Source organism: Megascapheus bottae, chromosome 20, assembly GCF_031878675.1.
Source record: "Megascapheus bottae isolate mThoBot1 chromosome 20, mThoBot2.hap1, whole genome shotgun sequence".
NCBI lineage: Eukaryota > Metazoa > Chordata > Mammalia > Rodentia > Geomyidae > Megascapheus > Megascapheus bottae.
In genome coordinates this window covers 20,337,338-20,481,516 of record NC_143528.1, presented here as the reverse complement: position 1 = coordinate 20,481,516, position 144,179 = coordinate 20,337,338, and the positions used below count along the sequence as shown (strand labels likewise).

Sequence of the window (144,179 nt, the reverse complement as noted above, 5' to 3'; positions counted from 1 at the left end):
TGATATCTCTACTGTGGGCTTCACACAGATATCTGGGTCACTGAGAAGAGGGTTTAGGAACCATTGAAACTGAAAGGAAGTGGTATTGAAAATGTATATCATACTCATATCAATAATATGCATATTAAATCAAATCAAAACCTTTAACTTATGTTTTCCTCCGGCTGTAGGCCTTTCACTTTACACCTTAGCCTTAAGCTTTAGCTCTTCCAGATCTTTAGGTTTTAGGCCTTAGGATTTCTTTAGAACCTCTGCTTTGGGTCTTAATACCTCCACATTAAGATTTAGGCTTTCCTAAAGCCTTTGCCTTAGGCCTTGGGCTTTGCTTAAGTCTGCTGCCATGTTTCTTAGGTCTTCGGCGCTCCTTAGACCTTTCTCTTTAGGCTAGGCCTTTGGCCTTAGTCATTAGGCCTTTCTTAGGTCTTTTGCTTTACTGAGACTTTATTTTTGAGGGGGTCGGTTGTGGGACTTGAACTCTGGGCTTCAGTGTTGTCCCTGAGCTCATGGCTAAAGCTCTACCACTTAAGCCACAGTACCACTTCCTTTTTTTTTTTTTTTGATAAATCCACATTTATATAAGCATTAAGCATTTGCTGTACTGTAAAATTTTTAACTTCAATACTAGCAGTATAGCGTTACAGAGCATTTTCTTTTTAAACGGTTGCAGATATAACACCTTCTGTCTCTGGCCTTATTCTTTGTACCTTAGGTCTTTTGTCTGTCTTAAATCTTCTGTCTCAGGCACTAGGCTTATTTAGGCCTTCACCTTAGGCCCACCCTAAGTCCTTCGGTTTTTCATGGGTCTTCCACTTAAGGCCTTTAGGCCTACTGACTTAGGTTTCAGGCCTTCACCTTAGTTCTAGGCTTTCCTTAGGCCTTAGGCCCTCTGCCTTAGGGTCTTAGACTTTCCATAGGTCTTCCTCCTAGGCCTTCCACTTGGGTCTTCTTTTATTTTTAGTTTTTTTGTCAGTCATGGGACTTGAACCCTGGGCCTGGGTGTTATCCCTGAGCTCTTCAGCTCAAGGCTATCACCATACCCCTTGAGTCACAGCACCATTTCTGGTTTTCTGGTGGCTAATTGGAGATGAGAGTCTCACAACCTTTAGTGCCCCAGCTGGCTTTGAACTGTGATCCTCAGATCTCAGCCTCCTGAGTAGCTAGGATTACAGGCATGAACCATCAGCCCCCAGCCACTTGTGTTTTCTTTAGGCCTTCACCCATATGCCTTAGGCTTTAGGCCTTTGACCTTCTATCTTATGCTTTTCTTAGGCATTCTGCCTTAGACCAGAGGTCTTCCTGAGGATAATCTCCTTGTAGACAGTACCTTTCTACTTGCTGTTGATCATACCTGCTTATTAATAGCATGTTGAAGCTGACTGATGGTTTGTTTGATCACTTAAGCTTTTAAACCTTGTCAAACTAGCCAATCACACAAGAATATGAAACTTAAGTCCTGACCAATCAGCACGAAGGATAATAATGCATAATGGAAAAAATCTGGATGGAATGCTCACTTAGTGTGCTTCTTTACTTGGCTTGCTAGGAGTGTATCCTTCTGCAAAAGGTGTGCATGTTGTGTTCCCTTCAAACTGATGACCTCAGTCCCATGTGACATCCCAATATCCTGAGATATATCTAGCTACCAGTGCTTGAAACAAGGGCTTCACACTCTTGCTTAGCTTTTTAACTCAGTGCTAATGTTCTACTACTTGAGTCACACCTTAATTCTGGATTTTCACTTGTTAATTGGAGATAAAGGGTCACATACTCTTTTCTGTCTGGACTAGTGTTGAACCAATACCCTCATCTTAGTCTTTTGAGTAGTTAGGATTGAAGGTTTGAACCAGCAGCACTTGGATTTTTTTTTGGAAGTGAGGTACTGGAATTTGACAAATTCAGGGCCTTGTTTGCTTGCTCAGCTGACACTCTATAACTTGAGCCATGCCTCCAGCCCAAAATCTTGACTTGCAATAGTATCTTTCATTGATACAAATAGGAATTCTTTATGTTTTCAAGAAGGTTGACTTTCCACTAGGAAGTTGTAAGTAAAGGTGAAGAATCTGAAAAGATGATTTCCCAGTATAAAATAATGATTGGGCAAGCAGATTACCTAAGATTGTAATTTTAATTTTAATGAAGCAGGTCCTGATCAGACACCTTTGCTCCAAAGAATATTCCATCTTAAGGAGAAAGTCCAGGGCAGAAAGCTACAAAGAATGGACTAATTAATGGTCATTGAAAGCCACTGGAAAGTTAACTGCACTATTATTACTATCATTGTTGTTGCTTTTCTTAGTGAGGTAGGTATAAATCCCCCAGGTTCTAAATTACATCCTTTAATCTTAATCTTCCCATAAGCCCAATTATTTTTCATACTCGATTTTTGTCATTGTGATGTTAGGGCGAGTAGATAAATACATGGATGGCTGTTAAAAACTCCGGGACTTGGCAATTCCTGCCTTATTGACCTCTGACAATTCTTCGATGAGATACTGTCTTATTTTGCTGTGCTATTTTTCTCGGTTACCTAATGCTTCTGTAACATATTACCAAACTCTACTTCTTCTTCTGCTCGCCTCCCCTAAGGCCATGAGACATCTCCCCATTCTTCTCCCTCCCTGCATCCCTAATTCTCCTCATCTGCCTCATCTTTCTACACTTTTAGATAAGAATTCCTCCACTCTGGACACTGTTCCAAGCATGCACTTTGCTTCTAAGGTCCAAGCATCAATCACCTGTACCTTCATTTCCATAACGAAAATCCCTTTAAAAGACCTGCAAAGAGATTCAGATGTGGCAGCTTGTCATTTTCAAAGACATAAAGATCCTAACAGTATCTTACATCCCTGCTGCCCTCAAACTTGATCACTGCCCCAAACACACATAGAATTCTCTTTCCTTGTTTTAGAGCAGGCCTGTGACTTGCTTAACAGCCAATGGCATGTACTAGACATGATAGTGCATAACTTCTAGATCATACAATGCCATTGAACTTCTGCCTTGAACTTCTTGCTGGAGCATTGCTCTTGATGTCCTGAGCCTCCATACTGGAAGCCCAGGTGCCCCAGGCCATCATGGTGTAAGGAAGCAATGCACTTGGAGTAAGCTCTGGCTAGGAACTCCAGTCAGCAGCCTTCGTCGTCCAGTGTTCTAGTGACATATCAGAGAGCAAACACAGGCCATTCCTGCAGTCTAAATCCCTAAACCAGAACTCCATAAACATAAATAAGATGGGTTTAAGTCACTAAATCTGGGTATCATTTTTAAATCATTCGTGGGGCTTGAACTCAGGGCCTGGGATTTACAGGCATAAGCCACTGGTACTGGCAGTTTAAAAGTAATTTCTATGAGAAGAGTCAGAGGATAAAAGCTGTAATTTAACTTAATGATATTAATTGGCTCTGTTTATTTTTTTGTGGGCCTGGAGCTTGGTCTCAGGGCCTGAGTACTGCCTCTTAGTTATTTCACTCAAGGTTAGCACTCTACCACTTGAGCCATTTGAGCTCCACTTCCAGATTTTTGGTGGTAATTCAAGATAAAAGTCTCTTAAGGACTTTCCTGCCTTGTCTTGCTTCAAACTGTGATCCTCAGATGTCAGCCTTCTGAGTAGCTAGGATTATAGATGTGAGCCACCAGTACCTCAATCTTGGCTTCATTTTTTTACTCTAGAACCTGGCAACACTTCCATCCATAAAATAAACTGCATCTCATTTACATCCCAAGGCAAGGTTTGTATGTTCATGTGTGAAAAATCAAACCAAGTACAGCCAAAAGAGAAGTGTAGAGGAAGACTTATCACTTACAGCACCTGGGAATTTTTTCCAAAGCCTTGCTCTCCTCAAACAAAGAAAGCCTGAGGATTTTATTTAGTAAACCTTTTCATATTCATAGAGAAAAGTACTTGGTGAGAGGGCACATTCTTGAGCATGTTCCAATTAAGATATTCTCTTCTGAGCATGTTCAGTTTAAGGTCATAGTTCAAGAAGGAAAGATAGAGGATAGGAATGCTACTGAAGGTAAAGGATTAGTGTTGTATTAATATAAGTTTTGTTCTGGGCAATCTATCTCCCTTAGCCACTACATAAGAAGCAGACAGAAAAGGTTGATTTTATAGAAAGAGACTCAAGAAAACAAAAAGTGTAAAAGTGAGTGGATTATTTCATTATCCATTTTGTTTCCAAATTGGAACCTTTTTTTTCCTCTCAGAATTGCAGAATGAATAACAAGAGCTTTAATTGGGCAGTGAAGGAAACTTTGATTCTTGATCAAGAATAGAAGTGAGAGATACACTGCCAAATCAACTTCCCAATCACTGGGGGGTTCAAGACAGTATACATAATGTAAGTGTAAAAGCAATTTAAGGAGTAGCTTATAAAGGGGAATGGTACTCAAGACTTTTTTAGGAATGGCAGAGGTTTTCTGGAAATTTGGGCATTTCCTCTTTTCTCTGCAACAGTTGTCACTATTAAGACTGTGTTGCCTAGTGTGCAGATGGTATTATGGTGAAGTTAGATTGTCTGGTGATTATTTTGGTGGCCATCTTGGTTGAATTTTGATGAGTTCTTCTAGAGAGTAACTTCTAGCCTTCAGGCATCCTGTTCTCAAAGATGAAGATTATAGGGATAAAAATGCATTTAGGTCTTTTAGATAGTACTCAGGATAATAATTTATTTTCTTTTGTGTTTTGTTTTGTTTTGCCAGGGCCTGAACACTGTCCTTGGGCTTTCTCAAGGCTAGAGCTCTACCACTTGAGTCACAGCACCACTTCCAGCTTTTTCTATGTATGTGGTACTGAGGACTTAAACCTGGGTCTTTTTGCATGGCAGGCAAGCACTCCACCACTAGGCCAAACTCCCAGTCCATAATTTATTTTCTTTAATGAAAAGTTTTAGTTGATATATAACTTCTAATATTTATGAGGCTCGTCATTTCCAAATTACTTTCTTTATAAGGGTAAGGGCAAGGAGACAGAACAATAACAAAGTAATGGATTGGTTAGTATCAGGTTACTTTAGGTTATCTGTTTTTGTGCAATAAGGAAGGCAAAGGGAACTTTCTTGCCATGACAATCGAAACAGGTCTTTTGGGGAAATTTGGCTTTCATCTCTGTAATCTGGATTGCTTGTAGGGTCAAATAAACAACTTGGTTTTGGCATGGCAATATGTCGTTTACCAACTCGATTTGATTTTTTAGCCGGTCTGGTGGGATCAAATGCAGAAGCTTACCCCTTAAACATTGGGCTGCTAGAATTTTTGTTTAAGAACAACATATGTGTTTTCATTGAATTTATTGTTTGGGAAGTTTCCCTGGATCAAAAAATGACCACTGCCATTACATCAGCTGATGAACCTAGGACCACCAGCAGAACACAGGCACTGCTCCGCAGCCTCAGATTCAGTAGTGGGTGGAACAAAAATACAAGAGTATTCCTTTACTACACACAAGGAAAAATCATTCTCTCAGGGTAAGTCAGTTTCCTAAAAGAGAAAAATGAGCAGAGTGTCCAGAGACTAGTGGGAAAAGGCACCCCTTCCCAGCTAGGTCTGCAGGTTCACACACAAGGGTGAGCCAACTATCCCAGGCGAGGGATTTCTGGCAAGTATATTTCTTGTGAGAGGAAACCATAAAGAAAACTTACCAGGGAGGTTAGGAATTTCCAGGCAGTTGTATAAAAAGCATTTTCTATCATCATCATCATCATCATCATCATCAGTTTATATGGTATTGAGGAATTGAACCAAAGGCCTCATGCATGGTACACAAGCACTCTACTACTAAGCCACATTCCCAGCCCAGATAGATAGGTAGGTAGATAGATAGATAGATAGATAGAACAAATGGGATACACACACTTTTCTTTTTTTGTTGCTCATGTAACTTGGACTCAGGGAGTGAGTGCTGTTGCTGAGCTCTTGTACTCAAGGCTAGGCCTCTACCACTTGAGCCATAGAGCCACTTGCACAAAAAGCCTTTTCTGATGTCTCATGGGTATGTCTTTTGATATCTCAGAATGTTACATGTGAGTGTGAGCACACACACACACACAGCACAGCTGACAGTGGGACTGAACTTCCTGATGACTAATTGTTTCTGGGAAGAAAAGAGAAGTACATGTTTCCGGTGAGTTCTGCCTTCTGAGGTTAAAATGAGAGGAACTTGGAAAACGTCCTGAGATATCTAAGGTACATCGTGATAAAGAAAGGAGAATCATCCCCATCAAAGTTACTGAAGTGAAAGTGAACAGTCCCCATCCAGGGTGTACTTCCTTATATGGGGAAGGACTGACACAAACAACACCACTAATATTGTCACAATATCTGACCAATTCAACAGGCTATGTATATTATATATAACATATATATATACATATGTTATATATATAATTTAGGACATTTAAGAATCCATATAGTATGGTTTGGACTTTTTATGGTTATTATTGGACTCCCCCCCATTTGCTTAAGATAGCAAAACAGTTTTGCTGGAGATGAGATATCTTTGATGTTTCTTCTCTAATTATTAATAAACATCTGACAAGTAGTTAAGTCCAAAGGTGCTGAGTTAGAAAATGAAATCTCAAGAAGGAAACTTTGTAATAAATGATGTGTTCTTCTAGGGACTCAGTTTACTTTGAATTAAAAAATCTACTTACCCAGGAGTTTGGCCTAGTGATAAAAGTACTTTCCCAGCATGCGTGAATACCCAGGTTCAATTCTTTGGTAGACATACATAGAAAAAGCCACAAGTGTTGCTGTGGCTCAAGTGGTAGAGCTCCAGCCTTGAGAAAGCCTAAGGACAGTGCTCAGGGCCTGAGTTCAAGCCCCAGGACTGTCAAAAAGAAATCTACTTGGCATTCAAGAAATTCAAGGTAATTGCTACAGCCAAGAAGCCATGGCACTAAATATACTCTGTGGTAAAACATGTCTGTGTATCTTTAAAGACTTCATACAAATACAGAGTATTTTAGTGTTGTAGGTAATACCTAGGAAAAGTAAACTGTATCTTCCTTGAGTTATTTAGTGGAGAATTAATATTCTAAGACAAACAATCCCACGTGGCTTACCTGCTGTCATATTTGATTTTCACATTGGTGCTACAAAGACTATAATGTTACTAGTTCCATTGGACAGAACAAAAAAATACACTAAGAATCAGATTAATTAAGCACATAGCAAATGGCAGCAGAACTTTAGCCCAGGTTTGCCTGCTTCTTTCTCTGTTTCAGTTCACCCAGAGTTCTCAGAGCCCTTTTCAAGGCATGTCAGCCAGAAGGTATCCCAGGCATGGAGCAGGAAGACTGTATAGTATTCAAATGCAGAATTGCTATCGTAGCTTCGAGAAAGAGAACACAATGTTCTGAAATTACACAAGGACTATAAACAAACTGAATGTCTCAGAATTAATGCTAATCCCTTACTGGAGATTAATTTCAGCAAAAGCCTTTTGTGCAGTATTTCAGGTTGTAGCTTGGCCTGCAAAATACTAGAAGTGGAAAGAGAAATGATGTTTCGTGTGTGTGTGGGGGGGGGGTGTGCATTTAAAGGGTTTTATGTCTTCCTAAACAAAGAGTTTCCATGTTTATATTAGCATTTTTTATTTTTGCACAAAGGATTTTTATTGTGATTCACAGTTACAGGTGGTGAGATAGGCCCTCATATAAAGTTTTTTAGTCATTTTTAGAACCTCTTCCCTTCTGCCTTTAGCTCCTCCACTTTCTTTCTTGACTTGCTTGCTTGCTTGCTTGCTTGCTTTCTTCTTTGTATTTTTTCTTGTTATTATAAAGGTGACATACAGAAGGATTACAATTTCATATATCAGGTAAAGCGTACATTTTTTCCTCCCACTCTCCCATTATATTAGCTTTTATTATTTATTTATTTACTTACTTACTTACTTACTTTTGCCAGTCCTGGGCTTGAGCTCAAGGCCTGAGCGCTGTCCTTGGACTTCCTCAAGGCTAGAGCTCTACCACTTGAGCCTCAGCCCCACTTCCAGATTTTTCTATGTATGTGGTACTGAGGAATCAAACCCAGGTCTTCGTGCATGCTAGGCAAGCACTCTACCACCAGGCCAAACTCCCAGCCTCTATATTAGCTTTTAAATACTCACTGAACTGTTTAAGAATTCTAAGGAAATCTGAAACTTGTTATAAAAGTAATTTTATAAGTTTGATAGGATGACCTTTGTTCTTTCCAGGGGATCCAGATGCAAAATATACATACATGTTTTTACAACATTTTACTTATAACAAGGACTTAATATTCTCATAGATGAAAATCAGTTGAGTCCTGTTTGCAACTTGTCTATCATGTCTTGTCTATCATATTCTTGACAACACCATGAGAGTTGGTGAAGAAAATGATTCTGATGTCTAGGGAACGGATGAGGAGCAGGTTCATTATGACATTTTCATAAGTTCATACAATACTCTTAGATCATAGTCTCCTTCCCTGATCAGTCCCTTTCCCCTCTTCCGCCCCCCTCCCCATTTCCTCAGTGGTCACTTCCTTAGCAGCTCTGGCTGGTGTGATCAATTCTGCTTATTCTGAAAAGTCTTCCTAAGGCTTATTTTATTATCTCTCTATTCTAGAGAGATTTTGGTGATAACATAGACTTGGAAAATTCACCCAATCCTATTCCTAGTTATTCATAAAAATGTTTTTAAAAAACCAATCAAGAGGGAATAACTGGGAGAGAATGAGAGAAGGGAGGCATTGTCTAGAAAGAAATGCACTCTCTACCTGACATATGTAACTGTAACCCCTCTGTACATCACTTTTACAATAGCAATGACAAAATTCAAAGGAAAAACAACCCAATCAGTGGCTCCCATTCGCAAGAAACCTTGTCCATATTTCTTTGTTATTGAGGTATTGATGAAGAAAACCTGCTTTTAGCAGAACTAGCTCAACTTGATAAGGATAAAGCCTACTGATTTTCAAAAAACTGCAACCATTGAGGTAGATTGGAACTCAAAATACCTGTGCTGTGCCTAGAATGAAACCCAGAACCCAACTATACAAGGATTACACTCCTGTCTGGGGCTCAATCTTTAGAATACTGTCAGTATAATAAACCTGAGTTCTCCAACTCTCTAAGTTGTTTGCTTCTTCCTGGAGTATTTTCTGCAACAGTATAATCCAGAGGAACTGTTATCTTATCAGACTTCATTAACATTTAAGAACCACAGCCAATGTGTCCCTCTTTCTCTCCACTCCTCTGCTTACCCCACTAAAGAATGAGGGAATGAATAACCCCTTTCCACATACAAACTCACATTTAATTCAACGTTATAATTCAAAGTTAAAATATCCGCATTGGGCCAGAAGTTTGGCATAGTGGTAGAGTGCTTGCTTAGCATTCATGAAGACCTAGAAAATGGTGCTGTGGCTCAACTAGGAAAGCGCTAGCCTTGAGGAAAAAGCCCAAGGACAGTGTATCTATCAGGATTTCCCAGAGTGCTGACACACAGTAGATACTCAATCTATATTTTTTCAAAGAACAAAGAACAAGAGGCTATAGAACATGGTCATTGTAAAACTTGAAGTGCCATTCACTGATGGATTTCTGGCTACCATCTAGTTTATTCCATTCAATCTGATGCTACCGCAGGACTGAGTTTCTACAAGAAGCGTAAGGTATGGGAGAGCATGTGTGCCTCTAGAGCACCTGAGAGCTCCCCACCATCTGCCTGCTGCAGATGATCCCTTCCGGTAAAGAGGGAGGCTTGGGAAGTTTGTTGAGGCAGAGGAGAGAACCAAATGACAGCAGAGGGGGGGCATAGAACCTGAGTACCATGCATTGCTTTGGTTTCTTTCAGTCATAGGTGCAATTCAACTTAAAGAAAATACAGGTCTCATTTTCAATTCCTTAGTTTCATAAGCAGTGCATTAAAGGAGAAGTGACTTGGGGGTTTTATGGGTAGGTTTGGCCATAATCTTTTTCTAGTTTCCTCTGTAAGTTATAGGAAGTTCAACTGTGAACCCCAGATTTTTAATTAAATATTATCTCCCTCTTTTACAAGGAATCATAAAGTTCTGTTTTTTTGGACATTTATTCTTGATGCCTGGCTGTGTTGAGTAACATGGAAGGAGGCAGACATCAGTGCCTGTTGATCTAGTTTATATGAATTCATCCTGTTTATAACTATATTCCTCAAGTGTATTTACCAATACAAAGCAGGAACTATGCACAAAACTCACTGCAGCAATTTTTACAAGAAGTTTCAGGAGAGCAAGGTAGTCCATGTCTAGTCATATACAATAGAGCCACTTCAGAAAAACACAAAGAAAAGTTTGGCTGGGTCTGAATATATCCCTCTGACTGGCCTAGTCATTGAAGATGTCAGAAAAAGATTACAGGGCACCAAAGAGGCTGACTGCAGAAGCTACGTAGGTTATGGGAGAAGGGGAAGCAGAAGGCATTCTGAGCAAGAGGAATAGCAAGAGCAAAGCACAGAAGGAGCACTGGTGACCGTCTGAAAATGTTTCTGTTATGAATAGGCACCCAAAGAAGGTAATTCCAAGTGAGTTGATTCGAAACAGGTGGAAAGCTCTGCAGTGTCAAGAAGGAACTGTACATCCAGTGTCCCGGAGTCTGTGACATGCAACATTAACAAGAGAAAGTGAATACACATTTGATTAACACTACCCAAGAGAGCACAGGAAAGAAGAGAAGTAAAGAAAAGGCTAGAGCTCAGGACTTCATAGATCATTTTAATAAAGGAAAAGGGATTTGGTTTCAAGGAACAATACTTTGTGGGAAAGTGATGAGGAAGTATCTGGGGGAAGCACGTGGAGGGTTGGTGTCACTTTAGTGAGGTTTGCTTGTGCAATGTCATCTCAGAGCTGACTTTACAATTCTGATGATACATGTTGCTTTCCTCTTCCTGGTATGTAGGGGGACAGGGATACTTTCATAAAGAACATTCTAGGCCTTGTTTTTTTTCCCCATATCTGCTTATTTTCAATTGTTTTCACATACCATCTCCTCCCGCCCCAAACCTCTCATACCAAAATGGAATATTTTGGGATATTATATCTGAAACCTTCAATCACTGAAGTCAGGGCTTGTCCAAAGGTCCTTCCTGGAATTCTTACTGTGTAATTTTATTTTCTTGATGAGGGGAAAGGGTCACATTCTATATACCCATGAGGGAGTTATTGTAGGTACAATTTAAACAGAGTAATTATGTAATGAAAAAATCTTTTTTTAAAAGTTTATTCTTTTCACCAGTACTAGTGCTTGAGTGCTATCCTTGAGCTTCTTTTCTTCAAAGGGAGCACTTTACCTTGAGCCACAGCATCATTTCTACCTTTTATGAGTAGTTTTACTGGAGATAAGAGTCTCACAGAGTTTACTGTCCAGGCTGGCTTTGAATGGAGATCCTTAGATATCAGCCTCTGGAGTAGCTAGGATCACAAGCATGAGTCACTGGTACTGGCTAATAAAGATATCCTTAGATTGGTTGAAAATTCACTCCTAGCCGGGTACCAGTGGCTCATGCCTGTAATCCTCGCTACTCAAAAGATTGAGATCTGAGGGTCACAGTTCAAAGCCACCTGGGGCACAAAAAGTCAGAGACTCTTTTTATTTATTTATTTTTTTGCCAGTCCTAGGGCTTGAATGCAGGGCCTGAGCACTATCCTTGGACTTTCTCAAGGCTAGAGGTCTACCACTTGAGTCACAGCACCACTTTTGGCTTTTTCTATGTATGTGGACTTTCATACATTCTAGGCAAGCACTTTACCACTTGGCCAAATACCCGGCCAAGAGACCCTTTTCTCCAGAAAATCCTCACACCTGTAATCCTGGTTACTCAAGAGGCTGAGACCCTACAACTGAGGTTTGAAGCCAGCTCAGACAGAAAAAGTCCAGAGCCTCTTATCTAATTAACCAGGAAAAAACCAGAAGTGGAAGTGTGGCTCAAGCAGTAGAGCACCCACCAACAAAGCAAAGGAAGTGGGAGGCTCTAAGTTTGTGAACCACTTTAACATTCACAAATCCATACCAGGATCTCTCACTTGCACATCCATTTCCTATTCATAAAATTCAGTGACTATGTACACACAGGCTACTCTCTAGATGTTGGGACATGTAAGTTGAGAATAAATGACTTAACTTTCCATGTTGGAAATAAAGGGCTAGTCTTTCTGCCCCTTACTCTTGAGAATTCATTTCAGTGTTCTTTTCAGATGTATTTATGTCTTTTTAATGGTGAATAGGCTTTTTGCCAATCTCACAGCTCAGGAGGTTTCTCTTGGATCTGTGTCATCTCTTTGAAATGTAATCATCAGGATGAATAGAGGAAATGCCAACAGACTCCATGTTGCCAGAATTGCCCATGTAATGAATGATGTGTGCCCACTTAGCTACAGAAAAGGCTGAGGTTTCTGTGTCTGCAGTGTTTTTACTGGTATTAGGGCTCACAAATGGTATCTGTTTATGTTTCTTTGAACTTCCAGCTAAGAGCATCTGACAGGCAATACAGGGGAGAGAGTGCATATGTATGTTTATCTGTGTGTGTGTGTGTGTGTGTGTGTGTGTGTGTGTGTGTGTGTGTGCGTGTGTGTGCTTGTGTGCTGGTACTGAGGCTTGAACTCAGGGCCTAGCTGTTATCCCTTACCTTTTTCCCTCAAAGCACTACCACTTGAGCTACAGTTCCATTTCTGACTTTTTGGTGGCTACTTGAAGATAAGTCTTACAGACCTTCCAGTCTAGGCTGTTTTGAACCTTGATCTTCAGAGTTCAGTCTCCTGAGAGCTAGGCTCACAGGCATAAATAAAACACTGGTATCTGGCTGGGGAAGCTTTTCTTAGAAGTTCCTTATGTGCCTACAGATCTGACCTGCCAACAAACAGATTTCCTCTGAACTTCCTCCTCAAGTTGACTAAGGAAGAAGAAACTGATCACAGAGCATTGAGATTGAAAGTGACATACTATTTATTTAATCCTGAGGCTCATTGTCCTGTTCATCCATTCCAAGCTCACACGATCTTTTAGCCTCCATGTAAAATTGCCTACATTTCCCCTCTTCCTGCTCCCCTCAGAAAAGTCTCCTCCACCATCTCTCCCCTGTTTAAGATTCACATTTTGTACACCTCTCATACATATGAATATACGCCTATGCTTTCTCCTTTTGTGAATTTGTCTAGTGCCTGCTTCTTTCAGCAGACTCCATTGCAAAACCTTTATGAAAAAGTGTGAGCTGCCCTACAGTGGATTGTGTACTGTGAACATCACATTCTAATTTAATAATGAAATCACTTTCTTTCCACTCTATGTTTGTGCAGAGATCTTCTGGGCTGGGGGAAGGTTTTGTTTATTTCCCCAACAGACACCAGCAGTCAACAAAAGAGAAAAGGCCAACCCTTGCAGTGCTTGCAATCTGGAGGCATTAGGTGATGGGGGTGGAGAGAGGCCATAAAACTGGAGGGAATCTATAGTGTCCAGGCAGTGTTAGATGCTGAATAGGAAAGTGAGGTGAAAAGAGCAGGGCATGTCAGGAGATTATAATTATTGTGATTTACCATTCTAATTGCTATTTTTTTGATGTTTTGGGTTTTGTTTTGGTTTTTTTGCCAGTCCTGAGGCTTGAACTCAGGGCTAAGCACTTTCCTTGGGCTTTCTCAAGACTAGCATTCTACCACTTGAGCCACAGCACCACTTTCAGCTTTTTTTCTCTGTATGTGGTACCGAGGAATGGTTTTGTGCCTGCTAGGCAAGCACTCTTATCACTAGGCCATGCTACCGGCCCCACTAATTTTTATTATTATAAAATTATTATTAATGTAGTAGAGTAGGGAAGAGAAGGGTCATTTCTCCTCTACTTTTTTTAATTCTTCGCTGGAGTGAACCCCAGACAGATTTACCAGAGAGAAACAAATGGAAGTTGCCGAACATGTCTAATTCATGTACACATGGGAGGTACCCAAAGAAAATGAGTTTAAAAAAAAAAAAAGGTGAGTAGAATACCATGTTTAGCTGGAACCAAGGACCTTGAGGTGACAGGCCACCTACCCCATTAAGGCCAAGAAGGCAGGGGCGGGGGCGGGGGGTGGGGAGCTATTATTTGTTGTATCCATTTTCAACAGTGCTGTTCCACTAATAAGAATATCTAATCACGTCATTGTTCATTTTGTCCTAGCACTGAGAGGGAGATGCTCATACACATTCACATTTTCTTTCTAGACATAAATTCCACTTACCAAAAGTAACTTGTGATCTGCATTTGGAGCTTCTCTGGTGTCTACAATTTCTAAAAATAATCAGCCTGAAAGAATCTTTACTATCACCAAGGAAATATATCTTGGGGGAATGGTATATATCCATTTTGTTTTGTTCGTGTGCCTGTTCTGGACACTTGAACTCTGAGTCTGAGCTTTTGTGTTCAAGGCTAATGCTCTACCACTTTGAGCCACAGAACCATTTCCAGCTTTTTAGCAGTTAATTGGAGGTAAGTTAATTATAGTAAGCCTGGGCTGGCTTTAAGCCATGATCCTCAGATCTCAGCCTCCTGCATAACTAGGATTACAAGCATGATCTATCAACACTCAGCTTTCCTAGGCCATGTTGTCATCTGATACTAAGTATTCTTCCAAATCATATAAATACCCACAACTCCACACAGGCTGGTAGAGACATCTCACTTGCCCAGCATGCTTTACAAGCTTCTCCTCCTTGGCACTCAATCTACTTAAAATTTGCATGGCATCTTTATTTACACTGGATTTTCCTGATAAACTCAATTCCTCCAGTTAGTCAGAGAGCATCATGAGTGTTTGGTAGTGCTTTGGTTAAACTTACAATTTCATTCTTCCTTTTAAAGAAGTACATTGTAAGCCTAATTGAAATGGCTCTCTAGAGACTCTTCATAGATTTTTGGGGTTTTGGGGTGGGCAGTCGTGGGGCTTGAACTCAGGGCCTGGGCACTGTCTTTGAACTTTTTTCCTCTAAGCTAGCACTCTACCACTTAAGCCACAGCACTATTTCTGGCTTTATCTGTGTATGTGGCACTGAGGAAATCGAACTCAGGACTTCATGCACACCAGGCAAGAACTCTACTACTAAGCCACATTCCCAGCCCAGATTTTGGCATTTTTGTGATTTTGGCATTTTGTGGGTGCATCCATTTCCTCCAGTTTGGTAACTGTATCATTTCCTCTGCGTGACTGAGCAATGCATACTGTCTGGCTTGTGCCATGTGATCTGATGCACACATGGTGACGTGTGTGTGTGTGTGTGTGTGTGTGTGTGTACACATATGCTGGTGTGTGATGATTCTGGGGCTTGTATGTAGGGCCTCAGAGTATTGCTTAGCTTTTCCCCCTCAAGGCTGGTGCTCTGCTACTTGAGCCACAACTTCACTTCTGGGTCTCCCCCCCCTCTTTTTGCTGTTATTTTACTAGTTCCTTGGAGATAGTCTCTCAGATTTGTCTCCTGAGTACCTAGGATTACAGGCACGAGCTATAGTGCTATTTGTTTCAATACAGTAAAACAAAGTAAGATCTTTGTGAAGACATTTTTAGTAACAATCAAGGACAGGAATCTCAACTAACATTACATTGTACTATCGATGAAAAGAAACCCTAAGTGGTATGAGCAGATCTTTCCAGAGAAGTAGTTCACAGTGTGTGCCCACAGGCACCAACCATGTAAACACCTTCCTCTTCTGTTTGGCAGGTGGAAAAATTCTTTTGACATCCCAATTTTGTAAGTGTTAACCTGTGAAAAATAAAGTAAGACTTAAACCAGATCTGTCAAAATTCACAGATCTTTGAGGTTCCATTCAACCTGCAAAGATGGAACCAGTTCCATCAGTCCTTCAGCTCAAAAGTCGTGTCCACCTCTTTCTTCTTGTCTCCAATCCTGAAAATCAGAAAGTTCAACCCACAGCTTGGTAAGAAAAGCAAGGGGAAAAAAAAGAAGACAATAGTTAAGCTTATTGTAAGCTTCCTGCCTGAACTGTCATTAAGCTAATTTCTTCAAGATCAGACTTCATTTCCTGAAGGCTCATAAGTAAAAGCTGCGCTGAGAAATGAAGGCTTGCTCCTGCTAGGGCCCGAGCTTCATCTGAATTAGTAATGATATACAGCTATTATGAAACACTAACCCAAATCTAATAAGGGAACTCAGAAATAATCCTATAAAAGTATTCAGCAGTATTGTGTGCTTCTACATGTGGTTATTTTCGCTTGTGGTAGGGCTTATTTTCTCATTTATAATAAAGTTATAAAGCAATCAAACCTTTTCATGAGGGTTAAAAGTTTTTCCTACAAAAGCCCCTCCCTTCCTGTGTTACCAATAAAAACTTTGCCTTAGAGCTTCTCAAACAATTCCTAGCTCTTCCTCTAAAAGAGAAGCCTAGAAATACGTGTAAGAATCTACACTGGAAGGCAAAGCCAAATTAGGCCAAAGTCTTGCATCTCTGGTAGGATTTGTAGCACTTTGCAACAGTCACCTTGTGTGACCTCACTGCTTTCTCCCTCAGAGCCAGGCCTGGAGAATGCAGGGTACACACACTGGATGTCCTATGCAGCCAGTTCCTTTTGCTGTGTCTATAGCTGTGAAAATGCACTGAGTGGCACGATAAGCAAGCAGGACCCCAGGCCACGGATCCTCAGCCCTCACCATCGCCATGCGGCCACCTTAGCTACACTGTCATGGCAGCTATCCTATCTGCACTTGACTGGTTAGGCAACCATAACAACAACAACAAAACCTGTGTCAGTCAGCTTTCAGCCACAGGGACAAAATACTTGGGTGCTGAATGAGAGGCTTCAGTCTGTCCTACCTTGGATCACCATTTCCATAGCTGTGAGGACACAGCTAATAGTGGCAGAGAGCTGGTGGTGTAGTAAAGCTGCTCACCTAGGCCCAGCTGGGAAGCAAAGAGAAAGAATATGTGGGGAAACAAGATAGGCCCTTCAAATGCCCGCCTCCAAGCCCCACTTTCTCCAATTAGGTCCCATCCTGCAAGAGCCAATCAGCTACCAAGTCATCATAGATGGATAAATCCATTGATGAGGTCAGCATCCCCTTCCTGATCCAATCACTTCTTCCTATTCTCCAATCGACTGTAAGCCTTTGAGGTCATTTTATATCCAAATCACAACACAAAGAAGTACTAAGCAGCAACACTGATATTTGTGGATGCACACTTTACAAGAAATGACAAAGGATGCCACAAGCATTTTGTACATGGTGGATGCACTCAGGAAGGACTTCACTCTCAGCTATTATTTTTCTCCACATCTTTCATCTAGGATGGATTTAGCATTCCCTATGATTTCCCCCTGAGTTTGCTAACTGGAATTGTGACATTGTGCAGTTCACAGGCCACAGCACAGAAAATATGGCTGTTCTGTTTCACAGACTGATTTTCTTCTTCAAGAAATATGTATGTTAGGTCTTATTTAGCTGACGCATAGAAAAGGGCTGGCGTTCCTCGAAGAATTGGCAGGGAAGAGAAAGGGGAAAGAAAGAATTTGTTGAAGAAATGCAAGATACATTTTTACAATAGTCTCATCACAATGAAAAACCTCTGATTTTATCTTCTGGTTTTAATTGGAATGTCCCAGTATTTTCCTAACCTATAGGAACACATGAAGCTGTCTGAAACCAGAAAAACCCAACTATGATACCTCAGGGATTCATTCACACTTTCCTGTCACTACCACCACTCACCCACCCATCTAGTATTATATCTTCCTCTGTGCTTCAACCCACTGTGCAAACTTCATGCATCTCTAGTTTTGAGACTGCTCCTGTCCTGGGCTGACTGCCGGCCTCCTGTCCTGGCTGTTTATAGCCAAATTCTCATTCCTTTGCTAAGGCTACTTATTCTGCTTTTTAGTTGTTTTGGCATATTGTAACAAAATATACCTTAAGATGGGAAATTGATAAATAATAGAAATTGATTGTTCGCTGTTCTAAAGGCCAAGGCCAAGATTCAGGTACCAGAGGATTCAGTGTCTTCTCAGGTCCTATTTCTTAGATTGAACCTTCAGTGTCCACACATGTTGGAAGTAAACAATCTCCTGGGGCCTCTCCTACAAGATACTAATCTCCTTCCTCAGGGTTCCATCCTTATAATGCAATCATCTCCCAAACATTCTCCCTCTTAGTACTATTGCATTAGGGATTAAGTTTCAACACAGAAATTGTTTGTTTGGGGGAGGACAAAAAAAATCAGATGTACTGATGTTCTCCTTCAAAATGTCTGAGAATTGCTATTGTCTGCTTGCCTCTGTCATCTTCAGGATACTTCTCATCATTCTACTTGATTGGCCACGCAATCTCAGGCACCAGGAAATAGCTATGGAAATCTCCACTTAAGAGAAATGACTGGATGGTCAAGTAACAGCTCAGGGACAGTACCCAATTCAAGCCCCATGACCAACAAAAAAATCAATTTAATACAGTGAGAAGATACCAGGAAAACACAGGAGCATAATCATTTGGTGCTATTTTATAAATCTGTTGACATAGTCCTACTTTCAAAATCACCCAGTCACAATGTCCTGCTTTTCCATGAAATTCTAGTGAGAATTATCAAAGTCATCCAGAATGGAACTTGTGTTATGGACCCAGGTTGAAACAAATTAGAGTCACTCTAGTTATTAAAGTTAATAGAATTCTACTTGGTAGTTTTACAAGGCACTTAAAAATGTGGCATCTATGTTGTTAAAAGTTAAAGCCACTAACCAGCAAGTTTATATTTCCTCTATTTCTACCTGAGTTCTTTGCTCCTTTTAAGCCTATCGTATAATAGAATTTGGTTTGTACACAGTAAAGGACAGTCCAATGTAAGAAAGGAGGTAAAGACTAGTTTCAGAAAGACATAGAAAATGGGGTTGCATGCTTCAGGGTTGGGATTCTCACCATAAATTAATATGAGCCTGGGAAAAATGGATAATCTGGATACCATCCTTCGAATTATGGATCTTAGATATTTCATACACAGACAAATACTGATAGTTGAGTGCTCACAATGTATGTACACTGTACTTTAATAACTATGCTACTTAATTCTTAGGAAAATATTTTAGGTATGTAATTAGGAACTGATGCTATGTAAATTTAGAAATTGCTTCTCAATAATATGACTTACCTGCAATTAAATTAGCAATTAAATGAGAACACAAGGCTGATCTGATTTCCAAAGCCTGCTCTGTTCCCAGCATGTTGCCTGTCCACAAAGCAGAGGGTAGGGTTTGAAGGTGCCATTCTCTGCCTACTCTTGTCTTAGACTTTTTACTTCTCTTGTCTCTTGACAGTGATTTTTGTCTTTTTTTTTTTTTTTTTTTTTGCCAGTCTGGGCATGAGCTCAGGGCCTGAGCACTGTCCTTGGACTTTCTCAAGGTTACAGCCTCAGCACCACTTCTAGCTCTTTTCTATGTATATGGTACCAAAGAATGGAACCCAGGGCTTTGTGCCTGCTAGGCAAGCACTCTACAACTAGGCCAAACTCTTGGCCAACAGTGTAATTTCTTGAGGTGTGACAAATGTCCTGAATAGCTCCTAGGACCTATTCTTCCTCCTTCCCATGTCCCCTCAGCTACATACAGAGGCTGGATGTCTACAGCCATATTTCCCAATTCTACTGATAGATAGGCTTCTGACTAAGAATTAGGTTCAACCAGCGATACACATTTGTGAGCCATCTGGAAGTCATTACTGAGACTGAAGCCATCTTCCTGATGACTTAGCTGCAGCCTTTGACAAAGGTGAGGACAATGGGACTTTCTGAGGGTCCTATTATTAATGTCATAGATGCAGAGAGGATTAAGGTGGGGGTAACAGGCAGATCTCTCCAGGAGTAATATATTTTTGGAGTCAGTGTTTCCAGTGACAGTTCCTGTTTTCCTACCTTGCGGGTGGGGACAGGAGGCAGAGGTAGAAGTAGCTTTAGGCCCAGCTCCCTCTCCTCCCCCAGCAACAAAAACACCTGTTTTTCTCTATTCAATGCCTTCCGGCTGAAAATAGCCACTGTGGTGGTTTTGTTTCCTGCAACTAAGTTCTGCAGATACACATCATTTTCCTCCTTTCCTTATAACTGTCGAGTTTCTCAACTGCCAACCTTTGCAAAGATCCTGTCAGCACCGAAATGGAAGCTCTGAGTTTCTCCATTACTCCCGTATCTTGATTCAGTTTTCCTCAGATCTTTTAATGTCACCCAAAGATGATTTTTATTTATTGGTGGAGTGCTTGCTCTTTCCTTACCCCACCAACAGAATTTAAACTCCATTAAAAAGGCTCTATCCCACGCTGGGCACAGTGACTGTAATCCTAGCTACTCAAGAGATTGAGATTTGAGGATCGAGGTTCAAAGCCAGACAAGGTATAAAAGTCCATAAGACTCGTATCTCTAATTAACCACCAGAAAACTGGAAGTGGCACTGTGGTTCAATGGGTAGGGCGGTAGCCTTGAACTCAAGAGCGCTTGGACAGGGCTCAGGCCCAGAATCCAAGCCCCATCACTGTCAAAAGGGAAAAAAAGGCTCCATTCCCTTTTGCATGGTTCTCTTATACTAGGATCAGCTAATGATGAGATTTCAACAGTGTAGAACAAACAAAACCTATTCACCAAACACTCATATGAAATTAACAGGTTATAAATAGATTCATCAACAATATATCCTCAGTAATACCTGCTCATAAAGCTTACATTTGGCTTTTGCATCCTGACAAGAACACAAAATGGCATACATCCTCTGACCTCAGGGTTATATTTAGAGCAATCTACCAATCCCTTCCAGTTCGCCTAAGCTGCTCTCAGTTTTATAGCAGTGAAATTTCATGTCCTGGGGACTTCTCAGTTCTGGACAAATCAAGATAACTAGTGACTCGAATTAAATTCATGTGCTGCTTAAGAAAGACACCTGGGATTATGTATTAGTTTAAATCATCCTACAAATAAAAGCTTGAAAGATGAAATGTACTAAACCAGCCTGTGGCTTTCCCTCCCTATCCCAGCCAGGTTGAAGGTGATCATCAAAACCACTAGGTAAAATTTCAGGCATAATTTAGGCTGTTCTTTCTTTTTTTAAAAACACTAAAATTTAAATTTGCCTACACACTGAATATTTTAGAGCAGAGGCTGTGAAATCTCTCTCATATTTCACAGTCACATTAAAACTATGATAAATGAGATTCCCAGGGAAAAGATGCTAAAAAAACAAATCGAGATGAGCTCCAGATTGACAGCACTGGGCTATGGTTGGGAGACAGGCTGAACTCTGCAGAGAATGTTTGTCAATGTTAATTCTAGGAATGAATAAAAGCCTTGCTCATCACTGTGAGGAATCGCCTCCACCTCACTTCTAATATGATTCCTAATCTCTAGGCATAGGGCCCAGTATAACACACGCATGTATCCAAAATGTCAGGACCTCTGAACTGACCTAGGGGACAAAGACCTTCTCTGAACACCCAAACTTCCGGCAGATGGACACTTTGGATGCTCTCTTTCCCTGATGGGTCATGTGAATGGATGATTGGGTGGTAGTACGACTTTATAATGTTCTTCTCCATCAAAACTGAAAGTGGATTCTGCACTCACACAAGGTTATGTTACTAAAAGCAACTGTTTTTGTGACTCTGGCCACTGCAGGTGCCAAGATGTTGCTTCAGCACTGAATGCAAGCGGTTAACAGGGCAGCGCTTTCACAATCCCAGCACAATACATTCCACAGAGCTAGCAATGTGTCTGAACATGTTGATATAAAGCAGATATGGAGAAACTGACCAAAACTCCAAAACACAGCTTGCTTGGGGATACAAACCACAAAAGCTGCCTTTCTCCTGAAGAACTCAGTCAGAGGACTGCAGAACCTGCTCTAGCTAGATTTTGTGAACTCTGAAATGCCCTACATCTTGATCTTTGCACAGCTTGACCCAGGGCCTTGGACAGACTTAACATTTTTGCTAAAACTAGCTATTAGGTCTGACCACTTCCTTCCTTTCCTGAACTATTTTCAGAAGCACAGAGACAGTGCCTCTGCACCTGTTGTTAGTGTGATCACAGGAGAAAAACCTCTGCAGGACCCTCATTGGTCCTCACTGCAAGGACAGCAAGGCCCAGGCCCTGGGGGGGGGGTGGTTCCAGTGACAACTGAGGCCAGGAAGCCTCAGGAAAGACCATCCCACCCACCACCTTGTTGAATTTCCTGTCCCATAGGCATGGCCAGGGCAGGCTTAGCCTCCCATCGCACTCCCTCCCAGGTCTGCAACTGGCCACACTGCTAAGGGCACAGCTGGGGCTTGCTGACTGGGGAACAGGTTGACCCAGGGAGGAGGGGGGGCCTAGAGATAACTTCATCATAGGTACCTGAACTTGTTACATTTGTTGGGATATGCTCAGGATTAGGATTTGCCTTCAAGAAGCTTGCCAGTGGGAACCATGTGGAGAGATCTCCTGTAGCTTGGACACAGCAGGGAGCTGTTCCCAGATCCTTTGGCAACTCAGGTTCCTGTCCAGTGGCTCTGATCTTCCTGGGCCTGGGTGTGCCACAGGATGGGAGTTTCAGGATGAGGTAGTTGGCTGGACATTACTGACAAAACCAGTTTCTATCTCCATTCTCTTCCAAACTGAAACTGGTACTGAGAAATTGGCTGCCCCCGCCCCCCCCCCCCAACCATCTACTCTGCATGCCAGACACCCTTCTTGGCTCTCAGTTTGCCAACCTTTCTCGCAGCTTTTTGTCCGTCTTCAGTAGAAAATTGGCAGAGGACTGGAGTTCTTATTTTCACCTTTTATCTGGGTCAGTCTGTTCAAAGCTAAAATAACAGGGAGCTTTTTGAAACTTAATGAATTCAACTCTGAGACGGTAGCCTCCAGCAAATGGGAGGGGCGGTGTTTCATCTTTTGCATTTAGGAATGGAGGCCATTTAGGGGCTCAATCTTTTTTCACCCATATGCAAAATACTTCCCAAGGCACAAGTTAGAAACCTAGGAATCTTGAAGCTGAATCTCTAATCTTTTTCATCCCTAAAATTTCTCTCAGCTGTAGAATTCTTTGTACTTGGGTGGAGGGGGGGTATTACTTTAAGCGATTTGATGCTTAAAGAATTAGTTCATATCCATGTATATTTCTTCTCTATAAATATATCTAAAGAAATGTAATACCACCTTTGGCGGGAACTTGTATCTAGGCATGAAAAAAAAAAAGATGCTCTGGTTGGGTATGGATGTATTTAGACAGGAAAACTGAGTTCTGGAAGCTAGGGGCATCAAGGTGTAATGGATCCTTCCAACCTTAGGAGTGAGCAGAAGTCACAGTGGACACAATGCACGAGTGACACAGTCATAGCCAACATTCTTATCAAGGGAGTGGCCTAGGTACTGGACAATTACTTGCAGAGAATGGGACTATTGTACAGAGGGCTATTTAAAACGCAATCAGCCCCATCATAAAACCCTAGTGGCCCTCACAGATGCCGCACAGGGAAGCATGTGTGCTTCTAAGTGACAACCTATTCCACAGCTTGAGTCCATCTCATTTTTCTTCCTCCTATCTACCTGAGGGCTCAGGACTCCTCCTTTCACTCAAGAATCAATAGGACAACTACAGCAGTCAGCCATCTTAACAAGGCATACCACATAACACACCAACCACTAACACAAAGCAGTTGATTTCTGTTCAGAGTGGATACTTTTATGACCACCAATTATATCTATAGCCAGACATGGAGAGATAGTCATAAAAACAGGCCTTTGTCCTTTCATAAATCAAAGGGACCTTTTCAAACATTAACTCAGCAACCTGTTTACAACTGTTCATAGATGGAAGGAGGCGGCTAGTGTTCTAGGATTGTAAAGAAGCATGAAGGTCAGGGTGGTGGCTTTCTCAAGGTCAAGAATATATACCTTGATACCACGTAGATGACAGAGACATTATTCTTTAAGTCACATCAGTTGCTCTAAAAGACATGTCCTATATTTTGAGGGCCAGGCCTGAATCTAAGAGTGACCAACAGAGAGTCTAAATCCAACTCTTTCTTGTTACTGAAAATGTCTCCTCTGGGTTATCTGGAATGTGCCATCAACACCAAACTTCAGTCATCCATAGATGCCTAAAGATGTGAACAGGAAAAGTAGTGCAATCTGCTCACAGTAGAAAACTATGGAGCAGCTAAACACATGTGCTCGGTGGTGGTACCAAACATGGCTCCACTCATGCCCTTGACCTTTACCACCCAGGAGACCTGAGGAAAGGTGTTGTGAAAACAAATTCCCATTCTGAGCACAACTGATGAACAAAGAAGTTCATTGGAGGAAGCTATGAAGCACAGGGCCTATGGGAGGTCATGACACAAGTGGTCGTATGCTAGAGGATGTTGTGGCATCACAGCAGGAGGCTATCTTGTGGCTAATGAGGGTAAACATTTTGGGCTCCAAGCACATATGATACTTTGGTAACCCTGTTCTACCACTGTACTCTAGGTAGACACAGACAAAGACAGGAGTAATGCCCATTAAAAATTTAACTATATATCATATTCATTTATTATCAATCCACAGGATAATTTGATTGCTACATGAGCTCATAAAAGCTTTTTTTTCCACCTTTACAAAATTAAAAAAAAATGTGCCACAAGGATGTAGTAACAAGTGCTGATAAACAAGAAAAGGAATCTTAAAATTATAAATTTGCTGTAGAAAAGATAAAAAACAATTATATTTTATTTAGAATTTTTTTACCTTGAATAAAATATTCCCCTGTATAAAAAATAAAAAAAGCTTGCTCTGGTTTAGAATTAGAGTATTTTTGCCTTGAAAATCTGGGAATTTGCACAATATTTCCATGATAGTTTTCCTTTGTACCGCGTGGCATTCAAGCACAGCAGATTAGAGAGATTTTTTTTTAAGCAGTCTTAACATGGGACATCTGTGGAGAAGCTTTCTTCTTCCTTTCCTCCAGGATGTGCAGCACAGCCTTGAGAGGAAAAGGAGGAAAGGACTGGGTGGGATGGGCTGGGAGGTGGGGCACAGGCACAGAAGGGGACCGCTGAATGTGCTGTGAGATAGAGAGCAAGATCACAAGAAGGCCTATCATAAGTGCTTTAAGATAAGGTGCAGAAGCAGAACTGCAATGTTGCTAGTACTGCCCTATATACATATTCACAAGAATAAAAAATTCCAGCTAGTTCACATTTTCTCGTCCATTCTGAGGCCATCCACTCCACCATTGCTGGCCTTGACCGCAGGCAATGCAGCACCTTCACTGCCCGTGTGGCTGTTGGTCCTTGAACTTGAGGGAGTAGCCCTGGGCGATCCAGCAGGTTCTAGAGATATGTGTCTACCAAAGGGCTGGAGTCCTGAGTTAAAAAGAAGCTCCAGTACTGGAGTTGGAGACAGCAATCAATGTTCTATGGTCAAGGGTTTTTTTTTGTTTTGTTTTGTTTGTCCCCCCCCCTTAGATTTGTCTAAAATAGGTGTCAAAGAAAAAAAATAAAATACAAACAAAAACAACAACACAAAGCCAAGAAATCCCAACAACCATCAGGGACAGTCCAAGGCTTAACAGCTCTTGACGCGGGCCTGGGTGATATCAGATGTCTTCTTGATGACACTGGCCCGGGCCTCCCGGTCAGGCCGACTGCTGCTAGGTGCAGGGGACACAGAGGCAGAGATAGGGAGGTCTGTAAATGAAGGCCAGGAGCTGTTGTAAGGCACCGGACAACTCTCCTCCTTGATGGTGACCTGCAGATCTGGCTTGTTGGAGGTGACAAAGGTCGCCATCCCTGGCAGCAGATAAGTACTCCTCGTGCCCATGTTGCTGAGGTACTGTTTGCCTTCAATGTTCCTCTTCCGCCAGTGTGGTTTCCCCTTTCAAGGAAAATAATCACGCAATGGATCTTTGGAAATGCAACACTGTTCTCACATAGGGTCGTTTGACCTCAGTTCTTTTAAGAATCATGGAACGAACAAGTTTTAACATTTCTACATCCTTCCACTGAAATCTACACCCACCTATTCAGAGCCTAAGCAATGGTTTCTCTTTCAATTAATTAAAAAAAAATCAATTCTCATTTACTACCTCCCAGAAATACAGCAAGGAAAGAAGGTATGCTAGTTTAGACTCAGGTTCTTTTCCTGCAGGGCTGTGCAACTGGCCATTCCTGGTGCAGGTTTCCAGACATGACAGATAATCTGTCATGGTGTCTTGCTTCTGGACTACTGATTACTGATTTGCTCCATCTGCATTTTTCTGGACAGTCCTGGGGCTTGAACTCAAGGCCTGGGCACTATCCTTGAGCTTTCTCAAGGCTAGTGCTCTACCACTTGAGTCACAGCACCACTTCCTGCCTTTTCTGTGTATGTGGTACTGAGGAATCGAACCCAGGGGCTTCGTGCATGCTAGGCAAGCACTCTACCACTAGGCCAGACTTCCAGCACTCTTCTGCATTTTTAAAAGGAGAAAAGCAAGGGTGCTTAAGGAACCAAGATGGGCCCTTGATTGCTTTTACACAGGTGCAGCTTAAAGACCCTCAAGGGTAGCCACTCAGAGAAGGAGCTAGATCTCTGATCTGGAAGAATCCAGGCTGGAATACATATGAGCAAGGACCAGAATTCCTGCTCTTCACTACCAAGTGAGATGTACACACTCAGGTACATCACTAGGTAGGACTAACATTAGCTTCCATTTCCACCTCCAATGATCACTCTTCTATTCCCATCACCATTACACAGTCATTTCCTACTATTGTATGAGCCTACCTACAGGAGGGAAGCTAGAAGTAGGCAGGTTGAAAACTGAGATTCGATACACATACCAGCCCCTGGGCAGGATTATAGAGAGAGGCCATGTACATATGAAGATAAGTCTGTTCAGCAATTTTTCATGTTTACTTCTGGTCATCACTTTTGGCCATGTAGATGTTCTATTTCTGCTAGTGAGTGAGTTAGTGAATTACTACAGTAGTAAGAATACCAGCTTTACCTGGCCGAGACTTCAGTTTCTTCTTTCTGCTGTCATAGCCTTTCTTTCTGAGTGTAAACCGTTTATTCCCTTCCCTGCCATTCAGTGCTGTACATTTTACTATACACAAAGAAACCTAAAAGGAAAAATCATGATCCACTGCACAGGCAGGTCAGGAAGCAGGCTTACCTCAGCACTCTCCTCGTCACTGGGCACGCTATCCGTAGTTTCGCTTTCTGTTCACGGAGAGAAGACAGGGCCATCAATCCCATCCCTCCAGCTGACCCAGGGTACGCACAGCATTTTTGGAAGGATACATCCACACTTCTGAAATAGGTAACTAATCACATCCATCCCCTCCTTGTAAGCTCAAATTTGTACATGGAAGAAGCAAGAGTGATTTTGAATTCTATGGTTAACCCTCCCTCCACCCCCCTTGCCAGATTTGAGGATAGGCTGGCATTTCAAGGCTATGTTTAGTCATGACCTTTCAGTGCGGTGTGCTTTCCTCCCTCAGCTCTGTCCACAGTGCCCACACACGTAACTCTTTCGTTCCATGATGACCACTGTATGGAAATCTCAACTCAGAGTTGACATTTTCCAAGAAGTCTTCCTCCGTTATTCCAATCCCAGGAAGTTTTCTATCTGGGATGCTATAGGTGGCCAGATTCAAGGATGGCTTCCAAATTCCTCACCTAATGCTCACTTTTTCTAGACACCCCTTCTCTTAAGTGGGGGTAAGACCTGTGACATTCCTTTAGTCAGCAGAATATAGCAAGGACCATGGGATGCTGGGATACAAATGTTACATGTCTATGATATGACATGTCTATGTCTTAGGTCAAATAAGATGGAACCTGCCTTTTGAAGAGACTCTCTTGTTGGCTGGCCATGATAGGAAGGACTACATGGTAAAGAACCAAGGGCTGCTTCCAGGCCAAAGCCAAGAAGAAACTTTAGATCTCAATTTAACAACTTGTAAGGAACTAAATTCTGACCAAAACTATGTGAGCTTGGAACTGGATCTCTCCCCAGTGGAGCCACAAATGAAATGCAGCCCTGGCCAACAGTTTGATTGGAAGTTAGGGAGACTTCGGCAGCTGAACTCTAACCCCCCAGAAGCTGTGTGGATTAGAATATAGAAATGCATATTAGGTTAAGCCATTAACTGTGGATCCATTGTTAGGCAATAAATAGGTAATCAGTTACCATTCTGATTGTGCCTGCCAGTAGAGAGACAGAGTATGTTTCTTAACTGCACTATCTACATTTTTTTACCATCAGAAAAGATGGACGTGTTAACTACCATCTTCCAAAGGTGGTTGGTTATATGATACATAAGTCAGAAGGGTGTTTGGAAAGGCCTAGCGTGGGGTCTAGCACACAGAGCATACAAAGTAATCATTTTTCTTTGGCAAGGACTTGCATGATAGTCAAAATCAGTAGTTAGTGGTTATACATCATCTGTATCTACAATAAAAGGGCTTTTAAAGTAGAAATTTAATTCTTAAAAAAAGAAAGTGGAAGGGACATAGTTTTCCAATATTCATAGCCATTGCAAAATGAATTCCTTCAAGAGAGAAATTCTAAAACATGCAGACTCTTGGAGCTCATTTTATCTGGGTCATTTATTTTAGAGACAAAGCCTAAATACAGATTGGAATTGTGGACATTTGTGGTGAATGAGGATGATTCACAGTCTTTGTTCAAAGGTCTTTGTTTAGCCCTCCCAAGGATGTTAGGTTGAAAAGCAACTATTGTTACCCTCCCTATGCAGCAAAGCTAGTATGGTTCTAGAGCCTTCTATCTTCTCCCACCCTGCCCCTGATGAGTGACTGGCCTCCAGACTCACATCTTCCTGGTGGCAGAACTGAGATGAAATGGCTGTAGGCCAGACAGGAGCTCCACTCAGAGCTCCTTGTAAATTGAAGGCAAAAGGATAAATGGAAAGACTGTGTTCCTTAAACAAATGGCATGTAGACTCCATGGGCTCCACTTGGGAGTGTTCTACATGTTTCTGAGCCACTCTTTTCCAGGGGTTTCATGCAGTGGCGGTCAGTGAGGACAGGCCATAAGCAGCCAAAGGACAATCCTCTTAACAAGTGTGTGTCACCACAGCATGTCCAGCTGGGAAGGACAGATGTTCAAGAAAGGCCATGGCTTAAAGTGGCTGGCAGGCCAATTATGAAGACAAAGTGATAGCACTAGGCACAACCATATAGAAAACAACCAAAACACAACAGAAAAGGAAACATCTCTGCAAACCAAACCCTAACCCTAGCTCAGTCTCCTACAGAGGGCAGGAGGCAGGACTGTTACTTCCAAGAAGGGAAAAAAAATGAGGAACAGAGATGTTGAGAACCTTGCCAAAGTCACATTCTGAGTCAGCACAAAGGAGAAAAAAACAAAACTGTTCTTCTGATTCTGGGGACGCACACAGAACACAACTCTGCTTCCCTGCTGGCTCTGCCACTGGCAAAACGTCAAGATCCCCTTTCCGTTTTTATTAGCTTTGTTTGTACTCTGAATCCAAGTTTCTCTTCCTTCTGTGCATGCCAGGCTCTTTCCACCCCTAATGCCCTAATGGGCCCTCTATAAACATCACGATCATCTGTAAACACATGCCACTAGGCATGATTTCGTGGCTGCAGATTCAGGAAGAGGAGCGGTTGACATCAAGATCCTAGGATTCCACCAAACCCAAGGTGTATTTGCATAGGTTTGGAAGTCAGCCTCTGGGTTAAGACCTTTCACAGAACATGTTAGAAGAATGGTATTTCCTCCAAGTACCAGTTTTCAACTTAAGGAATCTTGTATCCATTTTATGAGAAGATACAAACATGTTGAACTTAGAAGATACACATGCTGAACTTAAAAGTTTCCAACTAACCCAGATGCTGGTGGAGGAACAATCTCTCTAAATGAAGATAACTGCTTCTGAGATACTTATGGAGACTGCACACCTGCAACAGGGTGCCATGGTCTGGACTTCAGATGTCTCCCAGAGACTCATGGGTTGATCACTGCGTTTCCAGATGCTGAATGGGGTGGGGAGGAGGGATTAGAAACTTTAGGATGTGAAGCCACTGGAGCCACCCTTGTAGGGAATAATGGGACTCCCAGGCTCCTTCCTCTTTCTTTCTGCTTTTGGGCTGCCATGACATGAACAGCATTGTTCATTCGTGTCACAGGCCCCGGGGGATGGGGCCAAGAACCACGAACAGAAGCCTATGAAACCATGAACCAGAATAAATCTTTTTTTCTTTATTTCTGATAGTTTGTCACAGAAATGAAAATTTGGCTAATACTACATCATTTTATTATTTTTTTATGTGGCCTTTACAACCCTTGGCCTGGGAGATGGGGCTACCCAAGGCTTCTGTCTCAGCTACTCGTCCCAATCCTGAGTGAGTGAACAGGTTCTGAGTAGTCAAGTAAATAAATGCTGTCTTCAAGTCTTCTAAAGGAGAAGTGTTAAAAATAAAAATGTTGATTAAGAAAACAAGAGTTTCCGGGCCCTAGTTACTTAGGAGGCTGAGATCTGAGGATCCTTGTTCAAAGCCAGTCCATGCAGTAAAGTCCCTGAGACTCTTATCTCCAACTAACCACCAGAAAACTGGAAGTGGTACTGTGACTCAAACTGCTAAGCTTAAGCAAAAGAGTTCAGACATAGTGCCCAGGCCCTGAGTTCAAGCTCCACAACTGACAACAAAAAAACAACACTAGCAACAGCTGATGGCAACTGCAGACTACATCTGCAATCTTAGCTACTCCAAAGACTGAGAGGTAAGAATCACAGATTAGAGCCAGCCAAGGATTTTATGTCCAATTAACCAACAAAAAGCTGGAAGTAAAGATGTGGCTAAGTGGTAAAGTGTCAGCTATGAATGAAAAAGGTAAGCAAGAGTTCAAGGCTCAGAGTTCAAGCCGAGGTACAAAACAAAAGAGCCCACGAGTAATTCCAGAATAATTCCAGAGACAGGAGTGCTTTTCTGCTGTATGGTGAAATAGGAGAGGCTAGATTAAAGGACTGCGCTAGTCCAATTCCCCACGGAGTCCCCAAGCAGCCCTCCTGCCCACTTACCTGCATAGGAAGATACGGGAGAGATCTGCAGAGGGTACAGCTCACTCATGCTGACGGGCTGGTCATCACTCTCAGTGGTCACCTCCACAACTTGGCAAATGTCTGGTGGGTTAGTGACAATCTCTGGATCCTCAACGCTGCTGTCCAGATGGGACTGGCCCACAACTGCAAAGAAAAGTAAGCCATTATGCCCACAGGAACTGACTTAATAAGTCTAGCAAACATTCTCAAGAACAATTATCTCCAACAGAGATAAGCTGACATTGAGGAATCAGATTTCCTTGTGGTCAGGTCACACATTACCTGTCAGCAGGCTGAAAAATAAACCTGAAATCTGGATTCATGTCTCCAGAGAAGCATCCCGCCTGTCTCCCCTGAGTGTGTCCCCAGCATGCCTGTCATGTCCATGTGACAATGTCCTGCTCTGCTCAGCAAAGTTGCAAACTCAACCCAGTTACAACTAATGGCTACAGGCTGCATTGTAACTAGCCTCAGGCTAGAGATGTCAGTGCTTTGAACTTGACCTATTTCTGTTCTCTGCTCCAGCTCTGAAGGAAGGTGTTACACTTATTTTCTTAGTTCTGTGGTCCAGAGAGATTTTATCAAAGCTTAATGTGAAGGAAAAGACATAAAAACCCACTCCACCATGTCACTGCTCTCAGGGGAGGGGCTGTAGTCATAGTCCTCTTCCTGCTCAGAATGCAATTGATTATCCAAAACATCAGAGCAATATAATCCACTTTTAACAATCAGTAGTAGTATTAAGTGCCCAAGCACTGATAACATGAATTCTGATCAATCTGACTTTCAAGTGGAGACATTTTCTTAATTAAACCTTTTTTTTTTGGCCAGTCTGGGGCTTGAACGCACAGCCTGGGCTCTATCTCTGAGCCTCTCTGTGCTCCAAGATGAGCATTCTACCACTTGAACCACAGCGTCACTCCTGGCTCTTTTTGTTTATGTGGTAATGAGGAATCTAACCCAGGGCTCCATGCATGCTAAGCAAGTACTCTACCATTAAGCCATAATCCCAGCCCCCAATTAAACCTAAAATAATTATACATAATTTCACAGTGTTATAAGAGATAATAGGTTAATGTAGTTTTTACTCGGTTTCCTCTAACACAAAACTAGAGTCCAATATTGAGATTGACAAAATCTGCTATCTTGTTTAGATTTCCTCAGTTTTATAACACCCATGTTTTGTTTTACAAGAAGCCCACCAAATTATTTACTAGAGTGGCTATACATTTTGTATTCTAACTAGTCATGAGAATTTAATGCCTACATCTTCTTCCATTTAGTGTGGTCATTATTTTTTAATTTTATTTTAGCTACTCTTCTAAGCAAAAAAAAAAAATGCTGTTTCATTATGTTTTCAATTCCAATGTCCTGAATGCACTGTCCTAATTTCAAACATAACTGACTTGGCATAGTTGACTGGAAGAAAAATCCCTGAAAACTGGCTCCAGCTAATAAAAGAGTACAATAGCATAGTAGTAATAAGATCTTCAAGGTACTTTGCCATTTTAGTTAACACTCCACCCACACATGTGTAAGTTATTTGAATATTTCAATTCTTAAGAAAGACAGGGATTCATCTTTATCCCAGTATCAATAAAGAAGATCTGCAACAGAGGTAAGATGACTTATCTGTACCCATACAACATGAGTCCTGTGCATGCTCTGTGTTCTTCTATTTATCTTACCCTTTTCCTGTTTTCCTGACAGGTCAGCTACTTGAGTGGGTTCTTCTGTTAGTCACTTAAAGTATCCTATTTGCTGAAGTACTTTTGTTTATAAGCAAGCTTCTATTTTAATTGATTTTACAATGGAAGAGAAACTGGATCCTGTTTAGATTTTCCTGGCAGAGATGTAATTAAAGAGAAAGAAGGCATGCTATATATATGGCAGGCAGACTCCCAAATTCTTATTTCATCCTTTGGACTATCCTCTTTGAGTAGAAAGGTATCAATTATGCAGTTCACTTGATTCAGACTGAGTGCTGGAATTTACCTCTCTCAAGTTTCTTCTGCCTCTCCCAAGTAAATAAAATGGCAGAAAAGCAAGACAAATTCCTATCTTATCCCACAATTCTTGGAAGCACGTGGTAGTGACCAATCCAAAAGCACTGTTTGGAGGGAGGGATCTAAGAAATACTCCACACACTGAGATATGATGAAGATCATACAGGAAATTAAAGCCAGTTTAACTGCCAATACTCCAGAACTTTCTCCTTTGCACTGTCAAGCTCACTAGTGCCATAAACAATGGTAGCAGCTCAGGTATCTTCTTTGTTCTTCCTAGGGATTCTTTGTCACACTTTTTATCCCACAATGCCCAGCTCAGTCATTCAGCTAACAGACTTATGGAACACCTGCTTGGCACAGACAATGTCAGGGGACAATCAGTGAGGTGAGAAATGAGTTTGTAAGAAATCTAGCAGCAAGAGTCCAGCCGAGTAAGCTGAAGGCAGTGAAAAAGTGAAATGAAAATAAACAAACAAACAAACAAACAAAAAAGTGGGACAAGGTTAAGAAGGAAGAGCCACACGGAAGTTGAAGAGGAGAAAGTAAATTTTCCAGCTGAGAGAAAGGAAAAGTTTCAAGTGGGCACCACGGGGCTGAGAGGCTTTTTTGAGTCTTTAGTGACAGCTATAGCACACCCTGACATGTTTTTCTTCTGAGGCCTCTCCTTGTCTTGGAACTCAGTTGATAGGGCCTTATGGCAATTCTTGACCTTCTACCTTGGATCTGTTATTGACTATATATATCCTCACTGAATTTATTTGTATATATCACCCAATTATGGCTCCTGGGAGCTGAGAACTAGCATCAGAACTTTTTGTATTCATCATGGCACATGCCTATGCCTATGGCTCCACAGAAGAGCTCCATAAATTTCTGCTGAATGATTAATGAATGATTCAGATTTTCTGACTGGAACCAGAGTCCTGCACGAATAGTTCATGACAGCTTCCAAGGACAGAACATGACAATTAGTGCTTTCTAGAAAATGTTTAAAATTCTACCAAGTGAGTTCTTTCAGACCAAAATGCAGCAGCATGTGGGGTTGCTATGAGTATTGGGGAGAAAAGGTTTGGGGGTAATGAAAACACTCCGTCCTGAATATGGTGCTGGTTACATAACTGCATTTGTCAAAACATACAGAACTGTACACCTGAAAGGGGTTATTTTACCGTATTGTGCCCAATATATGTGGCATAAGAAAAAGAGTGGATAAATACCTCTACTCAAATTTTACATGTATCTTGGACGCTTCTATCTGTAGCAGGAAGGTTAAGGTTTTGTCTTCTGGGCAAAGATTGAGATACCATTTATATAATTACATTATCTCTAAGGCCAACTTCCCCTGTTGGAGTTGTATTGTTTGAGGATGAGCACTTTTCTCTCACCAAGCATCAATGAAGACACTTACGGAGTGTCACTAATTAGTCTCATTCCATGGCATTCCTCTGGATGCTGACAAATAATAACAAAACCTCACTTCCCCCTTAATGTGGAGGGCAATTGGAGAAGGATAGACAAGTGAATAGAGGGAGAATACAGCCATAATATTCAATACCCTATGAAACTAGGAAAACTGAAGGAAGGGTGGAGTGGGAGGGATGGGAAGAATGATGGGGCGGTGATGTTGATCAAGATGCACTGTACTCACAACTGACACGTACAGCTACTTAAAGATAATAAAAATATAATTTTAAAAATCTTTTATAAGCAAATCCCTTTCCCTCTCCATCTCCACTCCTAGACCTTATAGACCTTTGAGAAAGGCACAACTATAATAATCATTTTAGACAGAATGAAACACCAGCAGGAGAGATGGAAGTAAGTCAAGTACACAGCAGAGCATGGATTCAAGAACAGCTTTCCCTGACCTCAAGTTTCAACTCCTTTGTGACAGTGCTCCCAAACGAAAGCACTCATGGAATTCAAAGTGAGCTACTCTTGACATTCAAAACTCCTCTTTTAGTAAAAACTTTCAAGTTGCACCATAATGAATCTTTGGTATCATAACCAACAGGATCACTTCTTTTCAACCATTCTGTGGGGTGCCAGGGAAATTCTCAAATGGTTAGACAAGTTAGAAATTCACCAAGCTCCACCAGTTTCCTAAGGTCAGCGAACCAGGCAAAGTCACTCAGAGAGTGTAATTTTAGCTGCACCTAGTTGCTGAGAATTACAGTATTATTCATGGCTTCTTAGTGATGGGCTGGTCTGATTGCTTAAAAGGTCATTCCAACTTTATTAACAATTGTTGATTTAATATAGGGCCTCACCAGAGAAAGGAGCTTGTTCCCTGCTCTACTGAAGGTACTTAAAAGCAGAGACTGTTAGAAACAGAAAGGCCCTTGAAGTAGCTCATGTCTTATCATTCTGCAGCGGAAAAGCTACAATGCAAAAGCCAGGGAAATGCCCAAGGCCACTGGAGTGGTGGCTAAGCCATCAGCACATTAAAAATTGTTAAAAGACAGAGTAATAATAAAGTAACAGAGGAGCAGGTATGGACATATTTCAGTGAAACCTTTGTATAATTAATTCACATTAATTTTAAAAGAGAAAAAGATCAGACCACCAGCATCTCACTATAGGGAAAAGTTCGTCCTTGACCTTGAGCAGTTCAATATTGAAACTTAACACCAGCCTGACTACACAGCAGACATGGAGGCTGTTTTTCCTATTCAAATGTGCTCAGATTTGACTTTGACATTATAATAGTCATGTTATTTTTACCACATATTAACTGGAGAATAATTTATCCATACGTCTCATTTGATACTCGCCATAACTTGGTGAGGTAGGTAGGACCAGTATTTCCAGGTTACATTTAACTTCAAATGTTTCCATTTTATAAATAAAATATATGTGCATTGTTTCATATTTGGAGGTAAACCGAAGTTCAAAAAAGTGAGTTTGTCCAAGATCACATGGTAAACAGGAAACTTGAAAAGCAAGTTTAGTGCCCAGGTCTTTTTAATGCTCTTGTCTTTATTAAAAAAAAAAAAAAAGGACAAAGACAACATGGTTTGCATTTCATAAAATACAGCTACTAGTGGTTTGAGAGATGAGTTAGGAACCTTGGGACAGGGATCTGTCCCTACCTGAGCTAGCTGCAGGCTAGCCCCTACCTTAGCAGGTTGATGCAGGAATGAGGAAGCAAGAATGTGGCTGGTTCAGTGGGGACTTTTCACCCCATGAGAACACAGCATTGTGTGTTGCTAGGTCCAGGAAAACCCAGGGGAGGGAGTTCAGCAGTAGCTCCAGAGTCAATAGTGTGACAGCAGAATCTCTGTGAGACATGTTAGGCTGGCAGTTTAGCACTGGAAATGCCACTGCCTTAGCAGGTGCTGCACAGACATGAAAACCACCACCTTCCTTCCCTACTTAGTCACGTGGAGGTTAAACTGTTCATAATAAGTCAAGTTCAAAATCAGGTAGAAAAGTGGTAGCTGGGGACCAGGTGATACCAGACATGAGGGGGACTCTACTTTGGAGGCAAGGTGACATAGTAATACTGGCACTTTCAGGAAATCACTTAGTGTAGTTAAGGAATGAACAGGGGAAAGGCAGAATGAAAGCAAAGCCCAGGTGAGAGTCAAGACAGGAGCAGAAACAGTGTCCAAACTAGAAGGGAATTGTAGAAATAGTTTAAAAAAAGAGGAGATTTTTGCCTAGTTAATTATCAAGAAGGGTAAAGATGGCAAAGAATGAGAAAGAAGAAAAATAAATATAGCCTTGCTAGGCGCCAGTAGCTCATGCCTGTAATGCTTGCCACACATGAGGCTATGATGTTAATATAGTGATTTGAAGCCAGCTCAGGCAGACTTGAAGCAGCTCAGTCTGTAAAACAACCAGATAAAAATGAATCCGTAGATCAAGTGATAGAATGCATGCTAGCTTTGAGCAAAAAATCTCCGGAGAGCACCAGGCTCAAGCCCCTGGACCAGAATACAATAAATATAATCCTCGTAAAAAGATGACAGATTTCTTGAGTAAGTGAAAATTTGTAAGATTGACAGTAGAAACCTTGGGCTCTACTAGCAGAGATCTGCAATAGAGCAAAATCTTGATACATAAGGCCATATAGTATGAAGCTAATTGAAAGGACCTCCAGGATATTGAAACAAAAGCCATATAATGAATGATTGTTATCCTTAATGTACTATGTTGTCTCTCATCTCCTTTGCTGTCCCTTGGTTATCTCATATTGGTATAGTATCTCACGTTGTTATCTGATATATTGAATTTATTTGTATTTGGATATTTGAAATTTGATAGGGAAGGGGGAAAACCAAGATGGGTGGGGATTGTGGGGGGGGGAGGGAAATGGGTACCAAGACATGTGAAAGGGTATCAATGTATGTGAATTAATGCACCTTCTATCTGGCAAATATCATGTAACCCTTTTACTAATTACAATAAAAAATGCAAAAAAAAATAAAAAATCCATAAAAATAAAAAAAAAGAAAATTTGTAAGATTGAAAACACAAACGCCCAACTTCACTGTCCAGAGCTCTGGGCTAGCACGTAGGGACTTTCCTGCCTACGTGACTAGCTTTCTAAGACCCATTTCCACTGTAGAAAAATAAAGGATCACTCCAGTGTTGGAGGCTATCATGCGTATCTTGATTCACACCTTACATGGAATGTCACATTGCTAAGAACTTTATGAAGAGAAAACTTGGTACCTTAATCTCTCAAGACTTGGGGGCAAAGCTGCTAACTTGCCACACACACAAGTGTGGGAGATCTAAAGGCATCAGATGACAAACAACAATAAAAGTGGGACAAGATTGAGAGATAGCTCACAGCTCCACACCATCATCACCACTGACCAACCTCAGACACATGAATTCTTCTGCCAGAGGCTGCAAGCTTTGACTTCTCACCACAAGGCCCTCATTCGACTCCCCACCCCCTTTCCCCTGTACCACCGCTGGTTTCTATGTTGTTGGTTCATTAAATGTCTTATGTTGATAACTGGGTTCTCCAGGCTGTGCCAAAATAAGTTACTTCTGCTTTGCTTTTGATAGTAGTTAAATTTAAAATCCATTTTCAAAAACATTGTACTGGGACAGGAGTTTGGCCTAGTGATAAGAGGTGATAGAGTGCTTGCCTAGCATACATGAAAACCCAGGTTCGATTCCTCAGTACCACATGCATAGTACCACATGCATAGAAAAAGCTGGAAGTAGTGCTGTGGCTCAAGTAGCAGAGCTCTAGCCTTGAGAAAGCCCAAGGACAAGGCTCTGGCCCTGAGTTTAAGCCCCAAGACTGGGCAGAAAAAAAAAAAATTGTACTCTTCAGTTCGGATGGCTTTCTGCACTCAGCATGAATAGACTCCCTTGTTTTCAAGTGATCTTTGCTTTATGGAAGGGTGGGGTTCCCTTTTTATCAAGGAACACAATGTAGAGCGCTGCCTGGGCAAACTGGACAGACTGCCCGCACCTGCACACTTCCCACTCAGGCCCAACACGGTTTTCAGGCAGTTCAGCAAAAGCTCTGCTGCCCAGAAGGAGGTCAACTGACCACCACCACAAACATTCAACATCAAGCTGGCTTTTTCTCTTCTCCAAACACAGAACCAACCTTATACCCAACAAAAATGCAATGCATAAGTAAAAATAAAAATAAAGAGGGTTTCTTTTCTTCCTACCACCACTTAGAGGGAAAGTATGTGTAGGTTTTCTGGGTGCTAAGTCCTGACTTAACTGGGAGCACAGGAACTCTGGAGGACATAACTGAGCACCACCCACCTTTTTAGTGTACACAGCTGGCTGGCCAAGTACATCTAGTGGTTAAGGAGGAGGTATCAAGACACAGTGGGCTAATGTGTATGTGTGTGCACACACACACACACACACACGCACGAATGTGTGCATGCAAGCATGTGCTATGAACGCTAATAAAAATAAAAGCAAGCTATTGCAGCAGGCAAACCCACGTCTTTGTCAAGGCAAGGGTGAAGTTCAGGTTTCACACTCACTGTTTTATGCTTATGCAAACAGCCTGGTATATCCAGAATAAAAATGGACTAGTGGTTGGTTTCCACTGAACACAGTTATTGATTTTTCAATCCAGTTTCCTAGCTATGGAGTCTCCAGACAACATATGGAAGGCTTTCATATTAAGTATTCATTTCAGCCCCCAATTTTAATCTTGGAAACATCAAAGTTGTATGAAAAGATTGCTAGCTTTTATCTCGGGGCCTGAACACAAAATTAAGATGGAACCTAGGCTTAGAATCAATAATGTAATTTTTAAATAAAGCATTTTTGTAAGAGAGGGAAGAAGTGAGAGAAACAGAAACAGAGAATCAAACAGAGACTCCCTGAAATATCATAGTGGCCATGAGACCCCAAATCCCTATGTTTCTCATCCTTACCCACAAGTCACAAAGACCATGATTTGTAATTATCTGGGAGGCTGGGCTCTGCAAAGATGTAAAGTCTGAGATAGGACTGTTGTGAACCATAATCACAAGTTACCCTTCCCTGTGAAATACCTTGTGAATCTATTCTTATATAATCATATACCTCATAAGGGCCACTGATCAATGAGAAAGATACATTCTAGGTCATTTTGCTGCTCTTTATTATTAATTTATTATAAAGACCAAGAAGAGGATCATGTCACCCAATAAGCGATTCTCTAACCAAATCCAACTATTATCTTGGTCCCAAAAGAGAGTTCTGACTCATTAAACTCACGCCAGCCCCAGGTGGCACCAATCATAGAAAAAGGGTAGACAGGTAGACCAGATAGAGAATTTGTTTATTTTGGCATGTGTTGGGTCTGGGGCTTGAACTCAGAACCTGAGTTCTGTCCCTGAGGTATTTTTCAAGGCCAGTGCTTTACCACTTGAGCCACAGCTCCACTTCTCTCTTTTTGCTTGTTCTTGAACTTGAATATTTATGAACCTTGTGGCTCTGGAAGTTTGTTAGGAGTTGCAACCAATAAGCTAGGAGTAATACAGCTTGTTTATATCACACTTCCTTTTCTGTTCCCCAGGTGTGTTCCTATCCAGGCTCTTCTACGAGGAATCCTCCTGTCCTGACATGCCACCTGGCTACATGAAATGGAACTCTTCTGACACCTCCGAATGTGAATCTGGTTCTGGGTTATTTTTTCTTGTCTCTCAGTTCCCTTCCTTTGCAATATTCTCCACTAGCAGAATGCTGCAGTCACCTGTGGTTTGTGTTTACTATCTGGATCTCCCCAAGGGAAGGGGAACTGCCTTGCTCCCCATCCGCTTCCTGGGAGTGGTGAATCAGAATGTGGAAGGTGCTTTACAGGATCAGTTGGGTCAGACGGTGAATCTTTGTGATTGTAAAATAAACTCAATCTCTGTGGCAAGTACATACAGCAAGGCCACTGAGAGGACTATAAGAATAATCTTCCTTGTTCCCAAGTTAGATACATTACACTTTCATCCATGTGAATAGGGAGTAATTTAGAACTGCTAAGCATAAGCCAGTGGAGAAGAAGCATTTCTCATTCTTGGATTTCTTTTCTTGGGGAGACCACATCCAAGTTCCTTTATCTGATTTTTTTAGCCCTAAAATCTGGAGACTTGAATTTGGATTTGTTTCCAAGTTCCTCTTACTGATTCTGTTATTTAAAGATCATTGGTTTTTTTGTTTGTTTGTGCAAATTTTAGACCCCAGAAGGGCAGTTCCTGTATTTAAAAAAAATGTCAAAACAGTTTACCTATGATGTTCACCGTACTATCCACTTCATTTTTTATAGCTGAAGTCAGGACCGCATACTCAGGAGAAAGATCACTTACTCCATTACTAAGCCCCAAAGATGACTCAACTGGTTCTTGCTAGGAAGAAGAAGAAGAAGAAAAAAAAAAGAATTGAGAACACTTTCTTTCCCCTCCCTTTTCTTAGCTTAAATTCTACCCTCTGTCTAATTTCTTAGTCATTCATGTCATCTTCCATTTAACTCTTTAAATTAGCCTGCGGTTAAAAAAGCTAGGTGCTCTGTATCTCTCATTTTCTTTCACCAGCACATCTGGCTTGCCTTTGGGGAATGCCTGCAGCTGCGGACAATAGCTCTGGGGGTTCAGCAGAGAGCAGAACTGTCCGGTGAAGTATTGCACTGCATAGATCACAAGTCCTTTGGTGGTCAGAGGTGTGGCTCAGTTGGGAGTGCTAGCCAATAATGAGGGAAAGCAGCAGGTACCCAGTTCAAGAACTGATCTTGGACCTAAAAGAAAAAAAAACAAGTCCTGGATTTCCCTCTCAGGAAAGACTTATTCCAGTGGTTTTACACTTACTTCCTCAAAAAATCCTCCTTGGCCAAGAACAGGATCCCAGAGGAAGGTGTGTCTGACTTTTTTCAGATATGGTTTGCAAGAGATTCTGGCCATTTGACCCTCCTATACTGGCTAGCTGGTACTTAACATGGGCCATATCACTGCTGAAGCCTGCCTCTTTCTGGCCCACGTCCTGCTGGAAACCCCCCACACCCTCACTCCACATAAATGCACTTCTTCTGCCTAGATAGCCCATCCAGGCCAAGAGGCTACACATTAATACTAATGAAGCACGATCCATTTCTTTTCTCTTTATAGCTTTGAATTCCTACTTTATTCAAGAGTACTTAAACCCCTCTCACAAAGTACTAACAAATTCCACAAAAGCTAAGCCTGAGGTCCACATCTACTTTCATCATTTGGTGAGAATGGTTCCTCATGGTTAAGATCCTGTTAGCTTCAATGACAGCAGTAAGTTAAACCAAATCCATATAAGACAAGTCCTAGGAAATCCAAAATGGAAGAAGAGAGTGTCAGGGTGGAAACAACATATAGGACTGTGAGCGGATTCCACAAGGCAGATAAAACCGTGCCTTGACAAGTGCACATGGTTCACTTCTGTATCTCAGGTACTCAAAAGGGTGAGATCTAGAGATTAAGGTTCAAAGCCAGCCCCTTCAGGAAAGTCTGTGGCAATGTGCATCTAGGAGACTCTTAATCTCTAATTAATAAGCAAAAAGCTGGAAGTGAACGTATGGCCCAGGAGGCAGTGGATCAGCCTGGAACAAGCAAGAGCATTAGGGACTGAATTCAATGCCCATACTGGGACAAAAACAAACAAAAAAATGCACCTTGAAAAAAAAAAGTAAGGGACAACCTAAGGCTTAGTGGGTCCTTATCAATTTCGTACTTCTTAGAATCCTTGCCACCCACCCATACTCCCCAGTACCAAATCTCAGAGAAGTAATATGAGCCAGAGAAAGAAAGAGAAGTGCTTTCCTCCTTTATGATCTCACTAACAAACTCTCATCATGAAACCATGGTTTCAAAGGCATGGCCACCTCACTGCTCATCTTAGGTTAAATAGTCATCCATCCATCCATCCATCCATCCATCCATCCATCCATACACCCAACCACCCACCCACCCATTCAACCATCAAACCATCCACTTACCTACTTATCTCTCTAGACATCTCTATACATTGTCTATATCTTACAAAGCCAAACAGCAGGAAGGGCCTGGACAGCCACAATGGGAAGAATTTTTGCCCCCTTTTCTACTAGCATCTTGTACTTTTCTCTCTACATTCCAAGAATCCTAGCTTGTCTGTGATTTGAGTCACCAGTTTTTCCCCTTCCTTCACAGCTGAACTTCTGAAGACATATCTGCCCTTTCTAATCTCATCTCTCCCTTGCAAGCACTTCTGATCTTGCTTCCAATCCATCTGCAGAATCCAGATATACCACCAGAGTGACAGGGTCATAAACTGGGGAATCAGGCAGACCAAGAGACATAGCTGCTCCACTTCTCCCTGGCTGCAAGACTTTATTTACTTTCTCTCCAAGCCTCTCTTAGGGCATTGTGGACAGTTGTCGAATGAGGAGTCTAAGAGGACGTAGTCCACTGAACTGACATAAAGATAAGATGTGATCAATATGTATTTTTATTAAACAAATGCTTACTATCGTGACTGGTCACCAATTAAACTCTGTTCTCCCCAACCCAATGACCTTTTCTCAAGTTCCTTTCCCTCAACAGACTCCTCTGACATCAGTGTGAATGCTGTAACCAACCTCCTTTCTTGATGACCTAAATGCCTGCACACTGCTGCAATCCCCTTCCTCTCCCTTGGCACCTTTCTTGGTTGGTGGCTTCCTTGATGTCACCCTTCCCATCTTCCCTTCTCAAATCCTGTTGTCCTACATTCCCTTGCTCTACTTTTATTTCCTCAATTCTCTAAAAAGAAATTAAGCATAACTAGCTGAAGAAACTTCAGTGTTTTCTTCTTGCTATCTTACTATTATTTGTTCTGAGCACATTATAGTGAACACATTCAAATGTCCCCTTCTCCATCTTTGCGTACATTTGCTTATTAAAGTCCCTCCTCTCCATCCCTTCGAATCACCAGGCAGAAAGATTTCCCTAAAATATCAACTTCCCTGTCCTCAAAAAATCTGCTTCAGGTGCTGGTGGCTCAAGTCTGTAATCCTAGCTATTCATGAGGCTAAGATCTCAGGATCATAGTTCAGCCCAGGCACAGAAGTCTATGAGACTAATATCTTCAATTAACCAAAGAAAACAGGAAGTGGTGCTGTGGCTCAAGTAGTAGAGTGCTAGCCTTGAGCTAAAGGGCTCAGGGACAGCGCCCAGGCCCAGAGTTCCAGCCCTACAACCGACCAAAAAAAAAAAAAAAAATCTGCTTCAAGGAGTTCAACTGTGCCTACTGTCATAATTATCCATAGAGGTAATTTACCTCACCAGCTTTCAAAGCCCCCAGTCAGAGAAAGGAGCCACAGCAATCAGTGCAATAAGCCTGATAAACCTGTTTTGTCCTATTTTACTTATTCTGTCCATGGCATAGGTTTTCATCTGATTGAGGTTTAAAACTAAAGACTTCTTCCAGTGAGTGACGGAACAGGTAAAGTCAAAGGCCCAGCAGGTAGTCATCTCTGAAGAGCTGCAGCTAACACACTGAGTTTTAATCCAGCTCATGTCTCTGTTGGAGCCAAAGGTATATTAGAGATTTCTAAACTGGATCTGCTTTATGTAACTTCTACCCACAAGTCTGCATTCAAAACTAACATAGAACAGGCCAACCCTTTACTGAGTGACTACAGGCCTTTCTAGATTGTATTTCCATCTTCACAGTGGTGCTTTGATCTGGAAGCACATATATTTCATCTGCAAAACTCTCTCTGAAGCATGAAGTATTCTATTCATTCATAACCACCCTACCTTACTGTCATTTTCTTTCACCCAAATCTTGCTCTGATTAAATCAATTTCCTGATCCATCCAGGGAAGACCAAACACTCCAATTTTTAAACTTCCATTCATGAAGCTTCTAGTGCTAAAGAAGGCTCATGGTTTGTGCCTGTCCACATTTCAAGTTCTACAACTTTTTACTGCATTTATGAAAGAACACAAATCCTACAGCTGACTGGTGTTCACATCCTAATTCCATAAAGTAGTACAATGTGGGAAAGTGAGTCCAGTCTTTTATCTGCTTACATTCCCTGGAAAAAGGGAAATAAGGGAAGGCAAGAAGCTGGTCATGACAGGAAAAACCAGATGAGGAAGGACTCAAGAGTATCAGCTACTTACTGTTATTCTTACTGTTTTTGGCCTTGCCTGAATTCTCACAAGCTGGGAATTCTATAATAGTTTTTTTTTTGTTTTTGTTTTTGTTTTGTTTTGTTTGTTGGTCGTGGGGCTTGGACTCTGGGCCTGGGCACTGTCCCTGAGCTCTTCAGCTCAAAGCTACTGCTCTGCCACTTGTACCACAGAATTTCATGGTCTTTAGTGCCCAGCCTGGGCTGGCTTTGATCCTCAGATCTCAGCTTCCTGAGTAGCTAGGATTACAGGCATGAGCCACCGTGCCTGAGTTCTATGATAGTTTTTGACGTAAATTTACGCACAGTAAATGATGTACAGTTTAGTACTGCTCATTATTCTTTCTCTTGTTCTTTAGCCAGTTATTGCTGCATAAACAAGGTTTATTTTGGATAAAATACAGCTCAGCGAGCACTATAGATGTATGAATATCAGAGAATAGAGGAATTTTTGATGTTTGAGTATTGAGATAACTATTTCCTAGATAACACAGACTACACCTATAAGCTATCTTAAAGCTCCAGGAAACAATTTTGGTACTATTTTATCATGTCTTATACATTTTTTTACTAATTAAAATGTCAAAACTTCTTGCTTCAACAGTAAGAATCCAAATCTAGTTACATTAGGTATATACCAACAGATTTCCTCAGTAGCAGAAATTTACCTAGCCTAACCAGTTATATACCTGCACAAGACAGATGAACTCAAAGTTTATTTATTTTGACATATCACAAAAAGTTAATGCATTACTAATATTAACTATTAACATAATAACCTATCACTACTGTATATATTACAGATTACTATTACATATTAATTGCTCAATAAGGATGAGGCCATCCTTAGACAATACAATTCTAGAGCCTGTGAGGAATTAACATTGGAAATATTCTGCAGATACACTAGCTCAATCAACACAATGGTAGTAGTCGCCACGAACCATAGAATTTTGGAGGCTACTGGTCTGATCCATATTCCGCTGTTAGAACTTTAAGATCTGCGTGAGCATCAGGCTGTGCTGTGTCTGATGCATCACCTGCCTTCTGCTTGAGAGACACATTAGCCATTCCTTCATCACTGAATGATTTCATAACACCCACTTTGTGGACCAACACAGGCAAGCTCTACCTAGAGCCATGCCTTCCACAGCTCGCTTATGTTAGTGGTCATGAGGAAGGCCCTGCAAGGCTGAGACTGCAAGGGTCCTTCATTGATGAAAACAGCATATGTCATCCATTCTAAGACACACATTCTCACATCCTGAAATGGGATATATCAATACTAGCAAATCTGTACCATGATTTCACTGGACACTGATTTCCTTTCTTAGAGATACATAAGATAGCTGGGTCCTGGAGGATCACACCTTTAATCCTGGCTACTCAGAAGGCTGAGATCTGGGGATCATAGTTCATAGTTAGCCTAGGCAGGAAAGTCCATGATACTTTTATCTACAATTAACCATCACCAAAATGGAAATGGAGCTGTGGTTCAAAGAGGTAGAACACTAGCCTTGAGTTGAAAGAGCTCAGGAATAGGCCCTAAGTTCAAGCCCCATGTCAGACCGAGAGAAAGAGAGAAAGACAGAGGGAGAAAGTCAGAGAGAGACAGAGAGAAAGAAAAGAGACAGAGAGACAGAGACAGACAGACAGAGACAGAGACGGAGAGAAAGAAAGAGAAAGAAGACAACGATGTATCTAATAGCCATTGGTATCTGACATTCAGTGGAATATGATGGTTATATCTGGGTGTAATATGTTGAATGGTGTACTTGTTACTCTATTCTTACTTACTAACAAGTTGCAATCACAAAATCAAACTTGCATCCTAATATAAAACCCCTCGTTCCCACTACACATATTGTATTTGTTTACACATTTATTTATTGAACAGATGCTTGTGTATCTGTTCAGCTTTCAACTATGTATTATCTGTTCTGTGCCAGTCATTGAGTTAGAGGCTCTGAAAACAGTGTACTAAACATGATACAATCATGCTTAAGATTGGGATTCAACACGGGAAAACAATATGGTTAACAATGAATTTAGTTTTATAACTGCAAGAAAAAGCAAAACTTTAAGACCTGACATAGGAAAAGCCTATATTAAACACAAAACTGACAAGACATCTTCAAAAATTACATGTGGGTCTTACATGGAACTTTAAAAAAAGAAAAAAATAAGGTTTGCTATGTGGCCCAGGCTGCCCTCAAACTGGTGATACTCTTACCTGTGCCTCCCTTGCTGGGATTACAGACATGTACTACCACACTGAGCTTTTTCTATGGATCTTAATTCAGATAAACAAATCAGGAAAAAGTTATAGTGACATTTAGGAGACAAATGGAAATCTGAGCATAGGCAGGGTATTTGATAATACTGAGGAATTACTATCACTTATTAAGTACAATAAAAATACTATGGCATTTTTGGACCTGGAGTTTGGCCTAGTGGTAGAGTGCTTGCCTAGCATGTATGAAAACCTGGGTTTGATTCCTTGGTACCACATATATAGAAAAAGGCTGGAAATGGTGCTGTGGCTCAAGTGGTAGAGCACTAGCCTTAAAAAAAAGTCCAAGGACAGAACTCAGGCCCTGAGCTCAAGCCCCATAACTGGCAAAAAAAAAATTTTTAAATCCTATGGCATTTTAAAGAGTATCTTGTAAAGACATAAACTGAAATACAACGGAAGAAACAATTGTGATGTCTGGAGTTTCTTTAAAAATACTACATTAAACAACTGTTCTTGCAAGTCAAATATGGGTTAAGTATCTACAATTTCTCATTAGGAGTCAGAGAGTGAATGGGGGCACTAATGAAACAGACAGAAATTGTTCAGAAATATGAACTCTGAAATTGGGGTCTGGTGTGTGGGCTAAGCTTTACTCATTTGCCTCCTTTCTTGGTGTATGATATTTTTCCACATGAAAATTTAAACCAAAATGAGGACTTAGCATTGTACTATATTTAAAGAAAGTCAGAAACTGAAAATAACCAAAGTGCAACTGTAACTATCATTGCTCAAGTCCTCCACCTAAAAGTGTTTTCCACAGTGGAGGCAAACAGCTCTCAGCCCTAAGTTTTCCCCCCCAAAATAAGCTACTATGTCTATGCATTCAACCAATCACTGATCAAAAAATATTAGGAAGCACGCAGACACAGTGGCTCATGCCTGTAATCCTAGCTACCCAGAAGACTAGAATCTGAGTATTGCAGTTCAAAGCCAGCCCAGGCACTAAAGACCATGAGACTCATATCTAATTAACCACTAGAAAACTGGGAGTGGTGCTGTGGCTCAAAGGATAAGTTGGTAGCCTTGAGCTGAAGAGCTCAGGGACAGCACCCAGGCCCAGAGTCCACGTCCCACGACCGACCAAAAAAAAAAAAAAATCAGGAAGCAAATCTTGCTCGCACTGAATACACACAGACTTTTTATTCCTGTTATGAAAAATATAACAAAGCAACTATTCACATTGCATTATTTTGTATTAAATATCATCTGTAAAGTAGAGATGACTTAAAGCAAACAGAAAGTGTACATGGGATTTAATACCAACATTATGCCATCTTAGGAGATGAGCCTGCACACCTGTTGATTTTGCCATCTGTGGTGGTCCTTTGGTTATAACAAAATGCTACCTTAACAAGTCCAATGATATGTCTGCAATAAGCTTTTTTCAGTGTGTTTTATTTATAATTTCACCTTACTGGTCTGTTTTTTTAAGTTTTAATTTTATTGTCGGGATAATGTATAGAGGGGTTAGTTACAGTTACATTCATCAGGTAACAGGTTCATTACTTCTTGCACATTGATACCCCTTCTCATATTATGGCCTGTTTTTAAATGTCAGGATAATTTGGGCCTTTCTCTTCTACTGTTATTCTGGATTACAAGTCAGAATATTATTTCACATTCAGCTCTAAACGATCATGTGATCTGGGACAGTGCCACTCAATTGAACCTCAGCTTCTTCTGCAAAGGGAAGCTGATGACAAGACCCTCTCTCAGGTGGTCTACAGGGCTATAGCTGCGTTTCCTGCTCATTGCTTAGCAGCTGAAGCTGGTCATCACTGGCATGGGATATGTGGCTCCTCTCGCTTCTATTTAACCAAGGCTACCTGATCCACCCACTGAAAACCTCACATTAGCACAACCCTACTACTTATCCTACTGAGAAGTTCACTGAACACATCCTCATCCTTGTGGAAACCGCTGGGCAGTCATAAGAGATGACTCCTTAGTAGAGCAGAAAAACCCTTTGGAGAACCTGACTACTTTGTCCTCAAGCTAATGGCCAAAGAAGAAATGTGTGTGTGTGTGTATAGTAAAAACATTTTATCTGAAGTACAATATACCACATACTCTATATTAAAATATATTTAAGAGCCTGAAAATATACTTCATAGTACTGGATATAAGCTGATTATTGGAGCTTCTTTGGGAGTAAGTCAGAGACTTCAGATTGTTAAGCTCTGTGAATTTGAGACTTCATTCACACATTTTTCAGTGATTTTGGACTAAGCAGGGGACATGTACACTCATGTCTGCAGGTAGATACATGTCAAAGAGACATGTAGGGCACAGAAAACACAATAGCAAAAAAAGGAAGTCTAAGCCCTTTGCAGAGATCATATGACTTGTTTTTATGAAACAGAACATGAATCATTAATAGGATCACAACTCTCTAAACAACCAATGGTTACCTTGATATGCTTAACTCTGTCTTCTTTGTCTGTCTTTGGTTTCTTTCCTGTAATGACAGAAAAGTAGTTTGGGATTAATTCATGAAGGATGTCGAGAGAAATATTCCCTTACATTCAATTCTTTCTGAAACTCTCAATAAACCTGTTACTTTTGTCATGATCAAAATTCCTAATGTGTTTATTTTACTTCCTCTAGTGCTCTGAAAGTCATTTTTCTAGGCAGGGTAAGGACAGAATTACTACCCAACAAATACACAAGTGTTTTATCCTTGAAGTGACTACAGACACAGAAATAAATCACAATGGGTCTGTGGTGTGTACTAAGTGATCATTTCTCTAGTCAATAAATACAATAAATACCTTTACCTTTCTTAGAAGGTCGTTCAGATAAGGGCAACATTCGATATACTCTGAAGGCATTGTTTCCTTTCTTTATACTTTTATCCTTAACTTCTTCAATGTCAGGCAAGGAATTCATGGCACATCGAAAATTGGCCTTCCATGTTTTTGGATCGGGTTTATCTATTCCTGGTTGATGCTTTCCTGACAAAACAGCCGAAGGTTATGAGAAAGAGGAAAAACATTAGATATAGAATAAAAAAATTATGATAACACGATATTGTTGGCAAGGTGATATAGAAAAGTCTTTACATTTCAGATAAGATTAGCCATCATGGTTTCTCTAGGATTAGGAATGTTCTCTAGAATTAGGAATGTTAGTTTGTGACATGATGGCACAAGCTGGTCACATTGATTCTACCAAAGAGCTTAGAATGGAAATTCGAGATCCATGTAGATCTTAAGAATAAAAGGCTGGAAGTTCAACAGGCAGAATTAGTTTCTGATTTTCAAATACTAAGAACATAACATCTGTGAACATAACAACCTACTTAATTTTTGTAATAAATACCTTCTTTGCTGCCTTTAGTGGAAATAAATTCAGCCCAAATTTATAGCTCTAGGGCAGATGAATTTATATATTCTCCATGTAACCCTCTGAGATGTCACAGAATAACCTACCTCAGGGACTGAGGAACTATGAGATGGGAGGGACTCTGTATTCTGGATCACTTTGGGATAAGTGATGAGATTTTCAGAACTGTATTCATGAAGCCATCAGCCAGGATATATTTTCCATGTGCAATGAAAGCAACAGTAAAGCGAAGCACATGCTTTGAGGAACCATGCAGGTTTTAATACCTGTGTGGATTGCCCAGTTTCTGAAGAGGGGTGCATCTTTTTCCACATCCCACCCATGCCTAGCTGCATGCATCCAGGGGATCTGGAAAATCTTCTTTTCCTGGAATGAAAGGCAAAGAACTGCAATTTCAGTGTTTGGCTTACCATGGCAAAAGGCTCTTCCAGTCTAGTTGTAAGATTTCACACTAAAAGCCACTGAATTCACTAGTGTCTGGTAAAGCCAACTGCAAAACAAACACACCTCCCTGCTGAGTCCCAAATCTTGAGCTCTGGGGTACAATCAAGAGTCTCTCCTAGCCAGGCAGAGCAGGAATGTATGGCAACATGCTCTGTTCTTAGCCCTACTATTCTTTGTTGTTGAAGGTTTTTTTTGTTTTGATGGTTTTGTTTTTCCAGTCCTGGGGCTTAAACTCTGGGCCTGGTCTCTGTCCCTGAGCTGCTTTTGCTCAAGGCTAGCACTCTAGCACTTGAGCTACAACTCTAGCTTTTATTAGGTAGATCACTGGAGATGACTCCAGGGACTTTCTCTTCTGGGCTGGCTGTGAAGTGCAATTTTGACATGAGCCACCAGCACCCTCTACTCTTCTGTAATGCCACGAATAACTGGCCACTTGCAAAAACTTCTAATGTTTATTCTTATTTCTTCTCATTATTTGGTAAACAGTTACTTCAGCTGCCTTAGTTAAGTGAAAAGTTGTTAGTTTCCAAAATAACCTAGACCCCTTTTCGCTACCAAGGCATAATTGGGTCTATCTGAAGCTACTGTCACAGATAATACTAAGGATCTCTATCTATCTGCCTACATATTCACAAAACTAAAAGATTCTAGGGGCTGGAAGTTTGGCCTAGTGGTAGAGTGCTTGCCTAGCATGCACGAAGACCCGGGTTCGATTCCTCGGTACCACATACATAGCAAAAAGCCAGAAGTGGTGCTGTGGCTCAAGTGGTAGAGCCCTAGCCTCGAGAAAATCCAGGGACAGTGTTCAGGCCCTGAGCCCAAGCCCAGGACTGTCAAAAAAAAAAGATTCTGGGCCCAATGGGATATTAGGTCCACTGCCCTGAATGAAATAATGAAATGCTCCTCACTACAATCCTTAGGTCAGACTCCATTTCTGTCTTCCCTACTGGCTTAGGCTAACTTACAATGCTTTAATCAACCCTGGGTAGACTCCAATGAGAAACCCCTTCAGAAAATGCTCGCCCTGAGGATGAAACTCCATGTGTGAAAAGAAATGAGGATCAGCGAGCCCTTCGGACAGTTCTAAGCAGCCAAGGTTCAAAGTTCCATGGGACTTTACTAAATATATGTTAGAAATTCCTTTTATGGTCGAAGAAATCATAAACATGATTTTAATTGATGGAACTTATGGTTGAAAGTATCGAAGTACAAATTCAAGGTCATGGGATCCTATATTCACCCTATATTTTATCTCCAAAGTCCTGACAGACCTGTGAAGATTGCCAGATAGGGAGAACCTCTGCTCTATTCAACAGGGAAGTGGGGTGGGGGTCAGCAGGGGAGGGAGAGAAATGTCAGCAGGGATTCCCCACCACTCTGCTCTCATACAGTGAAATCTAGGAAAAGCCCTTCCTACAGTCCCAAAAGGCATTTGGTACCCCACACAAAATCCATCGTTAACAGTTAAACTGAGAACATTTCAGAATGTTAGAGAGTTTCCCAAAAACTGTGAGAAGGGGAAATTCTACCACATTTTTACAAGTCGGTCCTTAAAGAGAGAGACTTTACATAGTTTCCTCTTTGTTCCTATTGCATCATCTACAGAATCTCACTTCAGGTGGGCTGAAAATCAGGGCATGAGAAAGGAGCTGAGTAAAATTTAATTTTTTAAGACACATGAAAATCAGAGAACAAAACTGCTTGATGCGAGTGTTGATGTTGACATGAAAAGAACTACAAGTAAAAAGAACTGTTTTTATAGAATTTTCTGGAAATGAAGTATACATCTACAATCTAAGGCTTCCTGTATAAAAATATAAACCCTGAAAGACTCTGCTATTGTGCCAACAAGCCTAGGTTAGAAGAAACTTATTTAAAAAGAGAAAAAAAATGCCCACTGGTGTGTAGGTAAGCAAAGAAAACACCCTGTCCCCTTCAAAGGCCTGCCATGACTATGATAGCACAGCAGTACCTGAGTTCACAACATAGCTACATGCCTGCGGTGGTGAGTCCCTGGGGGAAGCTGTCTGACAAAGACCCTTGGTCCATTCAGCAGCCCCTGAGAGGGAACAGGGCTGGCAGCCAGTGGCCCACTGCCATCCATCAGCTAAGCTCATGCCTGGCTGCAGCAAAGGAGCCTGCAGAGATGGCAGAGTCCCCTTCCTTACTCTTCCCTAGTAAGAATTCTTGAACTACAAATTGGAAGAAAGAAGTCCAATAGAGAAAAGCCACTTATAAGGAATTAAGGGTTTATTTGTACAAAGAAATCCATTTGCTTTCTGGTCCTAGATAAGAGAACACAAGGCTGGCGTTGTAGTTGATTATTAGAATACTTGCTGGGCCCAGTGGCACATGCCTGTAATCCTAGCTAATCAGGAGGCTGAGATCTGAAGTCGAGGTTCAAAGCCAGCCAGGGCACTAAAGATCATGAGATTCTTATCTCCAATTAACCACCAGAAAACAGACGTGGCACCCTGCGGCTCAAGGGGTAGGGTGACAGCCTTAAGCTGAAGAGTTCAGGGACAACACTCAGGCCAAGGAGTAGGGTAGTAGCCTTGAGCTAAGAGCTGAGGGACAGTGCCTAGGCCCAGAGTTCAAGCCCCCTGACTGACCAAGAAAAAAAAAATCACTTGCTTAACATGCTCAAGGCCTTGGGCTAGACCACCAGCTCTGAAACAAGAGGGGAAGAAGAGGAAATAGATAAAGTGAGGTCTCCAGGGAAAGTCACACTAAGGAAACAACCCATCCTAAAGCTGTTACAACAAATTACATCAGCACTTATTCTATCACAGATCTGGAAGCCGGAACTCTACAGGAGACTTTTCTAGGTTCTGATATCTATCCGTCCCCAGGGCTTGTGGCCTCATCACTCCAGTCACTACTATGTCTTTTCATGGCTTCTCTCTGTGTCTTTTATTTTTGGTGGATATATATTGGTCTTGGGCTAGATGCTGTTCCTGAGCTATTTTGTTCTATTACCTGAGCCATAACTCTGCTTTGGTGGTGAACTAGACAGAGTCTACAGAATTTCCTGTCCACGTTGGCTTCAAACTGTGATCATCATATCTCAGCCTCCTGAGGAGCTAGGATTACAGGACTGAGCCATCAACGACTGGCTGAGAAGACTTTTTGTATACACAAAAAAGTTCTTCATATAGAACACCTTCAAAAGACAATCAGTGCCAGGTGCCGGGATCACCCACAAGAAAACCGAAGTGATGCTTCGCTCAAGTAGCAGAGTGCTAGGCTTGTGCTGAAGAGCGCAGGGACAATGCTCAGGCCCAGAGTTCAAGCCTCACGGCAGGATCGTCCTCCCCCACCCCCCAAAAAAGACAAGTCAGTATATTCTACTCCAAAATGAAACTGCAATTTCCATCCTGGACAGCCAGGAGCAAGAAAGGAACTTGAAGAAGGAAGAGGGTAAGGGCTATTACAAGCAAGGAACTTCCTAGTCTCCCAAAGTCAATGCCAACAGTGAGCCCCACTGGGGCAAATGACACAAACCTTTGTGATCCGATAATAAGATGTTTCAGGATCATTGTTGGTTGTTTGGATTTTGCATTGAGCAAGTCTAAGACTGTAAACACTAAGAATGATTTTACTTTTGTTTGGTCCTGTGGCCAATGCTTTCTTCAGAAAGAGCAACTATCTCCCAATTACACAAATACACACACGCACGCACGCACGCACGCACGCACGCACACACACAATTTACCTTGTTAAGCCACTTTAGCCCTGGTATCGTATTTGAGTTTATCTGTTCCTCCAGCCATGGGCGCATTCTCATCCTTTCCACTGGCATGGTACCCTGTGACAGAAGAGAAACGCAACATTAGGTCTTTCTGCTGCTGACTGTCCTGTCTGTGCTACAAAGTTCTCCAGACCTTTGTGACCCTTCACAGGATAAGTAAAGGTACTCAGGGGGCATTACCTTCTAGCCACCTGCTTCGCCACCTTGTTTACCCTGGAAAGGACCAGGACACAAAATAGGCCTGACACCTAGCACCCACACACTTCCCAGTCACTTTGCCTCATGTTAAGCTTGAATTCCTTCTCTCCTGGCTGTATTTACAGGAAATTTAATCAGCAATCTGAATACCAGTAATTTGGAATATATTTGATATTACAAATCCTTCTTTTAATAGCTAAGCACAGCCAGAGCAAAACACTTTCGTGACAGTGAGTTAGAGTAACCAATTTGTTCTTTGGGGGCATCTGAGTGATAGAAATGATTTGAACTCCCAGGAAGTGTCACTTAATGCTGCTATGCAGGAATCAATTAACCTGGTTCTTTCAAGATTGTTCTCCTGACAAAAATCTATTTTCAGAGCTAAGTACCCTCTCTTAATCTTTGCCATGGCTTTTACCCTAACCTATCTTTTCATTCCTTCAAGTATTTTCTTCCATACCAACCCTCCTCCACCTTGAAAGTATCTCTTTTCCTTACTTGTCCTTTGAAAATCATTTGCATGGTCCAAACATTTTCCCTCCACCAACCAGTGTGTGCCTTTCCTTGCTCCCTCCAGATTCCTAAGACAGTCTTTCCCTGGCTTACTCTATTTGCGCCTAAATTTAATCTAGAATCTGAATGCAAAGATGATGGTGACTCAAGCCTTCATTCTCTGGGCCTTTGTAGACAATGGAACATTATAATCTTCTTTGCAACCCCAAATTGTCTCTTGTTACGGTAACTCATTTCCCACAGAAAGGACTGAAAACTGTTCCGGTGAACGTGGCCTGATATAGTCAGTCTTATAACTCTCACTAACCTTGCCAAGATCTCCTCCATACCCTGCCTTGAGTGCCAGAGTACAAGCATCGTTATAAGTTACTTTCACCCATAGCAGAAAGCCCTTTCCTTGTGCTAGTGCACTCACTGTTGTAGACACCTCCTGCTTCTGCTTCCATCCAGCTCTCTGCACCTTTCCCCAAATCTGTCAATCCTCATGCATCCTCCAAGACCCAGCACCCACCCTCCCTCTCAACAAAGCCTTCCCAGACCACTCCAGGCTGAAGTAATCTTCCTCTAACTCAACTCCTATGCTACTCAGAACTGACAGTACTCACTTAGAAATCAAACGCTGCTTTAGAGCCCCTGCTATAAATCTTTAATCCTATCTCATAATCTACTTTTCTGCTGTTTCAACTTTTCAACCCTCTTCCTATGTAAATTGTAAATTCTTGAAGAGTAGACCTTCTTACATAATCCTACAAAGCCAAATGCTGCTTTCTACACAGGAAACGTTCAGTATAAGGATCGGGCCAGTTCTGAAGTGCAATCCAGGCTGCAGTGATGCCCTGATAATCATCTGCAGGCTTCAGAGCCCCATTCTTTGAGGTGGCACCAGGACACGCACGCACGCATGCATGCACGGAGACATGGAATAGCCTTAAGGAGGCTTCAGTATAACTGCTCTCTCTCGATGGTCTCAACCTATTCCAACCACTCTTCATTTACTCATCTACCTATTCAAGAATCATGGACTAAGAACAAGGCTCCAGAACTGGATAAGATAGGGGGAGGGAAGAAACTTTCCTGCCATCTTGCTTCCCAGGTTAAAAGTGGACACTGGAAAGAAGGGAATTATCAAACTGAATAGTCCTTTGTGCAGCTGGTGAGAGTTACAGAAGAGCTCTTGGAGCATGGACAAAGCTGCATACATAGATTACACCAAACAGCCCCACAAAGACTCTACCTTATAAGGTGGGAGCAATCAGACCAGTCAGGGAAGAAGACTGGAAGACAGTGGTAACAAAGGAAACAACACAAGCAGGTCAATGACAGGAGTCACTAGTAGAAAGCAATCGAATGCAGTTCTCCCGCTGCTGCTTGTGTATGGAGTAACGGGAAAACAGGAGAGGCACACGTAAGCGGCTCTGCTTCCAGGTCACAATCACAAAAATATTATTTCCTCCTATACTTTTTCACAAGTAATCCATCTGAAAGAAATAATCACCCCCAGATGTATTTCCAAAAGCTTTCTATAAGAGAAGATACTGTTGGTGTAAATCATTTATAAGTCCTGCACATGTGAATTTGCCTGCTCATGAAAGCTTATTTGAAACTGCAAAAAAAAATCAATAAAATCAATATTCCTGGTGCTTTTGTGGTCATCACAGACAGGCAGAGGGAGAAAATGAGAGACACCTGGTGTGCACATTCTCAGCTTAGACCAAACAAATGTCTTTTTCATGGCCAATTTAGCCAGATAGTTCTCACACATCTGTGCTTTATCTTGGTTATTTTGGCACTTAAAATGTCACCCAAGAATGGTGTTGAGTGTTATATACTATTTCTAAGCACAAGAAGGCTACAATGTATCTTATGGAGAAAATGTACACAGGAAAATAAGGTACACTCCAGTATGAATTCAGTATCAATCAGTCAGCAGTGAATATTAAAATACTGTATTGAAGTACTGTAAAATAGACAACACAAAAAAACAAAGCTAAATACTGATCAGTTCATGAAAATGCCGTGACCAGAGACTTATAGGAACCTACTGTTCTTACAAAGAGGGAATTGCAGACACACACTCACAAAAATGAATCTTATGTGAAGGCACAGACACAGGGTGGATGGACATGTGATGATGGAAAGATAGATTAATGTAAAGCTACCACAAGCCAAAGAATGGCAGGAACTTCCCCAAGCTAGAAGAAACAAGGACAGATCCTCCTCTTAGAACCTTCAGAAGTAGCATTGCCTTGCTGATGGGTGGACCTCAGGTTTTTGTTTTTGTTGTTGTTTGAGAACTATAAGAGAATGAATTTCTACTGTTTAAGCCACACTACTTAAGGTACTTTGCTATGGTTGCCCTAATAAGCTAGCAGCGAAGGGGAGGGGACACTGCAAAGGCAGGAACCAACAGCAAGCAGCAACAGCAAGGATGGTTGAGGACAAAGTGATACACTGGTCTTCTGTAAGGCAAGTTTCTATGGGAAAAAATACCTAGGCTGTGTGGAAGGGAAACCATGTTGGGGAAAACAAGAACTATGTAAAGAAGCCACACGAGTGTTAGTTGTTGCCTAGGAGAACCAAAGTACACAGAAAATCAGAGGCACTATGTCCTGTCCTGACTTTGCCATTGCTGGTACATACCCTTGGCTTACTTCTCCATCTTTCTGGCACACACTTTTGATGATCTAGAAAAGTGAGACACTTCAAAACACGACTTCTAAGGTTATCAATGATTGTAACAAGTACTTGCATAACATGAAAATTCATAGTGTGATCTCTTTTTTTTCTGAGCATAAAATGCAGCCAGACACTAGTGGTGCAAGCAAACCTATAATCAGAGCTACTCAAGAGACAGATCTTCAAAGCCAGCCCAGGTAGGAAAGTTCATGAGACTCTTACCTCCACTTAACAGCCGGAAAACCGGACTAGTCTTGACCAAAAAAAGCTCAGACTGTGCTCAATGTTGAGTTCAAGCCCCAGAAGTCACACACACACACACACACACACACACACACACACACACACACACACACGCAATGTAAAATGCTAGGATTCTATAATTTTATAAACCTAACACACACACAATGTAAAATGCTAGGATTCTATAATTTCATAAACCTAGAACATGATCAATCTCTGCTTTAAAGAAAGTAAAAGCAGAAACACCTATCCACAAACCTAACTTTCAGCACACAATGCTATAAGAAATGCCTGTTTCCATGGACGAGGCGCGGCCCGACACTTTCATATTGATCCTCTACAGATGGGATTTTTTTTCATTTATATACACACCTACATAAAAGATGAAAGCTTCCACGGTTTCTTTTTGGCTTATCCGAATATGATCACTACTTTTGCACTTGGGGCTGTCTTAAGTAAAGTTTTTGAACACAGCTTGCAGAATAACCATAAAAATAACTACAAGGTATAAAAGAGACTCGTGCATGATGGTCAAAATGGAGCGCTAGTGAAGACTGCGGTGGGAACTAATTTGCTAAGAACAGGACTGAGGTTTGAGTTGTCATAGAATGGAGTAAGCAGTGCCCTGCCCTGTGCTTTTGTAGCCATATCCTTTCTCTGTCCCTGGAGGATTCTTGTCACCCATTTGTCCTCTCTATACAGAAAAGGCCCATTCCTCTTATAAATCTTATTATTTTTCTCTTCTAACAAAAGCTACCTTAAACCTGTTTTTATCCATTAAACCCACTCTCACAGTGCTAACCACTGGACTCCCCTTTCTTTTGGCATATGCTGTCACAGTGCCCTGTCACTGAGTATATCCACAAATACTTCTTAAATATGTAGTATTCCAGGGAACTGTGCCAAAGTAACAGCTGTGGAAGACTGGAGGGTATGTTAGATGTGATCACCACGCTCAGGGAACTAATATGTTAGCGGAGGATATGAGACATAAATCATATAAAGCCAACTAATAAGACTGTAATTATAATAATAAAACTATGCAATGGAGATCAGGAGGCAGTGGAGACTAACTGCCAACTAAGTTTTTAGCAAGAAATATATAAATCATTATTAACTGGGTTTGTAGGGAAACATTTTATAGCAAAAGAAGCTTTGTATTAGCCAGGAAGGCCAAGAGAAAGTAGCAGGCAACCCAGGCAGGGTATAAAGTTGGCAGGATTGAGGAAGATGCATTTACTAATGTTGACAGAAAAAAAGACTTAATACCAATGTAGGTGGAACTTCCTAAGAGTTACAGAGCATCTAAGAAGCAAGTCTAGACACTTCATACCAAGAATCCCCAACTAGCCAGTTAAAGACTATTATTCCCATTTTAAAGATGAGAAAAAGTAGAGCTAAAAGTGTCTCCTATCCTAAATTATAACAGTAATAATCATGACGATAATAAATGATCATTGATGATAATAAAAGGTGGGGGAGGAAGGGAAGAGAAGGAAAGGAAGATGGATAAAGCTAGAATTCCAACCTAGGTCTTCCAGGAGTATCTCAAGTACCTGGTAAAAATCTGTATTTGTCAATACAAGTTAATGAAGACTTTTGAGTGATAATTTGAGAAAAGCCTTGTTTCAATACTGTGAAACCAAGCAGCATTATATCCAGAGCCAAATGGTCAGAAAGGTACACCAAAAACTATGGATTCTGCTTCAAAAGGGAATGTAAAGAAAAAACGTACAGGAAAAGTTTTTATTCTTTTTTTTTGCATTTTTTATTGTAATTAGTAAAAGGGTTACATGATATTTGCCAGATAGAAGGTGCATTAATTCACATACATTGATACCCTTTCACATGTCTTGGTACCCATTTCCCTCCCCCCCCACACCCTCCACTCGTCTTGGTTTTCCCCCCTTCCCTATCAAATTTCAAATAACCAAATACAAATAAATTCAATATATCAGATAACAAAGTGAGATACTATACAATATGAGATAACCAAGGGACAGCAAAGGAGATGAGAGATAACATAGTACATTAAGGACAACAGTCATTCATTATATGGCTTTTGTTTCAATATCCTGGAGGTCGAAAAGTTTTTATTCTTAAACCACTATACACTTATAGAACTATAACACTAATCTTTAGTAATACTTTTTTCTAGTCATACAATAATCTTCCAAATACAAGCTCCTTCTACCTGAAATTCTGTACTTCTCACATTATTTATTGTGTACCTTCTTCACCAAAGTAAGAATCTGCATGCAAAACTGTATTAAGTGGGGCTGGGAGTGTGGCCTAGTGGTAGAGTAACTGCGTAGCATGCATGAAGCCCTCAGTTTGATTCCTCAGTACCACATACACAGAAAAAGCCAGAAGTGGTGCTATGGTTCAAGTTGTAGAGCACAAACCTTGAGAAAGCCCAATGACAGTGCCCAGGCTGTGAGTTTAAGCCCCAGGACTGGGGAAAAAAATTAAAAACAACTGTATCAAGTGAATTGGGCACAGAAGGTCATCACTACTTCTACTATGTTTGTTCTACAGCTTCCCCAGAGCCACAAACTAAGAGCTCCCTCTGTAAATTCCATTTAATCTTCCAACAAGCTCCATGAAGTACTGTATCTTATCTCCAATTCTGCAAGGGAGGAATGAAGCTACTTACAAAGCTCAGCATCTGTTCCAAAGGTAAAGCTCAAATTCAAATCCCAATCAGCCTGCCTTTAGGAGACATGCCAAAAAGAGGGTTGTTGTTTTTTCCCCCCAAACCCACAGGAATTTTTTTTGTCTAATAGTGGTAAACATCTACTTTGTAGATTTGGACCAGCATATCTGGATTAAGATCAACACTTTTGATTTAGTTTTAATATACCGAAATAATAGAACAGAAAACATGAGCCAGCACCACAAATGAGTCAGCACTGTTTAGTGATATTGTTAAAGATTTTACGAAGCATTGCACTGGGCTACACTGCTTCCCAAGGGAGTGTATACAGATGTGTGTGCACAGATGTGTGTGTACATGTGCGTGGCAGGTTGAAGGAGAGAGTGGGAAATAGAAGCAGGAGGATACAGGAAGATAAGGAGAAGAAAACCCATCCTTGGTACTGTACTAACTATTGGGAGATAAAAATAAAATGTACAACATGAATAAAAATGTACAAGAAAAGCATTCATAGCATGTGCTTGGCTTGAAAACATCCTGTTCAGAGCTAAGACAATGCAATGGAGCCCAGCAGGGAGGAAGTGTGGGACCCTCCCGGTTGGCTATGCTTAGTATTTCTCTTCATCCCTCTGCATACTCTCTGGGGCCCTGGAGGCGGGGTCAACAACTGCCAGTCACAAAACCAAAGAGCGGTTTTGACATCTATGTGGCATGCCAGATACAGGAAGAAGGTATGCTTTATGCTTTTTAGTGTATTTATGACTTCATTTTTAAAGGTGGGATTGAACTTCAGGAAAGTTATTAAGCAACAGAAACCAGATGCATCATTACTATAACCTTTATCTTGTGTTTGTTTTATTTTGCTGACCTTTGAAAAGAATACATGTTGTAGATTTCCTGAAGAATTGTTTCCAAACAGACTTTCTCCTCCCCTTCCCCCCAACCCTCCCAGTCCTGGGCTTGAGCTCAGGGCCTGAGCACTGTCCTTGGATTTTCTCAAGGCTAGAACTCTACCACTTGAGCCTCAGCACAACTTTCGGCTTTTTTTCTATGTATGTGGTACTGAGGAATTGAACCCGGGCCTTTGTGCATGCTAGGCAAGCACTCTACCACTAACACATTCCCAACCCCCCAATTTTTTTTTCTTTTTTTTTCTTAATAGAAGGTGCTGTCTCATGTTTCTGTTCTATTATTTCTGTATATTAAAACTAAATCAAAAGTGTTGATCTTAATCCAGAAATGTTGGTCCAAATCTACAAAGCAGATGTTTACCACCATCTAATAGACAAAAATAGAAGAATTCAATCCTGAATTCTCCTTTGAGGTAGATTTTTCAGGGAGAATGATGTGACAGGCTCGCTGCAAGCCACCCCATACTTTTCTATATATATCAATAAGCTCAAAATGGCCATGTAACATTATTACCCAAGTACTTTAAAAAAATCCCCAGCCTCAACCTAATCAGAATCTCTAAGGGTTTAGACACTGGCATCTTTTTTATTATCCTGGAGTAATATTGATAGGTATTTACTACCCTGTGGGATGTGGCCTTCTACATCCCAGATATAATTATCTCCAAATGATTCAGAAGGAAAGAGGGAAGTAAATGGTAAAAAAAAAAAACCTTTGAAAATCAATGCTTAGGAAATTAAAATTCTAAAATGCCTTGTCATGAAATCAATTTCCCTAAGTAAATAATTTTTCAGACTATAGTTTAGCATAGTTACAATTTTATCCACATTTTATGCCCTCTGGGAAACACTACCATAGCTACTTTACCAAAACTATTAAGAATATCAGTGATCCCTGTTCCTTAAAGCAATACGATCTAGCCTCCCCCGATAACATGCACTACTAACTTACAACCAGGAGCAGAGACAGGAACTGATGCAGGTCTCCAACCTGGGTGCTCAAAATGGAGAATAGTGCTGACAGGGCAGATTGCTAAGCGGTCATTCCAGAGAATAGTCTCAACACCTCCCATGAACAGCAGTTCTTCATTTAAAGAGTCTTTTTTCTAACAAAGAATCTTTTTTTTTTAAGGTATTCATTACCATTAAGTAGTTACACAAAGAAGTTACAGTTTCATCAGTGAGGTAATGGACACAATGTATCTCTCTATCTTCATTTTACCCATCCCTAGCCTCAAAGAATAGGTCTTAAACACATATGTTACACAGCCTGTTCATGAAAACTAGTGCTTTGTGAGATAGTCCCTATCCCACCGCCAAGATCTCAAATGGCAGTTCTCTCTACCTTAATTTAAGAATCCCACTTCCAGCATGAACAGTACTAGAAAAGCAGTTAGACCTAAGATTGCTCAAATGCCAGAACTTCTACAGTGACTATCCGTACACCTCAGGATACATACATACCCCCATCTTGGAATTTTAACATCTACCTTACAATGACTCTGTCTTGATTTTATTTTCATGTGTTTTAATCCACCAAGACAAACGTCCCTATGAAGCTAGTACCTATGTTAACGTTGCTTCTAGTATTAATACAAGCTTATACTTGGCACCCAAGAAATACTGGCCAGTACAATCCAGTGGATATTTTAGACTTACTCTTTATCTAAATAGTCCAACAAGAGAAATGCTAGTCACATGCAGCTACCGAACACTTCAAATGTAGTCCACATGAATGAGGAAACCATTGGCACCAGAGATGACAAGGCAAATATGAAGGCCAGCTCTAATCTCCCAAATCAGTTACCTGTTAGATTACTGGTGGGTACAAATATCTATACTGGACACGCAGCTGCAGTTTCTGAAAGTGGCAAGGTTATGCATGTGACATCAGAACTATAACATCTTGAGAAAAACTTGGTTTTCAAAGATCTCCTCACACTCCGCTAGCTTGCTCACTTTTGGGAGACGTGATGGGAGAACTTCAAGGTCCAGAGTTTCAAGTACTTGAACATAACTAGTATGCTTTGAGGGCAGCCTCTGACCACACTGTGCAATTAGGATACTGACAGAAGCTAATGAGAGGGAAGTACCTCGTGGGATTAGGTAAGTTCCAGGCACATAAGGAGAACTATTTTTTCACAAAACATAAGGCAGGTCTTGCTATAGTACCAATTGGATAGATGAGGAAACTGAGATACTTATGATTAAATGACTTGCCCAATATCACATAGTTGCTGAGTTATGGATGATCTTGGGTTTGATCGGGCAACTTAGACCCTTATGTAGGAGCCATGAGAGACTACTCACCAAGTAAAGTACTACAAGCTCCAGTAGCTGCACCTGATGAATAGGATGCCACCTCACTTCCTGCCTTTTAAACCCCAACTTCCTGCCCCTTCCATGCATTCCTGAGGTAGAAGTTGGCATAACGTATTGCATACCCTAGTAAGCCTGCTTGTAGTCTGCACCAGGAAAACAGTATCTCCCCACTCTCACACTCCAAAATAAAAGTACCTTACTTCTCTTCCCCTTTCCCTCCCTCCTCCCTTGAAGAGGTACCAGGAACAAAGCAAAGGGAATTTCCTGTTGCATCACTTGGGTGTATTTTCTAGTTGCTTCATTTTAGTTTCTGCTTCATGAAGCAGGGTCAGCCGGCTTGATGCACAGGCCACCTAATTCTTGAAAGGTCTGTTGAAAGCAGAGGAGGAAGTATGCCCTGCCCAACCTGTTACTGATTAAACTGGAGAACTATTTCAGAAACATAAATGAGTCCCACAGAAAGCTAATGTTCCACTACCCAACTGTATCTTCCATTTTAGTATGAAGGCCTCTTTAGAGTCTCAAATTCCCATGCCCAAAATTCTATTCCAATCTCTGTCAGACTCCCTATTAATCCAATGCCAATGCACCTTTCTATAAGGCCCTCAAGATCATTTGGAACATGATGGGACAGACACATAGGCTACTTATCAGCAGTAGCCAGCCTGATTATATTGGTAATTCTGAATTGCCTGTGGATGGCATCATAAATATCCAATGTTCTTGGCAGAGAAAGGCTCCCCACCCCCCTGCAAGGGGAGACCAAAACCATGAGAGCCATCACATGCTCATTCTAAGTCCCAAGTTTTCTAAGACAGCTGTGACAGCAAAATGCCCTAATTTAACTAAATAAATAAATAAAACCATAGGGTAATAGAAAACATTCTCCTCAAAAGAAGCACAAGTATCTTTCTACCTGGTCCTCTTCTCTCCTTTGCTTATGTGAATGGTCTGATCCAAATTCACACCACACAGAGCAGATATCCACTGTATGGATACAATGATGTCCCCCCTTGGCCTCCATGGCACCCAAGAGCTGTGGGTGTGCCCTTCTGTAGGGAAAGAGTCTCTATAGATATGATCAAGCTAAAATCAGGCCATTTTAATTATTTCTCTCTATACTTCTAGGTTCTTTGGCTGGCCATGAATTAAAGGTGACATAAAATGGATTGACACTGGATTCCTTAATATATGCAAAGAGTCCCACAGAATGTGAGAGTGGACTGACTTCAGATGACTGAAGTTAATACAGTATCCTGGGCTACAAGAAGGCATGGAACTTTCAAGTTCTGGGGGGTATAAATTATGGGTGGGTGCCGGAGGAATGCCAGGGTGAGTAAAAGCTGTCCTGTTAGGTGGGTGAAGTCTTTCAGGTAATAAAAGTTTCCTAGGACAACTCTCTTCATAATACAAATTCGTCTCAATAATATATTTCCTTGAGAGATAATTCTTTTGTAGCAAAATCTCAGTGTTTGAGAGCTAGCTAGTTTCTCAGAACACTAATCTCAAAATATACCAAAAACTGTATATGGGAGTGGTATAATGAGTCTTTAGACATACTGAGATGGGGGGGCTTGACTCCCAATAGGTCCTAATTCCAATCTAACTGGTATTCTTCCAACAAGAACACTTGGTCACTGTCACACACGGATCCTTGAAGACAGAGCCACAGAATGGAATGATCTACAAGCCAAAGAATGCTATGGCTAGCCAGCAACCCCCAGGAGTTAGGAGGGGCAAGCAGACCTCCCTCAGATGTCTCAGAAAGGGTCAACTTGGCTGACAACTTTATCTAGACTCCTGGATCTTTGATGACAAACTGCATTACTGTTGCCTTACGCTGCCCCACTGATGCCCCACTTATAGCCATTTATTTTTGCAGCCACAGGAAACAAATACAGGAGACACTGTGGGGGACTTGTGTGAAGACACATCCACTGGGAGGGGAGGCAGCAGCAGCCTCACGTGTGGAGGGTGGAAGTCCACCTAGGGCAATGAAGAGATGCAGGACAGAGACAGCAGCCCAAAGAGAGGTGGAAGGAGTGGAGGACAGCAGCCATGTACAGGGCTAGGAGCAGAAGCACTGGGACAGCAATGGGAACCTGACAATAGATATCCACAGGCAACTGAGTAAAGCATAGACAATGGTTAAAGGACAATAGGATCAGCCTCCTTACTCTTGGGGAAGGGAGGGAGAGAGGGAGGAAAAACTCAGAGAAGAATCTAGAGTGTAGATTCTATTCATCTGAAAACATAAAAATCATGTAACTATGCATATGAAATATATTAGATATATATATATATTTATATAGAGAACAGACTTATTTCTTAGCTGTTTCCATGGAGAAGACCTGGGAGCACCAGTATGGGACAGAGAGCATATATAATGGCAAAATCTAAGTTTCTTAATACCATTTTCCACAGAGAAGAACTAGATGTTCCTAGAGAAATGGCTGGTTACAAGTCTGGAACAGGGAAAGTAAAAATTACACCTCAACTTGAATGTCCATTTAGTAATCTGGGGTCAGAAAGCAAGGAGCACCTCAAAAAACAGACCATACCAAAAAGTTCAACTTGAACTTGAAGGAGCTCACAGTAGCCAAATCTGAAGAATTTAAGCATCAAAATCAATAATGCTAAGAATATAGAAATCTACACGTATGTAAAAAGGGGTACAAGAATGTGTTTCCCTAAAGTAAAGATGCCAATTAATAATAAATAGGAAAGAATGATGGAATCAGAAAATCAGTAAGAAGTGGCTATCAAAGTGGGAGTTAATCAAATAACAGCCATGAAATGCTGATGAAAACTGGAATATTTACTTACGTCATCATAAATTACCTCTAGAAAACATTTTTTTGACAATGGGACAAAGTAACTTTATGATGGAGAAACTTGATAGATAGGGTATTAACCAAATGATCAACATCAATAAAAGGACACAGATCTTATGTCACCTGTAAGAATGCAGAACAAGACATCATGCCTGTGATATTCCTGTTTAAAAACATTAAAAAAAAAAAAAGGATGGCAGGCCTCTCATGAGGAAATGTCTAACAAGCCCAAACAGACAGACATTCTATAAGATCATGACATTGTCAAAAAGTTCAAATTCATGCAAACCAAAAGAAAGGGACACTTGAATTCAACACCTGGCTTTACAGCAGACGCCTGTCTCAAGGGACATTTTGGAGACATCTGGCAAATCTTGAATGAGTCTGTGGATTCATGCTAACCATGACACAGTTGTTAATTTCCTAGTTTTGATGGTCACATTGTGATCATGTTGGAGTGTCCTTGATTGTAGGAAAAACAGTATTCAGGAAAGACAGGACGTCATTGTTGGCAAGCTACTCTCCACAGACTCCAAAAAAACCCAACAACCTTTGTACTACTCTTGCAACTTTACTGTAAGTCTGAAATTGCTTCAAAAGAAAAACTTGGCTAGAAAGACAATAGCAAGGGGCTGGGAGTTTGGCCTAGTGGTAGAGTGCTTGCCTAGCATGCACGAAGACCGGGGTTCAATTCCTCGGTACCACATACATAGAAAAAAGCCAGAAGTGGTGCTGAGGCTCAAGTGGTAGAGCTCTAGCCTTGAGAAAGTCCAACGACAGTGCTCAGGCTCTGAGCTCAAGCCCAAGACTGGCAAAAAAAAAAAAAAGACAATAGCAATGTATATAACTAATTTACAGTGGTAGTAGGGAATGAAAGTATTTCTGCAAATACAACAAACTCTAGAAAATTCTTTCTGTGGTGTTTAAAAGTAAACTGCTGCCCATTTATTCCTAATCTAGGCACCAGGACTCTAGTAAGCACATATAACAACCATTTTATCCACCTACCCATAAGAGCCAGCTCACCAAACGACAATAATCCTAACAAGGAGGCTCTGATCTTCATTTCCTGGGATATGGGGAATGATGGTTCATAACTGATTTAAACTGTTAAGTTGTAGAGCAACCTAAAAATAAGAGCAAACAGCTCGATTGTATCCTGTAAAGACACAGCTCTCAAGTTGAGGCATCAAAGACTTATCACCAGGCAAACTTCTATCCTAATATTTAAGTGAGGTTATTTAAAATTTAAAACACAGGGTTTGTTTCTCAGTAGCATTACCTCACCTCATGGATCGGCAACAAAGCAAACACCTCAGAGCACACGCCATCCCTAAGCTGCCGCCGGCTCAAAGATTTGAGATATTTGCCCTTAGATGTCACAAACCTGAGTTCTCGGCGGGACTTTTTCCAAAAAGCTCCAAGTTTTCACTAGGCTCCTTTTACAGCAAGCAGCCAGCACGGTTTCAATCCCAAAGCCTTTCTACCACTTGGCTCAAAAGAGGCTCATCATGAGCCTGGTGTGTGGTGTGTGCCAATCTTCCCAGCCACCATGAATAAGGGGTTTTGCTTTTTGTTTGGCATTTGCAACTTTTCCCTATTTGCAGAAGACAAGAGCCGGTGTAAAGCATCCCTTCTACTTGCCCCAGCCTGACTGGAAATTGCATTCACTGCTGTGACCTCAGACTACCCAGCAGAGTACATGTAACCATTGTCCAAGAGAACAGCTGAGACTCTGTGAGAATGAAAGTGAAGCCAGTGGGTCAGAACAATTGCTTCCTTCTACAAAGGCTGTACCAAGTAGCCACTGCGCCTGCACACTGCGGCCTCCACCCCCATTCCAGCCCTTGCCCTGCAGCCAGAGCATTCTGCAAGGCACAAATAAGATTTTGTCATTCCACTGCTGAAGGTCCACTGATGTCATATGTACAGGCTTCCCCTCATTTCCTGTGCTGTAACGACTCCTCAGACATCTACAGGGGCAGAGGGATTTCTGCTCAGAGCCTGCTCTGTCATCCAGAGGCCTCAAGAGTCTCTCCATTGACTGGCTAATTTACTCACTGTTCAGATTTAGCTTCAAAATCCATCCTTCCCAACCATGCCACAAGCCACCTAAGTCTATCCAGGCCAAATGCAAATTTTATCTTCCACTAGACAAGAATTCCAGTTCTGTTTCCAGTGCCTAGAGGAGGGAAAAAGCCTAAATATGTCCAAATATGCATGTGTATACACACACATACACACACAGAGAAAGAAAGAAAGAAAGAAAGAAAGAAAGAAAGAAAGAAAGAAAGAAAGAAAGAAAGAAAGAGAGGTCTTCCTCTATACTCCTAGTTTACCTCAGACCTATAATCCTCCTGCCTTAGCCACCTGACTGATGGAATTACAGGTATGCACTACTTTACCTAGCCATAAAAATTTTACATAAATAAACAAGACCCCCTTATCCTGTTTCACTTTTCAATTTTTTATTATTTCCATTACCTAAGGTAAAGCATGGTCTGCAAATGCTAAATGGAAAGTTCCAGAAACAAAAAGTTTAAACAGTATATGGTTACAATTGTTCTATTTTATTACTTTCAATATCTGTGTCTAATTTATATTAAACTTTATGATAGATGCACAGGAAAAATCAGCATGTACAGGGCTCAGTACTATATGCCATTGCAGGAATCCATTGGTAACCCTGGAGGAATATGTGAAGATTATTGTGTAGACAGGTAGACAGATAGACAGACAGACAGATAGATGGAGACATATATGTACGCATGTGTTATATAGAGATATACATCTATATCACATAGTATATATCATGTGTATGCATACATACGTGTGTATATGTATATCAGCAACAAAAAGATAAGGGAACTTGCAGCCTAGTGAGAGAAGGCCTCTTCGCAGGCAATGAGCAAGAGGATGAATTGTCATGAATATATATAGACATATATATATATATATATATACACACACATACATATACACATGTTCTATAGGGGTAGTATATGTACGTATGTTGTATGTGTGTACATATGTATATGTAACCTACAGATTCTGTAGGGGTATTTACTCACGGAAGGCAATGAGAAATACATATTGAAATTATTCCTTACAATTGTAAATATTGTCATCTTATTTTAAGTTTTCCAAGTAGAATCTGAAATCTTGTTTGAAAAATTCCTGTTTTATATATAAGAATCCAATACGGAGGGCAGGGAGTGTGGCCGGTGGCAGTGATGGCCTTGCATGCCCAAAGGCCTCGGTTTAATTCCTAGCTACCACATAAATAGCAAAAGCTAGAAGTGGTGCTGTGGCTCCACTGGCAGTATGCTGACCTTAAGCACAATGTGTCCAAGGACAGTGTAGAGTCCCTGAGTTCAAGCCCCACGATTGGCAAGAGAGAGAGAGAGAGGGGGGGGGGGAGAATCTAATATGACTATGCCCATTATCAAGAACTATTAATGGTCAATAAGCATGTAAATTTGTTGACTGAAGTTTGGACACTTCTGAGGGTGGCCAAGGACTTATTTATGGTTGCCCTGGAAACAGACATTAAAGAGGCACTAGTCTCTAGAGGATCCAGAGTTCAAGGCCAGTCAACACTACATGGAAAGATCCTGCCTTAAAAAAAATAAATAAGTAGAGGGCTGGGAGTTTGGCCTAGTGGTAGAGTGCTTGTCTAGCATGCACGAAGACCTGGGTTCAATTCTTCAATACCACATACATAGAAAAAGCCAAAGTGGTGCTGTGGCTCAAACAGTACGGCAGTATTCAGGCCCTGAGTTCAAGCCCCAGAACTGACAGATAGATAGATAGATAGATAGATAGATAGATAGATAGATAGATAGATAGATAGATAGATAGATAGTAAGTAATAGGGCTATCCCTGGAAACTCCAGGAATGTGAAGTCCTCTCATTGTAGAAGCTACGGGCAATGAAACAAGCTTGCTGTCAACTTTTATTCAAAATCTTGGGCCACAGATGTTTCTGAATTCAAAAGTGTTTAGAGTTTAAGAAGACAATATGGTGCATATACCAAATGGAACAGGAACATTCCCAGCAATATCTAGGGCAGAACCTATTAATCTAACACAGTAGCATTCTGCAGCAGAATATGTACATTCACAGTGATGGGAATGAGTAAAAGCCATAAATAGCTCATGTCAATTCAGGACAGACCACACTGACAAATGAGTCAGGATAATAACTTTCAGCTTTCAGAGCTGTTTAGACTGTCAATAAGGGTTCTGGACCTGCAACTGATTTCAAGCTATTTCTAGTCTTAGAATATACTATTGTTGCTAGGTGCTAGTGGTTCACGCCTGTAATTCTATCTACTCAGGAGGCTGAGATCTGAGGATGGAGGCTCGAAGTCAGACTGGGTAGGAAAGTCTCTGAGACTCTTATCGCCAATTTAACCACCAGAAAACAGGAAGTGGCACTGTGGCTCAGTTGGTAGAGCAAAAGACTTGAGCTGAAGAGCTCAGGGCCAGCACCCGGCCCCACAGATCAAGTTCCATGACTGACCAAAAAAAAAAAAAAAACCCTCTATATAAACATATATACATACATGTGATCTCATATACTTGATTCCAAAAATTAAATTTACTGTGAAGAATATCATTGAGTATCAAATTAAATTGAGTTCACTATTTGTTTATATATGCAAAATAAATGCAGTCCATGTTGTTTATTGAGATTGGAGCTAGAACTACTGTTTCATTAATATAAGCCCATTCTTCTGTGGAAGCCACGATATAAAATAAGAAGACTAGATACATATAGTGGCTAAAGTACACTGGACCCCCCCCCAAAAAAAACTGGTTTTGCTTTTTTCTATGGAGTTTTTGTTGTTGTTGCTATTGTTGTTGCGTTAGACAGGATCTTTCATGTTGCCCAGGCCAGCCTTGAACTCATGATCTTCCTATACCTCTGTATCCAAGTACTGAGTTTGGAGGTGGACACCAGCACACTTGGCTCCTTTATAATTTTGAAAGGACAAATACATCACCACAATGTGACTAGAAAAATTTTCGGTTCAGTGATACTTGGGTAGAAATTCAGTTCAGAGATCTCTGGGTACTTTCTTCCTCCTGGTAGTCTATATATATAAAGAATGTAAAAACAAAACATTCCAGGAAATGGACATGTGGTTCTTATGTTGGTGGTGTTTGTATTTCTTTCTTTTCTTTGGGAGGAGGGGTAGGAGAGGAAGGAGGGTGTACAAAAAAGAAAAGAGGAAGAATGAAAAAAATGTAATCATGCCATTCAGTAGATAGTATGTGGAAAATGAACTCTGCAACTGTGGGCAGGGCCAGGAGGAAGAAACTGGGAGAAAGTGAAGGGAGAAGTGACACTGCCAAAAAAATAGAATTGTACTCATTACCTGACTTATAAAACAGTAACTCCTCTGTACAACACCTTAATATTAACAATGAAATTGTATATATATATATTTTTTTTTTTGCCAGTCCTGGGCTTGAGCAGAGGGTCTGAGCACTGTCCTTGGGTTTTCTCAAGGCTAGAGCTCTACCACTTGAGCCACAGTATCACTTGCAGCTTTTTCTATGTATGTGGTAGGTGAGGAATTGAACCCAAGTCTTTGTGTATGCTAGGCAAGCATTCTACCACTAGGCCAAACTCACGTCCTCTGAAATTATATGTTTTAAAGAAAGAAAAAAATACCACTAGTATAGAAGCAAGAGACCCTCCCCCCTAGAGACCTTTCTACTTTAAAGACCAAAGTACTTAAACCAGCTTTTACATGTTCATGTTTTGGTCCTGAATTGTTTACAAACATACACACACAAAAGTAAAAACTTGCCTCAAAACATAGCATTCTCAGGCAATAAAGGGGAGCAGGGTTTATAGGATAGTGCTCATTTGGCACTGGATTCAGCATTTTCTCACAGAGCCTCACAATCACCCTCTAAGCTAGGAACCAAGACCATCCTCATTTTGAAAGGATGCTATGGCTCAGGCCTACTCTCAAACTGATTCTTCATCTGGGTATTATCACTAGAGACTAGGTTTCAATCTTCAAGCAACAATTAACAATGAAGCTCCTGTGCTCAGGTGGAACAAGAAGATAAGCTAGAGACTTTTCCTAAAAGAGGAAGTCTTTTGACCCTTCTTAACCCCACAGCTGTGCTGATAAAAACAAACATCTTTTGCAGTCCATCCTAACACAGGCAGAAAGAAAGATAAAGTTCAGTTTAAAGCCTGAAACCTTTAACTTCCGTAAAGCCTTCCCACAGGATAGTGAGTTTGAGGTCAGTCTGGGATGGAAAGACCCTCTCTCAAAGAACAAAAAGCAAAACAAAATAGCTAGAAAAATGATTTACATTTCAGACACATTATGGGTTAGAATATAAACAAGTGCAAAATTTCCAGACACTATCTTGGCTATGGGTACCAACCTTTTTAAGCAAACACATTAGAAATGAGACATGTGCATTCTAGGAATGTTTCCCAAGAAATTAAATCATATTGAAACATTTTCATTGGGTTTTTCTTTTGGGTTTTTGTCTGTTCTTTTTGAGCAGGGTGCCTCAAATCCAGAGCCTATATCTATCAGCTTCCTGAAAACCACGTTTTCTTTCAGAAAAATTACAATAATTATTAAATCTGTTGCAAATATGTATTCTTTTCAAAAATTTTCAAAAAACAGTAAGAAAGCTATAAGATGTTACATAGATATACATTTCTAAATTATGGAAATCTATGAGCATTATTTAAATCACTTTTTAAAGAAATATTTTCTAAAACAAGTGAGGCATTTGGGACGACAAAGGGAAGACTTTTGAAAATGCTCTAGAAATTAAAATCAAGCTAAGGCGACTAGGTGCATTGGAACCCTGTTCCCAGCATACAGATGATCCCAACTTTTTCAGTTCGGCAAAGAAAGAATCACATAGCTATCCAAGTAGATGGACTCAAAGTTTATCTGGACCTCAAGACATTCCTTTTCATATAAAAAATGAAAAAGTGAACCCGCATGCCCTGTGATTGCTGCTTCACAGTACAGGAGAAGTAAAGCAACCTCAGGCACAGCTTCTCCTTTGCAGGAGTTAATTAGGAATTGGATTATGACTTCTGCTCTTTACTAAAAGGTTAGTGTCTTGGCTCCATCCATCTAATGTCAGCAGTACCCAAGCCCAGAAAAGACTTCCTTGTTCTCACATATTCCAGGAAAGTATCAGCAAGATGCTCCTCAACTTATAACAGGGCTACGTCCCAATCCACCAATGGGAAGCTGACCTCACCAACCAACAAAGCATGCAGATACAGGCAGTTCCCTCTGTGGTCCTGGGGCTGACTGGGAGCTGAGACTAACTGCCTGTCAGCATCATTACACACCAATAGCCCCATGTTCACCTGCCACATACACAGCACTAGCCCAAGAAAAAGATCATCAACTCCACTGGCATCAAGTCCAGGCATGGGGGGACGATCCCAGCTGAGCAGGAAAAGAAGAGGTAGGAGATCTTTGTCCAAGGCTGGTCTCAGGCAAAAAACACAAAATCTCATCTAAAAAACAACTAAAGAAAAAAAAAAGCAGGAGTTATAGCTTACATGGTAGAGCATCTACCTAAGAAGGATGAGATCCTGAGTTTCAAATCTCAGTATCACCAAGAAAACAACAACAAAGTCAGGCCTACACACAGCCAACCATGTGGAGCATCGGAATCATAAGGGAGACACTGCCAGGCTCTGTGGGAAGAACAAGATCATTAGCCTGATGGAGGCAAATGGGGTGGGGGGACCACAAATTTACAATGAATGTGAGGAGGGCTTTGGTACATTACTTCGATTGTGTCAGTTATTTGATTGCCTGTCCTATTTTTAACATCATTTGTTAAAATATATAGTTCTTCCAACTTTAAGAAGCTAGTTAAATCTTTGAAACTGCATAAGTGGAACTCTTACTAGAGACTTAGTATATTTACGCAACATCTTATTCACTTGCAAAATCCTCATTTCTAACTTGTAATTGAAAATAAGTGTTGGCTTTCTTCTGAATATTTTTTCTTTCCCTCAACTTTTTCCTTGCTTATTCTTTTACCAGTCTCAATCTCCCTGAATGCCAGAAATGCGAAATTACAATGTGTTTAAGTATTAAAGTAAAATACAAGCACCAGTTTAGGGGGACTACATACACTTAGCAAGAAAGCTGTATAAATTACATATAAAAGTCATAACTACTTAGAGTTTTGGAAATAATAAATGTAGAAGCTTTTGCAATAAATAAATTACTCCTCCATATGGTAAAAAAAAAAAAAAGGTCAGGTCTAGTGTGAGGAGAATCATTAGATGGGATTCAAAGAGGAAGGTATCATGGAAAATGGAGAAGACTGACCTTGTCTGAGTTTCTTATATTTCGCTTGGTTTTTATTTAATACACAGTGTGTAGTTCTCTACTAGGCTCCCAGAAAGGAGAGAGGAGTGAGAAGAGTTGGTGATGCCCTGAGTTACTTGTTAGAAAAGATAGATACTCGGAACTCTAAGGGCCAGCCTACTGAAATCTAAGAAAATCATCTGCAAAAAGAAACAAAACCATTTGCTGCATCTGATTTTAAGCCTGTAACTTGCATACCTCCTTGAAAATCAAAGTCATTTCCCAAAAGACAGTTGCCTAAGGGAAACTCCCCATTTTCTCCCCCAAGTCTGAGATGAAAATCAGATGTCTTCCCTGTCTATACCTAAGACCACCTCCTTCTTGCTGTCAGTTTTCCTTTGAGAATTTCCTTTGAGTTCTACTTCTGCCAGTTAAACTTTTCATAAAGGTTATCCATTGATGATTGTAATTATTATTGTGTAATTATTATTCTAGTGAGATTCAGTTCTTCATGGAAATATCAAGTTAATGTTCAACATACAAACGATAAACTTATACACTACAATGTTCACTAGTTTGATGACTCCTGGGATAAACCTTCCAGATAACAAATGAATCCAAACTGGAAAAGAGCCAAAACTGCTACCCACACAAAGCACAGGGATATCTCTGAAGCAAGAATGCACTGTAAACTACAGTTGCCTTCAAGTATTTTCAGGACTGCCTGACAACAATTTCCAAATGGTTCTAGGAGTTAGATATGACATCTATTACACTGGCCCCACTTCCTCTTCTTTGCCAATACTTTTTCAAACCACAGTGGTTTCATTCTTTCTCCTTATTGAAACATTATATGGTAGAAAGAATTCAGTTTTGGTGTTGAACACATCCAGACTTGACCTTTATCATTTATAGCTTGTAATTTCTCTAAATAGTCTCCTCTTCCACAATTAAGAATATTAATAGAGCCAGGCATGGTGGCTCACACCTGTAATCCTAGCTACTCAGGAGGCTGAAATCTGAGGATCGGGGTTCAAAGCCAGCTCTGGCACAAAAGTTTGTGGGGCTCTTATCTCCAATTAACCACTAGAAAGTGGGAAGGGGTGCTGTGGCTCTAGGGATAGGGCAGTAACCTTGAACTGAAGAGCTCAGGGACAACACTCAGGCCTAGAGTTCAAGTCCCATGACAGACAAAGAAAAAAAGAATATTAATAGAACTTGGAAGATCTACTATTATAAGAAATGAAATGAAAGAAATGTGTCATTTCCATTAGGAAGCTAAGTATGAAATGAGAGCCTATTGGTCTCCCAACAATTTTTCCAAAGAAACTTTAAATGGTGGGGTCAGTGCTTGTTGTAATAGCAGAGGACAGGGCCAGACTACTCTACAAGGAGGAAGAGGGCTTCCAGAGTCCATAGTCTAGGCAGAATTATTTTCCTCCCCTGCGAAGTGCTCGTCAACAGAATCTTCCCAAATATCTCATCCCTTTGCTCAAAATTCTTTTAACGGTCCACAATGCTCAACTGAATAATATCTGGATTCCTGACCACCACCGTTAATCTTCATCTCATCTTTCTAACCCGGTTCTCCCACTGATTCTTTCAAACTTTTCTTCCAACCAAAGTCCCCAATTTCCTGTATTTCAAAACAGCCTTATCTCTATATAAAGTTCTCATGAGCAAGAGTCCCATCTGATGCATCTTTGAACTTCCCAAGTCATCAAGCATAGCACCTGTATGTAATAATAACATACAGCATTTTTATACTGATACGGAAGTAGATGACTCTCTCGGGGAGAAATGACATGCAGGGAGCCGTAGATGATTCTAATGTAATGATAGATAAACTTAAAATGAGCAAGTGAGAAGGGCAACATTATGACTGCAAAAGCAGGCAAAACTAAGAGGATCATTTTCCTATTTCCATGATGCTTTCCAAGGAAAGTGAGCTGTGTTAACAAACTCTTGAATCACAACTCTTCACTCAAAAAATGTTTCATTCAAAAAGAAGTTGCTGAACCAACCCAGATGTCCCTCAGTTGATGAGTGGATCAACAAGATGTGGTATTTATACACAATGGAATTCTATGCTGCTGTCAGAAAGAACGACATTGCCCCATTTGTAAGGAAATGGAAAGACTAGAAAAAATCATATTAAGTGAAGTAAGCCAGACTCAAAGGAACATAGGCTCAAAGCTTTCCCTCATTTGTCATAATCAGTAGAAACCTTGGGCTCTCCTAGCAGAGATTTACAATAGAACAAAACCTTGATACATAAGGCCATATAGTATGACACTAAATGAAAGGACCTCCAGGATATAGAAACAAAAGCCACATTATATTATATAATGAGTGACTGCTGTCCTTAATGTACTATGTTACCTCTCATCTCTTTTGCTGTCCCTTGGTTATCTCATATTGTTATAATATTTCACCTTGTTATCTGACATATTTCATATATGCTTAATTGGTTATTTGAAATTGGACAGGGAAGGGGGAAATCAAGATGAGCGGGGGAGGGCAGGGAAATGGGTTTGTGAAGTAATGTACCTTCTATCTGGTGAATATAAGGTAACCCTTCTGTTAATTACAGTAAAAAAATATATGGAAAAAAAAGTTGCTAAGCCAAATACATGAAGAACACTATGCACCAAGCATTATAAAGAGCTCCATGGAGACACGAAGAAGATGAAGGCATGAAATTTGTCCCCAAAGAGTGCGAAAACATCAACACAAAAACAAGTCGTGAAGGTGATACAGGAAATTCAAAATGAAGATGACCAAGCTTGTGTCCATGTCTCCCTGGTGTCACGCATGTACCTGGAAACAAGCATGAATGTTTCCACACAGCTGGTCCAAATGAAATTTTTGCATCAGTCTCATCTCCATCACTTCAAAACAATGTGACCCTGCATTCTAGACAGGTAGAAGCTGTGTTGGAGAGTTTTACTATATAGACAAAAAAAAAAGTTATCTGAGAGGTTTCAAAGAAGAGAAAAACAACTGAATTGGTCCTGGAAGCTAAGGTCCTTGAATAGAAAGGAAGGGAAAAAAAACATTCTGAGTAACAAGCAGAGAAGCAAGGATAAGAGGGGGAAAATATATTGATGAATATGAGCAATTATTAACAGAGAAAATGAAGGGATGTGTTGGAGAAACAGCTGGAAAGCTTGACTGAGGCTAACTAACAAAAAGTTAACAAAGGAGCTTGGAGCTGGGAGCTCATATTTGTAATCCTAGCTACTTAGAAGGCTGAGATCTAAGGATCACAGTTCAAACCCAGCCCAGGCAGGAAAAGCCATGAGACTTATCCTCAACTGATCACCAGGATACTGGAAATGGTGCTGTGGCTCAAAGTGCTAGAGCATTAGTCTTGACCAAAAGAGCTCAGGGACAGGGCCCAAGCCTTTAGTTCAAGCCCCATGACAGAGGGGGAAAAAGGAATTAACAGTCCATTGTCCAGGCATGTTAACAAGGATCCCTGTTGACTGACAAGGAAGACACAGGCCACCCAAGGGCTCAGAAAACATGGCTGATGTGCTTCCCACCTCCTGTCTGGTCCTTGTTCCTTTCTCAAAAACAGCTCATGATCCCTATTATGTCTACTGTGCTGAGAAAAAGTCTCTGTCTGGACAGGAAAAGAGGGGAGAACTAAGTCAATTGTTCCAACTGAATTCCACCAACAAGTATTATAGTATTGTGTACAGATGAGTCACCTTGCTCTGCCCTGTGAGAAACATTTCACTGCACTCCAAACTCCACATCTGGTTTAAAAATGGCAGTTATTTATAATAGAGTGCAAAATAAATCTCCACAGTGTCAAAGTACTTTGGGTAAGAGCTCCAAACCTTATTTGTACAGTGTAGTACACATATATAACGAATGATCTCTGGGCTGCCAGAACCTCCACACTCCATGAAGGCCTGTCCCCCCAGTCACACTGGGCAAACAGACAGGAAGAGGCCTCAATATGGCGTACACAACACAAGGGGTCTCCACTGGTCTGCTAAGGTCCCATCTAGTTTATACCAGAACCTAAATCAGCCAAGTTCTTCTAAAGTTTTCCATGGGCTAGGCCTCTGAAGAGAAGTTCAGGAAGAGCCACTTTCACTGTGGGAGCAGGGCTGAACAGTTCTCCCAATAGGCCCAGGCCTGCAAACTTTGGCGCTATACCACAGCCTCATTTGTGGCACTTTACAGTTCTCTTGTTCTGACCCTTATTACAGATATGTGTTCTCTGACTTGAATATTCTAAACCTATACAGAATCACTTCTATCTCTTCTTACACCAAATCAAAACAAAGTAAGGAGAATCCAAGGACTGGTCCATGGTCGAGAGCTTTCCTAGCCTGCACAGGCGCATGAGACTATGAGTTAAATCAGCACCACAAGAAAGCAAAAAATTAATATGTAAGTAAATACAAATACCAAAAAAATTATTTTGCATCAGTGTTATCACTTCTTAGAAACAGGTGAAAGTCTGGCTCTGACTATATTTTTGCATCTCAGAAGTACAAGGGTTGACTGACTGGCAGCTTCTAAAGCCCTCCTTTCCAGCTTCATCAAAACACACACACACACACACACACACACACACACACACACACACACACACACACACACACACACACACACACACACACACACACACAGAACATACATAACATGAACTGTCCCAGAGTCAAGTATTCCACGGAGGCATGGTTAAAGATGACAAAGGAGCTTATTGCCAGCCAGTGACTGACCTGTCCTGGACTCTCAAGGAAGTCTCAGAACAAAGGGCATCCTGGTTCTCTCATAGGGCAGGGTTTATAAAGGCAAAACACATACACAGATGGTGAGGCAATTTTGCAAGCAAGCAAGCTGACTCACAGAAGCAAAATTACCTTATCTAAGCAAGTCCATGAGGTCACTTGCTAGAGCCATTAGGATAGGGGATGCACTTCTGCAGTTGTTGCTGGACACATGAGTGGGGGGGGGTCAACAATAGTGACCAGACCTGGGCAGATAGCATTCTACTGGAAGTACTTGGAGTTTCAGGACCAGGGTTGGGGCTCACACAGACTACATCATATAATTTGGGGAATGGGCTAAGATGGAGGGTCTAAGAGGGTTGTGGTTTTCTTTATCTAAAACTGGGTACACACACACACACACACGCCTTAAGTACATGAAAAAGAAAGGAAGTACTCCAAAGACAAGCTTATCTGAAGCAGAAACTAGTCCTTTTTGCCATGCCCCTTTTATCCATGGACCACAAACCCAGGCCCCTATACTTTCTCACACATATTGCAGATACACTGCTGTATGACACACTCAGCTATTAAAATATATCACTTTCTGAAATGAACAGAATATTCCAAAATCCAATATGTCTCAAATATGCCAAATTTTCTTTACAAGTCTTCCTCATTGGAAAGCTTATATAGGAATGCAGGTCTGAAATCAGGTACCTGTGGCTACCTGGGGCTGGGCCTGGCATTCTCAGCTGATGCTTAGGCCCTTCTCAAGAGCTCCCCAGGCACTAGAAACACAACATATTTTCTACTTTTCTTTCTTTCCATATTTTTATTGTAATTAATAGAAGGGTTACATTATATTCACCAGATAGGTGAACTACTTCACATCTACTTTTCTTTTTTCTTTCTTTTTTTTTTCTCTCATTATTCTGCCAAGCAAATTATGTCTCACTGTCTTATTTACTACCACCTGGATTTTTCTAAAAGTCCAGAGTGAGGCATTCCCATTTCTTAGCTCCTTCCTAGCCTTTTGCTTGCTGTGGTACTACTAGAAGCCTATATTTTATTTTCTGGGATTTCTTTTTTCATTTAAACTGCAGGTGATTTGTTTGCCTGCTTGTCTCATTAACTAAACTACAGACTCTGAGACTATGGGTCAGAAAAGTTCAGTTTTACATCTTCGTAGCAGAGTGTTTCACACAGCTGCTCAAAACTGTTAAAAGAAATTAATGAAGGACTTGCCTCTTCCCTCCGGTCCCACTCAATCCTTCAATTAATAATTCATCTGAGAGTTTCTGCTTATTTATTTGCAGAAAATTTTTCAAGTTAATGCCATTGCTATCATATTTGTTTTCACAGTGAGGAATTTCTTTTAAACCTTTGTCCCAAGCCTAAAGGGAATAAAAATTTTCCAAGTCTCCTTACTTTCTAGAAGTCTCATGACAAACACAGACATTGCATATCTTCTTCCCAATTATTTACAACTCACTTAGTTATAACCCATATGTTAAGTCTGCCATTCTGTCTTAGCCAATAAAAACCAACGTTTCAGGACTGAGCGAAATGAAAAAATCTGTAAACCATAAAAGGAACCCAGCAAGAGATCTGCTTCCATATGGTTGATAATTTCTCTCAATTACTTCATCAACTATATTCATTCTGCTGATAGTTCACTTGAAATACACAAATGTTATTTTATCTATTTTACTTAATAAGAGATGTTATCTAAAATGGAAAAGTTTTCCCATCCACTCTACTACAAGTACTGAATCATTGAATGAGTTATGTTAAAAGTTCTTTTTTTTTTTTTTTTTTTTTGCCAGTCCCGGGCTTGAGCTCAGGGCCTGAGCACTGTCCTTGGACTTTCTCAAGGCTAGTGCTCTACCACTTGCGCCTCAACACCACTTCCGGCTTTTTTTTTTTTTTTATGTATGTGGTACCAAGGAATCAAACCCGGATCTTCGTGCATGCTAGGCAAGCACTTTAACCACTAGGCCAAACTCCCGGCCCTTGTTAAAAGTTCTTAAGCCCTTGTTATTCTGAAGTCTCTCTGACTCACCTTTACCCAGAGTTCCTATAGAAGTTGAGTACCAGGGGCCAAAGGTCTTTCTCAACCATTCCAGACAGTGTCTACAATGAACCATTTCCACATTTAAGCTTGGCTGTTTTTCCTCCTTCTAGAAATTGCAGAATTAAAAAAAAAAGTAGAAAACAGTAGTAAAAAATTATTTACCACACAGTTGAACAAAATTAACAAGGTGGCCCCAGACCCCAGGCAGGTTACTTCCTACTAGAAACAAGAAGATTCCCAATTCTAGCATTATAGGAGAAGGTTAGATACTTTCATCCAGTTTCCAATTTCCTCATTTCAGCACAACTTCATTTCCCAAAGTGCATTTCATCAACTTTACAACAACTCAAAATTGTGATAATGATTTTGTGCCATATACTACACAGACTGTAATAAGAAGGTCTGGGGTTCATTTTTCAGGTCATACTAACATATCATTTTGAAAACTACACACACACAAATCGACTTGCTCCAGCTGTTCAATATCCAAAATATGACCAAGAACCTGACTTAGGAGCTTCTCTCCCCTGCAAAGATTAGTTACCCCAAAACCCCAAGATAAACTTTACACCCATTAGAAGAACTCATACACACACACATAAATATATGTATATATGCACTGTGGATATGTATATATTATACATGTATACACATACACACATACATATATATCAAATGTTGGAAACAGTAACTTTCATGAGTTACTGGTTGAAATGTAAAATGATACCGTAGTTAGGAAAAAGTTTGGTGGTTCATCAAAATGTTGAATATACTTCCCATATGACCCAGCAACTTCACTGCATTGAAAGATCTGAACATGGGACTCCAATCCATTTTCCACAATGTACTCAGCATCCTGACTCACAGCAGCCCGAAGGGAATAACAAGCCTGGGGTCATCAACAGACAAGGGCATTCATCAACTATTCAGTCTTGAAGTGATATAAAGTTCACACACACACACACACACACACACACACACACACACACACACACTACCGTGTGCATGAACCTGGAAACATTCTGCTAAAGTGAAACAGATCCCAAACTGAAGAACAAATACTATATGATTTTACACAGTCAATAAAGGCACAGAGACAGAAAGTAGGACTACATCTGCCAGTGGCCGAGAAAAACCGCGACTATGAAGTGTGAATGCAGTTTCTGGTTGAGATGATGAAAAAGGTCTGGCAGGGGCTCAGGGGAAATGCAACCCAACACTGTAAATGTCCTCAATACCACTAAACACAACACTTGAAGATCATGAAAAAGGCAAATTCTGTTATGTACAATTTACCTCAATAAAAAATGATGACTGAAAATGCTTCTATAATTCACTGCTATGCTTTCTTCATTTTCTCACACTAATTATGCTTTAATTCCAGTGAAATGAAGTATTTATTATAGATCTCCCCTGCATACACACACACATTCATGTAAAGCATCTTTTAAACTCCCCCCTTTGTGAAGACAAAGACCTAGGTTCTCCCCACATAAATCCACAGGAAAGGACTTAAGGCGGGGACATTTATTTAGCAGCTGGGCTAGAAACAGTTTCTACTGTGAAGGAGAGGGAAGTAGAGCATGGAGATAACTATCAAGACCTTGGCACATCACTTTTCCTTAATGACAAAAGACAGACACAGGCTTTAGAAACCAAACTGCCCAGACAGAAACAAAGGATAGTGAGAAAATACCAGTAGCAACAAATAAAGTATGCAATTTTATGTTTAGTTTATGATCTATTCAAAATCTGTCTTAAAAAATAAAAGTACCAAGGATGGGTCTCAAGTGGTGAGGTATCGGCTAAGCAAGCAAGCTGAGTACCTGCATACTGTACCCTGAGTACTGTACCCTGAGCACAAATCGAATGAGGGGGAGTTGGGAGGGGGAGAGACAGTCTACAATCTGTCCTATTAGCAGCTAGACATGGTAGCTCCTGCTCAGAAAGTAGAACCAGGAGGTTCATGAGTTCAAGGCCAGATGTGCTAACAGAGACCCTGTTTCAAAAACAAACAAATCTATTCTCTTAGTATTGTGGCTTCCTCTGCATGAGCTTTCTGTGGCCTATATGTGCCTCTATGGGCTTCCTGTAATACACAGAAGAGGAATTCTAAAAGGGATTCACAGGTAATGTATACTGACTGATAACTTGATCTTGTTTTCTTCTATCTGGATCACAGAGGTTCCTCGTTATAAGAATTGGAAATCATTCACCTACCTAATGTGATTATCTTTCTTCTTTGTATTTCTAAAAAATAAAGACCATTAGATGACTGAATAAGTGATCAAAATAGCCAACTGCTTCTGTTCATCACCCTCCTTTACCCCATCTCCCAAACTGTACCCTGATTCTCAAATTACAAAGGGTGCATTTAAGTCATCTACAAGAGAGGCAATTAGTCTCCTATGGCATTTCCAACTCACCCTGAATCCACAAGCCATCAGTACGGTCATACCCCGAAAGTGGAAAGAGTCGTCCATCTACATTCCCTACCAAAGCCTCGCTTGAGGACTCACCAAGTTTCTACCTTCACTCTACAGTGGAAAATAAAAAGGAGAAATCACAGTATGATGGGTTTGGGGTGACTGCAGGCACTCCAAACTCTCAGCTGTGTCCTCTTGGGACAAGAGTCTCATGTCTTGACTTCACTATTTTCACTCTTCCTACTAGGCGGTCCTCACCTGGAAAAACTGGCTGAATAGTATGTGAGTTTAAATTTTCCCATATGAGCAAAATCCCAATAGCCCAAGAAAAGAGGCAATAATTAGAGTTGGTACCTTCAGGATTATTATTTCAAAGTGAGATTACGCTTTTCTGTTCTTCTATCAGTTGCAAATCCCCAAACCAAGTAGAATTCACTTAAAACTCACTTACAGTGTTTGTATTGGAATCAAGTAATCAGGAAAACTCTGGCCCACCAAGCAGCTGGAAATTTTGTTGCCAAAGATTTGATCTGATCTTTATTTTTCTAGCTGCTGGCTGGCCCTGCTTATAGGATTCCATAAAGGGTACGTTTAATCTTGCAGAGGAACACTACCTAAGCACTTCTTAGGTAGGCTTCAGTAAAAATAAATTGCCTTGGCTCTGTGGACACATCTGTTGCTTCAACCAACAATTACAAAAAGAACAAATCAAGACAACTGTGCAATACAGCATCTGGTTTTAAAAAGAATTTTACTACATACATGTTAAGGACTTAAAATATTTGTTAGTATTTTTTATTATTGTTAATATGGAACCTGCAGAGAAAGGAGTAACTAGAAAACATAATCTCAGATATCAATCATATCTTCTTTGTACAAGAAGGTGCAAGTATAATCACAAGGACTGAAATGTCCATTGGAAAGAATTGATGATTCTTTTAAAAGTCTGGGTACAACAGCTAAAAAAAAAAGTCAATTTTCACATTCTGTATGTTGAACTTCTAATTCACAGTAACAAGTCCTCACACAAAACTCAATACATATATGCCATTAGTTTTCTAACACACTAGGAAATCTGTACCTAAGCGTTCTGAGCTGGAACTTGGCCTTCTGTACTAACCTTTGCTTTACAACTGAAAATCAAAGCAACAAATATGTAGCCAGTTCTTATTGCCTGTCAAGTACTAGAGGAGAATGCAAAGAAAGACAACAGGATTTTAGATCTCAAGTTATGTACTTGTAGGTTACAGACAGGGAAAGCCCAAGTAACCAAAGGAGAGTCATAAAGTTATGACTAAAACAACCCCTTGAACTTCTTTCCTTCTGTTCTTTTAGTCTCTGCATTTTTCTTCCCATCTTGATTCATTTTCTAATCTTTACCATCAAATATGGCGTCTACTAGCCACAGGTGTCTAGTGAGTACTTGGAATATGGAAGCTCAAGTAAAACACAATGGAGGGGCTGGAAGCATGGCTTAGTGATAAAGTGCTTGCCTACAATGCAAGAAGCCCTGGGTTCAATTCCTCAGTACCACATAAACAGAAAAGGCCAGACATGACATTGTGGCTCAAGTGGCAGAGTGCCAGCCTTGAGCAAAAGAAGTTCAGGAACAGTGCACAGGCTCTGAATTTGAGCCCTAGGACTGGGGGAAAAAAATCCACAATGCAAATATAAACCATACACTAGGCACCAGGAGTTTGGCCTAGTGGTAGAGTGCTTGCCTAGCATGCACAAAAACCAGGGTTCAATTTCTGGGTACCACATACATAGAAAAAAAGCCAGAAGTGGTGCTCTAGCTCAAGTGTTAAAGCTCTAGCCTTGAGAAAGCCCAAGGACAGTGCTCAGGCCCTTAGCCCAAGCTAGGACTAGAAAAAAAAAATACACTAGATTCTGAAGGCTCATTATGAAAAGGGGATGTTAACTAATTTTTGCAGTAACACTGAAAAAATAATTTGTCAGTCATGGGGCTTGGGCTTGAACTCAGGGCCTGGAAGATATCTCTTGGCTCTTTTGCTCAAGGTTACCACACTAGCAGTTTGAGCCACAGTTCCTCTTCCTTTTGAATGGTTAACTGAAGATAAGAGTCTCACAGGGATTTTTCTGCCTGAGCCGGCTTTGAACCACGATCCTCAGATCTCAGCCTCCTGAGTAACTAGGATTACAGGCATGAGCCACGAGCACCTACCTAACATTAAAAGTACTTTATAGATTTATATGTTACATAACATTTGTTATTCTAATTAATTCTACCTGTCTCTTTTTACTTTTCAACTATGGCTACTGGAGAACTGGAAATGTACATGTGTCTCATGTATTTGTACAGAATCACATTATCCTAATCAAGCCTTTTAAATCTTTGGTTGTGTTTTGGCACTCAAGACTCTGAATTCATCTGAACTCACCCCTACTTTTCTAACAATCCAATATGAAATTCATAAAGGCAGTGAAATGGTTCTATATTTTTAATTTAGATTTTAAAAACTGAGTATTTAGAGTCTTTTTCAGTTGTTAAGAAAGAGTTCGTGGCACTTTTTTCCCTCACCAACGTGAAAGCTAGACTTTGGAGAAATGCCTGGATTACAGAAGTTACATACATCCTCAAAGTTTGGAGATCCCTGCTCCCCAAGCACATATATACTCACTCTCCCTCTCTCTCTCTCTCTCTCTCTCTCTCTCTCTCTCTCTCTCTCTCTCTCTCTCTCTCTCTCTCTCTCTCTCTCTCTCTCTCCCCTCTCTCTCTCTCTCTCTCTCTTTCTCTCTCCCCCTCCCTGCCTCCCTCCAATGGGAAAGACACAGTGTCTCCATTCCTATCTACACAGTGAAAGCCACATCCTCACTCTAATGAGCTTCACAGCACCAGAGCACTATCTGAGAGTTGGGGAATGAGGGACCAGCCTGGCAGTATCACTGATTTGTTGACCAGGTGATAAATAGCAGCAAGGAGTTTTGTTTTACTGTTCTCCTGCCCAGGCATCCTATGTGTTTCATATCTAAACAACAGGCCATGATATTATGTAACATCTCTGAACCTTTACAGTTCTTACAAAAATGCATGTTTCAATCCACACATGGAACTCCTCAGCTAAGTGATTTCAAATAGCAAGAACTGTATGGGGCAATGATACCTTAATAGCACAGGCTTGGAAAGCCCTGATTCTTGAGCCGGAATCTGCACATGAAGGAAAAAAAGAGCTGGGCAGTGGTGAAGTCCTCTCAAATTTTGCATCCTCTGAACAAAATTTGCCTTTCCTAATCTTACTTGTGCCAGATGTGGTCAGGGAGAACATGTTAGTACTGTCTCAAGAACATTTTTTTTTCTGTCATAAGAGTAACTGTGCTTTCTGTTTCAAACTTGAAAACCACAGATGTATTCCAAGGGGGGTAAAAAAAACAAAAAAAGACCAAGTACCCATGATTTACACTGAATGACATGTTTTCTTCCAGGTTGTCTTTTGTTTTAATGATGTTTTATACACATGTATATGCAGATGTAATTAGTGACACTTAATATTATCAATAATGATACTTTCTGATTACTAAATGTTATTCAAAAATATGAATTTTGTAAGTTACCTATTTCTCCAAATGTGTCATAATTCATATACTTGTTCCTACTGTTAGATATTTAGGTTGTTTTTCATATGACAGAAAGAATTCAATATTTATTCCCATCCCTCATGTCTTCAACTAAAGAGGTTTTTAGTACTTAGTAGCAGAATCAATGGAATATCACATAAAGTTGTTGTTTTTTTTTTCCTTTACCAAGGATGGGACCCAAGGCTTTTTGCACATGCTATGCAAGGGCTTTACCCCTGAGCTTTGGTTTACAACACAGCATCTCAAAGCAGCCCAGACTGGCTGCCAACTTAAGATTGCTACAGGTACACACCCCCACACCTACTGCTCAGAAAATTTAACATTACGAAGACGTTAAGGCAAGTTTCCTTCAATGTATAATCTCAATGAAGTAACCTGTAGCGTCGTTATGGCCCTTAGTTAAACATAAGTTAAGCCATCATCTACTCTTTAGAGAAACACAGTACCACAGTACCAACCATCCTTGTTCCCTGATTCCATCTGAATCTCTTTCAATTGGACAAAGGTAACCCAGACTAAGAAAGATCAGCAGGGAGGAAAGGCAAAGAGACTAAGACAGTAACATATATTTCTGGTGAGTTGTATTGAGAGACACCTTCCTCAGGGCCCATGCTAACTTACAAGGGCAATTTTAGATTGAATTTGGGCCTCACCCACAGATATCAATTTCCAAACAGTACCCCAACATCACTACCTTGAAGGTGACTTCCACCTTGCCCAACTGACAACTACCACAACTTCATATTTACTTGTAGAAAGTCAGCTGATCCCTGTCTTCCCATCACAATCATCCTCTGAAGAAAAAGGTGATGCCGAAAGTGAAGAGGAGAGGGCTCTCCAGTGCATCTACTGGCACTGAGACACTCAAGTTACCTAGGTAACAATGAACTACCAACTTATTCTCATCTTCAGAAATTCTTTCAATAGCATGTAAACAAAGTCAGAAAAATTACCAGCCTGTCCTGTCTCTCCATCTGCTTCTTTCTTTTTTTTTAAATCACCTCACTCCCAGACTCTCACCTTCCACACCACATTCCTATTCTACCACACTACTAACATGTTACATCTACGTGTCAGGACACTCCCTTTCGCCTATGAAACTTGTCTTATCTCTACCAGTAAATGTAAGGCAAGGAAAACAATAAACACACGTACACACACACACACACACACACACACACACACACACACACACACACACACACACAACTTTCTCAGAATAACCTGTTAGAAGTTGGGTATAATGGATCGTGACTTTCATCTCAGCAACCAGCAGGGGCTAGCCAGTGAATGGCTAGCAAGAAGATGGGGTTCAAGGCCAAAACATCTCAACCAATAAAGCCAGGCATGGTGGCACACACCTGCCATCTCAAGCTCCCCATGGAAGGTAAATACCACACCCTCACAAAATAACGTAAGCAACAAAAAGGCTGAAAACATGGTTCAAGAGGTAAAGTGCTTACCTATTAAGTACAAAACTTCAAAACCCTGGTACTTACTACTAGAAAAAATGATGATGATGATCATGATCATGATCATGATGTTAGATATTATTTGAAATAAAGCATGTTATGTAGTTCTTTCTTGCCCAAAGTGAAATGGGAACATTTAGAGGATTTCAAACTATGGAGCCAAGAAAAGATCTTCTGTCTACAAAGTTCCTCTTTACATCCTCCCAAAACCTGACATTCATAGGACAAAAATATTCATGGATATAAGGACATGTTAAATGTAAGCTCTTTTTCTTTGATCACATTAAATGTGTTCTATCAAATGCTGCTTCACAGACAGCAATAGATTGCTAAGTTTGAAAAGAAATTCTGTATGAAAATTACATAGCAAGCAGTTAACTCTCAAAAAATGTTTCTTGAATAGAAACTGGACAGGCTTTTATCATACAAAATCCTAAATTATGTACTTGGTTGAACTAAATTGTTCCTGCCATTGAGATCAAAGTGCTTCAACCATCATCACCAGAAAGACCTCCACAAGGCTTCAATCTGTCCTAGAGAGATTTCTTTGCTCAAGTCTAATATTGATAGTTGGGGCTGAATATTAAGCTAGCAAAAGCAACTACAAAACTAAAGGAGAAAAAAAAAACAGCAATCATTCTCTTTGACCTTCCTGGTCAAAGAGATAAACCAATAAGACAAAGTCCTTCTTATCTCTTCAAAATTAAAAATTCAAAGTATCACATAAAGATCATTTTTGTCTGACAAGACAGGACAAAATGGGCAGAGCCACACAGGCCCTTCACTCAAAATACCTAAAATGCTAAGTGTGCTTGCTCTCTTGCAAAGCACAACCTCTGAGCCAATGGGACACCATAGATATGGCTCTGGGAAGACAGCGTTGATTGATTCAGTGGATCTCCATAACTGCTCTGGCCCATACATCTGAGGGAGCTGGGATTAGTGACCCTCGCTCCTAGGGAGGGGGAAAGGAGGAAATAAGAAGCTCACTAAGGGGCCAGGAAAGGTCAGCAGAGGAGGCAGCTGAAGGCAGTCTCCATGATGACAATTCAATCTCACCACATTTTACACATGTGAAAAATTAAAAGTCCCGAAAATGAGAATGACAAGCGTTAATGAAAGAGCTAAAAGCCAGCCCCACACTTCAGTTCATCTATCACCCACTACACAGAGCTTTCTACATAGCTGGTGGTCAGTATTTCATAAACAAATGAAATCAAAGCATGATGGATTTGTCATTTAACAAGTGTGGTTACTACAATTAACAAAAATATTCTGTTGAAATCATTGCATAGGACACCTTAATAATAACATGAAAATCATATTTTTTGAAAGAATTGTTGCATGGGGATCCTGGGTCACCAGAAGAACTCAAACTTCTGAGGGAAGGTCACTGGCTGTTTTTAGCATCTCAGGAAGCCAGTAGCAACTGTGTTACCTAGCACAGATCTATCCTTCAAATCCAACGCAGCAAAATCTCCTATTATTTGGCTAGAATGAGAATACCATTGTTGTGACTTGTTTTCTCAAATTAACACCAGGACTACTAAATTCAAGTCAGAGCAATTGCTAAAAGTCATTTAAAAATATATCTAGGCATATGAAGACCTACTAGATAAACACAATTTGTTTCAGAGGCAGTCTGTCAACAGTTTGTTGGAAGGGGGGATGGGTTTATAGAAATCCATGTAATAAAAGCTGAAAATTACAGTCTTGCTGCTTTGCTCTGAATCCAAAGGGAGCCACAGGATTCTTTAGGACAAGCTATGGGCCAGCATCTACCACCAGGCAGGAAGGATTTCTGGAATGTATGTTTTTCCTTAGTGTTTTATTAAAAAGTATTGGCTTTGGGTTTAAATCTGGTCCCTATAGATAGTTTATCATTCTTTGTGGCTAAATTTAAGTTTAACCAAACCTCTTCAGCCCCGATTTCATGAGCCACCCTCACCCTAAGAGCCAGTTTTCAAGTCAGCTCATTTTGCATTAAGTTGACATTCTATACTATATTGATCCAAGCAAGTCAAACACAAGGCACAAGCAGAGCATAAGCACAAAGTCCTGACCTTCTAAGCAGCAAGGAATCTGTTGTCCCACACAAATTAAAAGGCATGATTTGTAATAAGTTATTGTATAGTCATCAATTGAAGTATTTTATGTTTGGGGGATTTTTTGTCATGGTTTTGGTAGTACTGAGGATTGAACTCCGGGCCTCTCCTACATGTGCTCAATCCCCCAGTTAACATTTCCTGTTGTGGACTCTCTAGAATCTCCAAGGTCACCATCAAGTCTGTAGTCCTTTTGCTTTTTCAGTTTTCAGACAGGTTCTTGTGCTTTTGCTCAACACCCTTTCACAGCCACTGAGCCATACCATCACACCCAACCTTTATGTGTTTTTATGTATCATAAGTTGATACTATTAATATTTATTTTCCCATGTTACATCATATATTATTTTCCCACACATAAATAATAAGTGCAAGTCAACCAAGTTTTAAATGGCACAGCAACATAATGAGTTCGACACAGTAGACAGACATCTGTAATGACAGACAAGACCCAGACAGAACACTGAAAGAAATTCAGACTAAAGCTCAGTGGGGCCAGAGAAAATGTGTAATCTGGTATAAAAGAGGGAAAACACATTGGTCTAATCAGTAACTGCTAAGCCATCTGGTCTCCATGGATACCATCTGACTTTTCTCTAGCTAGAAAAAAAATTCATTGATGACATTGTATTTCATTATTAAATATTTTCTTGATACTGTACATGTATGTTATCCTATGTTTAGTTCTTCATTATTTGTGTCTTCTCAGAAGTGAAATTCCTTCTGCTGGAAATTCTACATGAGAAAAATAAAAAATCTGACCCAGTTGGCTTTTTTTTCTTTACCTTAATTATTATTAAGGTAATAGAGGCCTAGTCAGTAGGTAGAGAAGAGAGCACAGAAGTTTGAAAACAGCCTGGGCAGGAGGGATCACTACTACACTGTTGGTGGGAGTGCAAACTCATTCAACCACTATGGAAAGCAGTGTGGCAGTGCCTCAAAAGGCTAAACATAGACCCAGCAATTCCACTACTTGGCATTTACCCAACCATCCAGAAACTAAGGCATACTAAATCCACTAGCACAACAATGTTCATTGCAGCATTATTCACCATAGCAAAGATATGGAACCAATCTAGATATCCCTCAGTTGATGAGTGGATCAACAAGATGTGGTATTTGTACACAATGGAATTCTATGCTGCTGTCAGAAAAAACGACATTGACCCATTTGTTAGGAAATGGAAAGACTTAGAAAAAATCATATTAAGTGAAGTAAGCCAGATTGAAAGGAACTTAGGCTCAATAGTTTCCCTCATTTGTCATAATCTGTAGAAACCTTGGGCTCTACTAGCAGAGATTTGCAATAGAGCAAAACCTTGATACATAAGGCCATATAGTATGAAGCTAATTGAAAGGACCTCCAGGATATTGAAACAAAAGCCATATAATGAATGATTGTTGTCCTTAATGTACTATGTTATCTCTCATCTCTTTTGCTGTCCCTTGGTTATATCATATTGTTACAGTATCTCACTTTGTTATCTGAAATATTGGATATATTTGTATTTGGTTATTTGAAATTGGATAGGGAAGGGAAACCAAGATGGGGGTGGGGGGGAGGGTAATGGGGACCAAGACATGTGAAAGGGTATCAATGTATGTGAATTAATGCACCTTCTATCTGGCAAATATCATGTAACCCTTTTATTAATTACAATAAAAAATATTTTAAAAAAAGAAAGAAAACAGCCTGGGCAAATAAAAAAAAAGTTAGCAGGATTTTAGGTTTACAAACAAGGGAGGTATTGGTGTTTCATACCTGTAATACCAGCTACACAGGAGGAAGATGAAAGAGCTGATAAGGTTTGGGGTTGTCCTAGGCCAAAGCTTAGGATCCTATTGAGTAACAAGTTAAAAGAAAAAAAAAAAATTGAGGACATGGCTCTAGTGGCAGAACAAGCCCAAGGCCCTCAATTCAAACCCCAACAGTGGCAAAAGTACAATTATGGGATAGAATTTTGAAAAGTTAAATACTTGACACATTTGTTGACTACTATAACTTAACACAATGTTCTACCATCAACAATATTTCAATTGGTCCCCAAACCAGCCCTACAAATATATTCAAGCATTTTTCCACTCCCATACCCCAAAAGGTAATTACTTCTATTTATTTTTGGTAGTTACAGACTGCCAGCTCACCAACTAGAATGTAATTTATGTGAAGAGACTTCTTTGTTTCCACCTGAATCCACAGAGCCTAGCACTGTGCCTTGACAACTGATGTTCTAAATATTTACAAAATGAACACACAAATTCCTCAGGACTGTTTTTAAGCCCTTTTTGGCAGGAGGCAGATAAAGAAACCGTAACCCAGATACCCAGCTAGAGTTCAGTGGTCTGCTAACTTATCAAAATGAAATTATATAAAAGGGTACTAAACCCAACAGGGTTCATACCAACTAATGCAAGAGAAAAACGACGCGCATAAAAATGTTGACTATCCAATGTTTCAAATCTTTCATACTAAGTTTGAACACCTTTATCTAGCTCTGGTATATTAAATATTTGCCTAATGAAGTACTTCAGGAAATGTGGTAAAGACAAGCAGAGCCACAGTTCATAGTTCATCAGGACCATAATTTGCTTCCAATTTGACTACAAATCCTTGCTTTTGCTGCTTGTGACTTTTTTTTTTTACAGGTAAACAGGTCTAAAATAGGCATAACTATTTCTAACTTTTGAAGATCAACAACAAAAAACCTCACTGAAAAAGAAACATGTACATGCTGAATTTTAATAGCTGCAAATCACAACAGACAATAATTCCTGGCTCCAAGAGGCTGAAATCTAACATCTTACACAACAGGCTGTGATAAATTATAATCATTCACTAATTAAGAATGAAATTCCGGACTTTGCCACATCAATCAATTGATAATGGTCCAAGGGTACCCTAGCTAATGGCTTACGTTCTAAATATTCCATCTGCTGAAGTTGCCTTAGAAAAAATTTTTCTTCTAGGATTTTTTTTTTATGCCCCTGGTGCTGGGGAAATTTAGAGAGTCCTGCGTGGTGTGTGTGTGAGAAGTGAACCAATCACCCTCGGGGCCCTGGCAAGACAGCATGCATGCCTCAAGTCAAGACCATGCACCTTTCAGTCTGCGGTCAGACCTGCCTGCACCTGGCCTGAAAGCTGCAGACAGGGCAGGCTGCTCACTTTCAAGGTGCCTTGTACAGTCGGATCTGCAAGCTAATAAATGACTGCAGACTCGATGGCAACCTTGGAGATTCCTGAAAATCCACAACAGGAAATGTTAACTGTCCTCCACCCTCCCGAAACATTCATCAAAAGCAGACCAAGTCACGGCCCACGGGGAGGCAGAAGACCAACGCCAGCATTTTCTTACTTCCTAAGCCCGGACCAGGAGGTGGAGAGGCGGGAGGAGGACGTCCGCTGGGGGTGGGGTGGGGGGGAGAACGGGGACCGTCCCCAAGTTATAAGCATTCCCCCGCGGAGAGGTGACAACCCTCAACCCTCCCGCCCCGGGGTCGCACCCGGCCGCTCCGCGAGGGTCCAGCTTCCGCCGGGCGACCCGGGCTTCTCACCTGACGCCCAGACACAAGCCCGGTGCTCGGCTCGGGCTGCCAGCCCCCTTCCCTTTCCTCCTTTCAAGGGGTGAGGGCGCCACCCGGGCCACGACCTGAGCCCGCTGCGGGAAGCCGGCGCGTCCGAGGGGAGCGGGCGCTGGGAAAGGCTTCCCGGGCGGCTCTTGGGCGCCGGCCCCCCAGGCCGCGCCGCGGGGAGCGGGGAGCGGGCGGGCGGGCGCCCCGATTGGCCGCGGCCGGCATCGCTCGGTGGGCGAGCCCGGCCGGCGGGGCGGAAAGGAAGTGGCGGCCGCAGCTTTTGCACCAACCATGTTCGGCCGCCGGGCGAAAGCCACCCGGCGCCCACAGCCGGGTCGGAGGGCACGGGGCGGGAACTGGCGTCCGCCCCGCGCCGCCGCCCGCGCCCCCCAAGACCCCGCGGGGCGCCCACCACTCGGTCCCCGGAGGCTCCCCGCCCCCACCTCGCCCGCGCCGGAGCCGGGGCGGGTCAGGCCCAGCGCGCCAGGCCGGCCCGGGGGACGCCGGCGGGGACCCGGAGGCGCTAGGCCGCGCGCGGAGCCGACGACACCCCTCCCCCCCGGCGCGACCTTCTCCTCCAGGGACGCGCCCCCCCCCCGAAGCCCCCCGCGCGTCCCAACAAGTGTACCCACAAAGCCCGCGGGCCGGCGGGGAGGAGGACGCGGCGTCCCTCCCGACTGGCGGCGGCCGCGGCCCCCCGGGAAACCAGGCGCTCAGACCAGGCCCAGTGCCCAGCGCCGCTCGGAGCTCGCCCGCTGGCTCCGCTCGCTGGCACCCGACACACACGGCCCTTCTCCGAGTCGGGCAAGAACGCGGTCGTAGGGGGCCGCCCCGGGGAGCCCATCAAGTTTCCTCTCGCCGCGGCGGGGCGACCCCCTCCCGGCCGGGGTCGGCGCGGGCTGGCTTATTTACACTGGAGGCTGCCCGGAGACAGGCGCCGCCGGCGGGCACCGGGGAAGGACCCGCGCCCGTCCTTCCGATCTGGTGGCCACCGTGACTATAAACATGAGACAATTTTGTGTTCAGTGAGGCCCGAGGGCTCCGGCGGACCTCCACCCGCACCCTCGACTCCTAGGGCGCATGATCACACACGGAGCAGGTTCTGGGTCCCAGGAGCCACCTCCCCGCATCTACAAATCCAAAAGTGAAATTAAACCTCCACCAACCTCCTCCTCCTCCTCCCGCTCAACCTCCTCCTCCTCCTCCACCACCTCCTCCTCCTTGCAGCCTCAGCAGCCCCGGGAGCGACGGCGACAGAAACCGCTTCTCCTAAAATCTGAAGATCCAGAATTGCGCCCTCAGTTTCCTCCAGAACCCAGTATTATTTATGAACCCCGACATAGATACGTATCATATAATCCACATGTCTGTCTTCCCCCCTCCCCATCCTGCAAAAACATCGTGTCAAAACATCAGGACGCGCATACAAACACAAGCTTCCTCCAGTCCCCAGAAACATGCCCAGGAGAGCAACAACACGCACAGTCACAACTATTATTCCCACCCCCCAAAAAGAAAATTAGGTTACCTCTCAGTGTGCTGCTTTGTTTTTGTTTGTTTTCACGGTACCAATACAATCCCGCAAGGTTTAAGTGTTGCTAGGGTGTGTGAAATGGAAAGGAAAGCCCGGCAGTTGAATAATCGCAGGAGCAAAACTAAAAGTTAGTCCCCGGCTGGCCTGAGAACGGTCCAGAACGAAAGCAAAACAAGGAGAGGAAACTGCGAGGAGCGGCGTCTGGAAATCCCCCCGCCCTCCGCCGCCCTCCTCCCCGCTCCCCGCTCCCCCGCCCGCCTCCCGCCGCCCTTCCTCCCCCAGTGTTTGTTTCAAGCTTGTGCAACCGGGAGGTGGAGGCCGCGGGGGTGCGGAAGTTCGCCGCCGCCGCTCATTGGCCGGCCGCGCCGTTGTCATCCTTTCTCGGAAAAGTCAATTTCATTTTCACTTCCCCACGTCCGGGAGCCACGAGCAGCCGCGCGTGAGTCTGGAGCTCGCCCTCCCTCCTCCTCCCTCCCCCCGCCCCCGCCCCGCCCCCCGGCGGACACGGAGTGGGGGGGGTCCTCCCGGGGTGGCGGGAGCCGAAGTGGGTGGAGGCCTTGCCGGCCGCGGGAGGCGGGAAGGGGAACCGGGGACCCGGCGCCCTCTGAGCCACCTGAATGGAGGGAAGCCCGGGGGCGCTGGCCGGGGGGTGGGGGAGGCGGCGTCTGCGCCCGGTGAATAACAACTCGGGATCTTGGAACCCCGCCTGCCTCCAGGGAATCCAGTAGCGGGCTGGTGAAGTGACTGCCTTCCTAGCCCTGACCTGGGGCCCGAGGGAAGGCCTGCCTCTTGTCAGTCCCTGTCCCAAAGCTGATGCTCCCCCGAGCCACGCCACGACCATTGCTGCAGGATGAAGGCCAAGTTCAAGTCTGGCCTTCTTCAGGCCCTCGCCGAGCACGCTAGGCCCGTTGTCCACTCTGTCCCCTGGGAACGGGTGAGAGACTACATGACACGGTGCAGCACATGGGCAGGTGCGGAAACTGACACCTGTTATCCCGAACTAGCACGACTCGCTTAACTCCTTCTTAGATTGTTTGAAGCTGACATTTACTTCTAGCTATTGTGTCCTGATTTTAAGTTTTATCAGCTTTTTACATCAATTTTCTTCTACACACCAGAGAAAGTCCTTTCCAGGAGATCAGAGCAAACTATACTGTAAACATTTACTTAAAAAAAAAAAAAAGAAAGAAAAATAGGGCCAAGGAGTTTGGCCTAGTGGTAGAGTACTTGCCTAGCATGCACGAAGACTCAGGTTCAATTCCTTGGTACCACATACATTAAAAAAAAAAACCGGAAGTGGTGCTGAGGCTCAAGTTCTGGCCATAAAATGAAAAGTATTTAAGTTATGCAAGTGGCAAGAAAATAGCTGGTTTAGTACACTGTCTTGTGACTGTGATCCCAAAATAGATCCCACATTTCACATATTCTTTCTTTCTTAATAATACTTTCTTTCATAGTTCATACATCAGTAACCATAATTATATACAAACTGTAAGATAGTTATCACTCATCAAGAGCTGGGGAGGCAGGACTCAAGTGGTAAAGCACTAGTTCAGAAAGCTTGAGGCCTTACATTCGATCTCTAGTCCTGGAAAAGAGGGAGAGAAAGCAGAGTCCAGGGATCACTAGTTTGATGCAAGCCTAGTTTACAAATGTAAGTGTCTGTCTCAAAAAGCAAGGGCTGAACTGGGGACCAAAACATAAGAAAGGGTATCAATGTTTGTGAAGTAATGCACCTTCTATCTGGCGAACATGATGTAACCTTTCTATTAATTACAATAAAAATTAAATTAAAAAAAAAACAAGGGCTGAGTATGGTAGCTCGCTATTTGGAAGAGAAAGGAGATGAAGAAAAGGGAGGAATACAAGGCTATCTTTTTTAAATGTCTTGCTCATTGCATGCATGAAACTAATTTCACTTCAGGAGCCTCCTTTGCAAGTGATTGCCAGCTTACTGGCTTTCTGAAGTCTGTGACAGATAGCTATTTAGGAAGAGCCAAACAAGGCCAAGACACCAGAAGTCTTCCCTGCATCAGAACCTCCTATTGCCATGCAGAGAGGATAGTGCTGGAAGCTGCCTTGCTGGATACAACAAGCTTCACAATAGTTGGCCTCCCAGACAGTGTCTGCTGCTTCTCTAAGACTGTTTTTGCTGTGATGAGGATTGAATCCAATGCTTTTCTAGCTTCACCCCTGGCAAGCCCCACACCTCTCTTTTTAACTAGATACCTTCCTTACTGTAAAAGTTCAGAGCCCTCTTCTAAGTCCTTGTTTTATCCGTAACCTGAGACTTAGTAACACATAGACACTCAAATATTGGTGAATATTGCTCATTTATTTAATTGCTTATAGAATATTTCAGACTTGTAACAACTTTTTCATATAAAAGTAGTTAATGTCTATTGTGCAGAACTCAGAAAATATACAAAAGTTGAAAGAAGAAAACATGGCTAAATTGGGCACCAATGGCTCACACCTGTAACCCTAGCTACTCAGGAGGCTGAGATCTGAGGCTCACAGTTTTAAAGCCAGCCCAGGCAGGAAAGTCGGTAAGACTCTTGTCTCCAACTAACCACAGAAGTGAAGCTGTGACTAAAGTAGTAGAATGCTAGCCTTGAACAAAAAAAGGAGCTCAGCCTCCCCACCCCCATCCCAGAGTTAAAGCCCTAGGACCAGCAAAAAATAAATGAATAAATAAATGGAAAAGAAAATGTGGCTAGGTGATACTTACCTATAATCTCTTTGCTTGGTAGGCAGAAACTAGGGCTCACTAGTCTGAGGCAAGCCTGGTTTACAATGTAAGTTCCTGTCTCAAACAAGGGCTAAGCTGAGAATGGCAGCTCACACTAGCTATGTGGGAGGCAAATATAGGAGGATCATGATCTGAGGCCAGCCCAGACAAAAAGTTACAGAAACCCTATTTTAAAGAACAAGCCAGATGTAGTAGTGTGTTTTAACAACCGAGTGAGGCAAGAGACAATGGTAGGAAGTCGACGTCTGATGCTTGGGCAAAAAGCATGAGGTCCTGTCTGAAAAGTACTGGGGACATGACAAGTGGAAGAACACTTGCCTAGCAAGCATGAAGTTTAAACCTTAGTACTGAAAAGTAGTACTTGGGGCATGGAGGTATAACTTGGTAGTGTAGTGTTTACATAACATGCAAAGCCTGGGCTCAGTCCCCTGAGGAAGCAAAGAAAAAAAGGAAAAGAGGGAGGGAGATAGGGAGGGAGGGGAGAAAGGAAGCAGTGCCATCTGAAAGACCAGCCATCTGAAATCTTACTATTTGTATGTATTACCTACTAGTAATTTTTAAGGTGTCTCTACACACTGTAGTAAATACTGACTGTGCTTCTTGCTTACCCCAGCCCTTTTGTCCTTCTGTCCTGTTCTCTTTCTTAGCTCATTCTTTTTCTTCTGCCAGCCCCCTAAATTAAGGTTTCCAAGCATTCTTTCCTCAACCCTCTTATTTTCTCATTCTCTACGCTTTCCTTTGGGGTACTTTCATCCACACCCAAAGCTTCAAATGTCATTACAGATGATTCCCACTTTACAGTCCTTCTATTTATAATTTTCCAATCACGCAGTGGTGAAAAGGGTATATATGTTTACTAGAAACCATGCTGCAAATGTTGAATGTTGATCTTTTCCTGGGCTAACAATGAATGGTGAGATACTCAGTCCCCATTGGCAGGGAATCTCAGCCTTCAGTCAGCCAGCCAGAAGATCACAAGGTGAAGCAACCCACAGCCCACAATGGACTGGGGGCTAAGCCAGGATGTTCCGTAAGCGAGAGGTATCAAATATACCTTCAGAAAACAATATTTTCAACTTACAGTGGGTTTACTGTGGAATGGAGCCCCATTATGTTGAGGAATGCCCAAGTTTGGTGATGATTTCAAAATCTAACATCTGTATTAGACACATTACTTAATAGACATTCCTTAAATGACAATGATGAGAAAAAAGAAGAAAGGTACAAAACTAAACTCTTTTCTCACAGCCTTACATTTGTCACTTCATTGACTTGCCAGGAAAGTGAGAAACAACAGATTTGCCCCCTCTGTTGAGTGGCTGCAGCACCCCCCAAAGGCATGGATATTGCTTACAATTTTCCACACCCCTAAACTCATAAAATATAGAATGAATTTCACTCTGTTCTGAGGCCTTTGATGACATATCACAGACCAAAGATGTAAATATTCAGAGACGCAAAATATCCACATGGTATTGATATGCACTGTCCAGAAATATTTCTTAGCTCTTTGATGAGATGCAGATAGTCATAAATCTATGCGGAAATAAAGAACCAGTATAGTCTAATATAACCTTTATAAGTAATGGTTGCCATTCAAGAATGTTTCTACAACTAAACACATTAGTTGAATATAAAAATTTAGTTGAGCTGTGTTATTAAGTAAAATTGGAATGTCCTCTTGAGAAAACCAGAGTGGAATGGAGCATCTTAAAAGACCTGGATGCTCAGGGACTAATTTCTTTTCAGGGGAGTTGGAGAAAAACAAGGACTATCTGAACAGGGTATTGATAGATTTCTCCATACGTGTATCTATGCCTTCAAGAACTTTCCTTGCAGTCTAGATGATTGATAACATTAATTTCTATTGCAGCATCCTAATAATGGCAAGAATATCAACTCTGGCTATAATCACAGCCTTCAAAATTGATTGTCACCCAAACCTAGGGTGAGTGTGGAGTTAGGGTCAAAAAAAGGGGGGGAATTGTATCAATGTGTAAGAAGTAACCTACTATCTGGTGAATGTAACTGGAACCCCTCTATACATTACCCTAACAATACAAAAATTAAAAAATTTTAAAAAGCAATTTTAATTAAGATTAACGTGTAATATGCTGGGCATACAAAAAGCATTTTGTAGCCCTGATTATCTAGGGAGCTCACTCACCTGCCAGTTGCTGTTCCTTGTTCCACAGGACTACTGGTACTCCTATTTCTGCCCTCTGGGGTTCTCCTCAATAATGCCAAAACTTAGGGGTTAGACAGTCATGAAAAATAAGGGTTCCACACTTTCCAGAGCAGCTGACCAATAGAAAACCCTGTAAGATACCAGCCCTGTATTACAAATGTTACTGTGAAGTCCAAATTGAATAAAAATAGAGCCAAGTAAAACCCTAGATGAACCCGTGGAACAAATGAAGTTACAGGAACCTTTAGTTAAAGTTCAGGAGGCACTGGCATCCTTTGAAGAAATTCTTGAGCATGTCTGACCATTGTGTCCTATGATAGTTCTTCCCATTTTACTAGAAATTCTGAAACAAGATTTCCTTTGGCAAATATTCTCTGAAAATCATGAGTTTCTACTGAGTAATATATTTCTCAATCCTCAGTAATAAATACTCATTCTGCTCTGTACTGGTGAAAGGAACTCACTTTTTAAAAACTGTCAGGATTTCATTATTTGTTGTAGAAGCTGGGGTTGGAAGGAGGAACACATTTTCTTTTCTAAAGGGAAGACTTTCAACTATGAAAATTTAAGGATTTGGGGGGTGGAACATAATTTCCCGAGAGGCTATGAAATATTCATTTTACATTGTGAGGATAAACTTACAAAGTGTTGCTATTACTTTAAAATATGAGTGGGGAAGTAGCTGTAGCCTTATCTTGAAATTCTTCAGAAAGAAATACTATAATAATTTAGGGACCCTAGACAAAAATTTCAAATATGTAACCTAGATTCAACAAACAACTGTATCCGGGTCACCAGTACACTAGAATTTTTTTTGTTACATTTTCTTCTGCTTCTCTGCAGGCTTCTTAGTCCTTGCATGTAAAGCTTGAAGCCTAAGGTATGTTTTCTTTATCCCTAAACTTTGTAGCATTTTGAACAATATACCTTTCTTCTGTTAGACAATGTTTGGAAATTTGCCAATAAAGAATACTGACTAGTGCCATAAATGAAAGCGAGTATTTTTTTACTATTTCCTCAAATATCTCCATTTCAATGAGTCCTAAGGATGGTGGTAGTTCACACATACAACTCCTAGGCCACGTCCTTTGCCTCTAGTGCACTCCACATAACTTTCCTCTAGTGTACCTCCACATAACTTTCCCTAAGTTTATTGAGCATCGTGATCGAGTGACACCCTGAGGCCGGCTATCAAATTCTCAAACAGAACCAGACCTCTGGGCTCCTGCAACCATTTCACTATCTGGGGTGAGGGCAACAGACAAAACAATAATTATAACTTATTTTCCTCTATAGAAAATAATAAGATCTTTAAGAGAAAATACTGTGTTGCATAGGTGATAAAGGAAGCGTGCTCAGAAAAAGGATTTCAACCAAGATTGGAGAAAGAAAAGTTTCTGGCTGGGCACAGTGTCTCAAGCCTAACTACCCAAGAGGCTGAGATCTGAGGATCTCTGTTCAAAGCCAGCCCAGGCACTGAAGTATAGGAGATTCTTATCTCCTGTTAATAACCAGAAAATTGGAAGTGGCTCTGTGGCTCAAGGGGTAGGCCAGTAGCCTTGAGCTGAAGAGCTCAGGGACAGTGCCCAGACACAGAGTTCAAGTCCCACAACCACAAAAAAAAAAAAATTCTGTATTAATTTCTTTAGCTGCTGTAACAAAGTATCACAGTCTGCTTGATCAGAGAGTTATTGCTGCACAGTTACGGAGATGGCAGTTCTGCAGGTTTGGTCCCTCCCGAAAGCCATGCTTCTTGCCTCTGCACAGCCAGTGGGTTGGCAACAGTCCTGGGTGAAACACCTTGATTCATTTTGAGGCTCACAGGGTATTCTCCATGAATGTGAATATCTGTATTTCCTCTGGTTTTAAGAACACCTGGTATATTGGTCAAGCTTGGATCAGGAGCCCAAGCTACTCCAGTACAATGCCATCATAACTAATTACATCTTCAAGAACCATTTCTTTTTTCAAAAACAGGTCACTTTCTGGAAGTGAGGATATTAATATAAGAATCAGGTGAGGTACTCCAGTTAGAATGGCCATGATCAAGAAATCTAATAACAACAGATGCTGGAGGGGATGTGACCAGGAAGGATCACTACTACACTGTTGGTGGGAGTGCAAACTCGTTCAACCACTATGGAAAGCAGTATGGCAGTGCCTCAAAAGACTAAACATAGAGCTCCCCTATGACCTAGCAATTCCATTACTTGGCATTTACCCAATCGTCCAGAAACAAGGACATACTAAAGGCATTCATTGCAGCAAAGATATGGAACCAACCCAGATGCCCCTCGCTAGATGATTGCAACAAGAAGATGTGGTATTCATACACAATGGAATTCTATGCTGCTGCCCGAAAGAACGACATTGCCCCATTTGGAAGGAAATGGAAAGACTTAGAAAAAATCATATTAAGTGAAGTAAGCCAGACTCAAAGGAACATAGGCTCAATAGTTTCCCTCATTTGTCATAATCAGTAGAAACCTTGGGCTCTCCTAGCAGAGATTTACACTAGAGTAAAACCTAGATACATAAGGCCATATAGTACGACACTAAATGAAAGAACCTCCAGGATATAGAAACAAAAGCCATAAAATGATTGATTGTTGTTCTTAATGTACTGTTATCTTTCATCTCTTTTGCTGTCCCTTGTTTATCTCATATTGTTACAGCATTTTACCTTGTTATCTGATATATTGTATCTATGCTTATTTGGTTATTTGAAACACGATAGGGAGGGGGGGAAACAAAATGAGGGGTGGGGTGGGGGGAGGGAAATGGGGACCAGGACATGAGAAAGGGTATCAATGTTTGTGAAGTAATGCACCTTCTGAATATAATGTAACTTTTCTAATAATTACAATAAAAATATTTTTTTAAAAGTAATGTAACCACTACCTGATGAGGGTAGTTAACTATAAACCCTTTATAAATAACAAAAATCTGGCAATAATTACTTGTCTCAGTAATACCATCTAAAGCTTGTTCAAAATACATGGTGTCTGGGGCCGAGAGTTTGGCCTAGTGGTAGCTTGCTTGCCTAGCATGCACGAAGAACTGGGTTCGATTCCTCGGTACCACATACATAGAAAAAAGCCGGAAATGGTTCTGAGGCTCAAGTGGTAGAGCTCTAGCTTTGAGAAAGTCCAAGGACAGTGCTCAGGCCATAAGCTCAAGCCCAAGACTGGCCAAAAAAAAAAAAAATATATATATATATATATATGGTGTCTTTTCATAATTGACATTATTTAATATGTGGAATGTATAAGAAAAACTTTAATTATATCTACTAATTATGTAATTCAGGTTATGCTCCATATTAAACTGTATGCTTTACAAAAAAAAAAAATCAGGTGAGGTAAAGCAGACTTATCCATAAGTGATACTCATTTTAAACTGTATGCTTTACAAAAAAAAAAAAAAAATCAGGTGAGGTAAAGCAGACTTATCCATAAGTGATACTCATTTTGGATGACATGCCCTAGCAGAGAGAAGGGTGAGGGCAGTTGCTCTAAGAAACACAGAGTCTGGCATACCGGAGAACTGACAGAAAGTGAGTCCTGAGTGAAATGTAAGGATAAGAAAGAGATAGATTATGGGGCTGGGAGTTTGGCCTAGTGGTAGAGTACTTGCCTAGCATACACAAAGACTGGGGTTCGCTTCCTAGGTACACAGAAAAGCCAGAAGTGGTGCTGTGGCTCAAGTGGTAGAGCGCTAACTTTGAGGAAAGCCCAACGACAGTGCTTAGGCCTTGCTGATCTTGTAGAATTTCTAACTGTTCCCTTTCATTACAGAAAAAAATTGACTGAGAAACATAGCATTATTTGTATTATTTTTATTTCATTTTCAGATTTCTTTTTTTTTGCTATTTTATTTTATTTTATTGTCTGGATAATATAGAGAGGGGTTACATTTATCGGGTAGTAAGTGCATTATCATTCTCAACATCACTTCTACAAGTAATTAATTTCAATAGTTTTTTTTTTTTAAACTAGTCCTGGGCCTTGAACTCAGGGCCTGAGCACTGTCCTTGGGCTTTCTCAAGGCTAGAGCTCTACCACTTGAGCCATAGTACCACTTCCAGCTTTTTTTTTTCTATGTATGTGGTACCAAGGACTCGAACCTGGGTCTTCATGCATGCTAGGAAAGCACTCTACCACTAGGCCAAACTCCCAGCCCTCAATAATGTCTTTTTTTGTTCCCTCTACTAATAAAAGACTTTTTATTTAAAATGAAGGAGGAAGAAAAGGAGAAAAAGAGGAGAAAAAGATTCACTCAACTGTAGATTTTAGGCACAAACAATTTTTGACAAACTGTTTGGAGTAAATAATGATTTTCAGGAAATATATTGATTGATGTGGGCTCAACTTTCATTCCCAAATTGCAATTATTTCAAATGTATTTCATTTTTTTATTTCTAAGAGCTGTCAGGGTTTCTTTCCGTTAGAAATTCCTGTTGTATCCACAAAACTGATTTTTTGTGGGTGAAACAGTCAAGTAAAAAAGATGATGACATTTCTTGATTGTTTTATAATTTGAAATTATTAATTTAAACATCCTGTATTTGCATGCTTTTTCAACTTCAATCTGTAGATACTGGTTTTATACTCTACTCTTTTTCTAAGCAATGAAAGCTATTTTTTTCTGTTTTTGTATATTAAAATTCTTTGTAGAAGGTAATTTAGGAAAAACATTTTTTTCCTTTAAAAAGAGAAGGAAAAGAAAATCACTGGTTCCAGTGGCTCATCCTTGTATTCCTAGCTTCTTAAGAGGCTGATAGCCCAGCTTCCTGGCCAACCTAGGCAGAACAATTCATTGGACTTCATCTTCAAAATAAACAGCCCAAAACAGGGCTAGAGACATGGCTAAATAGTAGAGCACTAGCCTAGCAAGCTTGAAACTTTTGAGTTCAGACCTCAGTATCCTCCCCACCCCCACACACACACCCCAAAAAAGTCAAGCTGGGTGTGATGGCATGTACCTCTAATCCCAGCTCTAGGAAGCCAAGGAGGAATGATCAAAGTTTGATGCCAGCCTGATCTACACATTAAGCCTGGTTTACTAGGATGAAACCTTGATGAAAGGTAGGAAGGAAAGAATGAATGGAGGGAAGAAGGAAGGAAGAGCTGTTTCTAATATTGAGCACTAGTCCTATGTTAGTTTCACATCATCAGAGATAAGAAAGAAAACACAGGCAGCCATCTTTGAAGTACTGTAAGATTGAAAGAGAAGGAAATGCATGAGCCAAACAACACAAGCATGTACAAGTTCTGCCTTACTTGAGCAAATTCACACTGGGTGAACTTGGGTTTATTCACATTGGGTGAACCAGGCTGAGCCAGTCAGATCCGTGATACCAACTCTGTTAGCCCATCATCAGTGGAGTTATGCTCAATTATCCCCATGTGCCTTTGGAGTTACTTCTCACTTGTTGTGATGAGGAACCTGTGGAACTGTGGTCACGTGCTTCACAGTGTATGCAGTAGATGTCATGCTTTCATACTTTCCTTTTTTTTTTTTTTTTTTTGCCAGTCCAGGGCCTTGAACTCAGGGGCTGGCACTGTCCTTTGGCTTTCTCAAGGCTAGCACTCTACCACCTGAACCACAGCACGATTTCCAGCATTTTTCTATGTATGTGGTACTGAGGAATCAAACCCAGGTCTTTGTGCGAGTTAGGCAAGCACTCTACCGCTAGGTCAAACTCCCGGCCTTGCTTTCATACTTTCTGACAAACTTTTATTTATCCTGATTGAAAACTTATCTTTCAACAACATTTACTTTTATTTTATCTAATTTCATTTACTGATTTTTTTTACTTATTATTTACTGAAGTGTGATAGTGGGAAATAGTTACATTATACATTGAAGGCAAAAGGAAAATAAATGTTTTATGTACAGTAAATACCACATGGTAACATGTAAAATCAAAGGAATATATCAACAGTTGTCCTAAAATGATAGGATAATTGGTTATTATTTTCCAATTGACTTTATCTTTCTAGTTGTAAAATTTTAGATAATCTTTATAGATTAATCTTTATAGATCTTCAGGAATATATTTCCTGATATTATTCCTCTTTATATAAAGTCCTTGTAATTTTTAGCTATTTTTTCATAGAATTTTTAAAGCATCAAACTTCATATTTAACATATCTTAAACTGTACTTAAATTTTTCATTCAAGTTACATAGAAGATAATTTTCCTACAAATGTTATACTTAATCCCAGTCTTTTATCCAAATAGTCATTTTCAAGCTTTTATCCTAAATACTGACTACTAATGGTAGCTTGTTTGCCTAGAATGTACAAAAACCTGGGTTCCATTCCTCAGTACCACCTACACAGAAAAAGCCCGAAGTGGTGCTGTGGCTCAAGTGGTAGAGCGATAGCCTTGAGAAAGCTCAAGAACAGTGAACAGGCCCAGAGTTCAAGCCAGAAGAAGAGGAAGAGGAAAAGGAGAAGAAGAGGAGGAGGAGGAAGAAGAAGAAAAAATAACCCCATGGGGATATGGCTCGAGTGGCAGAGCACATGCCTGAAAAGTGCATGGATCCAAGTTCAAACCCCAGTAATGCAAAAGAAAAAGAAAACGTTTGTGGATTTCAGTGCTCCAAAAATATGAAAATAACTTTTAAATTGTGTTTAAACTTAAACATCATGTTTTAACTATGCTATTTGAGAAAGATTAAGAATTTCAAGAAATCTATAACAGCTAAATCTTCATTCAGTGTAAATTTCATTTTACTTATATGCAAATTTCAATAGCAGTGAAATTCAAATTCTTAGATACCAAACTTGAATGAGAACTCTTAAGAAAAATATCAGCTTTTATGCTGTTTTTTTTCCTTTCTTTCTGGTAGTTTCATATTCACTTAGCACATTGTCTATTTCACTTACTCCAATTCCATATGTAACTAGATTAGCAGAAGGCAAAAAAGCAGACAATTAATGAAATGAAGATTAGCATGTCCTGAAGTCTAAAATTTTAGGAGGTATGTGCTCATGCTAGCACAAGTCCTGCTCCTGTTCCTCAGCCTTTTATGAAGCCTTGTATTGAGAATTAATATGACTTCTGATAGGCGGATAAACTTCCAGGAAAGGAAGAAGGAAGTTGCTGTGGATCTACTTGCCTGTGTATATTTTGAGAATAGTATACTGTGTGCATTTCTGCTCAACTTAACATTTGAGCCCACAACCCAAGTTTAGAAGCTTTGGAAAAATTGGCTTCTTTCATTTCCTCTACCCCTTCTGAATATTTATCGTAAGTATATATTATATCAACGTGACATATGTATCACTTGAGCATAAAGTTGAACAGTTACAGATGCTGCTCTGGTTTGCATATGGTTTGACTGTGGCCCTCAAAAGGTTCATGTGTTGAAGGCCTGGCCCTCAGCTTAAAGATTCTGGCCCAGGATCTAAGTGGTTTGACCCTTCAAAAGGACTGATGTGACGCTTTTAAGTCCCTGGATGGGGCTGGGAGTTTGATCTGGTGGTAAGAGTGCTTGCCTAGCATGCACAAAGACCTGGGTTCGATTTCCTGGTACCACATACATAGAAAAAGCTGGAAGTAGTGCTGTGGTTCAAGTGGTAGAGCGCTAGCCTTGAGAAAACCCAAGGATAGTGCTCAGGCCAAAAGAGCCCTGGGATTCTATCCCTGAATCCTAACTTCCAGTGTTACCAGGGGATCTTACTTTTGCATGAGTTTCTACCTATGCCATCTGTCATCTTGTGATGTAGTCAGAAGTTCCTCACCAGAGCTGACAAGATACTGGTATCATGCTCATGAATTTCTAATCCATGAGTTAAATAAACCTTCTTTCTTTCTTTCTTTTTTTTTGCCAGTCCTGGGCTTGAGCTCAGGGCCTGAGCACTGTCCTTGGACTTTCTCAAGGCTAGAGCTCTACCACTTGAGCCTCAGCACCACTTCCGGCTTTTTTCTATGTATGTGGTACCGAGGAATCGAACCCGGGTCTTCATGCATGCTAGGCAAGCACTTTAACCACTAGGCCAAACTCCCGGCCCAACCTTATTTCTTTCTTATACACCCGTGTCAGGTATTCCATTATCACAACAAAAAGCAGACTAAATATATAATGGACAATGAAACCCAGCGAGGACTGCCCCAAAGAAAAGGCTTAGGAGGATTCCAGAATGTACTGGGATTTGAGCTCTAAAAGAATACCAGCAAAGCAAACAGTACAGTAATTAAAAATGTTTGTGTGTGCATCATTAATTATTAATATCTAGCCTTTAAAGATCCTGACAGAGCTTTTAAAGCTTTTGAACGTCTGCTTAACCCAGAGAGAATTGCAATTTGGTCCAATTGTCCCAAAAGAGTAAGATTTTTAAAATTCAGCAAAAATCCTGAATTATATATTTAAGATATTGGTAAAGATATGGAATTTTTGTCAGTTGTGGAACTCTCTGGCTGGGCATTGTCCTGGAGCTCTCCAGCTTAAGGCTACTGCCTTACCCCTTGAGCCACACCCCCATTTCCTGGAATGCTTTTTCAATTAAAAATTGGGTGTGGGAGGGAGAATCCTAGAAACAACATGTGGAAGAAATGTATGTATTTAGTACGATCTCTAAGGCAGCTTTTCAGCCTCTGAAACTACAGACTGAAAACTGTTTCCTTCTGGCATGTCAAGTAAGTCCAGAGAAATGAAAAGGAAAAAAGTCAGTCACCAGATGAATTCCTGACACTTTTAGGGCACCCATAAGTGGGCAGGGCTATCCTGATGATGGTAGACCTGTTCCTGTTGGATTCAAAAGGAATGGAAAAGCAGCCTCAAGTTATTCTTTTTTTTTTTTTTTGCCAGTTCTGGGCTTGAGCTCAGGGCCTAAGCAATGTCCTTGGACTTTCTCAAGGATAGAGCTCTACCACTTGAGCCTCAGCACCACTTCCGGCTTTTTTCTATGTATGTGGTACCAAAGAATCAAACTCGGGTCTTCATGCAGGCTAGGCAAGCACTTTAACCACTAGGCCAAACTCCCGGCTCAAGTTATTCTTTAACTCAGCATTTCACTTGCAACTTACTTAATTAGGTGATGTCTGTTTCATAACATCAAACATCTGGTGAAACTGTCCTACATCCAGATGTTTAGCTTATGATCATGCAGGCAGAACACCTACCTGCGCATGAAAACAGTATTTTACTCAGATGGTGGGAGAATACATGATAACTGACCTATAGCTCTTGCTCAGGCTTCCACTGGTGTCCAAGCCTTGATATGGGTTCTGCAGTTAAGGCCTGTGTCTGCCAGTGGGAGTGGAGAGGACTCAGATTGCCATCTGTGTGGAACAGGTGCCCTGTTGGGCTGTTTAGTATAAATAACTCTGAAGTAGAAAACAAAACACAAAAAGTTCCTATAGGTTTTCAAAATTAGGAAAAAAAGAAAAGAAAAGAAAACAGAAAAAATGAAGTGTGTTTTCAAAGTTAAGTCCTGCAATCTTTAATTAGTAGAAAAATGTTAGCTATTTCATGTGGCTCAACAAAATGTGAAAGCTAGTTATATAAATCAGTTTAAGTCTAAATACTTGAGAACCGAACAAGATGGGCATCCCTTAGCAATGTCAGGTTGGCAGAATTAGCCATCATATGCATGTTTGTGTGTGTGTGTGCCTGTTACACATACATCTGTATACAGGACAGAATAGAGGGGCAGATAGTCACAGTCACAAGTAAAAACTTTAACGTCTGTCTACTTCTTTCTGTTGACTTTATCTAGCTTATTTTGTTAAAATAGCCCATCTCCTTGAGACTAGTAAGAGATCTGAATCAAGCTACTTAGTCTTAGCTTTTACCATGAAAAAAACAACTTGCATAGAAATGAACACAATGGCATAGAAGTCACTGAATAGAAAGTGCGCTCCAGTGCTGTGTTAGATGCTTAAACACTTTATCTTACTAATGAGCTGTTCCCTTGAGGTGGGGAGGTCTAATTCCTAATTTAGTGTGTTATCCTCCTCGCCCAGTCTGCAGGAACAGGCTCCTTATTAGTACTTCTACTTCCATTTTTGTTTCCCAACCAAAACACTCAGAGCACTTTGGTACTCAGAGGCACCGAAGTATTATTGAAATGTACCATGCCACTTTTCACTCAAGCTCTTCATCTATTTCCTACAGCAATTGAGATAAAATTCACGTTCCCTTCAATGGTTTACACACCCCTCCGCATGTGATTTAGCTCAGGCCTACCTGCCTAATTTCATATTGAACTGTAGGAATATTCTTTTCCCTGCCTACTATGCTTCAAAGCAAGGGTCATCCCACAGTAGCCAACTGCCTATTTTTATCCATCCCTTGCACCAAAAATGGTTTTTATATTTACATGGGTAGGGGAAAAAAACGAAAGAACAGTATGCTATGATACTTGAAAGTTATATGCAATTCAAATTTGAGTCCATAAATAAAGTTGTAGTGCAACCCAGATATGAGTATTCATTTATGTATTGTTCAGGATTGCTTTGGCACTAAAAAACAGAGGAGCGGCTGCTACCAAGTCTGGATGACCCAGGAGCTTAAAATATTGACCAGTTGGCTCTTCACAAAAGAAGTTTGCCAGTCCTTGCCAGGAACACACACTGGCCTCTTTTTTATTCCTAAAATTCAACCCTCCCAAAATTCTCCATTTCCTGATCTCTTTTCCTAGAACGTTCTTCCCCAGCTTTTTTGCATAACTGGTTAATCCTTGTAGGATACATTTTTACAAACCAATCGAATCTTACCTACTATTAGACATTAACTCTTACCTACTAGTTATGATAAGAGAGCTCTGGATGGAGATGTTTGGTTCAAGATTTCTTGTTCCCTGTATGGTGGTAGTGAGGAAGTGAGATGCTTTCTTGTGGGCACAATTAGCTCCATCATCATAGTGACACCGTGTGCAACCAGTATGAATGCATGCTTTCTGTCTTGCACCCAGGGGAGTGGGAAACTGGAGGAAGAGGCTGTGTGGATTCCCTGCCCCAGGCACTGAAACTCTCCTCAGGTCATCAAGGTCAACAGGGTCACAAACCAGAGCCTAGACTTCTCAGTTTATCCATGGATATGGGACTTTCAACAGAAATCTCACGACGATTGATCCAAAGAGTCAGAGACACCCTCTGGACAAATGTTAGATCATTTAGTCTGTGGTGTAGCCAAGGTACAGAGAACAGAAGACCTCTTGCTACTACATCTGTGTAGGACTATATCAAGTCATTCACCTTAATCTCAGCCTGCTTCCTTGTCTATAAAACATGTAGTACCTTGTCCTCCTGGAGATGAGAGTCAAATGATAGAATACTTGTCAAGCTGCTTTTAAAACTAAGTGTTAAAAGAACACACAATAATTTATTTCCTGGCAGCAACACAAAATTCTACTTAAGGACTATCCTCTGATATTTCCAACAATGTTGTATCTTAAATTGACACATCCGTAAAGGTATATTTTGTTCTTAGAAATATACATGAAATTAGCTGGACACTAGTGGCCCACACCTATAATCCTAGTTACTCAGGAGGCTGACATCTGAAGAACATGGTTCAGAGCCAGCCAGGACACCAAATTCCATGAGACTCTTATCTCCAATTAACCACCAGAAAACCAGAAGTGGTGCTGTAGCTCAAAGTGGTAGAGTGCTAGCCTTGAGCTGAAGAGCTCAGGGACAGTGTCCAGAGTTTAAGCCCCACAACTAACCAAAATATGGTGTATTTATTTATTTATGTGTACGTGCGTGCGCATACGTGTATGTGTGTGTGTGTGTGTGTGTGTGTGTGTGTGTGTGTGTGTGAAGTTAAGCATAGTAGCACATGCCTATTATCGCAATCAGGAGGTTGAGAAAAGAGGATTGAAAGTTTAAAATCAACTTAGACAAGAGCTAATTTAAGACTAGCCCGAACTCCCTAGCATGATACCATCTATGTATACACATATGCATGTTTCTAGAATGCAAGTGCACTCTGTAAGATGCAGGGGACCATCAAATATGACAGGACACATTCTGAACAAAGCAAACCACAGAAAATAATGATCAAGGCCTCCAGGGTAAGATAACTCTTGCAGTCTATGACAATTTTAATTCAGAAAGCATGAATTTTCCAAAGCAATTGGTGGAATGGGGCTCACTGTAGGAAGTGTTCTAGTGTTACTGAGTGCCACAGCACTGTGAGAGAGACAATGAGAGAACTTAACATTCGGAATTTAAAAGAAAGTACAGAGTAAAGCCATCTCCTCTAAAATCAGGGACAAGACAAGGGTGCCCACTCTCTCTAATCCTCTTTAACATAGTATAAGAATTCCTAGCCAGAGCAATAAGGCAAGAAGCAAGCATAAAGGGGATCTAAATAGGGAAAGAGGAAGTGAAACTTTCCCTCTTTGTAGATGACATGATTCTGTATTTAAAGAACCCTATAGGCTCCACTCCCAAGCTGCTTGAGCTGATTCAAAACTTTGGCAAGGTAGCAGGGTATAAAATTAGCCCTCAAAAATCAACTGCCTTCCTGTATGCCAACAATGAGAGGAATGAGGCAAGAATCAGGAAAGCAACTCCTTTTGCAATAGCCTCAAAGGAAATAAAGTACCTAGGAATTAACTAAGAATGTAAAGGACCTTTTTGATGAAAACATTAAAACCCTGAAAAAGGAAATTAAAGCAGAACCGAGGAAATGGAAAAATCTCCCATGCTTTTAGATTGGAAGAATTAACATCGTGAAAATGGCAATCTTGCCAAGGGCTATCTACAAATTCAAACACAATACCCATCAATATCTCAATGTCAGGCAATCCAAAATATCATATGGAATAATAAAAGACCCCGTATAGCAAAAACAATTCTTAGCAGAAAGAACACCACAGGAGGAATTTCAATACCAAACTTTAGACTCTACTACAGAGCTATAGTGACCAAAACAGCTTGGTACTGGCACAAGAACAGGCCTGAAGACCAATGGAATAGAACTGAGGTCCCAGATATTAACCCACAGACCTATGGCCACCTAATCTTTGATAAGGGAGCCAACAAAATAGAATGGAAGAAAGACAGCCTCTTCAACAAATGGTGCTGGCAGAACTGGTTAAGCACCTGCAGACAGCTAAAGCTGGATCCTTCTTTGTCACCCTGCACCAGAATTAACTCCAAATGGATCAAAGACCTGGAGGTAAAAGCAGATACACTGAAAAGTTTACAAGAAGGAATAGGAGATACACTAGGTCTTCTTGGCACAGGTCAAAACTTTCTTAATAAGGACCAAGAAGCACAACAAATCAGAGAAAGTCTGATAAATGGGACTACATTAAACTGCAGAACTTCTGTATGGCAAAGGACATAGCCAGAAAATTAACTAGAAAGCCTACAGAATGGGAGAAGATCTTGACTAACCATACAACAGACAAAAGCCTCATATCTAAAATATATCAACAGCTCAAAAAATTGAATCACTCCAAAACTAGTCTCCAAAGAAATGACCATCCCATTAAAAGATGGGCCAAAGACTTAAAGGGAGTCTTCTCTGAAGAAGAAATAAGAATGGCCTATGGACACATGAAGAAATGCTCAACATCTCTGGCCATTAAAGAAATGCAAATCAAAACAACTCTAAGATTCCACCTCACTCCAATTAGAATGGCCAGGATCAAGAAATCTAATAACAACAGATGCTGGAGGGGATGTGGCCAGGAGGGATTACTACTACACTGTTGGTGGGAGTGCAAACTGGTTCAACCACAATGGAAAGCAGTATGGCAGTTCCTCAAAAGACTAAACATAGAGCTCCCCTATGACCCAGCAGTTCCACTACTTGGCATTTACCCAATCGTCCAGAAACAAAGACATACTAAAGCCACTAGCACAATGATGTTCACTGCAGCACTATTTACCATAGAAAAGCTGTGGAGCCAACCCAGACGCCCCTCAGTTGATGAGTGGAGCAACAGGATGTGGTATTTATACACATGGAATTCTATGCTGCTGTCAGAAAGAATGACATTGTCCCATTTGTAAGGAAATGGAAAGACTTAGAAAAAATCATCTTAAGTGAAGTAAGCCAGACTCAAAGGAACATAGGCTCAGTGATTTCCCTCATTTGTCATAACAGTAGAAACCCTGGGCTCTCCTAGCAGAGATTTACAATAGAACAAAACCTAGATACATAAGGCCATATAGTATGACACTAAATGAAAGGACCTCCAGGATATAGAAACAAAAGCCATATAATGAGTGATTTTTGTCCTTAATGTACTATGTTATCTCTTATCTCTTTTGCTGTCCTTGGTTATCTCATATTGTTACAGTATTTCACCTTGTTACCTGATATATTGGATATATGCGTATTTGGTTATTTGAAATTGGATTGGGAATGGGGGAAAACAAGATAAGGGGCGGGGGTGGGAAGAGGGAAATGGGGACCAGGACATGAGAAAGGGTATCAATGTATGTGAAGTAATGCACCCTCTATCTGATGAATATAATGTAACCCTTCTATTAATTACAATAGAAATATGTGGAAAAAAAGAAAATACAGTGGGTTAGAGAATGAGGACAAGGAACTCATTTCCTCCTCTATAAGATTAAAACATATGACACACACATATAAGTGTTTTGTTGTTGTTGTTGTTTTGTGTTCTGTTTTGTTTTTTGATTGGTTGTGGGGCTTGAACTCTGGGTCTGGGTGCCGTCCCTGAGCTCTTCAGGTCAAGGCTAGCACTCTACTACTTGGAGCCACATCACCACTTCCAGTTTTCTGGTGGTTAATTATAGATAAGAGTCTTATGGACTTTGGTGTCTGGTCTGGCTCCAAAACGACGATCCTCAGATCTCAGCCTCCTGAGTAGCTAAGATTACAGGTGTGAGCCACCAGTGCCTGGCTACCTAAGTATTTTTGAGGAAAAAATAATGCCTGGAAAGTGACTGGCCCTATATCCTACCTGTAGTGTTCTAACTGCCATGTCAGTCACAGTTGAGATGTGTTCTTGATTACAATATTTCTTCATTATATTGTAAAAGCTCCTGTACTGAATTGTAGCTGGGTTGACGAGCTGACAAATTCTCTTGAGTACCTTTACATGACTCATGACAAGAGCACTTCAGGAATAGAGAGGGTCTCTGCTTGCTTATGGTCCCAGGAAACAAGGAATATTCACTTGGCTGAAGAATGGATGTGAGTCTGGGAGCTGAGAGAATTGATATAAGGCCAGAACCAGGGGAATTGTTCAGAGTCACCAAGGATTCAACCTCTGTGTTTAGGAAAGGAAAGCCAATGTCTGGGTATCAAGTGTATTTTCTGATCAAACTTTAACTGCTACAGATTTGAAAACCAGAATAAGACTTGTGGTAATAAAACCCTGAAATGTGTGATACTAGCTTTGGAACCCCATAGTGGAGAAAGGAAAAGATTCCTTGAGAATTTTATCAGTGAAGATTTAGCTGAAAGAGGCCAGCAACCAAAATAATAATAATAATAAGAAGAAGAAGAAGAAGAAGAAGGAGGAGGAGGAGGAGGAGGAGGAGGAGGAGGAGGAGGAGGAGGAGGAGGAGGAGGGAACAGGTACGTGCAAAGATATGGTTGTTGCAAGATATGCAGAGCAAAGATGTAGAGACTCTACTCCAGAATGAGTTGACTGCCAGTGTTCTTCATCTCTCACCTTACATGGTCACTTCTTCCCACACCTTCCAATGTGTGTCCTTGCTCAGTCCGTCCATAGTTCAGTGACTTCTATAGCTGTGCTCATTTCTTCATCTGCAAAGAACAGGACACAGTAGAGGTTAGGACATGTTGGAGGCCACTCATGTGGGCCAGCAGATATATGTGATCAAGTAAACTCCAAGATCCCAGCAATCCAGTAGATTCCACTGGAAGAGGTGGAACTGCAAGACCATCTTACAGCTCTCTTACCCACTCACCAACCTCATCATCTCAGTAACTCCTGAACACCTTCCATGTTGGAGGCTTAAGTTGGTGAGATAAGCAGGGTTCTGATGAGATACAGGACACCAGTTAGGGCTTGCTTTCCCCTACCGTATATCTTACCTTCCATTCCTGACTGCTGACAACACAGATTGCATGCCTCTCAATAACCTAATAGGATCAGCCAATGCATAAAACAAGGGAGTGGAGCACTGTCAACAAATAACACATCGAGCTGTGTGAGACATGAATATTGCATGTTTTTCAACATTAATCAATGTAGTGGATTTCCAGGAAGAAAATATGGAATGGAGCAGTTCTCAAACTTGATATTTTTATAAAGAATGCTGGGAGTTGGATTGTATCACATGCACCCAAATTCATCTTCTGAATATCCAAAACCAATACCTCAGAATGTGATTTTATTTGGAGATAAGGCTTTTTAAAGGGCAATCAAGGTAAAATAGGGTCACCTGGGTGGATCCTAATCCAGGATTCCTAATATTCTTTGAAGAAAAGGAGATTTAGAGCTCAGAGACAGGCACAAGACATGTACACATGCAGATAAATGAGTATGTAAACTCACAGGAAGCAGTCCTTTGTAAGCTGAGCGGAAATAGTTCCAAGAGGAAAAAACCTGCTAATCCCTTAATTTCAAAGTTCTGGCATTATAAGATGCTATCTATCTATCTATCTATCCATCTGTGAGTCATTACTGGGGTTTGAATTCAGGGCCTCAGACTCACTTCATTTTTCATGCATGAGATAACCAATCTGTTATTTAAGCCACCATCCCTAGAAAGCTAACTCAGAAAAACTATTAACTCTCTTAGTGATCAGTCTGAGATATACTAGAATAGTACCAACCACCATTCTAACACTATTTTATTAAAATTTCTTCTGGACCTTTACTCAATTTTAATTTGTTAGCTAGTATCACAAACTTATAAGCATCAAATTTCCCTAACCGCTGTATAAGTTCTTCAAATTTGATAATGGTTCTGATGTGGCTTGTGTTGAATGCTAATTATCCGGTTTGCACATATTAAAAGGTGAGAGACCCTTTCAAAAGTAGAAGTTAAAGAGAGGCAATTAGATCATTGGAGATGCTGCCCTTGTAAAGGATTAATGATGATTTCTCAGACTGAGTTAGTTCTTGTGAGAATAGAGCAAGACTGACCCCTCCCCAGACTTTGATCTCCTGTCTCGCCATGAGATCACCTTCGCAAGCAATCACACCATTGTGATGCTCTGCAGCAGGACGCTTGCGCCAGAGGCTACACTGATAGAACCACCTGATTGGGATTTTCAGCTTGCAAAACAGTGAACTCTTTGTATGTCACCCGACCTCAAGTACTTTGTAGTAGTAATGGAAGCTTGACTAATACACATGATTCACAAAAATCTTCCAGTGACCCATCTATCATTACAGGCAGAAAAACTATCTGTTAATAGGCTTCACTTCCAGTGTCTGGGTAGGAGTTCAGTTCTGTATTGTGTTAAGGCAGCTAAGACTGTGACTTTCAAAAATCCTGAGGAAAATCTTAAAGGGGTAAGTGGAGTGGCATCAGTGTCTGCCATCAAGAAGCCTGGGTAGAGTTAGGTGTTGACGCTGTATCTATAGAACTCAAAGGACACCACATCTCTACTGGCTCATTTGCAGCAACAGGTGTGTCTGAAAGACATAAGCTCACACCAACCCTGTTTTTCTTCTGCTTCTCTGAATTCTGGGCTAGGTTTGCAAGCAGGGCACTGATGAAGAGGATTGACAGGCTTGGCAGATCAGCGAGGAAGGCATGGTATTGGTTCATCCACGTGGTGCTGTTCTCTCCCGCCCCAATCTAGGCAGATGCCAGGTTGAGTTTCCTCTCTTCCATTTCACATCAATTATCCTCTCATAAATCTAGCTCTGCCAACCTCAGACTCAAGTTCAGATCCCATGAAAACAGTCTACACAGATGGCTAACCAGTTCCTATGACCATGTAATCACCACAGCAAAAATAAGATGGATTTGCTTTTCTGATCACACTTTAACTGCTACAGATTTAAGCACCAGAATAAGAATTGGGGCAATAAAAACTTAAAATGTGTCTCACTGGCTTTGGGACCTGGCAGTGGATAACAGTAGAGATACCTTGAGAATTATATCAGTGAAGATTTAAAGAGAAAAATGTTAGTGGACTCTGGCAGAAAGCACATAATTTTTTTATGAAGGTGAGAAGTTTAGTAACATTGATGCCTTGGGCAATTTAGAAATATATAAATAAACTGCATGATTTAGTTAAGGAGATGTCCAGGCACAGTGTTGAAAATACTGCTTGATTTCTAGCTGCATAAGGCTGCATAGGGCAAGATAATAAAGAATAGTTAGATATGAAAGTGACAAAACTTGCTGAGTTTGAACATGAAATGGTTTCTCAATCCTAGCCCCTTCAGATGGCAAACAAATGTAAAATTAAAAAACATCTTCTGGATCTGGCTTCTGATAGTATCTAAGAACCCTGGGATGGATGCACAAAGCAGCTAATGAAGACTCTGAATGGAAGTAACAGCAGGAGCATTAGAAAGGAAAACTAAAACTCCAAGAAAGAATAAGAAGGTACGAACGACCTAAACTTTCCCCTTTCCTTACCATTTGCCACAGACCCAGAGATCCAAACCACTTAAGTGGCATAAACAGAAAAGGCTCCAAGAGAAACTGTAACCAAAGCAATAAGGGAAAGAGTTCCTGCATGACACAGAATGGGGAGCAATCTTCCTTTTTGTTCTTCTATGAAATTTCCTGAGGCCATAAAGCAACAAACTTTGAAGTTTGGGGGAAGAGATAAATACACTGTGCATCTGGGAAGGGTATGAGTTATTGTGACCAGAGGATAAACTGTGAAAGGTTGTCTCATCCGCTAATGGCTGTCATAGCATGTCTCATCTCACATGCTATTTTAGCCTTATGATCTTGTCATCTCCCATCAAGTGGAGTCCATGCCCTTTGTCCTTAAATCTGGATGGACCTTTGTGACTTTTAAGCAGCACATTTTTAAAGTAAGACTGAGTAACTAGAACATACAAAGGTAATGCTTCTTGCCTTTTTCTTAGGACACTTAATCTTGGGACTCAGATGCCAAACCCAGAATGCAAGAGAAAGGTGTGCCCAACCCACAGGTAAGGACTGCCTCGCTGAAGTCCTAGCCCATAGCTAACGTTAACCCCAGCCTCCACCTGGGTGCAATTATGTTAGAGACCCTCTAGCTAAGCCAAATCAACCTTGAGACTCTTAGAGATACTATTCACAAATGACTTCTGTTGCTTCATGCCATCAAAGTCCAAGTAGTAACTGCAGTCCAGTATGTAACTAGAACAGGCACTATGAAAAGAGCTATCTTGATTACTCCCCCCCCCCCCAATTCTCAGCTTTCTTCTGAATCCATTGCTCAGTGCTTGGAACCACCTACCAGCCTACCCTAGTGGTCACTAAAGTTTCCCACCATGATGCTTTCATTCTGTGGTTTTCACTTTTCTTTTTGGTCTTTGGTTAGATAAGTTTTATTCATTGACTAGAAAACCCATACAGAATATACTGGCACCAGAAATAAAACCAAGCTACACTCTCAGTAGACTTAACCATCAGATGTAGGATTAGCAAAGTGGGAAGGAAGACCTGTCATGCAGTGGCAATAACAAGCCTGGAGGTATCAGATGCTTGGAAACTGTTCATAAGGTAAGAAAGAGTAATGAAGTAAGTAGTTCTTGTAAATGAAAGAGCACTCATGGAAACCTAAGAAAATGAAATAAAGAGTTAATAATAAAGAAGAAAAAGAGAGCAAAAAAAACCCAAAGGGAAATGTACAAGAAAACAGAAAAAGGAAAAGAAAAGAAAAATCACAAGGGAAGCAGCAAATGAGGAGAAAGAAGACTACAGTATCAACTATTTTTAATTAGTATCAACTAATTATAGAAGGGGTTTCACTTGAACCAGCTCATTTCTGTATACAGTGCTTACTGACTACAATCACTCTCTTTCCCCACGCCTTCCCAAATCAGTCTCATCAGATGGTTATGTTCCATTTTCATTGGGGTTCATAAAATATTTTGTTTATATTTGCTCTCTTCTCTCTGGTTCTCCCTCCTACTAATTACTACACATTAGAAATATTTCAGCTTCTCCATGTTCTCCTTTGTTAAAGGCATATTGTTCAAAGGGGTTTCATCATGGTATCACACACATGCATGTGCCATGATCTACTCAGATTGATCACATATTAATCAATCAATCAATCTTGCCCTACACTCAAATTTAGATGCAGCTAAGCAAAATAGAATGGAGTAAATCCATTGATTCAAGGTCCATTTGTCGCTGCCTACCTAAGTGACCTTGACTATTTAATAGAAATTATTTCATGAATAAACTTAACCTGAAGCTGACTAGCTTGAAATATGGAAGACACGTCAGTAATAACTCAAAGACAAGAACCCCCACTCTCCACAGTCCCAGCACAGGGTTGTTTCTGCTTTTGAACACTGTTGTTACTGCCCTTTTATCATGAGCAAAGTGTTCATTTGAACTAAAGAAAAGAGCACATGTACACTATCAGAAAGGCAGAGGTGCAGAGCTGTGGTCCAAGAGCACTGACTGCGACCAGTCAATTCACACAAAATGTGTCTTCAGCACTCTCATCAGTGATCTGATTTGCTGATCCAGAACCCCCTAAACTGGCTGTACCGTGGAGACAGACACATCAGCTATACTCAAAGGTCTGAACCATAACCTAGATGGCTATTTATTACTTTACAAGGGGAAAAAGGTCTTTCCAAGTCCTAGTCATTCTGTCCTCAACAGGCTTTTCCAGTTCCCTGGGTTTCTCGGTGACTGCTGGATGAACAGGAAATTATCATTGCCCAGGGATCTTAGGCCTTGAGACATGTAAGGCAGAATCTGGCCCCACAGTTGTAGACTTTGGTGACTGTTCCATCCTTCCCCTATCCTGTGGTGAATTCCTATTGTCTCTGCTTAAGAGGTCTGGTGTTTGCCCATCTACTGCTATTAACAGGTATTCTTTGCTAGATAAAGCAAACACGACTCAGTCACAGTCCCCCAGCTTAATGCACTTGGGTTGTGTTTAATCTGGGATAAGTTAATGTAGATCCTAATATACCACATTAACTTGGGGCATAGCTATCTCCAGTCAATAATTTTCTCAATATTATTTAATCCCACTTCACTCATTCTCTTCTTTACTTTGTTCTGGAATGTTAATTTCAAAGCTGTGTATCTTTTGTTATCTCAGGTGCAGACATGTATGTGGCTAGTCCTAAATACCTCCCAGATCGATGCCCAGTGGTTTGTCTGGAGGTCAACAACAGGTTTTCATAGACCCTTTTATTTATTTATTTATTTTTGCCAGTCCTGGGGCTTGAACTCAGGGTCTGGGCACTGTCCCTGTGTTTCTTTTGCTGAAGGCTAACACTCTACTATTTGAGCCATAGCACCACTTCTGGCTTTTTCTGTATGTATGGTACTAAGGAATTGAACTCAAGGCTTCATGTATGCTAGGCAAGCACTCTACCACCCAGCCACATTCCCAGCTCTATCATAGGCCATGTTTGAAGAAATCATGAATAATTAATATATAACCTTGTACAACTAGTATTTTCTTTTTTTTTTTTTTTTTGCCCGTCCTGGGCTTGAGCTCAGGGCCTGAGCACTGTCCTTGGACTTTCTCAAGGCTAGAGCTCTACCACTTGAGCCTCAGCACCACTTCCAGCTTTTTTCTATGTATGTGGTACCGAGGAATCGAACCCGGGTCTTCATGCATGCTAGGCAAGCACTTTAACCACTAGGCCAAACTCCTGGTCCCACAACTAGTATTTTCATCTTAGGGCTAATTCAATGGCACAAAACCACACTGCAGCAAGAGGCCTTATAGGTCACACTAATCATTAATCCATCTTCTATTTCTTCTACTACTTTTGAAGTCTTTTACCTTTCATATCATAGTGTTCACCAATGAGTACTGGTTCTTTTTGGAAAGGGACAAAAGTACAATCCTTTTGGTGCAGAGGTTAGCCACATGACCTTTCTGACCCCTAGAGTCCCCATCATAAAATGACAGTCTCTTTAGTCAGCTTATAAGATTACTGTGAGGTTCAAATCAAATAACTTAGGTAAGAACACTGTGAAGGGATTACCAATCTGCCCAAATGTACTGGAAATACACAAATAATTTGCAGTTGAAAATTGGGCACTCACTTTCAGTCATTTAAATGTCTCTTTTGTTCCTTCCTGGCATCTTATGTCAGGTGTAGGAATCTCAGGGGAAAGGATTTTGGTTTTGCTGAGCAAGAAAATTGTGCCTTCAAGGTCCTTAGGATATAATTAATTTGGTTTTCCTGTGCTCTAAGATTTAAATTTTGTTTGAAATTGTTATGGCTTTTATCTTTTCAGCCATTTTGATGTTGATGTAGAAAAGTTCAGTGGGGATGAATGTTCTAAAATATATATTACTTCATTTAATAAACATCTTTATAACTAGAGTTACATTTTGTCATGTGCTGAGCATTTTGGATAGCAAGAGAAGACGGATGGCAAGCAAACCCTGTGTTTGCTTGGAGTAGAAAATTGAGAGATCCAGATAAATAAAGTTCATTAGAGATTTCATATGGAATGAGTCTAGGATGTAGGCAAAATTTCCCCTGTGGTTTAGCAGGATGGCTTTGTCCTGGTGTATAGCATTTCAGAGACCCTGTTTCTGGGTGCCAGTTTCCCCCATTCAAGGATGCTTTTGCAGCTGCACTAAGGTGTAGGGATTTCATCTTCTGTAATAACCTGCAGCTGTATCACCACTCCATGCATGAAGTTGAATATTATACACCACCCCTGGAGTTGCTTCAGACCCAAAGCAAACTATTTCCAACTTTTCAGGATCAGTGAAGGGCCACCTTTCAGTGGAATTTAAAATATTTCTCCAATTAAGTTCCAGACATACAGAGTCGGTTTTGACTATGAGAAGAAAGGGACAGCCAGTTTAGCAGAGTTAGTCTTTAAAATATTGGCTACCTAGGGATTGAGAAGCTAGCCCTCTGTCTGCTTACCAAAAGAAACACCTGCATTCAGGAGCCAGAGGGCAAACTCTGCCTTCCCTGAAGGCGAAAGGAGACAGGAAAATCTCTGGATTTTCCAAGGCTGTTAGCAAATACTGAAGATCTAAGAAACACATGCCTAAGGTCTACGAAGTCATGGACAGTGTCAGTGGAGGGAATGGATTAATGAATACCCTAGTATTTATAATGTTTCTGTCTTAAATAGGATTTTCTTTACAAATCCCAGTCAGGGAGTTCGAGCTGTTCTCTATAATTCTAAAAATACTTGTCTGTGGAGTTGTAGAACAACACCCATTATGGGAGGAGGGGCTACATCTGCATTGCTAAATCTGGCTTGGCATTTGATATGACAAGGGAGGGACTAGCCAAATTTCTTCTTTCTACCCATGCATTTCAGGAACAGCCTCTGGTTAGACCTGGTGCATTGTTAATGCCTCCCCTTTTCCCCTCTTGTCTAGTTAGCTGGAATTGATAGCACTAGAATTAAGCCACATTCCATATACTTGTGCCTGTGATCTATAAGTGCTGAACCGTGGTATTTTGGAGGACTATTTGAGCAATGATTATAGATACTACAGAAATAGGAAAAGACTGCCATTTTTCCACTAGGTATTCAGATCCTCCAAGTCTTACCTTTGTTTCTGTGAGTGTTGTACTGGAACTCAGTAGTGAGAAACAGAGAAGCCACATTTTGAGAGGTCCAATAACAAGTCTTTAGTGGAAAAGCAGATTGCACGTGGACTCTTGTCACAAAGACCTGCAGTTCCTCAAAGCTGAGCCATGTAAGCAGGAGAGGAAAGGAAGAGCAGAAAAACAATACCAACACATCCGATCAGCATTCACCAATGGACAGCTGAAGTAGGACAGCAGGATGACAGGAGGACAGCCAGGAGACAGGAAACACTAGATAGAAGGCATGGCATCCTGGTGCCTGAGCTGGTGGTTTGTGCCTAAGTAGGATCAGATCAGGGGGCAGGATCACAGGGAGCTTGAGAGTTTATGATCCAAGACTGGCAAGTCCAATAATCTATTATCCAAGTCCCTGCCCCTACCTCGAGGGGAGGGGATGCCCATCACTTGGGAGGTGGGGCTTCCCTACCTCTCCCATGAAGACAAGATGGCACCATTTAAACCCAATCCCCTGTCATCTACAACATGGCCAAGAAGGCACCAGTTAGACCCACTATCCTTACATCATTAGTAAAGACTAGAAACTGAATGTCGAGGTTTTATGCCATTGGTTGTCATAGATAAACATTTAATTTTTTCTTCTGCAAGATAAAATAAAACTGGAAACTTTAAGAAAACTACATTCCATGGAACCAACATATTCTTTTTTTTTTTTTGCCAGTCCTGGGCTTGAGCTCAGGATCTGAGCGCTGTCCTTGGACTTTCTCAAGGCTAGAGCTCTACCACTTGAGCCTCAGCACCACTTTCGGCTTTTTTCTATGTATGTGGTGCTGAGGAATTGAACCTGGGTCTTCGTGCATGCTAGGCAAGCACTCTACCACTAGGCCAAACTCCCAGCCCGGAACCAACATATTCTTGACTTAGGTGACCTTTGAGGGAAAGAATAGAAAAGCAAACTAGAGGACTTGGTGCATAAACATACTGTAGCTAACTCCTTTCTTGATCCTTGTCCCAATTCTGAGATCTTTACTTAGAAACACAGTAGTCTATCATGCTGTAATCCTCATGGGTAGTACATTGTATTCATGACATAGCAAATTTTCTGGGCTTTCCAAGGGAAATACTCTCAAGGGATGTAATAGATACAGCATCTCTCTATATTCAGTTGTGCTGAGCAACCTAAGGGCTTCATGGTTTTGAAACCTGTAGACATTTCTGAGAGCAGGACACCGAGATCTGAACTGAGACCTGTAATTCAGAGGGATCTGCAGAGAATTCTTGTCTCACTACACTTGCCTAAGAGCTAAGGTTTTTCTCTCTCCTTTTTGTGGGGTGGGGTGGGGGTCATGGGGCTTGAACTCTGGGCTTGGGCACTGTTCCTGAGCTCCTCAGCTCAAGGCTAGTGCCCGACCCCTGGGCCTGGGCATTGTCCCTGAGATCTTCAGCTCAAGGCTACCACCCTATCCCTTGAGCCTCAGCCCCACTTCCCACTTTCTAGTGGTTAATTGGAGATAAGAGACTCGTGGTCTTTAGTGCCCTGACTGGCTTTGTACCTCAATCCTCAGATCTCAGCCTCCTGAGTAGCTAGGATTACAGGCCATTGTGCCCGTCTTCTCTTTCTTTCTTTCTTTCTTTCTTTCTTTCTTTCTTTCTTTCTTTCTTTCTTCCTTTCTTTTTTCTCTCTCTTTCTTCCTTCCCTTCTTCCCTCCCTTTCTTCCTTCCTTTTTTCCTTCCTTCCTTCCTTTCTTCTTTCCTTCCTTCCTTCCTTCCTTCCTTCCTTCCTTCCTTCCTTCCTTCCTTCCTTCCTTCCTTTCAGTTCTAGGATTGAACTCAGGGCTTGGACACTGTTCTTGAGCTTTCTCAAAGCTAATGTTCCACCACTTGAGTCGTAGCACCATTTCTGGCTTTTCCTGTGTATGTGGCACTGAGAAATATAATCCAGAGCTTCGTGCATGCTAGGCAAGCACTCTACCACTATGCCACACTCCCAGCCCCACTGAAGTCTTCTAATACATTCCTTCAACCACGAGAGGAATGATAACCTGGGGTCCTTGTTAAATACACTGAGGGGATAAAAGAGATGAGGCCATGGAGAGGGATGGGAGGACATAGTCTCAACTCCTCTTAATTGGAGAACCTCACCAAGATCACAGGCCACGAAGTATTCTAGGGGGCTCTGAAATCTAGGGGTTTCTCTGGATATCTCCTGCCTAAAGATGTGCCCCGTTTACTGAATGATAGACCTAAACTGCAGCTATTGACCTTTCCCCCACATCTCTGACATCTCTGAGCTTCTTTCCACTGAATTCACTAGTCTTGGTGGGCAACAAGTGAAACTTAACCATCGTATACACTTCCCCCCGCATTTTTTTTAGTTTTTTAGTTTTTTTTTTTTACCGTGAACTCTTCCTATTACATGTCAGTGGGTGGTACATAACTGTACGTGTGAACTTTTGTTTTCCTAAGTTGAGAAAAACGATGAGGCATTAAGAATGTCCTTCTTTTGAAAGTTGCAGTATCATCAGACCCTGAGTGGAGAGTTTCACTCAGTTAGCTGTTGTTCCTCTCCTGTGAGCTAACGCTGAGAGCCAGTCCTTGATAATTATCCAAGAGTAGAACCAACATACTAAGTGCAGCTTCTAAAAGTAGAATTTCCTATCCAGGACTTTCCAATCCATTCCTAACCTATCCCACTGAGAGGCACATGGACAGATTCACTTTGCTAAAATTGCCAAGCTAGGGGCCTCAGCTGGCCAGGCTGAGCTGTTTCTGAAACTCAGAGCAGCTATGACTCATCCCTCCTACAGTCCGTTAGCTTCCCACTCCCCTCTAGACCAGCTACTTCTCTCACTCTGACTCCAACAAACCCACTTATTTTCAAATTTGCTCAATAAGTACGACATTCAAACCTAACCTGCTCCATGCACAGGATGCTGAGAAAATAGCCAGTAAGAATCCAGGGTCCACAGGAGAAATAATGATCACCAACTGAGTGTGGTTTGTTTGCTTCCATTTGGATGCTGAGAAATAACTGCTAAAAGGAGTCAACAGCAAGTTTTAGGACGTGTGCCATCCTGCCCAATTGAGTTCTGGAAATCTAGTCATCCTCACTGGTGGTTTGCAGGAAGTCACACCACATTTTAATTGAATACACAGGTTCCTGCATGATTATGAGCGTAATGCTTTGATGCCCAGGCAAAATTGAGCAGCTAACAATGGACTTAAATGGCTTTCTGCCATAAAGCAAAGATGCTGGAGCTTTATTCCTTCTGTGATACCTTCAGGCTCTGTTGCCAAAGTCACAACAGGAAAACTCAAAAAATTCAATTTTCAGAGAAATTGCAGGTCTTTCCTGGATATTTTCAACCACCAGCATGATTTAAATATATATGTGTGTATCTATCTATCTATCTATCTATCTATCTATCTATCTATCTATCTATCTGTATACATATATACATGTCTGAGTAAGAGAAGATTTAACTTCCTGGAAGAAATGCAAGACAAAAGCAGCAATTTGGTATACCTGCTGAACCAAGTAGTCAAGAAGTACCAACTTCTCCAACTTGAAGGGATAAAGTCTGTTGCCTATACTCACCTGAACCAGAGCTCCAGATGTCTTCAATACTTTGGAAAAAGAAGTATTCAACAGATCTGTTCACCAAATAAAAAATTGTTGAGTGCCTTCCATGTTTCGAGCATTGACACACAGGGAGCTATAATAATAGGAACCCTGTAGGAATTAATTTCAGTATGCTTCTCAGAATTCAATGATGCTCAGAGTCTCCTCCACAGAATTCTGTAGCATTTGCATATTACATATGCACAATATCCCCTGTACTTTAAATCGTGTTTTAATTAATTATATTATACAATTAGTTTCTTTGTCTTTTTAAATTGTATTATTAAATTAGCTGCACAGGGTTAATAATGTGGCTTAGTGGTAGAGTGCTTGCCTAGCATGCATGAAACACTAGGTTCGATTCCTCAGTACAATACAAACAGGAAAAAAAAAAAAACACTGGAAGTGACACTGAGGCTCAAGTGTAGAGTAATAGCCTGGAGAAAAAGAAGCTCAGGGACAGTGCCCAGGTCTTGACTTTAAGCCACACAACTGGCAAAAAAAAAAATAGTTGCACAAAAATTTACATTTGTAGAAGTCAGCTTTTGAGTATAGTGCATCTTGTTTACTTTTGACATAAATAATAAAATCACATAAATGATAAAAATCAGTTCACTGATTTTCATTTTAAAAAGCTCTCTAGTGCTGAGTGTTTCATGCCTATAATCGTAGCTACTCAGGAGACTTAGACCTGAGGATTGTAGTTTGAAGCCAGCCCAGGCCTCAAAGTCCATGAGCCTCTTACCATCAATAAACTACAAAATAAGACAAAGAAGTAGAACTAAGGTTCAAGTGGTAGTTGGCCAGCCTTGAGTAAAAAAGATCAGGAACAGTGTTCAGGCTGTGAATTCAAGCCCCAAGATGTGTAATTACTTTTTTCCCATAATGTCTTTGTTTTGTTTTGGTATTTGGATATTGTCAGCCCATTTTTTGGAAGAGTTTGTATGTAATAGATACAATTCTCATTAATATTTGGTTAAACCCACCATTCAATTCATCTGGATCTGAAGCATTTTTGTGAAAAGGTTTTTAACTACACAACCAGTAAATTTGATTCAGCTCTTTAATGTAAGTTGCCAAGGCTATTTCTTCTCGAATAAGCATTAGAAGTTTCTTCCAAGTATAATGTTCATTTTATCTAAGTCATCAAATTTATTGGCATAAACTTGATAACAGTAGTTTGTTATAGTAACTGTAGACTGGTTGTAGTACTTCTCTTTGGATATTTCTGTCTTTTTTGTTCTTCATCAGTCTAGAAAGAAGTTTATATTGTGTTTTGATTTGTTTTGTTTTGCTTTGTTTTTTTTTTTTTTGCCAGTCCTGGGACTTGAATTCAGGGCTTGAGTACTCTCCTTGGGCTCTACCACTTGAGCCACAGCACCACTTCTGGCTTCACAGCACTCTACCACTAGGCCAAATTCCTGGCTCCTCTTGTTTTATTTTAATCAGTTCAAATGTAAGGCTTTACGACCTAATATTTATAGAATCTTGGATAAGTCACTCAGCCAATGACAGCTCAGTTTTTGTTGTTGTTTTGTGCCTTTCATTCACCTCCCAAATACATTATTTTCTTTCTCTAAGTACTTTTCTATCCTTCCCACTGTAAATCACACTAGTTGCAACAAGCAGGTGAGACCTTGTGACTATGCTACCTTTTCTTTCCATTAGGCATTAACTTAATCTCTTCAAATCAAACAGGGACAAGGAAGTATTTACATCTAACTCCAAAGTCCATCATCTTTGCAAGTTCCATGAAGGTAAACATAAGCACAGTTGTCTCAAACTATGGATCAACGAACTGTAGATCTTTGGCTCTAAGTGATTATTGGGGCCCAGGGGCTTTTGTGTGGTGGCAGAATTGTTCAGTAGGTTACTTACTTGTGGTGGCTTCCATGAAATTACACATCCTAAAATTCACAGGATGCATAGAATCCCCAAAGGTTGTTTCACAATTGGATCGTTAAAACAAAAACAACAACAACAAAAAAGAAACAGCTGTTTTGATACTTAGAAATTGTATCCTATACAATGTGAGTAAAATTGAAGACAGTCCCAATATTTAAATGTAAATAAAATCAAGGCTGTCTTCCTCCCAGATCATCCGTACGGAGCCTGCTGCCTAAGTACAGCTTCTTGTTACCTTCTGGAACATCTGTCTTTCCTTCCACCCTAGTCCACAAGCAGGAGATCCAGGCTGAGGGTGCCTGCTATACAACTGCATAGGCTCTGCTCCTGGCAGCATCCAGGCCCACTGACCCTGCATGTCTGAATGGGAGAGCTCTCACATTTAAAAACTATTGCCAGATGTATTTATCAGAATTCATTTTCTCAGCATGAGATTTTGCTTCCAGGTAATTGTCATCCTAGAAAGGATCCGATAAGCCTATGTTCACTATGTGGAGGTGTTAATAGCCAGGGATGACGAGAATGACAGAAAAACCAATTCTGAATGGACAGATAATTGGGTAGTTTGGGGGGCAGGGAGGCATTCTGAACAACATTGAACTATTCTTTCTATTTTATCCATTTATTTATTTACATATACATATTTATGTATATATACATATATATGTACATGATAGATGCCGCTTCAGAATTAAGGGAATGACATTGTCGAAAAAGAAATGTATGCAGGGGCCGGGAGTCTGGCCTAGTGGTAGAGTGCTTGCCTAGCATTCACGAAGACCCAGGTTCGATTCCTCGGTACCACATACTTAGAAAAAGCCGGAAGTGGTGCTAAGGCTCAAGTGGTAGAGCTCTAGCCTTGAGAAAAATCCAAGGACAGTGCTCAGGCCCTGAGCCTAAGCCCAGGACTGGCCAAAAAAAAAAAAAAAAAGAAATGTATGCATTACCTGACTTATGTAATCCCTCTGCACATCATTTTTATAATAACAATAAAAATATTTTTAAGTTCTCAAAATTGTAAAGGAGACTGGGGGCAGGGCAGGAGGGAGTAAAAGAACTCAAGAACTCTGCTTTCAGTTCAATTTTTAGTGCTTGCAAAAATACTCTAAAACTGAAGTCTATGTTTTAGTATTTTTCTTTAGTTTTCAGTCTTCTTAGTGTATATGCTACATGGTAATTCTTTAGCTAGCCTGTGACTCTATTATTTATTTAGTAGAGTAATAATCAAATAGCAACATTGTGAAAGTGCATCATGTGACAAGCAGTGTTCTGAGTGTCATATATATACTTCCACATTTAAATCTGCAAGGATCCAATTTCACAGATGAGAGAATGGAGGAGAAAAAGGACAAAGCAATGTGCTGTGAGAGACTCTGGTGGAGATGGATCTTGCTGCCCAGATGTGGCCACAGACCACTGTTGTCAGCCTCGGAGCCCTTTAGACAAAGATCAAGCCCTTCCCAGGCCAGCACAGAGCAGGTTACTGACTGGGCTCTAGGCTGGCTGAAGCTTTTCAGTCTCACATCTCACTTCTAGCTCTTTCTCTGGCCTGACCTACTTCTGCGCCTTCTTTCATAAGTCCTGGTCTTTAGTATCCTGAACTCCACACTCTCTCTTAGCATTGGCTTCCAGAAGACCCAGACTAAGCTCTTGCTAGCATCACACAGCAGAACGTCTGATGCCCCTAAGCAGAGTGCATGATATACTCTCTCTAAAAATAAAACAAATGTTGAATTCTCCTATAGCAATGATTGAAACTATTGCCAAGGAAAATCTGAAATTTTGTCCTTAATTTTTATTAGCTTTATCAAGCTATTCATATCCTCTAAAATCTGCCTGTTCAATATCCACATACAGTTCAGAATATACTTTGAGCATATTTACAATATCACATAACTAGTTTCACTATAGAAGTCCAGAACATTTCAACATTCCAATCACTTCTCATTTGTCTTCATTTCATTCATGCACTTAATCCATTCTTGCCAGTTATGAAATGTATCCCAGTGATCAAAGATACAGAGTCTCCTAAAATATATCCAAGTTCTTGTTTGCTACTCTCACTTCTCACTTTAGAATTTGTTCTAAAATATATGGCAAAAGAAGAGGAAAGGAGAATTAACTCCTTTTATGCATCATAGTTCATAAAACAAAAACAAAAAGCAAGAAGCTACCTAGAAAGTTTTTTCCACTGTGGTTGTCTGGCTAACGAAATCACTAACACTATTTACAAAATACAGTAGTATGCATCCATTACAGACTAAAAACCAACAAGGAATGTGTCTGTTGTAACCTGAAGTATAAAAACAGAACATAAAATTACAACTAAGACTACGTAAACTATGAACATATAGATAAGGATCGAAAGGGGATAAAGAGAAATAAAAAAAACAGTTGCTGCAACAGGATGTTGGAGCTGTGAAATCTTTTCATTCTGCTGAGCTATTTTATTATTGTCAAAATGCAGTCTTTACAATCAATCAGAATTGGAGGGAAGTATGCACCTATCCACTTTTTTTTTTTTTGCCAGTCTTGGGCTTGAGCTCAGGGCCTGAGCGCTGTCCTTGGACTTTCTCAAGGCTAGAGCTCTACCACTTGAGCCTCAGCACCACTTCCAGCTTTTTTTTTCTATATTTGTGGTACCGAGGAATTGAACTTGGGTCTTCATGTATGCTAGGCTAGCACCCTACCACTAGGCTAACTCCTGGCCCTAAGGCAATCACTTTTTTTTTTTTTTTTTGGCCAGTTCTGGGGCTTGAACTCAGGGCATGAGCATTATCCTAGGGCTCTACCACTTGAGCCACAGCACCACATCTGGCTTTTTCTATGTATGTGGTACCGAGGAATCAAACCTGGGTCTTCATGCATGCTAGGCAAGCACTCAACCACTGCACCTACCTACTTTTAACCATAAATCTCTCATGTGTAGTGATATAGAATAATTCTTGTCAAGAGTGAGGACCTTGAAGTCACTAAGACTTTAGATTTTCACTCAGTGATATTTCTGAGATATGATGCTGGGGTATAACTCCGTAAGGTTTATTTTCTGCAGCTATGAGTTCACAAGGGCTAATCACACCGTCTACCTCAGAGAGCAATAGTGAAGATGGAGATAGTGGGGCGTAGCCACACTCCATAAATAATTTCTTCTTGTTGTGTAGATAATGGTGGTGAGAGGAATGGTTGTGGTAATGACAAGAGACAGAAGTTGTTCATGAGAATACCACAAACAGTGAAATACACTGAAAATACAGATTTACATGGGATGCACAGGCGGACTTCCATTACCTGTAGCAGTCATTCCAATTCCGGACCATTGCTTCAAAGGAAAGTTGGAGTTGGGGCATTATCTCTTCTCAGCTGAAAAATACAGAGAGACCAAAACCTGTTGAAAACTCAAGCTGACTTTTCATGACTCATTTTATTGACAAATAAAAGACCTATTAACTCTCCTTGTCATTTTTTATATCATCATTAGTAACAAAGACCCAGTGTGTCTTATGAAGTAAACCTAGTCACATTTTTGTCTTTCCTCCTGTTATGGATGAGCCTCAAAGAGTCCAATTCTTTCCCTGCTCATAGGATTCCAACTGAGTCCACTCTGGGACTCTTAAGTTAGTTCCTTCAACTTTCAAATTAGTTTGTCCTCTTCTGTCTCCAGGTATAGTCCATTTCTCCATGAAAAAAAAATAGAAGAATGCTGAAAATGATTGAAGTTGTTGAAACTATTGTACATGTTATTACTCTCATTTCATTTTTTAAAATTAAGAATATTGAGCTTAAAACTGGTATTCAGTAAGTCATGCATTTCTTTTTTATTAAATTATTATTTTATTTATTTATTTATTTATTTTGCCTGTCCTGGAGCTTGAACTCAAGGCCTGTGCACTATTCTTGGGTTTCCTCAAGGCTAGCACTCTACCACTTGAGCCACAGCACCACTTGTGGCTTTTCTATGTATGTGGTACCTAGGAATTGAACTCAGGTCTTTATGCATGCCAGGCATGCACTCTACCACTAGGCCAAACTCTCAGCTCCTTTATTATCTTCTTAAAATTCTATTCTTATTGTCTTGAGTTGTGAAAAGTCACTGTATGAGGACAAAGAATCTTGATCAATGTCGCCCCTTTCATTCTTTCATTCTTCTCCCCATCCTTCTCAACCCTACCCATCCCATCAGTATCCAAAATTTATAGTTCATACATTGAATGCTACAACTGCACTCACCCTCCTTTTTTTTTTTTTTTTTTTTTTTTTGCCAGTCCTGGGCTTGAGCTCAGGGCCTGAGTACTGTCCTTGGACTTTCTCAAGGCTAGCGCTCTACCACTTGAGCCTCAGCACCACTTCCGGCTTTTTTCTATGTATGTGGTACTGAGGAATCGAACCCGGGTCTTCATGCATGCTAGGCAAGCACTTTAACCACTAGGCCAAACTCCCAGCCCTGCACTCACCCTCTTATCCACCCGCCTTCCTGCTGACTGCTCTCACACAGGTCTCTAGGACCAGCTTCCTGGTATTCCTTCTGTAAGAGTGTGAGTTCTTTGTTCTAAGGAGTTACATCATTTGAATTCTCAGGGGCATATTTAGATAAGATTAAGTATAGTAAGCCATATACATCATACTATAATAAGTATTAGCACATGAAACCATTACCATATTTAAAATAATGAATATATATATATAAACATTTTTCTTGTAGTTTGTCTAGTTCCCCTTTGCTGCTCTTATTGTCTTCTGTTTTTGTTTATGTTTTGGCAAGGATTTATTTTACTATAAAAGGAAAAACAAGGGAAAATGGAAACATTGCCTGCTCTGTATTAAAGAAATGAGAGTTCGAGACTACTCTAGTGCCGGATGTTGTAAACCTAGCTACTTAAGAGGCTGAGATCTGAGGTTTGCAGTTTGAAGCCAGCCCAAGCAGAAAAGTCCCCGTGAGATTCTTATTTCCAATTAACCACTAAAACAACAACAACAACAAAACCGCAGTGGAGCTGTGGATAAAAATGGTGGAGTGCAGGCCAAGAGCATGGCCTAGTGGTAGCGTGCTTGCCTAGCATGCATGAAGGCCTGCGTTTGATTCCCAGAAGCACATACACAGAAAAAGCTGGAAGTGGCGCTGTAACTCAAGTGGCAGAGTGCTAGCTTTGAGCAAAAAAATGTCCAAGGACAGTGACCAGGCCCTGAGTTCAAGCCCCAAGACTGGCAAAAAAAAAAAAAATGGTAGAGCACTAACCTGAGCAAAAGAGCTCAGGGACAGCACCCAGGCCCTGAGTGCAAGCCTCACAACTGATTTTTAAAAAAATCCCACTCTTCTGTTTTACCTCTCGGCAACCACTGATTTAGTTTGTTGGTCTGTTTGTTGATATATATCACATTGTAATATATTGCAATGTATTTTCACATTGCATAATACTTTCATATATTTTCATTCTCCAGATTTTGTGTTAGATGGGGTTTCTTTATGTTAACCAGGCTAGTCCTGAATTAAGCAATACTGCCTGGAACTATAGGTATACATCATTGTGCCCGGCTCTTTTTCTGAAGTTTTTTAGATTAGTCATTCAGTGTGTACTGTTCTTTTTGTCTGGCTTCTTTCACCTAGTACAATAATCTTGGGATTCATTCATGTTGTAGCATGCACAAACTGTTTATTCTCCTTCATTGCTAAGTATTACTTACCCTACAGTTTGTTTATCCATTCACCTGTTGATAGGAACTTGGGTTATTTCCAGTTTGGGGCTATTGAAAGAAACTGCTATGAGGATTCATGTACAAGTCTTTCTATTGACATATGCTTCCATTTATCCAGAGAAAACAGCTAGAATAGAATGAATAGACCATATGGCAGGTGTACATTAAAATTTTTAAGGAGCAGAAAAGCTGTATTCCAGGATATTTGTATGATTTTATGTGCTTACCAGCAGTGTATGAATTCCAGATTCTTCACATCCTAATCAACACTTGGCATACGGTCAAATTCTTTTTTTAAAAAAGCTATTCCAATGGGCATGGTTTCTCCTTGTGCTTTTAATTTGCATTTTCTTACTGGCTAATGAAGTTGAGCATTTTTTCATGTGCTTACTTGCTCTTTATGTACTTTTTTTTGATAAAGTGTCTATTCATGTCTTTTGCCCATTTTTTTATTTTTACTATATCCTGGATACAATTCTTTTATTAGATTATGAGTTTCAAATATTTGCTTCTAGTCTTATTATGTTGTCTCTCCAATCTGGTCTTTTTAAAAGCCAAAGTTACTTTTGGAAAGTCTAATTTATCACTTTTTATGCTTTTGGTTGTGTAGCCAAGAAATCTTTTCCAGGCAAATGTCATAATTATCTATTGCAGCATATTTTCTTTTAGAAGTTTCACAGTTATCTGGTTTACATTTAAGATTATAATTCACAGCTGGGCGTGGTGGCTCATGCCTGTAATCCTAGGTACTCAGGAGGCTGAGATCTGAGGATCATGGTTCACTAAAGACCTGGAGACTCTAATCTACAGTTAATCACTAGAAAACCGGAAGTGGGGCTGTGGCTCCAGGGGTAGGACAGTAGTCTTGAGCTGAAGATCTCAGGGACAATGTCCAGGCCCAGAGATAGGGTGGTAGCCTTACGCTGAAGAGCTCAAGGACAGTGCCCAGGTCCAGAGTTCAAGCCCCATGACCCACCCCCCACATACACAAAAATTATAATTCACATGAGGTAATTTTTATATAGTGTGTAAAGCACAGATCCAACATTTTTTCAGTATTTGGATATCCAATTGCTTCAGTATCATTGACTAAAAAGACTACTTTCTCTACAGAATTATCTGTGCACTTTTGTCAAAATTCAGTTTCCACATATATAGAATTATTTCTGGTCTCTCTATTCCACTGATCTACTTATTACTTTATAATAAGCCCCTAACTTTAAAAAAAAGTGTCCATTCATCTAAATCATTTCATTTTCATAAGAATTAGTTAATTCGTAATTTAGAATTAGTTCTTTCATTTTATTTACTTATTTATTGTGCTGTGTGATGGACTGAATTCAAGGGACATCCATGCCAGATCAACACATCACCAGCTCTCTACATTAATTTTAAGATATGTTACTAAGATTGTAAGTGGGATTGCGTTATTTCTGCACAGCAATACATTTAATGTAATCTTAACAACAGTGAGTTAAATACTTGTATGATCACAAAGAAGGCATCTTGCTCCATTCATTTAAGGTGTTTAATTTCTCAGTAGTGTCTTACAATTTTCTTTTACCAGTCCTGGAGAACTCAAGGCCTGAGCACTGTCCTTGGACTTTCTCAAGGCTAGAGCTCTACTACTTGAACCACAGTACCATTTCTAACTTTTTCTATGTATATGGTACTGAGGAATCAAACCTAGGTCTTCGTGCATGCTCAGCAAGTACTCTACCAGTAGGCCAAACTCCTGGCCCCTGCCTTGTAATTTTCTACGCAAAGTTTCTTCACGTTTGTCCAAATTAACCCTATAGTTTATATTTTTACACAATTATTTTTACATTTGGATTTCATATTTTTCATTGTTATGACAGAAGAAAAATTAAACATAATGTACAGAAGGGTTACAGTTATATAAGTGAAGTAAAGAAGACATTTCTCTTTAGACAATGTCACCCCCTTCCTTGCTCTATCACAATTTTTCCCTCCCATCCCTACTCATGACACTTTTTTTAAAATAAGGTTTGACTGTTACACAACAGAGCCCAACAGAAATAAAAAAAATAAACAAAAAACACAGCTCAGACAGTGGAAACTGTATATTTTTTCTCAATTTGCCTGGCACACCTTAAAATATGAAACATTTATAACTAGCTATAATCAGATACTACAGCAAATAGAATGAGCAGAAGAAAAACCTCAAACATAAGGACTTCATCTTTCTTCCACATGGAATTCATTTTTCTTCATGACAATGAGGGTTTCCTCATAAGGAATCATGATCAGGTCTGATATCATAGAATGACGAGGTTCAAAAAACTTCTATTTTATTTATTGATTGATTGTAGGTCGTGAGGCTTGAACTCTGGGCCTGAGTACTGTCCCTAAACTCTTCAACTCAAGGCTAGTGCTCTACCCCTTGAGCCATAGCGCCACTTTCAGTTTTCTGGTGGTTAACTGGAGATAAGAGTCTCAAGGACTTCCCTGCTCAGACTGGCTTTGAACTGTAATGCTCAGATGTCAGCCTCCTGAGTAGCTAGGATTACAGACATGAGCCACCAGCACCCAGCTAATACTTCTATTTTAGAATTTACATTTTTCTGAAAAATATATGACTTATGAATCAGGAAAAAACTGTTATAGACAAGTCTAATACTAAAAATTCTATTTCAACTTCAGAAATTTTTATCAATTTGTGAGCAGCAAGATATACATTAGGTTCAACATATATGTGGACTCTTGAATCTTTTAAAGATCCATTTACCTATTTGTGGTAAATGGATGTGTTGGAGCATCTCTTGTTCAAAGCAACAACCTCATAAGAAAAGAATTCCAGGAGCAGAACACAGAACTGTTTTTCTAATGAATCCGTAGGAAGACAATGAATGGAAGCTCTAACCCCAAACCAACTTCTTTGTGCTTGAAATGGAAGCTTAGGAAGCAAACTGAAAGGTTTGATATCAATTGCTCTGTTTTCTGGGTTGTATATGCTGAAAGATTTCCATTCTGTTTTGGGAAACCAACTCCAAAGTGAGGTATGGCATTACACTGTCTGGAAAAAAAAACTTGAATCCATATCATTTTTAGCAATGTCCACTTCACAGATTAGACTTTTAAATTCAATCATTTAACATTTAGTCCACCTCAGTGATTCTTACTAAAGCCTCTAGTTTAATATTGAACAGTAATATTAATGACAACTAATGCCTTTTCATAAATGCTCATTATGAGCTAGGCCCTTTGTTCTTCTACACACTGTCCACTGCTATAACTCCATATGGAGAGCATTAGCATTCCAATTTACGAAAGAAGAGTCTGAGACTCAAAATTAGGTAGTCTCTGTCCAAAGTCACATATTTAAGTAGGATGTGTGTGTGGATGTGTGTGTGGGTGTGTGTAAAAGGAACCAACACCCACTTCCATACACAATGTATACTGTTTTTTCATTAAATTCTTCCTTCTCATAGATATCAAACTGAAATTCCTTCCTTTTTCCCCTACAGTCTATGATCTTCCACCTTTCTCCTATCTCACTTTTTTTGAGGATTGGCAAGAAAACCTTACAATGAACTCCAGCCCTTCACACTCATTCAACAAGCATATACTGAATGCTCACTTCGATACTTTATTCAGTCATCTGTAAAGATTTAGAGATCCCACTGTGTGCTAGGTGACGAAATATGTACTAAGGACCCATCTGTGAACAACATAGACTGAAATCCTTTCTCTTGGGGAACTAAAAGCTGAAGTGTCAAAGACATGATAAACATAAATAACTACAATAAAGATAGCAAGAACCAAGAGAAGGCTAGGAGGGAGTTCATGTTTAATATGTCAACATGCCTTGACTTTAAATAAAGGAGACTCTACAGGCTATGGCCCCTTAGCTTATTTGCTCAAGGATGGTACTTAACCACTTGAGCCATAGCTCTACTTTTGGATTTTTTTTTCCTGTTTAATGAGGCCCTTAAATTTGTCTGTCAATGTCTCAGCCTAGTGAACAACTAGGATTATGGGCATGAACCACTGGCTCCCGGGTGAATCAGCTTTCTAAACTGCCCTTAACCTTCATCACACTTGACAGAGTAATGAGCAAAGGAGAACCACTCCGTGCTAGGCCTCTCTCACAGTTCTCAAAACCACGATCTGGGCACACAGAAACACTAAGCCGTTCTCCGCTGTGGCCTGCTGCTACCTGTTTTTTTCCCCTCTTCTCGCAAATGTATAGACGTCTTCCAACACTGTCCCAAATGGCGCTCTTAGCCCTACAGACGCAAGTTTTCCTTAAACTCCTTAGAGCCGGTAACCATCAGATATCCGGAACCGCCCTGGCAGGAAGTAGGGTGACGCAAGCTGTGGCAGGATGCATCCTGGGAGTTGTAGTCCGCGCTCGCAGTGCGCAAGCGTAGTAGTGAGGGCGGGAAACTGTTGGACGGTGAAAGCAGAGCCCCATGGGATTGTAGTTTTTCATGAATGACGTACATCGAAGGCAGGTGGCTCTGTTTCAAGATTTCGCCTCACACCTGAAAGATGTGCTTCATAAATTCTTGCCACAGAGGAGACTTGGTCTGGGAATTAGGTGCGTCACCCTTGTCCTAATGTGAATCTCAAGATGGACCAAGATGGCCCTCAAGTGGACAAAACGAAATAAAATACAATGCACACAGTTTACCAAACAGATCTTTAACCCTAACAAAGTACTGTAAAAGCATGAAAGAAGGCGAGAAAATAGAAGAAAGAATGGATTCTGGTGCCATTCTCTTTAGGAATATAGAGATGTTTTTGAAGATACATTGCTTCTTCAAAAAGATAACAGCAGTAAAAAGAAATAAGTGCATTTTTGCCAAGAATCATATACAAGAAAGTGATGACATTGATCACTGAGCTCACCATTGACATGCTACATTGAAATCCCTTGGTACAACTACTTAGAGATAATTTTTTAATGAAATTTTAAAACGGATTATTTAAAAAATATATTTATCCATTTTATTTTATAATGGTTTCCTAAGCTTAGAAACATCATTATTAAGTAGCCAGATAAATCCAAACATGTATTTACATAATGGAACTTTTTTGGGGGAGGAAATGGGAGGGGTATGACACTGGAGTTTGAACTCAAGGCCTCATGCTAACTACTCATGGATTTTACTACATAAATCATACCCCGAGCCCATTTTGCATTACTTAATCTCCAGATAGTCTGTCACCTTTTGCCTGGAGCTTCCTCCTTAACATTTTCAGTATAGCTAAGACTGCAGATATGTACCCCTACATCTGGCTTCCATGTCTGGAAGTCTTACTACCTTTCTCCCAGGGCTGGTCTGGTATCATGGTACTCGAGATGTCTGCCTCCTGAATAGCTGGGGTTATAGGAATGACTCCCTGTATTCAGTTTGGGGTTTATTGATCTCTAGTATGACATCAAGTTTGATATCTGCTAATAACCTCCAAGCTGGTGTGTACATAAGAATCATGTGGTTAAAAAAAGCTTGATTACTCTCTTGAAAAATTCTCATATTTGTCACTTCTAGCATAGGAGTCTGAAAGCATATATTCTTTTTAATCACCTCTCCTTCATACACTCATTAGTTGTTCTCAGGTTGTAGGAAGTTGTAAAATGCTAACTGTAGGAAATAATTTGTCCTGGCTCTACTCTTGATTGTGCAAAAACAAACTAAAATGAAGCTCTTCATGAGAGAAATACAGAGATAGAACCTAAAGACCTTCCATTGTAGATATATTGCTTTCTAAATAAAAACTTCCTAAAAGGGATTATTTTTTGGCCAGGTGTAGTGGCTTATGCTGAGATCTGAGGATCAAGGTTCAAAGCCAGCCCAGGCACCAAAGTCCGTGAGACTCTTATCTCTAATTAAACCCCAAAAAACCGGAAGTGTTGCTGTGGCTCAAGGGGTAGGTCTGCAGACTTGCCCTGAAAAGCTTAGGTACAGTGTCCAGGCCCAGAGTTCAAGCCCCACAGTGGACCAAAAAAAAAAAAAGGTTAGTTTTCCTTTTCAGAAATTGTTCCATATTAAAGGTTAGTTTTCTTTTGATTAAATTCTGTATTTTACTTCTTTCCTTAGGTGAGGTAATTTCAACCTTTTACACCTACCTACTTTAATGTTTACAAGGCCCAAGTATTACTTGAGAGGGAGTGGGAGGAGGGAAAGTAGAAGAAAAACATAGGAAGAGGTAACTGTTCAAGAAGTAATGTACTCACTACATTACAAAGGTAACTATAATCCCACTATACATCACCTTGATAGTAAAATAAAAAAGGGGAAAAAACCCTAAGGGCCAAGTATCCTTTTTTGGGAAAAAAAAGACATCAAGTATAAAAAGGCATATAGAATAAACTTTTAACATCATGCATCCATTGTAATACTTCCTCGTGGTTAATTTAACTCTTTCTTTCCTCCTTTCATCTCCCCCACCTTTAAGAAAGAAAAGGAGAAAGAAAATTATTCTTAAAAATCTTCAATTTATAATAAAAGACCCCGTATAGCAAAAACACTTCTTAGCAGAAAGAACAGCGCAGGAGGAATTTCAATTCCAAACTTTAGACTCTATTTTAGAGCTATAATTCTCAAGACAGCTTGGTACTGGCACAAGGACAGGCCTGAAGACCAATGGAATAGAACTGAAGACCCAGATATTAAACCACAGACCTATGGCCACCTAATCTTTGACAAGGGGGCCAAAAAAATAGAATGGAAGAAAGACAGCCTCTTCAACAAGTTGTGCTGGCAGAACTTGTTAAGCACCTGCAGAAAACTAAAGTTGGATCCCTCTTTGTCACCTTGCACTAGAATTAACTCCAAATGGATCAAAGACCTGGAGGTAAAAGCTGACACACTGAAAACTTTACAGGAAGGAATAGGAGATGCACTAGGCCTCCTTGGCAGAGGTAGAAACTTTCTTAATAAGGACCAAGAATCACAACAAATCAGAGAAAGGCTGGATAAGTGGGACTGCATTAAACTGCGGAGCTTTTGTATGGCAAAGGACATAGCGAGTAAATTAATTAGGAAGCCTACAGAGTGGGAGAAGATCTTCACCAACCAAACAACGGACAAAGGCCTCATATCTAAAATATATCAATAGCTCAAAAAATTGAATCACTCCAAAACTAACCTCCAAAGTAACAACCATCCCATTAAAAAATGGGCCAAAGACTTAAAGGGAGTCTTCTCTGAAGAAGAAACAAAAATGGCCTAGAGACACATGAAGAAATGCTCAACATCTCTGGTCATAAAAGAAATGCAAATCAAAACAACCCTAAGATTCCACTTCACTCCAGTTAGAATGGCCAGGATCAGGAAAACGAATAATAACAGATGCTGGAGGGGATGTGGCCAGGAGGGATCACTACTACACTGTTGGTGGGAGTGCAAACTCGTTCAACCACTATGGAAAGCAGTGTGGCAGTGCCTCAAAAGGCTAAACATAGAACTCCCCTATGACCCAACAATTCCACTACTTGGCATTTACCCAACCATCCAGAAACAAGGGCATACTAAATCCACTAGCACAACAATGTTCATTGCAGCATTATTCACCATAGCAAAGATATGGAACCAACCTAGATGTCCCTCAGTTGATGAGTGGATCAACAAGTTGTGGTATTTGTACACAATGGAATTCTATGCTGCTGTCAGAAAGAATGACATCGCCCCATTTGTTAGGAAATGGAAAGACTTAGAAAAAATCATATTAAGTGAAGTAAGCCAGACTCAAAGGAACTTAGGCTCAATGG

The 144,179-nt window shown here is 40.9% G+C and overlaps 1 protein-coding gene and 1 long non-coding RNA gene across 6 annotated transcripts; one reads left to right on the top strand and one right to left on the bottom strand.

Moving 5' to 3' along the window:
- Positions 1-24,665: 24,665 nt before the first annotated feature.
- Irf2 (interferon regulatory factor 2) lies at positions 24,666-140,734 on the bottom strand. 5 transcript variants are annotated; one of them, XM_090354140.1, is made up of 10 exons: positions 140,619-140,734; positions 134,036-134,107; positions 54,426-54,518; positions 50,533-50,632; positions 49,699-49,875; positions 49,333-49,379; positions 40,739-40,856; positions 31,007-31,171; positions 27,112-27,158; positions 24,666-25,829 (listed from the first exon to the last, which is right to left on the bottom strand). In XM_090354140.1, exons 3-10 carry the CDS (start codon positions 54,510-54,512, stop codon positions 25,521-25,523), a joined length of 1,050 nt encoding a protein of 349 aa, XP_090210266.1. In that variant the 5' UTR covers positions 54,513-54,518; positions 134,036-134,107; positions 140,619-140,734; the 3' UTR covers positions 24,666-25,520. The 5 variants fall into 5 exon arrangements, with proteins under 5 accessions (XP_090210266.1, XP_090210264.1, XP_090210263.1 ...); XM_090354138.1 differs by lacking the exons at positions 134,036-134,107; positions 140,619-140,734 and adding exons at positions 81,949-82,066; positions 96,659-96,854; XM_090354137.1 differs by lacking the exons at positions 134,036-134,107; positions 140,619-140,734 and adding an exon at positions 96,659-96,853.
- LOC150049273 (uncharacterized) lies at positions 97,254-104,329 on the top strand. Its single transcript, XR_016539040.1, has 3 exons — positions 97,254-97,635; positions 101,290-101,364; positions 103,582-104,329. It is a non-coding gene; the product is annotated as an uncharacterized LOC150049273 (long non-coding RNA).
- Positions 140,735-144,179: the final 3,445 nt, after the last annotated feature.

Bases quoted from the DNA above. Each gene is read 5' to 3' on its own strand.
- Irf2 (XM_090354140.1), bottom strand. From the start codon at position 54,512: ATGCCAGTGGAAAGGATGAGAATGCGCCCATGGCTGGAGGAACAGATA. The intron at 49,380-49,698 runs GTAAAGGTATTT...CTGTCATTACAG, and splicing joins TGAACGACCTTCTAAGAAAG to GAAAGAAACCAAAGACAGAC. The intron at 31,172-40,738 runs GTAAACTGTTTT...TTTTCTTTGCAG, and splicing joins TAGTACGGTGAACATCATAG to TTGTGGGCCAGTCCCATCTG.